Source organism: Sinohyriopsis cumingii, unplaced genomic scaffold (genome assembly GCF_028554795.1).
Source record: "Sinohyriopsis cumingii isolate HCF-2022 unplaced genomic scaffold, ASM2855479v2 utg000349l, whole genome shotgun sequence".
In the NCBI taxonomy this organism is placed as follows: Eukaryota; Metazoa; Mollusca; class Bivalvia; order Unionida; family Unionidae; genus Sinohyriopsis; species Sinohyriopsis cumingii.
This window is the reverse complement of record NW_028315889.1, coordinates 4,079,059-4,200,954: the sequence shown is the minus strand read 5'-3', so window position 1 is coordinate 4,200,954 and position 121,896 is coordinate 4,079,059. Positions and strand designations below refer to the sequence as shown.

The window sequence follows — 121,896 nt, the reverse complement described above, 5'->3', positions numbered from 1 at the left end:
CACTGCAGACATCGTAGAAATATGACTGAAAAATTGTTAAAGCTACGTTAAAAATCCAAATGACACACACACCACACACATTACAATTGCTCCATGTCACCCTACGATCTCTGCAAGCTCACCTATGATTGTTCCTGTTCATCCATGTTGAACGATTTGGCGTGTTATTAGGCTGATAAATCAACCCTTCACCCATGATGATGTTGATATTGTCCATCAGTATCAACATTGATTTGGGGATTGATTTATCGGACTAGTGCTATATTACCGCTCGTATTAACATTTCCCTGCATGGAATCGGCACGATTGAAAAAAAAAAAAAAGATTGACTTTCTTATCGAGATCATCCGATGTGCTGTCCAGAGCTGCCTGATCCGATAAGTGCTCCAAAAGAAGTGTAGGACATGATTAATATTAAAAACGAATATCATTAATTTCTATACCAAGACGAAGACGAAAAATGTAAGGACCATTTTCTGGTAGTGTTATTTTGGAATTCGCTACTGTCAAATTTAAAAGCTGAAATCATTGCTGAATAGTTTATGAATATTTGCAATTATTATCTACCCCCCCCCCCCAACAATACGCCTAACAATACATTTTGATACGCACAGTGAGAGATATAAATTAGTATATTATTATTATTATTATTATAAATTTAAACAAGTGTCTTACGGTCAGTCTTGATCGGGGTTCGGATAATAGTTTTTCTTTCACGAACGTCACTTCCGGCAAACTCTAGCTTCTCACCTAGTAAGACATTATTGGTTGACTGGCGGTAAATAATGGAAAATCGAGAGGATATTTTAGATGCTTTAACCAGTAAGTATGACACACATATATTGTATTTGTTACTCAATATTCGTAGCAGACCTTTACTATTCACACTTTACGTTCTGTTACAGATTTCGAGAAGAAACCAAACGAAGAAATCCCTGAGCTGTTGGAAGAATACCTTCGTCAAGTTGCAAAGTCAGGGGAAACAATGTGCGTTCAAATTCTTTCGTAAAATTTCTTCAGATATGCATTTACAGTCAATGATTAAAGTGGCATCTTTATGGTCAAGTTGTTTTTCCCTAGGATCATTTGGCTTGCTTTAAAGTAAAGGCCAGGTTTCGGTTAATCGTAGGAAGTCAAGTTCGCAATAAAAATAGTACAAGTATCTTACTAAACAAAGTCAGTCGGTTATTTTGTTTAACTGACTTCAATCGTAAAAGGTTACAGGACTTTACAAAATACAAAAACAATAACTGACCTGCCAACCCTCACGATTTTGGCGTGAATTTCACAACTGTCGATAGCGATTCACGGATTCACGCCGCATAAAAAAAAATGAATTCCCGATTTCATGTTATTGACCTTGCATTTTCACATTTTTTCGTATAGTCAGAATAGCATTAATGGTCACTGATACCCATAACGGTCCTGTATTGCTAGTCGCGATGTTAGTAGAACTATATCCAGTTGTTACAATGTGCCCTGTAGTAAGCATTGTAAAGGATCTAATCTGTATTTAGAACAGGAGTTTTACAAATACTCGTGAAGAAAACGGGCCCAACTTATTTTATTTTTTAATGGCACATGTACATCCTCATTAACTGCAATTCATTTTTTAATCAAACACCAAATGAAAACAGCTTTTTTTAAAAAGAAATTTGTGAGATATTGAAAGATTAGCATGTATCATAATTTGCTCGAGTTCATATTTTTCTGTGCATGTGCAGACATCACTAATTGTTAATCGTTTGATGTTTCATCATGTGGATTTTTAGCATTTCTTAATTAAGCTACACAACAGTTAAAATGTTTTCACCTCCGCAGAAAAAGATGTTTCAGCAGAAGTGAAATAAAGGTTCAAGTACAGCCATCAAACATCGATAAACATTATGCTTTTTGTACAGTAGTGTCCCGTGAATTTTAGAATTGGGAATTTTACAAGGGCTAATATTGTTGCTTACAAGGCACCGATAAACAGTTTTATCAGCGCTGCCATTTGCTTAGAAGAGCCTGGATGTACGAGCAGCCTTTCCAGGCTCTATATAAAATGACAGTAAACAAGAAGTAAACTTGTGATGTTGCAGTTAGTTCTAAAGGAAAACAAACAAATGTCAAGATGTATGAAAGTAATTTGTAATTCGGTTTTAAATGCTAGTAAGAAAAGATATTTAGACACAAATTAGTATTTAAAAAATGACTTAAAAAGGCTGTTATTTGTGTTTCCTATTTTACTAATTTTAAAATTAGGTTAAGCATTTTATTATTATTTTTTTTAAAAACAAACATTATCTATAAATCATAATATTTCCAGCACTTCAAAGTACTGGATAAAACTGGCTCAGTTATAGTCTGACTGTACCAACCAATTTGTTTGTTGGGAAAGTCCATTAAGAATGAAAGGTGCAGGGGATGCCAGTATTAATGCCATTCTGGTCACAGTCATGTTAGAAATTATAAATCAGTGATTCAGTTGACTTAGTTCTGTGCACTTTTTATCACATTAAACATTTTTGTTATTGAAATCGGTGGGGGGGGTACAAGCAAACGGGGATGCATAGTCAGACTATAGATACACAAATCAATTTCGGCAATGTGATTTTTTTAAAAATCATTTTATACCATTGGGGAAAAAGTCGAGGGTCTGCAGTGAGAAACTGGGACATTCTGTCAACTGGAAACATTTTTTTATTTGCCTAATCAAATATGACTTGATTTCCTACAGTTAAAGCTTCACAGCACACGTTAATGCCATTTTTATAACTTGCATTTCAAGAACAACAACTCTTGCTTAACTTTACAGTGTACGCTTGCACACTTTGAAACTGTTTATCTGTGTATTTACCTGTTATAAATGTACTATATAATGATAATATTATATAGTACATGTATAACATAAATTGTAAGCAATGATACAAGCCCCCGTGAGCATGTGACAGTAATGTGAAAAAGCATACAGCTTACAAAAAGCACATGGATATTGGAAAAATGAAGAGCACCCAGCAGATTTCGGCTCAGGAGTACTTTAAGCCATCTACTCAAGTTCTGCAAGTTACCAATGCTAAAGCATTGTTCGTAAGTTTTCTTGTTGAATATAACCTGCCTTTCTCAGTTGAGATCAGCAACAGTGACTGTGAAAGAGTTATTTCCTATTGTAAGAAAAAATAAGACAAACTTTAATGCCTCCTTGGGTGCTAAAAATTGGCAAGTTTTAGTCACCAAGATTAAACAGCAGGCAAGAAGCCTGAACTGTTTCGAAAACAAATTTACCAATGCCAAATTTAGGACGTTCAAGTTTGCTACAAATAATTTCATGACAAATAATGTGTAGTTTGTGTACATCAGTAAATTTGGTTGCAAATAAATTTTTACTTGTAATCAGTGTAAATAATATGTTTTAGTTTAATTTGGGATTTTCATTTAACGCATTACTGTCAAAGTAGATGAAGCTAGTGACATGGTATGATTGTTCACTAACTGTGTTCAAAATTCACTAATTTTTATCCCTCTTCACTAATTGCGAGAGAAAAAAAGCCAATCGATGAAGACCACCCATAGGAAAGACTGAGACATCAAGAATGATAAACAATCAAATACCATTTCAATATTCAGTGATCTTTATTTCAATTACTGTAATGACTGTAAGTCTTGGGTCATGAAAACAATAAATAATTTTTTGTGTCTCCAAGATTTATGCGCATTTAAAAATTATAGCATTTTTGGTGTCCCCACACTTACAGACGTAAAATAAGTCTAGACAAAATTGGCAAGATTCTGATGCTGCACACAGCAGTGACAGCTCATGTTCATTTACTACGTGTTGTTGTTGTGGAGTTTAATGCCATTTTTCAGCACAATATAGGCTATATTTGGCAGCCAGTATTAATTGTGGAGGAAGAAACCAGGAAAACCCCGGAAAGAACCACTGATTCATGAGAAGCTACTGGCAAGTTTTCTCACATACCCACATAAGCCGAACCCGCAACTCGAACCCACGCAGGCATCATTTACTACATTAAGAAACAGTTATAAACTACCATGATTGTATTTATTTTATTTTGCATGTGCACATTTTCTGATTTTTCCAACATGACATTTATATAAAAAAAAGTAAATAAAAAATTCCAATTATTCACGGGGCGCTGAGAGTTTTCCAGGCGACCGGTACTGTAATATAGTGTACAGACCAGTACTTACACTGTGCAAATTGTATATCCTTGTTTATTCCCCAAAATACTAGATGCGGATGTTTGCTTTATTCATCACTTTTACAGAATCTCTTTCTTCCAAATCACGTTTAAAATAAAAATGTCAGTTGCTATTTATTTTGACCCACATGCTCAAGAGTTACCGTTTTTCAGAGATATAAGTGATCCAACAACATATTGTAAAGCATGAAATGACACACATCTTTAATTATGCAAATTACATAACCAGTATACAGTATATTTACTTAACTGAACATCATTCATACATTTTAGTTTTGTCTCTAAGCTTACCATAACACAAATTCGTAACTTTCAACACAGTATTCATTCAACCATTGATTTTTGATAGCTGGTTGTCTTGGTGTTTCCTTTTGTTTATAATTGGCAGATTTGAGTTTTGGTTTCTGACAGGAGATCAGGTAATTGTTTGATTCATGAAAGTGGCATGTGATAAGGCTGATTTTTGTCTGGCAGCTGTGTGGGTAACTTTGTTCTACAATGTTACTCCACACAAATTAACTGTTAGAAAATCTAAAACGGGTTGAGCAGGATGAGATGCCCTGCCAAATAGCGGTAATATATTATTTGGCCACCCCCCCCCCAATTATGTTGGATTGACTAACCACTGACATCAATATCATTGTAAATCAATTAAGGTATGAACACTTGCTCAACTGAGTAGCATGATTACTATAGCTGAGTAAACATGTGCTTACTTATGGTCACTTACATCAAAGAAAACTACATTTTGAGTGTTTTAAGGTATTACAGTTATTTTCATGGCATTATTTCTGGAATTTCTTTATTCTATTTTGGAGGTATTATTTAAGTTTAGCCCAGTTGTGCCTATAATTCAAATCCAAGGGATGTACTTCATTTAGTGCAAGTCAAAATCTTGAATGTACATGCGGTGACACTATGATGTAAACATGCTATAACCGTAATGCGAGTGTTGAACCAAGCGCTATTGTTCACTCATGTCATACATGGAGCACAGTTTTAACCAGTTAGGTATTTAAATTTCCAAAGCAAAATAAAATCTAATTACTTGTGCATTGATACAATATTATAATGCATTAATGCTGAAGTGAAGAATAAAAAATGGAAGACAAAAGGGATAGGTTACTATTGTAAATTCTTACATCAACCTACTAGTGCTCAACTCTTAACATCAGTGAAATTATGCCCATTTTTATTGGGTAGAAATAAGAAGGAAATAGATGAAAATTAAATATATTTATTGACTTTTCAAACAAATTATATCATTGTATAAATCCCCCATGCAATAGTTCATGATAATTGTCCCTTAACAACCTTGGTCACTTTCTAAAAAATGTTATGATCAAGAAAATACATTTATCGATTAGTGGAATAAAATGTTGATGGTGTCCCAAGACGTATAGGACATGAAAATATTGCTTTAATTTTGTGTCCCAACATTTATAGGTCATACAAAATTACTTTTGAAAATAAATTAGGGTGTCCTAAGAATTATAGTATTGGAAGATTTACAGTCATTATGGTGTGTGTGTGTATATATATATATATATATATATATATATATATATATATATATATATATATATAAATTTGAAAAGTCTTGTATATTTCGTGCATTTAGAAAACTTGCATGCAGACTAGACAAGAGGTCCACCTTTGAGCTTCTCTTGAGCAGTGTAAATTATTCCTACTGTTTAAACATGAACAGTAGTCCTCTGAGGTATGGACAGTTAAATTTCAGATAGCAGCAGCTTTTGTTTAAAACACGAAGAGCAAAAAATAAAACACCGAATATACACTTTAATGCATGCCACATGTTTTGTCGTAAGCAGTAATGAACCAATTATGAGATTGAATGTACATGTACACAACTATCAGTTAAATTATGAAGGCACATGTACTGTAAGGGACTAGCAATTAAAATTTATGGGGCTAAGTTATCATTTTTGGCTGATATGTTTTATTATTTCATTGATCACAAGATATGTTTTTTTAAAAGTAAAGCAAAGAATGGCAAAGTGGTTTTTTTTTGTAGCACATACCAAAATAAGACTATTTTGCAAGCAATTACTTCCCCCACCCCTGTTAGAAACTTAAATGGTCTCTCTCCAGTACTTGGCTTCAGCGGATGATCAGCTGAAATCAAGGCAGCAACCATTATAAACACTGTTATAAAATGTTAGCATTAGAAAATGTCAATGTCGGCTTGGTAAACATGTGCTTCAGTCACATGGATGACTTAGTGCATTGCACTTAAAATACGTAGCTCAAACTATGGTCTAGTCATTAACAATGGAAGTTTTGCTGGTTGGCATTTGAATAGTTAGTGAATGGTGACCGCCCAAAGAAAACCCAAAATGCCATATATGATTTACAATCAGATGCCATTTGAAGAATCAAGTAATATTAATTTCTATCAAATATATTGGGACAATTAAAAAGTAGAAGTAAAAAGTCTTGTCTATTCTCTACATTTAGAGAAGGTTGATCATTCTTTTGCATGTTTGCACTTTTACTTATTTAAAGAAATCTGAAAAGTCTTATACCCTGACTTGAGGAGAGGCCTATCATATTGATCTTCTCTTGAACAGCAAATTTATATTGCTGTATAAAAACATAAAGTAATCCTTTAAGGTTCCATTTTTGTTTTCTAAAAAACACCCAAAACAACAAAAACAAGAGCAGATTTTGAATTTAAGAAGCATGTAATGAGCCAGTTACATGGCTGAGTATACATACCCGTTCAGTTTTAACTACACGTGCACTGCAAGGGAATGGCCATTTAACTTGTGGGGCTTGATCGTTCTTTCTGGGGGAGGAAAATCTTTTTTTGTTGCTCTTACATTCTTCACAAGATAATTTTATTTCAACTAAGGAAAGGCATGGTGTCATTTTTATAATACAATCCTCGAGTTTAAATCACCCTTTATAATCCTGTGATTGGATGTCAGAAGAAATAGTACACAATATTACTGAGAACTCACCAGGGTTGGATCCAAAAAAAAAAAAAGGTACAGGCATATGTCACTTGAAATTTGACTATTTTATTTATGCACGTTTCCTGGGTATTGTGCACACTTTGAGTAAATAGAGATACATTTGCTTTGGTGCCTTTTCGAGGAAAGTTGGGGACCTTTTGAAATTTGCCTCCCCCCACCCCCATAAATTGACTGATCAGGGGTCCAGGAACTCATAAAACAACTTTGACCATACAGCACCTTTTGAATTCCACAACATAGCATTGTCCCTTTTGTTTCTGATCTTCATAATTGCATTTTAAACCTAAATCTTTAATAACATAATATTTAGTCTCTCCTTTCTTTGAATTGTATATTTTCCTGAATATATTTGCCCAATGGTTTAAGAAAAGAGACAATCTAATAAAGTGGTACTTCCTAGACTTGCCGATGTCTACCATTATTTCCCCATCTCAGGTTCACTAACGGTTCCAAACTGATTTTTATGGGGAAAATAATGTTCATGCAGCAGTTAAAATATTCCTGTTACCGATTCTATTCTTAAAATACAAATTGCTATTTACATAAGTTCTAAGTTTTAAAACACAAGATAGGCAGTGATGGTTGCTAACTTACTTGAGAAAGGGTTAATGGTCAGTCAGCTGTAACAAATCAAGCCTGCATTTCACCTTGAGCTATAACATAACCCTGGAACTAACCTGCCTAAGGTGAGGGGCGTGTAAAAAAAATGACAGTTATTCAATGTACTTTTGACAAATCACAGGGCAACTTGTTTTCGCATTTCTAACAGAAGAAGGTGAAAATTACAGTTTTAAGTTGATCACTTCACCTGGTAGTGTGACCCCTATGTTCATATATATATGTGGCTTTGTATAGAGGACATCTTATGGTGTTTAGTTGGTCCAAAATGAATATCATGCTGATCATTGATCTTGGCAGTCCATGGTCTGACATCTTATCACTTCAGAATGCTTAGTTAGTATCACATACATTTTGTTCATTCATAAGAGTGTCAATCCCATTAAGGCTTGGATTTACAAAGAGAAATCAAGTTTTTATACCACTATTCACCAGTATAGCCACAAATTTTGGTCATTTGATAATTATTTATATTTTCACAACCTCAGTAAACGAACACCTCAAGGATATCCATAATGAAAGGATACCCCAGTCTCTAAACATTTTAACCAATCTGACCACAACATAAACTGTGCTGAGTATCGGATATTGTATCACTGTTGACAACAGGGTTCCCACATCCACCTGATTTTTAAGGAGGCCTTGAATCCAACTAGAATATGAATTCAGCAAAAATATCCTGGAAACCTTGAAAATGACTTTTTTCATAATATGTCCTGAAATTTGATTTTTAAAAGCTAAACTGAAACTTTTGTTAGAGAAAATATGTTATTTTTCCACTGCAACTTTGCAGTGAACAATTTTGCAACAATCGTCATAGTACAACAGTACCCATGGTTGAGTCTGGTAACTTATAGATTTTTGCATACCGTATTTGCCTGCTTATAGGTCGATGTGGCGTGTAGGTCGAATTGGCAAATTTGGCAAATTTTCTATCCTTCATCCTTATATAAGTCGATGTGGAGTATAAAACGAGGCCAGATCAACACCTTGGATACTGTTTTTCACTTTGTTCCACACAGCATCGCGAATTTTATCCTATCTGTAACTCAGTAACCTTTCCAGTCAGGATCATTAAATGTAACTAAAAGTATTTAATTTATTTCACAAGAAGTATTTTAAACATATTATGTACTTTTAACTACATATAATGATGCTGACCCGAAAATTTATTGAGTTACAGATAGGATAAAACTTGCAACATTGTATGGAATTAAATTATAGTAACTTCCGGTTTCATAAATATTAAAAGTATCACTGTATGTTATTTCAGGTTACCGTCAATAGGAAGATTGCATCATTAATACTAAAATGCATTTTTGGGGGAGGGGAGATACAAAGAGAAGGATGCATATGTATTTCATCGCATTTTTCTTTTTGCACCTCGTGATCAAAATCAAATATAGTCTAATATATGAGAGAATTCAACTCTTTGTCAATGTTTTTGTTCTTTTTTTTTTGACATGTCGCTGAAGCTTTTTGTTAAAGAGAGAAAGCAATAAATGAAACAGTAAATGTAAACTATGAAAGTACATACCATACTCCGTCAGGGTTTAAAAATTCACAATAGTTATATGCATATAGTCTCCATCAGGCTAAATCCCAAGAATGACCATTTTGCATGCTGTCTAATTTTCTTTGCAAGGATAACGACTTCTCCAATTCCAACAATTAAGATTTTGTTTAAAGTGCATGTACTCTTCCTGTACTGAGGTGACAACTGTTTTTGATCTTTGCTCATGTTAGATGTACTTTAAATTACTGTCATTTCCCTGGGCAAGTTCAAAATTGTCAGGGGCTGAGAAATTTACAACAGTAACCACCTGGCATTTCCTTTAACTATATGGTATGGTATTCATAATACCCATGGGTATCCTCATTTCCCTTTTAGTAGTCTTGCTACTCTGATATGGTCTGCAGAATCTTGACCTCAAACAGGTGTTATCTTGGTATGATTGGAATGACTGAATACAGCCATAGCATATTTAATTAGCATGTAAATACCATTATAAAGCTATGTGATTCTTGTAATAATGGAAGTGGAAACAAAAATTAGAAGGGATTGCTTAACTAGTGGTATTAATTGATAATGGAATATGGTACTGCACTTGTACACAAGTTAAATCAGTCATCAGGTAAGTGAACAATACAGATTTACAATTGTGAAGACATCTGTCTGTCTCTCAATGGGGCACACAGATTATTTGATCATTAGGTGCAAGAAGAAAATTGTGATGGAATAGGTCTTTGTTATGGTTATTCATCTTCGAACTTGTAAATTCTTGCACATATATATGTAATTAAATTTAAACAGTGTATACTACAAACAATGTACATTACTGGTGCATGCTGCTTTAGCACAATTACATCTGATTTATTATGATTTTTAATACTGACGATCATGTAATTGTAATTTTTATTATACTCACTGTGGGATCCTATATTTGTTCATAAATGATCTCTTCCCTAAAATGAAATATTTTTTACACATTATTTTTCATACTCATGGAGAATTATTTTCCATACGAAAAATATGATAAAGCGATTCAGATGACATAATCCATATATAAGTCGATTCAGAGTAAAAGACGAAGCCAAGATTTTCTGGTCAAAAAGTATCGTCGTGTAGGCCGGCAAATACAGTACACGTCTTCACCAGCAGTGTTGTGTCTTTAATAAAGTATCAGACTTTTAAAATGACTCCTGAAATTTATAATTTTCTCCTTAAGATCTCCTAGAAAACACCTGGAAAATAAAAAAATCATTTTGATGCAGGAACCTTGTGTCAAACTGACTCCACTGGAAATATTCCAAAATCAATTGATCTTTGAACATTTGATTGATTCTAAAGCATGCTATCTATTAATAAGAGCTAAGCTTTCAAGTAAACACCCGGGTCTTATGGGTAAACCATTTGCAAAGTGTTAGATCGTGAGACCGTTAATTGCATCTTTTGCAAACAAATGAATAAATCTAAAATATTTAGAAGCAACTTTACAAACCTCCAATATTCTTCAAAATTAAGAAGTAGTTGTTGTTGTGGGGTTTAACACCGTTTTTCAGCACACGATAGGCTATGCATGGTGGTCAGCATTAATGGTGGAGGAAGAGCCCGGGAAACAAAATTAAGAGGTCATTGTACCACATAAATTGTTATTTACTGACCCACCTGTTATCTTTATGGCAAACAGTATGTAGGTGAGACTAAAAAGGAATTCTGAGATCTTAAAAATATAAACACCCACATTCATCTGTGTCCCAGCTGCCAATCAAGAGGTTGCAAAACTCGTGGCATTCCATATTTTTTAAATATTTTTATTTGTGTTTTTAAGTTTAAACTTGATCAACCCATTTCTTTTTAATCTTTTTTTAATACTTTTTTTATAATTATTGTCATGTCTTGCAATTAACCTTAGTATCCATAATAAAAAGCATACCCCAGTGTCTAAATGCTTTTACCAATCTGACCACAGCATAAACTGTGTTCAGATACAGGTAATAGTAATCATCCAATCTGATCCAGAGCTCTCTTAGACTCTAGTAATTGCATTAATTGGAAAGATAGAGGATTTTATTGGACTCATGCTAATTATTTACTCTACAGCCATTAGGGATCAACATCTCTGTTTAAATGGCATTTCTAACTTACAAGTGGGAATCATTTTTGACATACTGTACTTGTTATAACTTTTTTGAAAATCATAACAAACTATAGAATGAAAAGTATAGCTATTTTTGAGGAAGAAGAAAAGATCCCTTGTGATAATGTTTTCCCCTCTGTAGTTTAATTTTCACTGGGTAAGATTTATTTTAGTGCAAAATTATTTATATTTTCATTTTTTGCAAAGAATGATGTTTACATCAATTAATGAGTTCATGTTGTGGAAGCCAAAAGATGACAAATGACAATCTACTTTTTACAGATATCCATGGCACCGTCTGAAGCGGCTGTTTGTTAGTAAACTTGATCACGTCATCATGGAATTTTACCATGAAACCCCAGCAGACTCCATACCAACGTATCCTAATGTGGACAGTGTGCCCTTTGAAGACATGAGAAAAAGGATACTTGATGCATTAGAAAAGTTCCATGGGTAATTTTTCTCATTTGAACAGTATTTATCGAGGAATAATTTTTGCCTTTGTTATAATTTATCATTTTGTATGAGAGAAGGTCATCTCATTACAAAGGTCTTTATGCAGAATATGATTTTATGTTACTACGTGCAGAGATCGGCTATCTTGATTTCGTCCAATCTGGCATGTCCATAAAAGTTTTGTTCACAAATGAAATGTGGCAGGCATATATATATATGTGTGTTTGTGTGTGTAAATATATATATTTTTGCATGCATGCATATATAAAATATCTCATTTGATTTTCAGCAGAAGACGTCTTTCAGTTTTTCTTCAGATATGTTATCTGATCATATTACCTTAGGACAACCATTACTTCCTTGCAGATTAAAATTTTCATGAAAAAAAACGTTATCTGCCCACCTAGGTGACAGATAGGTGATCTCTTCTTGACAAAAGATATTCGCATCATTTCCCATGAATATCTCAGTTACTACTTCCACTTGTGCCAAGTCACACATTCTTTACAGAGACTTTGTAAAATCCACTTCCAATTTCTGGAAGAAAAACCATTTACAAGTTGGAGGAGTCTTCACTTGAAAAGAGACATATACTCTAATATTTCCGACTTTTCTTTCTTCCTCTGATGAGAAAGATCTGTCCTTACATGATCACTGTACTATCATCACACACTTAATAGTACTTACATACTTGCATGGGTAGCCTATATGTCCCCTCACATAGTTATGGATGTCATTGAATATTATATGTGCATGCAGATCTGGTATGGGCTGCAGAAAACTTAATATTTCCACTACAGACAGATCCATACAGGTAAGTTTTCTATACCATTCAGTGTATCCTCCAGAGGTGTAAAATTGAGGGTTAAAAAAAACAACCTAGGTGTCAGAACTGGAGGTCAAATAAAAAGTGGGGGGGTAAAAAATGTACTGACAGATTTTCATCTGACTTTTTCAGCTTGAAATAGGATATTGCAACTTGCACAACATTCTCTCTCTCTCTCTCTCTCTCTCTCTCTCTCTCTCTCTCTCTCTCTATCTCTAAGCATACAAATAAAACAACATGCACAATTAACAAACAGTTGCATTGTCCACACAAAGAATAATTTTATTAGTTCATTTTTCTTTTAAAGTCATACTTTTAACAGTCTCCTTATAATCATCTTGAAGCAGTATTATAGACCAACGCATTACATACAAGCCAATACAAAAAGCCTAATAAATCTTTTTAACCAAATGGCAGTTAATTTACTGCACGTCACAAAATGTGTGCGATCATTGGTTTCATTGTACACATTTATCCAAAAGTCAGTGAGGCTAATGATTCAGCTTCTTGCTAATAAGTTACACTTGAAATTTAAGATCTTTATTTTATTGCAGCAAAGTTAAAAACCAACAAATCTGTAATGACCCGCTGACTTTGTAATCCAAGTAACGCATTTGTCTCGGCAAGTTTACCAATTTCTTTGTTGTGAAAGAATGTCATGGGTTATAATGTGTTCTCCAGATATCTTGTGGCGAATGAGGGCAGATTGTTTAAAAATTCTAAAACCCTGTCATGAAAGGATTATTCACTTCCGTATTCTTCGCAATCACGTGATCAGAAGTCACACCAGTAATCTTAATGGATGTGCCATATTCCAGTCAAGGAAATTATTTTCTCCATTTTTCATTAATGTTAGATCCACAGTTACTCTTTTGTGCTCTGCTTCTTTCACTTTCTTCACTAATGATTCCTAGTGCATGACGTTTTAATCTGGAGATCACTTTCTAGTGCAACAAGCATTGAGGTTAAACATCTAGATGACCTTGCTGTGCTCGATGAAAATCACGTGAGAGCTCGCGAGATTAGGAGAAGCAACTCCGTCATAACATTGCCTATGCGAGTCTGGTTCCTTGTTTCGTATGGTCCCTGTGTTGCACTGTGCTATATGAATAGACAAGCGCAACTATGGAGTAAACAAAGCGGGGAACCAGTCAATGCCTATACTCAAAGTATACACAATGCCATCCCTCATCCAATGCATTGGATATTAAATAAATTCTGATCACAATATGTGAATCCTTTGCACAAATGTGCGTAAAGGGAATCATTGCCAATGTAGTCTTATCATCCATGTGCCAAACTTCATTAAATTTACCAGTATTGGCTGTCATTGGTCATTCCTACGGGTAACATTGTTAAGTATAGCTCTTCGATGACATTGAGTTCAAAAACAGGCATTGGGCCACACCTGTATATACATTCTGCTTTATTTGTCATTCAGATTAGATAATGGACAAGACCAAATGTAAAATAGCAAACACTGGAAGAATGCTACAGACAGTCATCCCACTTTTGTAGTGTGTTCCAGTTGTGAGGCTATTAACACATGCAGGGCTTGAATTTAACACAAATTTCTTTGTAACCAGAAGGACTAATTTCTTTGTAACCAGAAGGACTAGTGTACTGAGAAATTTACTAGTCCTGCCAAATATTCTGCTTGGATATCTCCACGTGTATTCAATTATTTGTTCATTCTTGTATGGGGAAAAATATAAAAACTATTATTATCATAGAAAAAGTAGTTGTGTGGAAAGGATGTGTCAGTAATGTAATCATAATAAATTGATCTAATTCTTATAATTATTTCGATGCAAATGTAAAATATGCACTTTCCTGTTTGTGACTGTTGGAGCGTTTGGCTAGCAAGCACAAAAAAACCACCTTAAACAAACAAACATGCAAACTACTTTCTTTGAATAGTTGATGCCATGTTCTTTTGTGTGGTATAACGTTTTGTAGTTTGTTACCGTGGTCGCGTGAATAAAGTGTGATACCAGGTTATTTTTCATGTAATTCGCTGTCAGATTAATTAGGATCAATTGCCAAAACTTCCGTTGTTAATGACTGGACCATAATTGGCACTGCTAAGCGAAATGCACAAAATCAGATGGCTTCTTGTTATAGAAACACACATTTCTGAGGCAGAAATTGACTTCATCTTCTCATGCTAATATTTTATGACTATCTTTACAATGGCCACTGCGTTGATTCTACAGAACATCTGCTAAGTCAAGTCTTTATTATGGAATGGCGTAAACAAATGCTGACTGTTGATAAACAATACTTACTAGCCCATTGGACTAATAACATTATGAAAGGAACAGGAAATCTACTAGCCTTGGGCTAAGGGACTACCGCTAATTTTGAACCCTGACATGAGAATTCTGTTCAGCATGGACTAAAGATCAGAGGACTACTGTACCAAAAAGCATCAGTGGGGAAGGCACAGAAGTGCATGTTCAGGCTCTCTGACACCATAAGTATACATAACAACGTGTCCTCATTGCATGATTTTTTTTTCTCATCAGGATGTAAATCTGCCCATGGTACATCAACCACCAAACATAAATCAGCATGTTCAGTGGCAGCCATCCCCCTCCCCCATCAGAACCACAACAGGATCTATTGTTATTAGTGACACAAATAGGCCATTCAGCATCAGGGTTTGACTCCATATCCCTTGCTTGGGGCTTCAAGATAAAGAGGAAGAAAACAATGAATCATGTTCTGTTATGACCAGACTTTGCCATATACACCTGATCATAATGGGTCGTGACCAAAATTGATGATACATTATAAGCCACAAGAACACCCGTTGTCTAATTTGATGATATCAGTCTATACAGACACTCATACAGATCAGTTTAACCCGTATAGTGACATTAAACATTCACTTCAGTGCCCAGTTTAGTATCTCAATATTGAAGAGATAACACTTCACAGTATTCTCGAGCCTTTTCCAATGAAGGGGTGCCTCTAATAAGCACCAGCTTGGAAGTCACGGTATCGAATTCAGGATGCTCTGCACGTATCATGAGCTACTGACCTTGATGCTCTTCTCCAGCTACTTCACAGGTAGGACAAGAGACGTCTAACTGGCCACCTGCATCCAAAGATGACGATGCTTACTCTGATTCCTTCGTAGTTAGTAGTCATTTCTGTAAAGGGGGATGACTCAGTCTTTTTGACCTTATTTGAAGAAGTTTTCATCCTTTTACCATTGCAGTTTTGCCCTCTTTCCTCTTCATCAACTATCTGGTTTAAAGCCACAGCATCAGTTGATATTTTGACTTGAAAGGAAGAGTCTACTTTTAAATTACATCTTAAGTCCAGCAGAATTACTGATGTTTTTCTCACAAAAGCATCTTCCATGCAGTTTTCACTGCCATTCTACAAGTCCCACACCCCATTATTTCAAATGGACACTCCAGCAGTCAGCAAAGATAATGCTGCCTTGAGGATAACAAAACCATTCTCCATGGGTATGGATAGGTTGTCTTTCAGTGACACTCAGTATTTGGTATGCAGTGTTGTGGCCATGGACCTAGTATGTTGGACATAGTATCTATCTCCGAATCCCACAGGACATGCATGGGAGTCCGTTATTTATTGTGAACGTTGTTACCACTGGGCATTATTAGTGATGGGATATAACTTTGAAATATATTTTGAGGAAAAAACCCTCCATATTTGGCATTAATTCTGCATCAACCACATTGAAGTTATTCTGTTGAAAAAAGTCAATATAAGTTATCAGAATCCATTGCACTTAATCTTAGAAACTATTTTTTGGGGTACATACTTTGGTAACAGCAGAAGTTTTCCTTGATTGCCTAGCATTCTTCATTTAGCAGTCTCATTCTCGATACCAAGTCAGAAAGATGTTCTTGCTGCTTCGAAAGGTTTTTGTGTGATTCTGCTATGTTTTTAAATGTTTCACCAGTGTGAATTTAAAAAATAATATTAAATTATTAATGTTAAATTTGATGCTTGACATGTCCAAACTTTCAGGCAGTCTTAGAATTAAAATATTAAAAATTGGTCGATTATAAATATATATGTTCAGAAACTGAAATCTTGAAAAGTTCATGAGTGGTAAGAAAAGTAATACATACTATGTATTATAGCATCATGGAGGGAAAAAAAGAAAGAAAACTTCCTTACAGTGGGTGCGTTCTCATGACCTCATACTCCAAAAGTCAGAGGTGTGTCTTGCGTTTCTAAGTCGCACACTTTATCCACTCAGCTAGAGTAACTGTACAGGGATCGTCCTGGGCTTCGCCAATGTCGCAAATTGCGATTTTTTTTCCTTATTGGCGACAAAAATATCCCATCTGGCGATTTTTTTGGCGACATACTTTTTGGTTATTTAATTTGTACATACAATCATGGATTTGGACTGGATAAATTAAAAGCGAGAATGAAAGGAAGCCACAAACTTGACTAAGCAATGCATTGGAATCAATCTGTTACACAAACGATCCTTTGTTCGTATTGACAACCCCATCTTTACAGTGCATTGTTACGTCATAATCTGCTTATGCTGACATCTGGGCTGAGTACTGTATGCTGTGATACAGTCAATCATGCTACCGCACTATACCTACAACTGACCGACTTCTGGAGACGCGAATAGAACAGATACAATTAAATTGTATGGCTAATCCTTCTGTGTTTTTTTTTTTTTGTTGTTTTTTTTATACATATACCAATACAATAGTTTTGCTAAACCTTCATAGAAAACTTATAACCTTTGAAGTACCGACTGTGTATAAATACAAAGCAAATGGAAAAAATCTCAATCACAATTATATCTGTCGCCAGTGCAGCATTTTACTCATTGATCTTTTCCTTTTGCCATCAATTCCGTGTTACGGCTGCAGAGACTTAAATTCCGCAACAAGAAATAGCAAAAAAAAGCAACAAAAGTTTTGCATAATTAATAATAATTATTTATTTCTCAAAATACAGGAGTGAAAGAATCCCTAAATTGGGTGTGAATTTATGCTTATATATACGGTCCAATATTGCCAGGTGTTGACTCGTGTAAGTTTCATTCGTGGGAATGGAGATCCTATTTTCCTTGTCGAGAAAATTTATACCGCATTCAGTGATCATTCTTGGGATTTAGGAAGCAATTCACTACAAGCATTGGGATGCTAGCTAAGGGGGGGGGGGGGGGCTGCTGAGAGACTACTGGTGTCACCTGTCAGCACTGTAGACTGTGAACGTGGATTCAGCAAGATGAACTTCATAAAAACTGACATCAGAAATAAGCTCTGCATCTCATCTCTCGAGAATTTAATGAGAATCAACATGTACAGATGTGAAAAATTAGACTTTGAAACTGCATTCAACAAGTGGGCAACTCTAAAATCGCGACAGATCTTCATGTAACAGTTTGTAACATTTTGTTAATGCTTGTTGTAATTAAAGTATTAACTAACACATCTTTTGTAATTTTCATTGCCTGTTACATTAATAGACTAAATTAACACTTGGAAAAATGTACACTACTTGTTTTGGCGACACTTTTTGAAAATTGGCGACAAAATATTGAGGTTGGCGATTTTTTTGGCGACAACTTTTTAAAAGCCAGGACCATCCCTGACTGTAGTGTAAAGTAATATACCATATAGAAACATTCCAAACACTATTCAAAGAAATTAGTTTACATTTTTTTATCTCAGTAACCAAACACTCCAAAACTGCATACTTTAATATGTGTCAAAATAATTGCAAGAAAAATATCAATATTACAGCTGCATTATTGACACGTCAGTCCATATTGTTTACTATGATGATTTTCTTTCTTACATTTTCCTCTTACTAAATGAGCAAATTATAGGATACATGTGGAGACAATGCATACATACAGAATGTCCTAAATTTATTGGAAATTAAATTCTTTGACCATATTGCGATTGGACATTTTCCATGTTATTATTAATCTATAAGTTGAGTTCATATCACTTATGAACAATTATCAAACTTCTTTTGTTAATGGTGGAGCCATAATTGGAACTCTTGCGGTGCATTGTTAGATGATTGTCTACTGTAAAAACACCTACCCCAAGCTGAAATTGATATCTTTGATGCTAATCCCTGTCAGTATTTGATAACAGTGTTGACAATGATCTCTGCTCTGGTTTCTGTAAACATCTGCTGTAGTCAAGACTTTAATATGGAGAGACCATTTAATTTTCTAAATGGGGAGATGGGTAATATACTTCAAAACAGTTGCATTTTTCTTATTTTTTATTTAAAAAAAGACATTGTTCCATTCCTTATTTTTCTTGAAACAAATTTATCTTGTGATGAAAGGGGCAACAACATATCAAATTTGGAAAGAACATTCTAGCCCCATATATTAAATGGTCTGTCCTTTACACTACACACACACACACACAGAGTCAGAATTGAACTAATTCAAAGTTACGTTTGTTCCACCTGTTGACTGCCATTACTGCTTAAGGACTACACATTGTTTACAAGTGCTTTTTATTTGTTTGAGTGCTTTTTTTAAAACAAGCCGCTGTCAATTTTGAATTTATTTACCCATATTACAAAGTAAAAGTGCAAAATTATTTCAAGAGAAGTTGATCAACTTTTTCTATATACATGTATTGAACATGAAGATTTTTTAAATTATGAAATTATTTTTGTATTGCCCAAATATATGATTGAATTAAAGATGACTGATTTTTCAAATTTTATCTGGTTGTAAATCACTCTTGATATCACGTTCTTTCCATGGGTGGTCTAGATTCATTGGCTGCTCAAATGTTAGACAGTTATATCGATTGAGTCCCTCCACTGTGGAGCTGCCATTGACATGTCTGCTGAGGCACGGTGGTGGCTTGTATGTACTGGTATTTATCTACTCACTGCAGAACATTAACACAGACGAGATTAATTTCCACACTGCAAAGTGGGGGGTTTCTAAAAATCATGTGAGTTGTACTGTAGCCTGAATCCATGAAAGAGATAAGCTCACTCTCCTTCTGGTACTGTGTTATTGTTGTAGATCACTGATCAAAGTCAGCAGGGATATGGGGATACATTCATATGAAAAGAATAAGTCAGCTTTTGACAGACTTGGATATTGAGTCATTTAATTTCAAGACTGATCATAAAATACATTTAACATTTTGTCAATGCATGAATACAGACAGTCTCATATTTATCTGGAACAGGGGGGGATTTTATTGGTACAACCCTATATATACCACTGTAATGGAATCTCTGTGATGACTTGTCTCCATTTCTGTGACACTTGCTTCTAGCGTTTTGACAATAAAAAGAAGACTCATCGTCATTGGCCTAAAATATCCTAGCCTCCAATAATTTGAACACAGTTTAAATTTTCTTAATTTTCTATAGCACACAAAAATTACTGGACACCAAGTATGCTTTGCATTGTCGACAAAAAATAAAACATTCCAGTTGGAATATATAAACTGAGGAATATTTTACCTGTACTCAAAACAGGAGATTGAATCAGATCCAGGCAGTCAAACAGCATTGATTATCCATATGCTTTGATTACCCATATTATCACGAGGATCAACTGAAGGCCTTGTCAGTTGGCAGGAATAAAACAACTGTATTCGCTTTTTGATTTTCCCTTGATAACCTGATGTTGGATATAGCCAGTTGATCTTCATAGTAGCATTGCAAATAAAAGTAATCTGTAATTAATTGTTTGAACCAATCTAAGTGATTAGGCTTATTTACATTGTTACTTATATTTGTTTAATTTAATTTTGTAAGTTTTAAAATCTTTTTATTTTTAATTTCATTATATGTAAAAATAATGTAGTTTTGTTTATTAGGAACTCGATACTTTTCTAGAAAATAGTTTGACCTTGACTGTTCATTTGTAAACACTGGACAATTGACCCTCATCTGGGAATTAGATATGCATTCTAGTTACTGTATAATCATTGTTTTTAGAGTTTTTTTCAGTCTGGGCTTAAAACACTGGATGTCAAGGTATTTGTTTGTGACCAGTTTGGGGAATGACATTTTAATTTTTATTCGAATTATTTGGATTTTAAAGGATAATTCTTTTTCCTGGGAAAATTTGAGTGCTCATACAGAATTCTTGGACAAAGACATTTCATTAATTCAGACAACAGATTATTGTTTGTGAATAACATAGAACTGCAGACATTCCAACACCACAAAGGATACAGTATATGTCATCGCCTTCCATCTTAGATTCTTCGTTGGGAATCGAACTTGGATTCATTAGAACATCTTATTATTAGGTCTTCTAAAATTTAATTTGTGGATTATTTTTGGATTTGATTCCCTAAAACCATAAGTTATTATTTTTTCATTGTTTACAGAGTTTTTTCAGGGAAATAAGTTATTTGTTAAATTTTTCAAAGCTTGTTGTTTTCATTCTTTATAAATATTACTGTTTATTTGAGCCTTAACATGTAGCATAAGAACATATTTAGGGTAGTCATTGCCATATTTGGAGTTTTGTTGTTGTTGTTATAGGGTTTACTGCCACTTTTCAGCACAAGATAGGCTATACATGGCAGCCAGTATTAATGGTGGAGGTAGAGCCCTTGAAAACCCTGGAAAGAACCACTGACTCATGAAAAGCTACTGGCAAGCTTTCTCACATATCCACATTGGCTGAGCCGGAGATTTTAACCCACACAGAAGTGAGATGGCAGTGATCCGTAATGTTGAGCGCTTTAGACCACTCAGGGGCCCATGTAGTTTTGTATCGTCGAGATTGGTTCAGTCATTTTTAAAGGGATCATATTTTATATTTGAGGGTTATTTTTCTTTTAGAAAGTGGAAATAGGCATACACTGAGGCCTGTAAGGCTGATGGTACAGGCAAGGTGCAGAATGTGGAGGCTTGAGATTTTATATAATATTTGTGTGAGGCACTGGTGTATGACAAATGGTTGTAAGCTCAAGTATTTCTAATGAATATGAAAATTTAGAATAAAGCAACTTTCCTCAGTAATTTTGAAGATCACTTATTCGTGAACATTTATATTCCCTTTTTTCCTACAAAGAGTAAAAGAATGTCATTTTACTGAGATCATCTTTATTAATTATTCTTGCATACAGTGAGAGTTTTCCATTGTTTGATATACATGTAGTTGGTGAACTTAAGAAAATCGTAAGTGGAATGGTAGGGATCACTTTTGTTCCTTATTTTACTGTTAAAGTTTTTAAATAATATTGAAGTTTTTTTCATTCCAAAAGTGTTTCATTGTTAAAGAGTATTATGGACTTCTTACCTGATGTGACCCTGTGATGAATTTTGTGCCTGCTGCAAAGTGTTGTGATCCAAGCTCACTGTCAACAGTAGTGTACATGAGCTCCAAATGCAGAGGGTTCAGAATATAATAGATCAAGACCAATGTCACAATACTGGTAACCAACCTGGCATTTACATCTTTAATGACAGATAAATGGTGGTGCCTTCCTTTGTTTTTATCAACATAATGCATTAAAGAGACAACAGGTCTTTTGACATTGTCCTGGAGGTATATGTTTACTAAATTGGTGCATTAATAACCAAATCAATACATACAGCATCCATGATAGGAGGTAATTTAGGCAAAATAGTCATGTCAGTGACTGTCATTTTGCCCAGATACAGAGAAAGTGAAAGTCATTTTGCCATATTAGGAATAACCACACCCCTTTTTCTGTTGACGTTTGAAGAAAAAAAGTTCTGAGTAATATCAACTTTTATGTTGCTTGTTTTTGTTCAAAGAGTGATATAAAAGCAGTTTATACATGGTATTTTCATGTATTTTTTTGTTGCTCAACTTGTGCAAATTTATGATTATTCACGTTTGTTAGTGTGTTTGAATCAAGCCCTTCGAGAATTCAAACTTGAAACGTGGAAAAGTGATTGAAATTCCATTCATTGAAAGCCTTTTTGTTACTCTTTGGCGTACTGTATAAAGCTTGAATGCTATTTAAGGTAAACAAGGCTATAAAAGATAGACCAAGAGTAGTATCTGTCTCTTGATTTTGATAGAAACCTAATTTCAAATTTGATATCTATTGCAGAAAGGATCATACATTTGCTGAACAAAGAACACTTGTAATGCTTTCTTAAAGTTTATCGTTTGTTGTTTTGTTATTTGACTCAAAGATTTGTAAAATGGCTGTTTTAAGTGAATGCTTTAAACACTCAATTTTGATCTCATTACACTTCTTTTTTTCCACACCACTTCACAATATCCTGGGTGGGGATATAAAAAAAAGTCACATTTGTTGTTAAATTTGACACCTGCATAGACCCTGACATAGTCCAGTTATTGCAGTGGACTAGCTTTGAAGCATAGCTGCATGAGCTCAAAGTAGTACATAGTGCCTCATTTCCTCCGAGAGCTACAGTACTACTACTTACTCAAGGTACCTGTTGATTTTACTGAGATAGTATATGAGAAAATCTGCCAGTAGCTTCTCGAGGGTCGGTGGTTCTTTCCGGGGATTTCCCGGGTTCTTCCTCCACCATTAATACTGGCCGCCATGTATAGCCTATCATGTGCTGAAAAATGGCGTTAAACCCTACAACAACAACATATGAGAAAATCATTCATTGGCCATTAATTTCAAGCAGAGTTTTTAAATTTAAAAATTAACTACATTAATTATAGTTGTACTTTTGTTAGCAATAATTCAACCAACTAAATCATAAAAAATTAGTTGATTTTCAAAGCATAGCATTTACTTTATTAATGGAACTTCTCTTTCCTCAATTTCAGAGCCCCATTTACAGTACAGAGAATCTGTGAACTTATCACAGATCCAAGGAGACATTATAAAAGAAGTGACAAGTTTTTGCGTGGAATTGAGAAGGTGATTTTTTATGGTCATACAATTAAATTTACAGTTAATAGTTTAATTTAAAAAATTCTGAGTTTATCGTGGTTTAAACTGTCAGTTGCTGAATCACACACAGACATGACTTTTCTGCATTTTAAAGTGGAATTCTGCTTTTCTCCTGATTTGAATAAGATTTTTCTTGATATGGTCCATTTTTTATATCATCTCCAGTCCAGTTTTTTAAAAAAGATCTGTCCACTCCCATTTCGCAATGACCCTTGTAAATTATTCATTCCATATATTAGTTAGCACTCGACTCTCATAAAGAGTATTTTGATTGGTCAAAGGTTTAAATTTATCAAATGAATCTTCGTGTAATGGAAACTGATGGCAATGGAAAGGAGATTTTGAGCTTCCCATCTTTTCTTTTTCAAATTTAGTCAAGGAAAGAATTAATTATATTCAGAAAAACAGCAAATATGTGTTATTTGATTCTGTCAAATCAATTTTCAAAATGAAATACAAATCTCCAGTTTTTGTTTTGTTTCAATTAGAAAGGTTGTTCATGTTTGCTGAAACAGTTTGACAGTTGCTTGTATAACCATGTTAAAGTGCTTTAAAAAATGTCATTTTATTAAATAGGATTTCATATATTCAGTGCCATTACTAAGAAATTGAAAGTTATATCTTTTATTTTTAGCTTTTAATTAAGAAACATACACCAGTATGTTTTTCACCTGAAACACATTAATTTGCCAAGAGTAAATAAAACCATGGCCTTGAAAATTTTAATTTCAGTTCATGTGAAAGTCATCTTACTCTCTAGACCATAGATTAACCTTAAAGATCTTGGATGACTTGATTAACTCTTTACCTTCTGCAAGTACTAAGTGCTCTCCCAATGAAGCCTCCCAGCTGCCTGCCTTCTAGCTGCTGTTTGTAACTAAACCCCATAGCATCATAATGGCTACCTGGGTGAAAGCTTCTTGAGTTAGTGCACATGCTGTCTACATTTTCTATATCAGTCTTGTCCCATGTAAACTATTTAATTTAATGAGAAATAAATTTTAAACAGTCACCAATGTTTATACTGGAATTTTCATTATAATAAAAATGACATGTAGTCCACAAAATGCCTTCATTTCTGCAACCAGAGAAGGAGACCGCTTCAAATAAGACTTCTCACTTATTTTGTTTTGGGCATATCTGTTTATTTCAGCTACCAGTTACTGGAATATTTCTCTAGGTCTTGATTGTAAAAAGGAATTTATCTCCCTTGCAATTTCATTGAAGTGAAATGTTGGTCCTGAGTATCTTGTAAAATTGTCCACATGTACTGGCCCTACATGTTCAGATGATACAAGGTCGTTGTGTGTTTCATTGTCAGATTCAGCTAAATATGAAATGTCAGGTGTCAAAACAGGATATACACTAATGTCTGATCCTTTGTCTTGACTCTGATTGTTAAAGTCGATGTAATTTGCAATGTCATCACTTTCAAATCCTTCAAAACTTTAATCAGAATTGTCTGAATTCTGCCATTTGGTTTCACTGTCACAACTGACCTCATTTTCAGTGAAAATTCCCACTTACAGGCTGTAGAACTGCAAATAGAATGCTTTCATCATTTTATGTATGGATTACTTTCATTGGCTAAATGTTGTTGAAAAGCCTGGATGTTTGCAATTTCATCCAGTGCATTAGCTTTAATATGAAATGTTTATATGCGTCTCGGGGGATTCCCAACTCTTGGTCAGAAACGCTTGTATGTGCCAACAGGGACAGAGAGAGTATTGTTAGCAACTTTTTTGTGTGTTTTTTTAATGGTTTCAGTCAAATATGGTTGACATCATATTTTTAGGACCTTGACTGACTTTGATTTTCAGCATTCTGTGTCATTATTTAGCAGAATTATTTTCCATGTTTGCTAGACCTATTTTCTTTCTTTTGTTTGCGCAATAACTCATTCTTGATGAACTTGAACAGGATGTGGTTGAAATTGATGTGACTGCAGTTCAGTTGTCAACAAAGCTACCGCCACTGATTGTCAGTACCATCCACTTTTGTTTCAGCGTAGTGAATCCCATATTGGATTTTAGCAAATTTAATAGGCAACTTAAGTTGGCTTGTCATTGGTGCTTCATGTCTTCTGAGTTATGGGCCCTGATTTTTGGATTCTCTCTCACTTTTCTTTCTGCACAGTAACTTCCCTAGTTCCTATAGGATTTCAACCAAATTTTGTATCCAACTTAATGTTGACTGCGCCTTGGCTTAGTTTGTTGTTTTATTGTTCTGTCTGTCTCATTTAGAGGAGTTATGACTACTCACTTGAGTTCTATCCAATAGTTCCAATAATTGTTCTGTGATATATTGATTTTTGTATTGGTATAACTAAAATGGGATTTTATTGTAAGCTGCCTGTGTCAGCACTTATTGGAGTCGTAGCTCCTGAATGTTCGGCCAACATTGTGTACGCATATTTATATTGAAGGGTCTTCCCATTCCATTCTATTGTTGTTTTTCTTCCATCACAGATGTACCTGATCTCATTTACTTCATCACCATTATCAACTACGGCCCATTTGTCTGCAAAATTCTGCACTCTGCTTCCAACAAAATACAAGGGACATGTGTTGGAATATGCTGGTATTTCTGGCAGTGATTGTTTTATTTTAGCATTATTAGCCATGTACAGATGTTGTATAAAAGTTTCCAGTAACCTCCTATCTTGAATAGTGTTGCATATACAGAAAAATGCAGGAGGTCACAGGTTAGAAACACACATACACATCTGTAGCATACATAAGACTTATAAAAATGGTACTAACAGCTGCCTCATTAGGTGCTCAGCATTAAGAAGTTAGTGTTAGAACTGGTCGACCTGGTGCCAGGATAATGTGACTGGGTGGGACATCATGCTACAAGTCTGCCCCAGTTCTAGACATGACTATTTACACCATACTGCAGACATCGTTGCGATATGACTGAAAAATTGTAAAGCTACATTAAAAATCCAAAAGAAACACAAAGCACACTGTTTATTAGAAGTAAAAGTAGGTCATAGAATACAACTTTTATGCACCAGTGGAAATAGTTGGCTTTTGGAGCATGCAGCAGTGGAGCAGGTTAGATGCAGTATTCCACTGACTTCTTGTATACTTGACTCTTTCCCTTTCACTCACAAAGCACACAAAGCATCTGGCAGTTCTGCTTGTCCAAACTCAAGGCAGAGCTATTTAGTGCTTCTGTTGCATTCTGGACTATCAGATTTTAGTCTTGGACTCCCATTACTTAATCTGGTGGACCATTCATTATTAATCCAGGACTCTTAATGTAATTACTGTGCATGTACATTTTGCTCGATAAGTGACAAGAACATGACTTGTGTTGGCAAGTGAGATCAGCAGAACATATAAAGAATCTTTGTATGCAAAAAGAGTGCAGAAGATAACTGAACATTTAAATGAAACCATGAGATAGTCTGTCAAATTATATAACATTAGTCCATAATATAAGGAAGCATGCTTTTACAAGGGTCTGATTACAGTTGTAATCACTGGATCTTTAATTTCAAAACATTTCGAGCATGAAACTCAAGTTCAGTTCTGTAAATTGAGAATCATGGAGTTTTCAGGTGCATCTTTAGTTATTCTTTTAGAATCAAACTTTCTGTGACATTATGTGAACATTTAGAAATGTCATCCTAATTTGGGGCTTACTTTGTGTTGTATGCTTAATAAGTTTTGAGATTATTGGGTCTGGAATGTTTTCAATCTATTGCATGTTTGTCAGTTGCACTAACTCAAACAACTGAACAGAAACTGAAGGAATTTGTGAAATTGCAAAATAATATTTAATATATATGTTTAGTTTATTTCTTGTTTAAATTTTACAGAATGTGATGGTTGTCAGCACAGTGGATCCATTTGGAAGGTAAGTGGTTTATAGATCTCCTGGCTGTAAGACCAGGTAAGCTTATGGTAGGGCCCTTTGAAGTGCAGTTGAAAAGTTGCAGCAGTATAATTACAGTACGGGCATTTTGTTTTTCTGAAAATCCACGTTCCCACATTGGACCTTAATTCTTTCCACAATGTATGTCACAGACACGACATCGTGGTCGTTGTGGATTGCCCATGTCATTGCTTGTAGCGGTTGGATTGAGTTTTATTGCCCCATTTAGAAGTTGCAGCAATTTAATTATGTAGTCATGGACATACAGCTGCATGTGGAACTTACCTGTTGGCTCAGCTGCAGTACATAGTACAGGTTGCGCTTTTCAAGTTGTATACAGTACCATTTAATATTCAAAGACTTGCACAACAAAAACACAAATCACATGATTGTAATGCAAGAGATTAAAGATTTCCAAGTAAAGAATGCTGAGACAATTTAGGTGTTTCACAAATTATACAGAGTTTAATTATATTAATTTTAAAATGAGAGAAAAACTGCTTTAAAGAAAAGGAAAAAGAAATCGCACATAATAACAGGTTTCACTTTGCCAGTCACTTTTAAATTGCTTGCTTAACATCTTCCCACATAATGAAAAATACACAGCACTATCCACTATGCAGCTACTGCTAGGTCAGCCTGTTTAGTACTTGCGACCCAAATATACATGCCTATGCTACACATTTTGTTGGAACTAGACACGTTTCTTGCACCATGTACCTTCTGTTTTTATGCAGTCTCTATGAGCCACTTGATGTCACATTACGTAACCATCAGCTTAGTAAATATACCAAGATTTGCTGGTTGGGTCATCTAGTATGTTTGCATGTAATATTACATTAACTACATGTACTTTGAACTGGAGATGGAAGAGGTTTTGGCTTCAAATCTCTTTCATTTCCTGGTTGTTTTTTTTAAAATAACTTCATATGTATTCTAAGCTAGTCATGAATATTATCATTTATTCACTTTGCTTAGTAACGATCATTCATTCATCTTTCAATCCATTACATTTTGGGAGCTTTTAAGTTTATACATGTTAATTATGACCAGATTAGATAATAAGAAAATAAGAAAAAGACACTAATATGCAAAATATCCCGACTGAACCACTTTGCATTTTTTCAGTCCACATCATAAGTTCAAATTCATTTTTAAACAATCAACATGAAACATTTCAGAAGTTAATGTTTCTTTTGAAACATTGATGCTTAAAAAACAACATTGAGGCTCAACACATGTGACATTTATGATTATTTGGGATTTAATTCTCAAAACTATTTTATTTTGTACCATAAGACATAAATTGCTTGACTGTGTTTACTTAAATTGTTCCTTTCACTTTGCTTCTGTTGCATAGTTTAAAGCCTAGAGTCCTGACATAAATTGGGGACTTATCTGGGATCAGAATTTCATTAAAACATTTCATAGATGTTAAAAATTGTCCTTACACTTGAAATTGACTTTGTTTCGGAATTGTCATTGCTTTGGCAAAGATTTTATTTTCACACATTTTTAGTAATACTTTAACCTGCAAGCATTCACAATTTCATCTAATTTTGAGAACTTCCAAATCCCACCCAGGATTTGCTAGAGTCTGTGCAAAATTGCTTGGAATTGCCAGACATAATCTTTCTAAAGCAAAAGCATTTTTAACAATGCAAGAGATAAGGAATATTTTGATCCAGGATTTGGTGGAAAAGAAAATTTTAGATAATAGTGATTTAGGTTTGAATGGTAAGTCAGTATCTAGTTTTGTTAGGAAATTTATGGAATTACAGTTAATAAATAACGTGGAATTGGAATTAAGAAAGGTTCAGCATCAGAAGGAAATGATCAAAATGAAATTCAGAGAAGAAAGGGAGGGGCAGAAGAGGAGAAAAAGAAGATATACAGGTGCAGAGAAAGAAAACGAGAAGAGGGAAATGCGGATGCAGAGAAGATAAAGAAATGCAAAATTCAGAGAGAGAGGGAGAGAAAAATGGAGATGCAGAGAGAAGAACGGGAAATGCAACATTGATTAAAGAATTTAAACTGACATTCAGAGTATTCTCCCTCCCTAACCCCACCCCCATTTACACACAAATTCAGATTTGGATGTTACCAGTGTTATGTATATTCAATTTGTGTTGTTTGTTGGCTTTTCTCAATGACTATATGTTGTGTATAATGATTATATGTTATGTATATCTATGTTTTATAGTTGGTCCAAACTTGTGTTAGTGGCCTACTTGGCCTGTGATATTTATTTTGTAAAAAACAAAATACCATTTGTTCTCTGTGATTAAAGATTAAATATTCAGAGTGGTATTAATGGAGGTAAACATGTTTAATTTTGTAATGTTAGTTTTTCTCTTGGAAATTCCTAAACTTGTCAACTTTGAATGTGTTAGAGAAAAGACTTAACTATATCCTGGCCCTAATATTGTCTATTGGCTTCTTATATCAATGTTGTTTACTAAAAAATTACTAATTCCTGCCTTAACATCTGAAGAGGAATTAGTCTTATTGTTGTGTTCAGTTTTAGTTTGGGTGGATTTATATATTTTGAATAATTTGCTGAAATTACAAAACGCTCATTAATACTTTTTGGACAAAATTATTAATTAGGAAATATAGTGAATTCCAGGCCATTGGCACATAAGCACATTTGTGACTATAGGCACATTGACACACTCAATATTGAATTTATTATGTGCTCATTTTTTTCTTCGTTAACTTGACATTGTCAGAAACATTCAGTATTTTACAATATTGCACTCACACACAGGACACATGTGCCCAGTAGTGTATTAGGAACTACTTTGTAAACAAATCATGTACTCTTGTGTAGCAGACACTTTACATTTTGGTTGTGCGGGAGGTCGTGGGTTCGATCCCCGGCCGAGTCATACCAAAGACTTACAAAAATGGTACTAACAGCTGCCTCGCTTGGCGCTCAGCATTAAGAGGTTAGTGTTAGGACTGGTCGGCCCGGTGTCAGGATAATGTGACTGGGTGGGACATCATGCTACATGTCTGCGGCATGATGCCCCGGTGCTAGACATCACTATAAACTGCCACATTGCAGACATCGTAGCGATATGACTGAAAAATTGTTAAAGCTACGTTAAAAATCAAAATCTCATCACACATTACATTTTGGTTGATTAAATTTGTTTCTGAATGAACTAAAGCAGATGTTTTGTGGACTACCACATACCAGCTGCTTTGCTACATTCCGCATTAACTTTTTTGATACAATGCTTTGGATTTTGGCGATAGATGCCAGATTTCATAAAATGCTTGGTACCTACAAATAACAGGCAAGTTATAAAGACATAAACTGTCTCCTTTAGCTGGTAATAAGAATGGCAAAAAATATACTTACAGTTTTGCATTCTGAATTTCCTCAAAATGTACTTTCTTAGTTCTGCAAATCCGAATTACATGCGCCATGTCATAAGTTCTCAAGTTTGATTACACATTTTGAAATTGTACTGTAATTTCGAATATATTCCAAGTGCAGTTACATCCTCCTTACTGCTCTCAAAATGAAATAAACATTAAATTCAATAGCATCTTTTTTGATAATTGCAATTGAAACACTTCATATTTGTCCCCACATGATTTCAAATAGTCAGTGACAGAACAAACACTTGCAGATGTAAAGACGCTTCTCCAGCGCTGCTTCAGTCCGTTGTATTTCATGTACAATTTGCACAGATGAATCCAGTCCATAATCACGAAATTTCGTAGAATCGACAAAAATACCAAAATCTATTCATTCCAGATCAAATGGAAAACTTATTGCAATGTACATTCATACACAATATGACTCCAAATTTCAATTTTAAGTAGACAAAAACACCATTTTCTTTCGAAACTTATGTCTAGCACGTGACAAGTTCAAATTTATCTGGGCAGAGTTATGTGCGCATTAATAATGTTTTGTGATGATGAATCTGCGCTTGTGTATTTAGCTTGGAATACGGCATACATTCATTTACGTTGTTTCTTGTAGTGTATTTGATTTATATAATTAGGCCTTAGGTAGAATAAGAAAAGGAGCATATAATAAAAAGGTTACGGCATTTGTATGGGAACTTGTTTTGTCAAAAAGATATACTGCACTCCCAATGTCATGCAGTATTCCATCCCAAAAACTCGTTCATATTTTCCCATACAAATGCAGTAACCTATAATTATATTTGGAACTCTCTTTATTTGAACTTGTGATAGAACTTTCAGTTCTGTTTGGGATTTAATTCACAATAGTGTCAGTTCTTTTAAAAACTTTCACTTTGTATTCTGGGTAAGTAAATTATACATTGAATTTTGTATGTTGGTTTTCTCCCTTTCCTGTTACTTATAGTAGCTAAGGACCATACATAACACCAGAAATATTTTGGTTAGTACCCCCTTTACAAGAGAAATAAGTAAATAAATGCTTTCTTCACTTTGAGAAAATTGCTTAAACTATGAAAAGGCCAAGAGAGCATTGGACTTTATTATTTATAAAGTGTACTTCACAAAGATCATGAAGTCTACACTTCACTGTCAGTACAACAGAGTGCTGATTATGGCATGCTTAAGGAATATATGATGAAGTGTTATGAAGTGGTACCTCAGGCATATTGACAAAGATATAGACTTGTAGATGGGTTCTTCCTCCACCATTAATACTGGCCGCCATGTATAGCCTATCGTGTGCTGAAAAATGGTTAAACCCCACAATAACAATAACAATAGACTTGTAGAAAAGTAACTGGACAGACCCATGTCTAATTTGTAAGGGGAAAAATAAATGACTGTTTGTTATGCGGGGCTCAGCCAAGAAGGTTGATAAATATTATGATAACATTAGACAGACGGACATAGAACACAATTCATTTTACTCTATGTTCTCGGCATTTGTTTCTCAATACTGACCTTTCCACTGTATGACAATCAATACAAATCATATGTTATCTAAAATACCTTCAAAGATGACTTCATGGTGAAGTTCTTGCCAAAGGTTGCCCTGCATTTTTTTGAGAGGCTGGACTGTCAACAGAGCAGCATGTAAACAGAACACAGATTTCACTTCTGGATCATCACCAAGGCCTTATTACTCACTGTGCACTGTCGCCAAAATACACGTGGAAAACCACACCCTGAGCACATATTCTCTTGAATAAACAATTACCTCAAAATCCAAAAATGCATAAATATAACTGTCACCACCAAAATGAGAGAGGAAAAAATGTTCTAAAAATAGACTAGAACTACATTTGTGGGTACTAAACTGGAAGTACTAATTGTGACCTGATTCCAGCTCATATTATTTGAAGAGTTGAAGAATTGCATCCATAGTGATATCAAGACCTGTCTTGGTGAGCAAAAAGTGGAAACTTTGGAAACTGCTGCTCACAGAACTAATGATTATTCATTGACTGACTGATGATTATTCATTGACCCACAACATTTTGTTTGTCATTAAGTCTTACTCTGAGCAGTTTTTTTGTTTGTGAAAATCATCTTATTGTGATGCATCAGAAATTAAACATCTGATAAGAAATCCTTATAACTTTTTAATTGCTACAGGTTGAATAGTAAGCAACAGAATAAAAACTGAGCTAATTTTAATGTTCTTAATCAAGGTTACAGTCTTGTTTTGAAAGCAATAATTTGTTGGGTCAAACAAACCCCAATCTGATTCTATTTTTGTGACTTGTGAACCAGTGTCAAAAGATTCAGCATTGCTTTTTGGTGCTTCTGTTAAGCTTAATGCTGTTGAAATATTAAGGGGTGCAGTAGCTTTTGAGAATCTTTTGTTATCAAACACTTTGCCTTTGAGAAGTCTTCTGGCCTTGAGTTTTCTTATGAACTGACCAACTACATTTCCGTCAAATTTTCGTTTGAACCATCCATTCCCATTTCGACACATTTTTCAAACTTCTATCCAGACTTTTTGGATTCCATATTTTATGTGCGTATGTGAGAAAGAGAGAGATAAAAATAATAGCTATCTGCAATCTGAGAGAAAAGAGGTCATATGCAATCAATATGAGTAAGAAAAGGGTCTCTCTCTCGTTAATGGATATGTGTGCCTGTAAAATCTTCTCTACACAATCATGTGGATGCCTTCTATTGTTATTTCTTCCATCCCCATCTCTCTCTATGGATACAATGACGGATGTTAAATTTACATTAATCTAACATGATGCAGTGACTTTATGCAAATAAAAGTCCTATCAGTAGTAGTAATATCATTTGCTTTATAATTTCCTTTAACCATACAGCAGTAAAGTTTTATTTTATTTGTTGATTGTTTGAATCCTTATCATATATAGTACAATACAATAATGAATCAATCTGAGTGGAAACAGTCTTATGGATGTTGTTGATCAAGTTTTGTATTTAGTAGTATTAATCTGTTAATAAAAAGATGTTTGATCTTCACATTTATCTCTGTTTGATTTAATGGTTTCTACTACATCCTGTGGAATCTTGTGCTTCAAACAAAAACTAAAGGAACTGCTAGTAGATCCATTTCAAGTACTTTTTATGCAATTAATCTTGTCATCGTAATATAAAGACACATTGATTTCCTCGTTTCTGTTGCAGTTGGCACAATATACTTTGTTAATTATGTGAAGGTAAGTAATATTACACTCCCTGGAGTGAAAAGAATGATCAAGAAAGATAAACATCCAATTTTTTTACAACAACAGCATTCATACCTGAATGAAGTTAAACAATATTACACCAGTTCTGATAGATACATTAACATACCATACCATACATGTGGAGACATCTGTGCAGAATGTCGTACATTTGTTGGAAATTAAAATCTCTGAACATATAAGATTTGACAGTTATCCACATTATTATTCATTTCAACCATACATTGAGATCAGATTAATTAGAAACAATTACAACCTTTTATTGTTAATGCTGTGACCATAATTTGTAATATAAAAAGGATACTATCCCATTCCTTGTTTTAAAATAATTCAGTCTGAAAGAACAATTTAGCCCCATAAATTAAATCGCCAGTCCCTACATACATATTCAAAATTGAACTATTTCAAAGCCGTGTACATGTATGTTCAGCCTCATGATTGGGTCATTACTGTTTAGGACGCTTCAGTGGCCTAGTGGTTAGATAGTCTGCCTTGGATGCGGGAGGTTGTGGGTTCGATCCCCGGCTGAGTCATACCAAAGACTTAAAAAAATGGTACTAACAGCTGCCTTGCTTGGCGCTCAGCATTAAGAGGTTAATGTTAGGACTGATCAACCTGGTGTCAGGATAATGTGGCTGGGTGTGACATTATGCTACATGTCTGTGGCATGATGCCCCAGTGCTAGATATCACTATAAACTGTCACACTGCAGACATCGTAGCGATATGACTGAAAAATTGTTAAAGTTACGCTAAAAATCGAAACCACACACACAAACACACACACTGTTTAGGACTAAACACCCAGTTTGCATTTAAGTGTAAATTCTATGTTTACTGTTTTGTTCTTTGTTTTTTAAACAGAAGTGGCTGTCATCTGGAATTTAATTGTCCATACCTCAGAGGATTACTTTTCATATTTAAACAATAGGATAAATTCACTGTTCAAGAGAAGCTCATGAAAGTGAACCTGTCGTCAAGTTGGTGTGTAAGTTTGTTCAGATTTCTTTGAATAAAGTAAAAGTGTATACTGGTATATATACATGATAATTTGACAGTGCTGGAATACAACACTTTCATGGTTCCAACTTGAATGTCAACATACCCAAAAAAATTTTTTATTGAGGCAGTTTCTCTGAAGCCATTTAAGATTATATGTATATAATACATAGTGTGTTGCATACATTGTTCTTTGTCATTTCTCAATGTCAAGCCAAGAACACTTGTGGTGTCATGTTAAATTATGATATGACCATTGATGCATTTATTTTATTTTTTACAACCGGCTTAAATTAGGCATATAATGTTAACGGTATTTCCGTCCTTCATTTGATTGGCTTGTCCATAACTTTGTCACAGAAGTTCACAGCAAGGCAAGAAGAACTTTAATTATGTGATTTTGTGGAGGATAATTTTTAAAGTACTGAATATATTTTAATACAATTTGAACCAGTTATATATACTGTAATTAGTGATATCATAGTCATGACTTTAGTCTCAAGCTTACGGTCACAGATAGGGAAAATATAAATTGAAGGTCGCAATAAGGGACAATTTTAATCGACACTCTCTGTCCATGTACAGGTATAATATTATAACCAAGGAAGGTATTTTCATGCATTTTAAGCTTGCAGTATTGTCTGATGTATAGTCATGTATATAATTTGATGAAATTTTATCCAGTTCCACACTTTATGATGGAGCTGGCAGGTTTTTAGTTCTTGGCCAGGAAAAAAGGACGCAGGATGGGTATATAATGTAGTACTCTTGTTACTTAAAGCCTCAAGGCTGTGTAACAGCTCCTTGTTTTGGTTTCATCTTAAGGAACAAAATTATGGACTTTGAGTTAAGGTTTTCTGCTTTTTTTGGCCATCAACCCATGTGACAATAATGTAAAATAGTAGGGTCTTTGAGTATTTCGAACTTATCCACCTTTGTCATGGAAGTTTTGTCAGTTTTATCTACATGAAGCCATAGCAGTATAAGTTAAATGGTTCATAAAAAGGAAGAACATGATCAGGCTGAAATGCTGATTGTTTCCTTCTTAAAGTAACTTTTCATTAATTTCAGTAGGACACAAATGTTGGTACCAAAGAACTCTTCACATGAACAAATTTGTGAAATAGGTTTAGAATGTGAGGAGTGTTTCCAGCTGCTGGAGCTTCAAAGAGAGTGAGGCAAGAAATGTACAGTATCATATATTATTCATTTATCATCTGCCTTTTATGACTCTATGAAGTGACAACATTTTAGTTCCCATAACAATCAAATCAAAAATACACAGATATTTAAAGAAATGACTGTATTTGATTAAATATTAGTGGAATATATTTGTGCAAGTTCTGTTTTTGAAAGCTTCCAAAGCAAACATTACAATCCCATAGTAACCAGGTAAAAGATACGTTTTCATACCCCCTCCCCCCTCCCCCAAAGCACTGGTATCATTTTTATCAAAGTATTGGAGGTAATATTTATTATATCATGATATACAAAGGTTTGTATCTTGGTCCCCAATGACAGCCAGGTGCAAAACATACATCTGCCACCTTTGTCAAAACCACTTCATTTAATATGTTGTCAATCTTTCAAGAAATGTTCAGAATGTGACGTTTTACTTGATGTTGTTTTGTATAACCCCCCACAACAAACAAGGTCAGTTAACAATTATTTCATCTAATATAATTGCTTATAATATGCCATCTCAAACTTCAGCAAGATTTTTTAAAAGCTATCTGAAGGCTGGACATCTGTAATTTTCAGGATAAATTTTCTGTCCCCCGCCCATTAAATGGTCACTCCTTGAGCTTATTCCATGTACTAAGTTTAACCTGCAGTTTACCATTTTTTAAAACTGTTATTTCAGTCTAAGTCAAGTGGGCCATACCTGGCTCTTTTAAAAGCATGTTTCATTTACCCCTTGATGATTCCATTCATTTTTTGGGAAAGGAGTCAAGAGTTATGACTTGTTAGAAATAATTCCGTTTATGTTATTGTGTCATTAAGTTGGTGGTATATGTGATTTACTTTGTCCATCTATGTCTGTGGATACATTTGTCTTGTTCATGCTAGAACTACAATCCAGCTTCACTTAATGACAATAAACTTGCACTGTGGGTGACTTTGTGATGAGTATTTGTGTGTACCATAATAATAAACAGAATGAGGGCTCATCCTTTTATTCTTTTATTTTACAAGAGTGAGAGAACTCTGATAGGTGGTCATGCTGCCAGGTGAAGTGAGCAAGTAAGCCATACATTTTTTTTAAATATAGCAATCTTTTCTTAAAAAAGTGAAAATGACCTCACATGGTGATTTTTCAACAGTCATTGCATGACTAGCTGATGACATTTGAGATCCTCCCTTCATTTAGCCAGGTAGTTCAGTATAGTTGTGTTATAGCCTAAGGCAAAATGTACTGCATACATTAAATAACTGGTGTTGATATGTGCTGACAATCAAACTTTAGCACATTCACAGGCATGTGTTTTAATAGCTGACTGATCATTAATGGTTTCTCAAGTTACTTGTCACTGGCCAATTTCCACAAATTATCTCTGATGATGGAAACATACATGTACAAACTTTTGTTTTGAAACTTAGATCTCAATATATAAATAGCAATTTGTGTTTTAAGAATAGAAAGCACTTTTTAATTGGGGAGGGTGATTTTAACTGCCATGTCTGCCCTGTTTACTTCATAAAATCAGTCTGAAACCGTACATGATCCTGTCATTGATCAATAATGACATACATCACTCTGTCTAGATATGAGATTGCCTGGTTGTTTTTTTTTTTAATCAGTTGGCAAATAAATTAGTGAAATTAGACAATTCATAGATAGCAATTGTTGAAAAATTGTGTGATGGAAGATTTAGTTTAAAATATAATTATGTAGGTCCAAAGTGTATGGGGGCATGCTATATTTGGAATTAGAGAAGCGCTGTAAGATTCTTTTCAGATACATTGAAAATACAAAAAAAGTAGTGAAGCAGATAATATCTAATACACACCATTACTACAGATATATGGACAATTATTAAAACTGTAAATTTGCAATCTTATCAGTGGATTGATGTAATAAAGCTAGAAAGTGTGTCCTTATGTTAAGAAAGTCTGTCTTTTGAAAAATTGATGCATCCACATGTCATGCATAGATCCATAATTATTCTTGGCTATGTCTATTCAGTTGGAAAGAAGGGTCTAGTTCATTCATGGATCAACTTTTTTGCTTCAATTTGCCATCAGTGAATAGCTGCACCAATGTTTTATCAGCAACAATTCAGTTAGTGCAGACATTATGGTGTGAAGATACTTGTGTTTGTGGTCTCATGTGCATGCCATAGGGGATGTTTCAAACCATAGTTTAGAAATCTTCTCAACTGCTATTTTAGAGTAAAAGAAATTTTAGGAAGTAAAAAAGAAATTGGTCAAGTGGCATTTTTGCCAGCTTAAACTTACAGTATTGTACCATACATAGTCGGGGGCGCTGAGTGGTCTAAAGCGCTTTTTGTTACGGATCACTGCCATCTCACTTCTGTCTGCATGGGTTCGAGTCTCGGATTCAGCCAATGTGGGTATGTGAGGAAGCTTGCCAGTAACTTCTTGTGGGTTGGTGGTTCTTTCCGGGGTTTTTGCCCAGGTTCTTCCTCCACCATTAATACTGGCCTATTGTGTGCTGAAAAATGGCATTAAGCCCTACAACAACAACAACAACCACCATGCATAGTCCTATCTAGTTAGAATGAATTACAGTGTATAATTTCTACTGTTCTTCTTTAAAGTCATTGGCTAAGGTATACTGCATATGAACACGATACATTTTTAAGTACAAAATGTGTTTAAAATAAGCACACAACACAGATTTGTCTACTTTGAAAAATAGACATATTGAGAAATAAAAGACAGAGTTCAAATAAGAGAGCCAAAGCACATGTTCACACATGCTCACAAACACATGCTATATATATATATATATATATGTATGTATATATATATATATATATATATATATATATATATATATATATATATATATATATATATATATATACGCACACACACACACACACACATTGTACTACTGCTTTATCTCAACATCCTCTGGACCAAAGTGAAATTGTCCGTGAAAATGGATGTTGAGCTAAGTGTTGGGGCAGGGGCCTAAATAATTTGCATAGAAGTGAAATTTGTAAGGGGTGAACTCACATTATTGAGTTGGATTTACACTGAGACAAAATAAACGATGGAAATTGTCTGAAATACACTTGTATAATGACAACTTAAATTTGTGCTGGACAGTTCATAGTGTGTTAAGTACTGTATGTGTATGTGAAAATCCATGAATTCGAATATAAGTAACACGTTAGAAAATCCATATATCAATCACATCCCATTAGAAAACAAGAAAATCCACATATAAAAAGTGTTAGTTCTCATTTGATCCACATGGACTCATATCATTGCTGATAGTTTACCTATAATCAGACATGCACTATTATAATACAAAGGAGAATACTTCTTTGTGCACGACTTATTTAAGAATCAGTGCTGATATTTCAAGCCACACTTCATCTGACATAATTTGATACCAACATTTAGGTCAGGCATTCAACTTTGTATGCCTAGACAGTTTGACTTACTATCATTCTTTAAGGAATGCTTGATCATTTTCCCATGCTATTGTTCGACATAGCCATGATCAGGCCTGCTTAATATGCAAGGGCATTGCACTGAATGTAATACTGACTGCCCTCTCATAGGTCGACTGAAAATCAAGTTATCAGCAGGCATACTATATCATTTTCAAACAACCATTTACTGGCATTATTCAGTCCAGCTTGTTGCTCTTTGTATCTTAAGTAGGCACGATCATGGCTGTGTTGAGTGGTAGCATCTGTGAAAATGTCTGGCATTCCTTAAAGTTATAATAGTAAGTCAAACTTAGTGTTGGCATACAAAGTCAAATACCTGAGTCAAAGGTTGGTACCAAATTTATTATGCTGCATGAAGTGTAGCTTGAATTATCAGCATTGATTCTTAAATAGGCCACACAAAAAGCTAGAGAAGTGTCCTCCCATGTAGTATTGTATAGTATATGTACAATTTGTAGGTATATTGTAATAGTGATATGAGCCACTTTTTTTAATCACTATCCCTTAGTCAACGAACACATCACTAAACAATCCAATACAATATTACATGTAATTGTCACCACTAGCACAGGGGTGTATAATTGTTATTTACATCTGCATGTACTTGAACTGGCCTAGATGGTGGTCTGCCTGAGACAGCTCTCACTTGATAAGGAAATGAAAACGTGAACAAATAAAAAATTGCACGAACATCTGTGCAAGATATCCCGCCTTCAGTTAACTTGACGACCAGATATTTAGTTTAGAAAGATTGTTCATTTACTCAGCATTTTGCACTGCCATTGGTAGCCATCATGAGCATTAAGTTACAAAGTTACTTTTTTCCTGCAAAAAAGAAACTTTCATGGTATAATAAACATGTTCCAATCAATTTGGAAAATGCAATAATCAATTTAATTGCATTTTTTATTGTGACAGCAACATCAAATATGTTTAGTACAAGTATGGATTGGAACTGGCAGCTTGTTGACATAAATCATTAGAAAACATTGGATTTGTTTAGTTTGGGACCTAGGACTTATGTTGACATAAATGTTTATGTTTTATTTATCTCAACATTGACATAAGCATGACAGATTTGATAATAACAATATACCACAGGCCTGGTACATGTATTTTTATTGACATAGGTGGCTTGTTGACATAAGTGATACCACAGTAAGTGGGTAGGAATACACACACACACACACACACACACACACACACACACATATATATATATATATATATATATATATATATATATATATATATATATATATATATTATTGTGTTTCTTGCTTTGCTGCCAATTGTCCCAGCTCATGTCTCATTTCTCCCTGTTCTGATCAAAAGGAAAATTTATGTAAGCTAGGTGAGTAATATCAGCACACTTGGGCCTCTTTATTTTCTATTTAGTCATGAAATATATAGCATTGTGTTACTCTTTTTTTTGTATGGCTGTCTTAAGCCTGGCAAATTAGCATTGTATGTCTATATGTTAAAATTTGCTTGTCCAGGTCATAACTGTAATTTTATAGAGGTTTTCATGAAATGGTTCAAGTATAATGGTATATCATGACTAGATGGTGTGTTGCTTATCATAGCAATTGTCTGCTACTCAAGGCTAAGGTTATGGCTAGGAAAAAAGAAATTTAATGACTTGTATCCTTGTCTGGGAACCACTCAAGATACTTCAGTTAAACTTCTTCCAATTATTTATCATGACAAAGTGTTTGTCACATACCCGTACCATCCCCAGCTTCAAGGTTTGGTCACAAGGACAACTGTAATTAAATGACTTATATCCTTACCCAGTGTATAACTTTTGAATCTTTGGAAAGATTTTAATGATACTTTGCCCATGTATATATGATGGCTACATAATGTTTTAAATACTATAGGCACACTTTCTTCTCAGAGTCAAAATCACATCAAGGAAAATGGAATCTTAAGTTTCCTGAGCCTAACATTTGAACGACAGATAATGGTTTAATGAAACTTTAAGCAGCTATGTATCATGACAAGACGGTATGTCACATACCGTATCCACACACAGTTCATACGGTCTTTGACAGTTTGGGAAAAATGAGGTAGCAATTTCAGGGCCTTGAAAGTTTGGGAAAATCACAGATTACCCCGAGGTCTTTAAAAGTCTTTGAAAATTGAAATAAACCCCATTTTAATTTCTTTCCATAATCACAAATAAAGTTGTCCAAGGTTGTTAGATCTGAAATGTAGTTTAGTTTTCCTGGTTTCTTTTTTTTTTTTGATGACCCATTCAGTTTCATTTCATCATTGAACAATATTGTAGTATTTTGCATTCGTTGTTTTCTCATATAACAGAACTTGTATACAAAATGTTAGCAAAAATAGGTATGGAAATTAATGTTTGTGGTTTTTGAAAGTTTGGAAAAGTCTTCGAATTTATCATTCAGAATTCTGTATGAACCCTGGCCACACCACCTGCCTCAAGTTAAAGGTCACAGCAAGTAAAAATATAAATCAATGACCTTCATCCATTTATGCATATAACTTTTAAATCCATGAAGATATTTCAGTGAAGCTTTAACCTGTTACTTCCTTTGACTTAACAGTATCTCAAATATTTACTCATATCCCTTTGCAATGTTACAACAAAAGATAATGCAAGTCAGTAGCCTATGTCCTTATCCAGGTTGTCACTTTTAATCCTGAGAGATATTTTCTTGAAACTTAACCTACATTCCCACCTTATGGTATCTGACATTGGTCAAGTCCCTAGCTCAAAGATCAAGGTCATTGGTAGAGAAAAGGTCACAAAATTGAAATTTCATGTGCCATTTGCAGTGCTCTTGTTCAACTGCTTACACCCTAACCATGTCTTTTAGAGGGACTTGCACTGTTTCAAAGAAGAAAAATGGTTTCCAGACATTACTTCATGTTATTCACCATCATTGAATAACTTGAAACCAAACTTTGTGAATGGCTTGCACTTTAGGAAAGGAAGAACTCTTTTGATTTTGGCATCAAAAGTTAAAGGTCATTCTGACTGAAAAAAGAAATATGGATTCTTCACAATAACTTAAGTTCTCCCTCATTTACTGTTAAAAATCTTTGTCGATAGCAGTTGGGGTAAGGAAAAAGCATATCAATATTGGGTCACTGTGACTTGAAGAAGAAAGTGGTTTCTGCACAGAAACATTAGTTCTACATCATATACATGAACCAGACTTTGTGGTTGGCTTGCACTTAAGGTAACAAGGAATTTTATTGATTTCAAAGACCAAGGTGACACAGACTGCAAGAATGTAAATGGTTTCTTTTCAGTAACGGTAGTTTTACATCATGGGCCAGGACCATACATTGTAGTTGGCTTTCACTGTGTATTATGAAGAAGTCTGTTGATTTTGGAATCATCAAGTCAATAGCTGAAGCAAGAAAAGTGGTTTTGGCAGAACAGGTTCAGCTGTTAACATTTAGAACTTTTATGGTTCAAGCATATAATGTGCTGTTCATTGTACTCTTTGTTTGAGATGGAGGGATGGATTCCCACCCAACATATTCAGTTCAGGATACACACTGACCTTTATCGACAAAGGATATGCTCAATTACACATCTTTATTTTTGTATGCCTGTTCATTTTCATTCAGAGTGCCTGATTTTGATAACCAAAACTATTGTTGTGGATCATTGTTATCATTTTATTTTAACTGAATATGTTGAGTATCAAACATCAGTACCATTTTTCTGATGACAACCAGTGTAGCTGTTGGCATTTTAATGATAAAATATTTTGTTACAATCATTTGTTGAAGTTTGTATACAAATGGCAGTTTAGACTCTGCTAAATATACATGTTCATACAAATAAAATGTATTTATTTCATTGTCATTGTAGGAAAATTGTATCAGAACCACCAAAAGTTATGGTGAATGGTTTGGATGTAAATGGACATGAGAATGAGAAATTGAATAAAAAGCGAACAACAGAGGAACCTCTCCCTCTAGTCTGTGAATCAGAAAACAGTCCTTCATGGACTCCTGACTATGGTGCTAACAGTGTTTGGCCAAGAACCAACTCACCAGTCAAACAGCTCAGTGCAAAAAGCCAGACTGGGGAGGATACAATCAAAGTGACACCCACTAATTCCTCTCACAGCTTATTGGTAGATAATCAGAGTCAAAACAGAAATGCCAAGTTGTCAGATGAAGATGTAGCAAAGACCGACAATGATTGGGGTTCCAGGAAGACAGAGCCAGAGTGTGAGCATGAGGAGTCTGTTCCTGGAAAAGAAATTGTAATTGAACAGGGTGGATCCCAAAAGGACACTGCAGAATCAGATGAAAGAGTGAATCAAGATACGCCTTCTAAATCACTGGGGCAGGAGGAAAGCTCATTAGAGACATCTACTTCAAGTGATGATGGGAAAGAGATAATTGTAGCTAGAACTGATTCCACTGATGACCAGAAGCAAGGTAATTTTGTTTATTTTCTCTTCTAATTATTTTTGTTGTGTGCTACTTTTTCTGTATTTTTCTACAGTCCAGATCAACCCATGAGCTCAGCTTCTCAAATGCCATAAAGGCAAGGTTTCATACCAGATTGTTTTGTGTGAAGCCCCAGTCTGGTATGTTCGCTACTACAGCTAGAGGATAAAATGACACATCTCATTTAATCCTCCTTTTTACGTCAAACCCAGTTTTGCAGCAGTGTCGCTGAGTCTCTGTTTGTATAGTCCATATGGATTAGTAGGAAGCAAGAAATAGCAGTCACTTTTCCAGCATTGCAGTCTTATGTCACGTGTTTAGGCTTGAATAAACAGTAACACCAGAAAGTGTGAAAACAGCAAGCTTTGAAAATACAATAATTTATTTCCCTGAAAAAATTATGTGAAAAGGAAAAAATATGAACTTAATGGTTTTTTAGAATCAAATCCAAAAATAATGTAAGAATAATCCACGAATAAAATTTTAGTAGTCCTAATAACAAAATGTTCTAATGATTTCAAGTTCGAGTCCCGACGAAGAGTCCAAAATGGAAGACGATGACGTATGCTGAAATCTGTAGTGTTGAAGTCTACAGTTCCTTGTAGAAAAAAGAATTATCACTCTGGTTTCAGATATTTGAATAAATTTTTTATTAAAAAAACTGTCCTTGTTCAACAATTTCACATGAGCCCACATATTTTCCAGAAAAATAACAGAATTAATCCTTTTGAATCCGATCACTCCAGTGGCCTATGTGGTTAGGGCGTCCGCCTCGGATGCAGGAGGTCATGGGTTCGATCCCCGGTCAAGTCATATCAAAGACTTACAAAAATGGTACTAACAGCTGCCTCGCTTGGCGCTCAGCATTAAGAGGTTAGTGTTAGGACTGGCCGGCCTAGTGTCGGGATAATGTGACTGGGTGGGACATCATGCTACATGTCTTCAGCATGATGCCCCAATGCTATACATCACTATAAACTGCCACACTGCAGACATCGTAGCGATATGACTGAAAAATTGTTAAAGCTACATTAAAAATCAAAATCACACACAGACACACCTTTTGAATTTGAAGTAATTTGAAATAACTCCAAACAGCACAACATATAAGTTCCAGTGTAAGAGAACGCCCAGCTGCAACTGAGAATAATTCTCCAAAACATAGGTTATATCGTCTTCTAAATGTAAACAGGGGGTCACATTATCATGTTCTGGAAGCTTTTAGAAATTAGGAACTTGTTAAAGGTCATGTACACCCAGTGTGACCCTGACAAAAACCAATCATTAAACACGAACTCCCATCATGACCTTGACAACAACCAATCATTTTAAAATATGTGGTTGTTACAAATTTTGAATCAAGGTCAGGATCTAGATCAACACCTGGTGTTTATAAAACAGTCATGGTCAAACTATTTTCTGAAAAAAGTATCATCTCTAGAGAATAAATTCACATTACAATAGCATGTAATAAATTTTTTTAAAAAACTGACAAACAATTAAATTGAAATAACTGTATATTAAATCAGATATAATTAAATCAAATATACATAGCAATAGTCTCTGTTAAAGTTCTACAGCAATGCTTGAATTGTGTGTTTGATGTGCAGTGTCCGGCTTTCTTTTTATATCAAGGTGCAGTATGTTCTGGTATGCTAGCAGCAGTGCTGGAATAATGCTAAAAAATATTTGATTGCTCTGCCACAAAGTTATTGCAATGATGTATGTTTAATATTTAGCTCTGCTGGTCATAGACCAGGAGAACTTATGATATGGCATTTTGTCTGTCTATCCATCCAATAGCACAACTTTTACTATGTGACTTGGAGGATTTCCATGAATCTTAAAGCACAAAGTAATACCAAAGTCAGATTGGTCCTAAATAAAAATGGTGCTGCTAAGACATCCAATATGGTTGCCACAGTAGCCATCTTTAAAATCTTGTTATAGCTTCTGCTCCTGAACAGAAGTCATTGTCATGGGGTCTTCACAGAAGACTTCTGACATACGTTATGACTTTAAATGTAGCCATCTTCAAAATCTTGCTATCGATACTCCTCCTGAATGGATGGTCTTATCAGCATTGTTTTTCCCCCACTTTTGTCATTTAAAGACATTTTATAATGTCTGTTAGTCTTGAATGATAGTGGAGCTGATGTTTATTATGACCATAACATTAACCATCTTTTACTGTCAGCAATAACTTGCCTGTTACAATTCCCTGAGTGGCAGAGTGGTCTAAAGCACTCACCGTTACGGGTCACTGCCATCTCACCTGTCTGTGCCGGTTCGAGTCTCAGATTCAGCCAATGTGGGTATGTGAGAAAGCTTGCCAGAAGCTTCTCGTGGGTCGGTGGTCCTTTCCGGGGTTTTCCTGGGGTTCTTCCTCCACCATTAATACTGGCCGCCATGTATAGCCTATCGTGTGCTGAAAAATGGCGGTAAACCCCACAACAATAACAACAACCTGTTACTGTTATTAAGCTTTAATGGAATTTAAATACCTCATCTGTGCTAGATGCATCAGCTCCTTGATCTAGTGATTTCTTATAACATGTGCAGTGATCGTCTCACCTATGTCATCAGCCCATGCACTGTAAATGCATCCTCATTCTTTTCTGGATGAGCATCAAGTCAACATGTGCAAAGAAACACAATGAAGAAAAGGGATAATTTTGCTAATTACCAGGGCCTAAAATTCAAAATCCTTTGTAGTAAAATTACCTCTTTCCATATTTATCAAAATAAATTTGTTTGGTATGACAGTTTGTTAAATCAAATCTTGTCGCTTGACTAACCACCTACCCTCTCTCCTCCTACATAAGGGTGTGCTCCTCTAAAGAAAAAAATGAAGAGGAGCACCCACTTAGTCAGGATGGTGTGCCTTTTAAAAAGAAGTCTGCTTCTGTCATAAGGGTCAATCAGCTTGCTGTATTTAAGGACCCTCCACACATGCAAACTATAACAGGGTAGGGAAGCACCATCCCAAGAGCATGCACAGTAGTACTCCCAGTGGTTGTTGATTTGAGCTCAAATATGGGGACTGCTTGCTTTGGAGAGGCAATACAGGGCTTGAATTTAACACAAATATCTTTGTAGCCAGAATGACTAGTATATTGAGAAATTTACTAGTCCTGCCAAATCTTTACTAGTTCTGTTCACAAAACAATGTCACACAGCTTTCATGTACGTTTACCGATTCAATTTTGAAATTCGAACACCCCGTAACAAAACTGGATATTTTCTGTGTGTTTGTTTTTGCGAATTATGTATGCCAGTTACACCACATAACGTTTCTCGTCATAATTCAGCCATTCCCTGTCTTTTGTTTATTTCTTTATGAAACTTTCCAGTATGCTTTTCCCTATCATAAGAATTATTCCTCATCATTCTCTTTCAACTTTTACTTTTTTTCCGGTGACTCAACACCTTCTATCAAATGCCACATTTTGCCTGTGTTATAAGGAGGGAATTGTGCCTTGTTTTGAAATATGAGATGTTATAGTATAGCTGACGTGAATTATTTAAAGCAAGAAAAGGAATGGCACAGTGTCCTTTATATAAGTAAGTCAGAGCAAGAAACACATTTCAAAACACGTGTCTTTGCCCCCTCCCACAATTAAATGGCCTCTCCCTAACAAAGACTTAACTTCAGCGGATGTTCTGCATGATCAAAGCAGTGGCTATTGTTAACACTATTATAAAATATTAGCATCAGAAGATAGTGTTAGTTTCAGCTTGGAAAAGGTGTGTTCCCATCATACAAAGCCATCTGACACTCGACGCGTTGTATTTAACAGCTCCAATTATGGTATCATAAGTAAAGTTTGGTAATTGTTCCTAATTAATCGAACCTCATTGTATTGTTGAAATTAATAATAAGGCAGAAAATTTTCAAATCTTACATGCCCATGCTCAGAGATTTTAATTCCCAACAAATGTACGGCATTCTGCTTGGATATCTCCACGTGTATTCAATTATTTGGTCATTCTTGTAAGGGAAAAATATAAAAACTATTTTTATCGTCATAGAAAAAGTAGTTGTATGGAAAGGATGTGTCAATAACGTAATCATAAAAGATCTAATTCTTATAATTATTTCGATGGAAATGTAAAATATGTAGTTTCCTGTTTGTGACTGTTGGAGCGTTTGGGTAGCAAGCAAAAAACAAAGAACCTTAAACAAAAAAACGTGCAAACTAATATTCTTTGAATAGTTTTTGCTGTGTTCTTTTGTGTGGTATACTGCTTTGTAGTTTGTTACTGTGGTCAAGTGAATAAAGTGTGATACCATGTCATTTTTACATTTAATTCGTTATCAGATTAATTAGGATCAATTACCAAACTTCCGTTGTTAATGACGGGACCATAATTTGGGCTGTTAAGTGAAATGCACAAAATCGGATGGATTCTTGTTATAGAAACGCACCTTTCCGAGGCAGAAATTGACTTCATCTTCTCATGCTAATATTTTATGACTGTGTTTACAATGGCCACTGCTTTGATTCTACAGAACAGCTAAGTCAAGTCTTTATTAGGGAATGGCATAAACAAACGCTGACTATTGATAACTGAATCTTACTAGTCCATCGGACTATTAACATTATGAAAGTTACTAGTCTGACAGGAAATCTGCTAGCCTTGGGCTAGCGGACTACCGCTAATTTCGAGCCCTGCAATATTTTCACAGTGCCTGAGGTCAGGTGTGGAGTAGATCACAGAGCTTTAAGTGGGTCAGACATTATTCTAGCTCTTCTAGTTCCGAGGGAAGTTTTCTCAAATCTAGAACACCATTGACTTAAGTGACAGGTCATTGACATGTTGTTTGGGAATGTGTGGTTTTGTTTTTTAAATTTCCAAAATTTGGGTTTGGACTGTATATGTGAATAAAGCATCATGAATATAATATTTAAAATTAATTTATGATAAATGCAATTGTTTGTAAAAGAAGAAAAAAAATTGGTATTTTTTCATCATAAAAATGAAAATATTTCTGTTAACATCATTAAATTCTAACAAGATTTCTCAGGAATTTCCATACAGTCCTTACAGATGGAAATCACAGAAGTACTAGTACAGTGAAAAATTACTGTGGTACATACCACTAGAAGAATATACAGTAGTAAATTGGTAGACTAGTAATACTGACCACCTATAATAGCTATGCAGTAATAGAAGGTAAGTAACAAAACTAACATATGAAAAATTAGTTCTGCTTCTACCCACAAAACAGAAAAAAAAACTACATTTTTGGGCAACAAGAAATTCAATTTGACAATGTTGTTACTTACCATTAAAAAGGCAGCTTTTCACTAAGGGCATTTGAAGAGGGATCAAATCACTTGCATGCAAGACTGTACAGTGGCTAGCAGTAAGCACAGCACACTGGAGGTAGTATTTCTTTTTTTTAACAAATGGATACATTCTATTCATTTTGAAAGGCAAAAATGCATAATGTAGCAAGAACGTAATTGATATAAATGAAATATTGATAGAATTAAAAATCTTGAGTTCTATGGTTGAACTTGTAAATAAGTAGTTGTATTATCGGATGTCCTGGCAAAAAAGGTGCACCATCAGGAATCCACATTTTTACAAGTGACAAACACTGAATCAATACATAAATAAATAGAAGTTTTGATCACATTTATTGTGTGATTTCACAAATCTTTCTTATTTACAGATAACTTGGTACCAGATAAGCAATCAGATAACGAGAGCACCCAGAACAACTGTGAGAATGACAGTGACAGCAGTGTAAGACCAGAAGAACAAAAGTCTACTCCTCCATCTTCAGATGATGAAAGCTCTGGTGATGGTCAGCCTAGAGAAAAGAAAGCTCATTGGGTCTCGAGTCCATCCGAAGTGAAACCTGATGTTCCTAGTAATCTCTCTGAAGGAGATGTTCAACAGACATGTGTTGCATTAGAAGAGAATAAGAACCAGTCTGGGGTATTACATGATTTACCAGACAGCAGCAGCACTCAGACTTGTTCTCTTTCCCCAGAGGCCTCAGAGGAGATTGAGAACCAGTCACGGCTTTTATGTGAAAATAATGAACAAGCAGAAGAAATTGATAGTACGCTTACAAATGCAGCAGCGGAGATGATGGACATGGATAATTGTGAAAATGTTGATTCGGAAATACCAATGGACAATTCAGCTGATGATGCTGAGCATCAGGCTACGAATTTAGACAGTACTGGTGCAGATCTAACAGAAAATCAAAGTTCAGATGAACCTATGGAGCAAGAATAAGTCTTCTTATGTACTGAACCTTGTGTCCATGCATGTGTAATGTTGGCATTAAATAAATGTATTGTGGTAAAATATTTGCCATCCATTTTCTTGAAGATAAATTAAGTTCTTTAAATGCAGATATTTTGCCAGTGAAGTATTTATGTTTCTGTTTCCATTATTTATAGGTAAGTCAGAACTGTACCTAAATGGTCATGATTTGCATGAAAATAGAATGACTTTTACTTGTTTCATGAAGACTTGCTACGAAAAGGGTCTCAAGTGTGATGAATTGAATGTACTGTCAATGATAAGATAATCCGTGCTTTACATAGTGTTATGCATATCCTTACCAATATTATTACAGTAGAAACTTTCAAAGCACAGCAGGAGGTACAGTGAAGTAAATAAGTAAAATAAAATTGTTAGATTCTTTTATGAACTTTTATTTATCAATAATCACTATTCATACATATACATATATTTCTTGGAAATTTTGAATCATGTCACAGAAAGCTTACCATAGCTGTCCAAAAGGGCTTGATAAAGCAGTCACAGCATCATGTATGAAGTCAGGTGCCAACTTATTTTAAATTCACTCTTATTCTTGGGATATAAATTATTGTGCATTTTGTGGTGGCCTCAGCCCACAACAAACAAGGCTTCATCTGTGAAGACAAAAGGTACTTCCTTCCGAGCATTTTCGGTATTGACCAAAACATAATGTAGATAAAACGTCAAAAATAAATTTTGAGCATGTTGTCATGTAACAGAGATGTTCATTGCTCTCTGTCTTGTCTGTCTGTAAACAATGTTTTTCCCATAGCTAATTCTCAAACTATTCCATTACCAAAGCTTAGACTATAATATAACAGAAGTCAGCATTTATATGATCAGTGTTTCAGGCAGGATGTATGGATTCATGTATAATAGAAACCATGTCCCACAAAAAAAAGAAATTCAATGCACCAAAAGTGGTACAAATATAATGGACAGGGCTTTTTAAAAAAATTTTATGTTGATATTCTTGTGCCAATCAATCATTAAATATCCTAATTTTCTTAGTGGCTCTTAATTAAACTGAATAAATTCCATCTAGTGACCTTTTTCGATTGCTTCTATGCTCAGCCTGGCTATTTTCCCCATTCCCCTGAAGATATATATGGATCATCGGGAAATAAACGTTACTCGATATATTCCATAATATTTCCAGTTTAGAATTAGACAGTGTCCCAGTGCATTTGTTGGGTATGCCATTTTATTTTAGAAGAGACATGTAACCATTCTGAGCTTGGAACTATAGGAACATTAATGAAAATATTAAACATTTTGTTTTTCAAATAAAATATTGAGGTAAGTTAACCTCTGTTTAATTTATGTTTGTTATCAAAAGAATAACGGTAGACTCTGTAGTTTTGTAATTTTTTTGCTACCAGCCAAATGATGTGACTTTGACATAGTACATTTTGCATTTGTATGGGTGTTCAAGTTTTACTAAGAGGCATTTATGAAACAGATAACATTTTCTTTCTCTCAGCAAGTATCATTCTTAAATCATGATGGCAACCAGAATGACCTTTGAGATCATGCCTGCAATGAACAAGACAGAGAAACTTACGAAAGCTGAGATGAAAGACTAAGCAAACATGAAACTTGCAATGAAGATTTGGATTACAAAATGGCAGAACCATGGAAGAAAAAATTCATACACGTTCTAAGCAGGCTGGAAACATGACTATAACTGGCTAGAATATGATTCAGATGAAAATGTATTGCAGTTTATGCAGAAGTTCCAAGAAAAATAACTCCATGATGACTGGATGTCAGAACTTTAGGACTGGCATGTGTCCCCTACAGAATTATTACTAACCCCGGAGAAGGACGGACAATTAAAAGGTTAATTATCTCCAAGCCCTAAGTCAGCAAAGCCGATGGTCTAGGTGTATAAAATATGAAATAATAAGGTGAAAGGTATTGCAGTTTAATAAACTATACCTTGGTATTCAACAGTTACAGGACGAATTTTCAATGTGATTGCTTCCAATCAATACAAGACCTGTCCAAATTACCATTTATTTCATCATGTGAAATTAAAGGTGAGAGTGTTTCCTTCCCAAGTCCCTTCACTGTTACTCATCTGTAACTTCTGCTTTGTATTCCTTGTCAGTGCTTCTGGTACCCATGTTTCTGTTCTCAATGTCCTCTTTGTTGGTACTACTGGAACCCTTGTTCTGTTCTCCCGGCCTCCTTGTCAGTACTTTTGGTACCCTTGTTTCTCTCTCCCAGCCCTCGGCAGTATATCTGGTACCCTTGTTTCCATTCTCCTGGCCTTCCTTGTCTTCTCAAATCTTCAGGTGGCATCCTATCCCATCCAGAAAGCTTCCTGTGGATTAGAAGGGACATACAATTTTGTCTCCTTATTCAAACACAGGAAAATTAAGACACTGTCCCAGACCTTTCATCAGCATAATGGCAATTAAATCATTAGGTCAACTCGTACACTCACATCTAAATATTTCATACATGCTTGTTCAATAATAAAGGCTATAACAACAATAATAATATCACGACTTCTGATACATACATGCATATCCCCAATTCTCTATATAGTAAACTATCAACATCAACAATATTCCTATGCATTTCCTTCCTTGCAAGTTATAAAAGATACAAATATAAAAATGCCAAATTAAACGTGCACAAGGCCAACAATGCATAACTGCATAATACACAAATATACATTCAAATACAAACAAGTACAACATTGAACACTACTCACTATTGAATTAATTTCTGCACCACAATGTAACTTTGTAGCAGATTACACCATCCACTTTGATTTTATCTTAACATCAATATTTATGAATCTTGATCATTACTAATCTGCTATACGCTATATTACATGTTGATAATTCAGCTATACATAGATGATTAAAGTTCTACTAAATTAAATGCACATAATAACATATAAATCTTATGACACCTAGTTAGGAAAGTGAGACAGATTCGGGCAAAGATATCCCACCTCAGAAGCCTTTGTTTCAATCTCGTCCAAAGTTCCTAGAACTCCTTTACCGCCCGTTTAATGAGCACGCAACTTCATTCTAAGTGCAGTATAGTGCCTCCAACTTCCCTATGTCTTCTCTCGCCAATGTCCAGACATGCACTGATCCGTTGACAGTGAATGTAACAGAATAATGCCTGGTTGCATGAGAAACCCTTCCCAGAATTTTACTCTCTTAGTTCTGATTGGATACCGGTGATCTTTTCGAAAACTGTCTGGGGTAGTATCATTGATATGTTATAATGTTTAGCTTCCGGTCTCTAAGCCTAAGCCAACCGGTGACATCACTGCTGATTGCAAAACAGAGTTTCTCACTTTGGCAAGGTTATCTTTGAAGTAACCACGAATTAGACCATAATGCAATGGCTAATTCACAGACAGGTAGTTTCTTTGTTTCAGAATCGGTCTAAAGTCATAACATTATATGACGTGTATTGACATTACCCACGGTACTTTGAATTATGAGTTCTATCAGAAGACATGTATAAACATTTGTTGGCAAATTTTCTCACACAACATGACAAGGAACTCGACCTTAATGCACCATGTCAAGGTCATTGATCATCATGATGCCCTTAGAGAGGATGTTTTTGCTGTCATCAGATTCGAAAGAGGCTTTAGACGCCAAAACAACATCCATATACCCTCAAGAAATCTCTTGAAAGCTAACACATTGCAAGGACTGATTAGGATAATGTTGGAGGGGAAGAAAATGAAAGTATTTACTTTTTCCATGCTGTTAGTGCATGGTCAGAGCCATCAGATGTTCAAAGAAGAGAATTTTTAAGTAAAGAGGGTAATTTATTTGGTTTTTCATGAAATAAGAGGTAAAATAGATCATGTAATTGTTTTCACTTTATTACAAGGTACACCATTGGCCCCCTTTTTCTAATAAAGGGAGCCAGTTGGCCTAATTTTTCTCAAAACTGGCTGAAGTACTGCATGATTCAATTACCATTTGATCCAGCTATGGATGTTAAAGTACATACTTTATTTGAAAGGCTATACTATTTGCTAGTACGTTAAAGCCACAGTGAACTTTATCTTTCGTATAACATATATATTATAGTCCACTCTTCTGTGACCACAAGCTTTTTCACATCAATAGACAAATTTATTTGTATGAATGTGGATGGGGCATATAGTGTTAATCATGTCCATTTTTAGAAACCTGACAGGGGACCATGCTTCCACTGGACGTTACATTATTCTCCGAAGATTATTTAGTTAGTCAGTACATGCATTTTTAGGTCACCACTGTATATTTCTGAACATACCATGATACATACCATATCTGGCCTTGAACAGCTTCTCCCCAAAAATCTCCAAACAGAATTTGCCCATATTTTACAGGAGCATGCTGGCAGGAAGGTCCTTCAGATTTTCTTCTTCTTCAAACAATGCCAGTCCTTCATATGTGGTCACCAATGACTTGTCAAATGTAATTTGACCCATCGCAGGCCACCGCGAATAAATCCGTTCAAACGCGGCTGAGACTTCAGGTAGTTGATAGCGGCTCCGTTTCTTTGTATCTGCTTGTAACGTCGATGTATGCCGTTTAGGTGATATGTCAATGATTTCATGTGGTAAAAACAATAGATCTGCCTGATGATCTTCGTTGGCTGTGCTGACATCAAACCGTCCATGCTGAATTGTTTTGGGACGTGGCAGATAAATTTGCCATATTGCCTGTCGCGGCAACCAATCTGCGGCAACAGCAAGAATGACACCTGCTGCATCAGCGAGTTTGCTAATCGCTGCTGTACCCCTTCCATTATCCTCTTGGAGTATAATAAATCAACTCGATTATTATTATTCATTGGACAATTAACTGCCGGTTAGGGGAGCTATGCTAATAACCACTAGTTTACCACTTGTCGCTTATCTTATCAATCAATTCGAGAGTGCTTCTCGTATATTTTTATGTCTTTAAAGACTTAGCGTATGAATCAACTTGACGTCCGTGATATGTCGGTGTTGCAGTTCTTTATTTTCATACGCTATTCATAAGTATGGCACGCTTGATCAATCGCATTTACTGGAAATTCAGCTGGTTTTAGTTGACAATTTTTCATCAAATCTAATATCAAGTCAGATTCCAGGACCACCATTATATCCCGGACGATGTTTTTTCCCCTTTGTACTTAGCCCATGGAGTTCCTGGTAATTTCCCGATAGTCGCAGGAATATTGCCGCCAGTCACCATGTCACTACATACAAACTTATGTTTTTGTATACTTCATTTTACACACTTACCTCTAAGTGCTTGTCTGTTATTTTTCGTCATCGTTGTTCTCTGCCCAATTGTATCCATGACCGTCTTGCAGCGAACACAGTATGAATAATATTATATGCATACAATATGAACGTGATTGCCTCTTCAGTGACACGTGAACAAGAACCGGTCAAGCATCATCCATTGTTAACAAATTCCATTCGAGCCATTATAACTGGTCTGTCAGGGTCTGGTAAAAAATCAGTTGTTGCAAACCTGATGATGGCTCAAACAAACTTAATTTAGTATCACCATTCGTAGATGACCAACGATGCTATAGTGTTCTTATGGAATTTAATGAAAATGCAAAGGGTGACTTTGTTATTGAATTTATCACTGACATCGAAGATGCACCGCCATCGAAAATTTTAAGGGGGGGGGGGATAATCTTGTGGTTAACGATGATGTCATGCTTAAGAAACAAACGCATCCAGCCAGAATATTTTCACGAGGCAGACATAAAAACACGTTATTTATGTTACACAGCGGTACACTCAAAGTGATCAGAGATAACAATTTTTAAAAAAAATATTGTTGACACACATGCATTGCAAAATATTCATCAGTCCTGGCGACATGGAAATAAATAATCTTGCACGAATTATTTTCGATAAAATATTTGGTTAACCCCTACTACAACTAATGTTCTGGGTTTTTTTTTAAATAAATAACGACTTTCAGTAAAATGCTTCACGTTCAGTTATCAACATAATCTCTGTGTCAGTGACCTAACTTGCAAATTTACCTGGTTTGCAGACAGACTAGCTGCATGCATAAGATCCTGACACGCTATTCAAATAGACTGCCTGTTTTAAATCGATCAATAGCAACATTATAAGCTAGGTAGGCTTATAGTAAGATTCTGTGGGATTCATTGTTGCGCTTTCTTATACAAAGTAAGCAATTGAGGTGTGTTTGCTACAAATTCCAGACACCACCAATACGTCTCTGCGTTTAATTTTTTGTCTTCTCGATCCAATATGACTATATCCTTTATTTTGATTTAACACAACTGACATGGTTCCGGGAAATCTATCGGTGGAATGACGCCATTGATGTGTCGTAAATATCCTGAATTTCGCAGAGCCCAACACTGAGCCTGTACACCCCGTTGACCTAAGTGGTATTATGTTTTAATGAGTTGTTTTGTTGCGACCATGTTGGTCGCAACAAAACAACTCATTCAAACATAATGCCACATGCTGATCCAGACCACACCGTGTTATCGCGTTAATGAACGAGACCGTATGAATTATACCAGTGGCAATCTTCTTGATTTGTCTGCGTTGTCATCGAGTCGTGTGCGAATTTCAGCGTGCTTAATGTTAACGACATTTGGAACTCCAAGGAAATCATTAGCAAATATATCAAGTCTACCAAAGTTTCTTCGAAGATTTATAAACGAACTAACATGAACCTCATACTCAGATATAAACGAACTAACATGAACCTCATACTCAGATCGCAACGTGGTTAATTTACCACTTGTAGTTAAGGAGGTATTGATCGCAATGTCTTTATCGTCCACGTATTTCTTCATTGCAGCATGGTCGTCCGATTCTGGATCTTTCAGAAGAACAAATTTAATTCCGCTCATGCTGAGTGAACCTGTCATTTAATGGCCGGTTCTATAAACTCATTTACGGATCTCATTGCGGATTGACATGTTCGAGTCTCTTGATTTTTCCGCTGTCGGTAAATACCGGGATGGTATCGTTGGTCGCACCTAAAACTCGCAGGATAATATCGACCCACTTAAGGTGGCGCTCACCAGATAATATGTACTTTTGAGAGAGTGACGTATGTAAGGTGAAGTAGTTCGCATTTAAAACATGCACAGTGGAGAGAACGTTTGCATACCTCTATGCTACATTAATGTAATGTGGATGACATTTCTTTTGGATATTGTACTTTTGGAAATTTTACACGATTTAAGCACACTGCTAACTAAAATGACTGCTCCCTTGTGTTAAAAAATCAGTCTGAGTTAGTCTAAAGTACACTATACATAGCAGCTATTAAAATAGGGAAAATGAATTTTGCCAGACTAGACAATACCAGCTTCTGAAAGTGCAATGAATGAATTACCAAATATATAAAATGTAAAAAAAGTTATCGGCTCTTTTTTATACAATTGACCTCTGAAGTTCAGGAAGTGAAAATGACCAAGTAGAGCTAGCACTTTTTTGAAAGGTGCACATTTGAAGTAAGGCCAAGCTGTATACTCTATAACCCATAGTACACCCATCAATCATACACCAAAATAAAGGGAATTAAAGGTTCTTTGCATTATACCTAAGATATACAAGGTCTTTTTTAAATAGCCAGTATAACCAGTGAAGAAAGCCGGGGACATTCTTTTTCTTTAAATTCTTAACCCTATGCAAAATGCGAAACTGTATAGCGCCACCTAATATTGCTTGTCTTTAGTCGCCCATGTTGATCTTGAAAAACAACAACCTCACCCCGATCAACCCCAGGAAGACTCATAAGATCAGCAAGTTGATCTCATTACATATTTGGCTAAATCAATGTCACTGGGGGCCTTGCTTTTTGCAGATCTTCTGTAAATATCTACCATAACCTTTTTAAAACGACGGGCGGTGTAACCGTGCACGACTTTATGCGGAGGTGCTGACGACCCTGACACAGTGTTAAGTACAACAAGTACATATAGGTGGATCCATTAATGTCTGTGATGGTAATGTTGAATATCAGATTTGTATGTCACCGGCTAAGCCACTGTATTTTACAAAACTCTCTCGGTGGAGCCAATCCATTCGAATGAAAATAACACCATGTGGATCAACCGCGCATGCAACCCAATGAATACCTGGACCAGAACGGCCATCGAGATTAATTATACCAGTTTCAGCTCGGCTTGGGTTTTCCGGTAACTGATCACGCATGAGAACACCTCTGAAGTTTTTTTAATGTTTAATCGCCGAGCAGCATCAAGTAAAATTGGAGATCGGAAGTTTTAGCGAAACGACCCCGACAGTAACAGACCTTGACTGTACCTCGTTTCTGATAATCTTATACCTACTTCCCTTTTTTAAGGTCGACACTCCTTGTCCTGGTGCTTTTTTTCAGTGCCATGCTGGTAGCTGAGAAATAATAGCTCAGATACAACATAGAGAAATCCCGCTGATGTATCTGCAGGCCAGAGTCGACATTCTGATCACGCCTCGTGAATCTCGTCAATGTATGATATGCCCTTGCAACGTTATTTTGGTCAAAACTCAGTATTAGTCTTTGGATGGTTATTGATGTCCATTTATCCTCAGCAAAACCGTAGACACTGCTAATCTATCAAATACCATTGGGTTAGCCGACTGATCGTTATACCAGGTGGCACGCTGAAATGGCACAAATATACGTCGTGGTGCTGAAATTCCATGCTGTGATGCGATCTCCCATGAAAATGTTCCTGCTGTGCCCAGAGCTGTGTCTGTGGTTATTGTCAGCCACGACAGCATTGATTTACAACCACTGTCCATGAATGATAACAATGGCGCTTCTTCTGTCACTGATGGAGTCATCGTTGGCATCCATACTAGTTTTGTTTGCGTTACTTTACCAGCACCATCACCACCACCACCAAAGATCAACAGCTGAATGGTATCATAGTTTCCACATGAGCATAGCTACATGTACACTTGTGGTAAATAGGTTTTCTTGCCCACAGGACAGAAATATTCCAATATTGATTTTTACTTGATGAAGCCTGTCTTAGCCAAAGGGTAGATAAGATAACATGCACCCTGTTATGTCATTTAAATTGCATGCAGTCTAAATTGATATGATCCATCATTTACATGACCTTACAGTTTAGGGCTGGAAACATTTAATTTTTTCCAAATTGCCCAGAGAACATGTAAAAGTAAAATTTATATCCATGGCAAAAAAAGTATTCAACTTGTCCAGTAAAACATCTGTTCATATTCAGTGGCTTCTTTTTCCATGCAATGAAAACATCATGAACTCGCACACACGTTTTTGAGACCTATTTTGGATTTGCGAACAGCTTTATTAAGATTATTTTTCGGTTTGGAGGCACCAACTATTGCATAAAATGTAATTGCATATGTGAAGAAAAAAGTACTATACATACATACATGTTACTGACTACTAACTCCTGATTTAGATCCATTAGTTTTTATTAGTATATTATGCAGTTGGTTTCGTCAACTTACTACATATATTTGAGTTTGAGTTCCTAAAATGACAGTACAAGGCACATGGAATAGGTCTGTACATACTCATGAAAAGACACATTTCATTAACCATTAAAAGGAAAACAATTACCATCAAGCTAAGAATTATGTCAGCCTTAGTTAAATGATCATAACATCCTTTTGCTCATCATCTAGTGAATCAGGTGTGTAGTATAGTTTGTCAACATTCCTCAAGAATGTTTGCTTTTTATTTGCAACTATGCACTTTGACAAAATGAACACCATTTCTGGTCAGCCTAAATATTAACGAAGTACGTGATCCTTACAGTACTAAAATTTACTCAAAAATTCATATCCCAGTGCTTTGAAATTGATGTTGTTGTAGGGTTTAACGCCATTTTTCAGCACACGATAGGCCATATATGGCGGCCAGTATCAATGGTGGAGGAAGAACCCGGGAAAACTCCGGAAAGAACCACCGACCCACGAGAAGCTACTGGCAAGCTTTCTCACATACCCACATTGGCTGAATCCGAGACTCGAACCCACGCAGACAGAGGTGAGATGGCAGTGGTCCGTAACGGACAGCGCTTTAGACCACTCGGCCACTCGGGGCCCCTCTTTGAAATTGAAGGTAGTGTCAAATAAATAAGACATTCACGTACATTTTGTGAATTTGAAATTATTCAAATAAGATATTAAAAACAAATTTTTAATTTGTCTGCAACCAGCAGATGAATGTAGCACTTCTGTTGGACCTCACTTTGACACTTGGTTTTCACAATTGAAATGACCCTTTTCCCAAATAAATTAACCATCTATTAAGTTGGTGGAAGCTTCTTACCAGAATACGTGATGTAATGCATATAAAAGAAATCATGTTCATGGGTTTTAGGCTGTGGGCTTTACATGCATCACACCTAATATCACCCAACTGTTTTCACTTGCAAGGTAAAGCATGAGTACACATAGCTGCTTTTATTACTCTGCTCAATAGTCGTAGGATCATTTCATTTGGTTCTGTTTACTCACTACAACGAAAGATAACCAGACTGCACTCTCCAACTAATCTGCTTATATATGTGGCTTTTTATTGCTAATATGCTGATTACATTTTAAATAAATTCCACTTGAATATTTTACATAAAAAATAGTTGCAAACAAATTATTTACTTATGATGAGCATGGTATCATCTATGTCTTGTCTATTTCTGTATTTTGAGCCTAGTAACAACATTAAACTGACTTCGAAGTGAAATGAAAATACATGACCCATAATTTGTAATAATTGTGCTGTATTATTTAAATTGGATATTCTCCAACAACATCAATTCATTCATCTGCAGCTGGTGCTTTACCCGCATTCAAAACAAACTGAGGTATTTCTGCCAGTAAATTTTTTAGAAAAGCCACAACGTTTTCGGATTGTACTTTCCATACCATGGATTGGGAATGTTTGCATGACTTTTCTTAGAAGAGAAGTTTCTATGTGATTTAAATGTTCTTACCTTGACTATAGTTTATAATAAAGGTAGATAGTGTTGTTTAGCTGACTGGCTCCTGCAATAATATCATTGCCTGGTAAATATTCAAAATCTAAAATTCACACTCTCCTCATATTTACAAATTACAGTTGAGATGGAATGTGACTTCTCCAAAAAACTTTCCCAAAAAGATAAGTGCAAATTTGAACCGTTTATCGTTTTAAAAAATGGGAAAAATATGATTTCTAACATGGTGAATAATCCTTCATTCAGTAGTTTCAGCCAATATAGTATTATTGACAGAAATGACGCTGCTTGTTACAATTTACTTAGAAGCGTGTCCATTTGTAACGAGCATGTATCAGTTAAATTATTATAACTTGATCACCTGATATCATGTAACATTAATCGGATTTAGATAAGTGTCTAAGGATAAAAATGGGAACCATTCTTGAAATCATTAAATTGTGTATTTTTAGTTCTGGAGGGTCATGATTGGTTGATAATGAAATACTTTTCAATAAAAATAACTTTCAATGACAGTGATGCAAGTTCTGCTATTATTTATTTATTTATTTGTGCATCTTTTTCTGGCACTAGTTTACAATCCAAGGAGATTATTTCCTCCTCTGATACCTTAATCAACTTCTGACAGTCAGAATATTGTCCATCTTTTTCTTGGATTTCAAGCAATAAACGTAAAGTCCTCAATTATTGGTCGCATACTAATTCCTGCATTTTCATTGGCCGGATTTAAATCTTACTTTTACCCCGTACGTTTTTCTATTTTGTTTTCTGTTCATTTCTTTGTTTGAGTCAAATAGTCATCCGCTGGCTGTTCATTTGTGGATTTTTCTCAAAATACCATCTCCTCAGTTGGATCTGCAACCAGAACCAGAACAAGAAAAGAGAAAGCACAAGCAGAAATTTTGTGCCAAGTATGCCAAAGAATTTCATCGCATCACAATCTCTAGACTTGATGACAAGGTTGCATTTTGCACATGGTATAGAACCAACGTTAAGATAGCTTGTTGTTGTTGTTGTTGTTGTAGGGCTTAACGCCATTTTCAGCACGCGATTGGCTATACATGGCGGCCAGTATTAATGGTGGAGGAAGAACCCGGGAAAACCCCAGAAAGAACCACCGACCCACGAGAAGCTACTGGCAGGCTTTCTCACATACCCACATTAGCCGAATCCGAGACTCGAACCCACGCAGACAGAGGTGAGATGGCAGTGATCCGTAACGAAGATAGCTTGTGGTGGATTAACATATTTAGAGATACACCGAAACATTAAAGAACAAGAACTATACACTTTCTTAAGAAAATCATAGCTTTATTCACTCGCTCGAAAGTTTTTTTTCTTCTGCAGGACATGATCTGTCCATTATAAATGCAGAAACAGTTTTTACAAACTTTCTTGATGAAAAACATTTACTGCTCTGCTTGCCATTGCTGAGAAAACTGGACATCGTTTCGCACGTGTCCAGGTTCAGCTATCTGGGCCCCGAGTGGCCGAGTGGTCTAAAGCGCTCTCCGTTACGGATCACTGCCATCTCACCTGTCTGCGTGGGTTCGAGTCTCGGATTCAGCCAATGTGGGTATGTGAGAAAGCTTGCCAGTAACTTCTTGTGGGTTGGTGGTTCTTTCCGGGGTTTTCCCCTGGTTCTTCCTCCACCATTAATACTGGCCTATTGTGTGCTGAAAAATGGCATTAAACCCTACAATAACAACAACAACAACAACAACAACCAGGTTCAGCTATTGCCAAGAAATACAGTTGTGCAAGAACGAAACTCAGCTACTAAACAAAGGTGTAGAAGTTTTAAGTAAATATGAAATATCTGAAACACTCACTTGCATCAAGGACTTTTATATCCTAAAATATAAACAAGTGCAACAGATTGCACCGTTTTCTGACCTTCCTCCAACACCCAACAATGCTCAGATTTTATGTTCTTTAATGTTGGCTTCTCTGTTATTCTTTTACCAATTATGGCCGTTATGTATAGCCTATCATGTGCCGGATAATAGCGTTACCCCTACCCCATTTTTTGTTTTATCTTTGGCTCGATGAGGTATCGGATTTAACGGAAAAGGTTCCATGCTTATAGGGCCAGGAAGAAAAGACCTGCTTCTTCATGACTGTCAACCCTTTCCATTCCTTAGAGGGGTCTATTGCACTTCCCGATTTAGAGAAGTTGCCAGCTGCCATAAGAGATGGGTCCAATGCATATTATGAGGAAGAGAAATTGCAGGTTTCTTCATGGCTGTGCTTTCTTGTGCATAGAAGGTAGCCATGAGCCGCTGTAGCGAGTACCGCTTTCTCTATTGCATGTACTTGTGTCATCTTCTATTTCTAGAGACCTGTGTTTAAGAGATTTCATTCATCGCAGTCTAGTTTCCAAAAGACTCCCCAATTAAGTCTAGTCACCAAGTAATATATCAAATAACAGGCATAACTGTTCTATCCCAGAGAACCGAGCACTGGTAACCATGTAGTGTCCCAAGTGATAGTCACCGAATGTCATACAGCAGAAAACAACATGCTCCAGTCACTGGGCATTTTGTTAAATGACAGTCACCAAGTAAAGTGTCATGTGACAGTCATCAAAGGTCTATCACTTTGTAAGGCGAACTTGGCAGTTGAAAAGTGTCCCTGATTAATGTGTCGAGTAAGGGTCATAGAAGGTCTGTCACAAGGTGCAAAAGCAATAACCGAGTATGCTGATTGATACCGATATCCAATTTTCTGTTTCCAGCATGAGTGCTGGGCACCGGTCTTCAGACCAGGCACCGACTATTGACCACTGATCTACGGAAAAGGATTGGTTCAATAATTTCTGTTAAATTACTTTGGATAAATAATGTGTACAGTCTGCATATCGCCCTTGCCACAGTACTGAAACCACTCTTCTAAAAGTATTTAATGACATTCTCTCTGCTTTGGATAGCGGAAAGAGTACAGTCCTCACCCTCCTTGATTTGTCTGCAGCATTTGATACAATAGACCATGATATATTACTTCACCGTCTCCAGCATGTATTTGACATTCATGATACAGCCTTACTGTGGTTCAAGTCCTACTTGGTCACCAGGACACAAATTGTATCTGCAAATGGAATACACTCCAGCTCAGTTGACCTATGTTGTGGTGTTCCAGAGGGGTCTGTTCTTGGACCTGTTCTCTTCATTCTGTACACTCAGCCGCTCTCAAGTGTCATAGATCATCATCCAGTGTCTCACCAATTGTACGCTGATGACACCCAAATATACACATCTAGCCACCCAACTGAAGTTGATGCTACCATCCAAAGTGTAGAGAGGTGCATTTCTGATGTGAAATCATGGATGACATGTAACAAGCTGCAGATGAATGATGATAAAACTGAGCCATTCTGATCACAACACAAAGACTTTCTCATTCACATCCTTTACCTCAAACAATAAATATCAGCAACACCAACATTAAATTCACATAGTCAGTACGAAACCTAGGTGTTACTCTGGACAGAACTCTCACATCGCACCAACATGTTATGGACATATGCAAGGCTGCGTATCTTGAGCTGAGACGCATCAGCTCCATTCTTAAATATCTTTTAGTTGATGCCACTAAAACACCTGTGTGTTCATTAGCACTTTTAAGACTGGACTATTGTAACTCAATTCTGTCTGGTTCATCTCAATATCTACTCCAGAAACTTCAAAAGTTCAACACACAGCTGCTCGGATCATACTTAGAGTACCAGGATCAGAGCACACGTCCTCGCTGATATGTACCCTACACTGGCTATCCATTCGATCAAAAATCAAACACAAAATTTGTTCTCTGTGCTACGTTTCACTGACGGACTCCAGTCCAACATACCTATCCGATCTCACCCCTCGTGTACACAACAGCAAGATACTTACGCTCCTCTTCTGACAATCGTATACTCATTATTCCCACTATGAAAACGAAGTCATATGGACAACGTTCTTTTACATACCAGAGTCCAGCAACGTGGAATGAATTACTCACTGACCTTAGACACAAAGACACAGTGCTCTTAAAACTCACTTATTTCGACTACAAGAACAAACTTAAAGACCTAATAATGTTTCCTACCTTAAATATTTTGAGCATGTTTTTATGTTTTCTAATTTCATGGTGCTTGTTTCATTCTAATAATATCATTATATATGTTTTTTATGTTATAGGTGTTGACTAATGCAAAGCGCTTAGAGCTTCTAAAGATTAGGCGCTATTCAAAGTCCTCATTATTATTATTAGTATTATATATATATATATATATATATATATATATATATATATATATATATATATATATATATATATATATATATATATATATATATATTTATATATATATATATATATATATATATATATATATATATATATGTATGCATGTGTATGTATGTAGCATGTATGCATGTATGTATGTATGTGTGTGTGTATGTATGTATGTGTGTGTGTCTATGTATGTATGTGTGTGTATGTTTGTATGTATGTATATATGTATGTATTTATGTATGTATGTATGTATGCATGTATGTATGTATGTATGTATGTATGTAGCATGTATGCATGTATGTACGTACGTACGTATGTATGTATGTATGTGTGTGTATGTCTATGTATGTATGTATGTATGTATGTGTGTGTATATGTATGTATGTGTATGTATGTATGTATGTGTGTGTCTATGTATGTGTGTGTGTGTGTGTGTATGTATGTATGTATGTATGTATGCAAGCATGCAATCATGTATGTATGTATGTATGTATGTATAGATCTATCTATCTATCTATCTATCTATCGTGTGTGTGTGTGATTTGCTTATATATAAATCTTTTATAGTGCTGTCTCGGTAACAAAAACTACCGAGTAGTTGAGAGGAATGTCTGGCAAGAAGAAAAAAAAATATAACAATAGAGTTAACTTTACGGACACTGACGAAAAGAGGAATTTACCATTAGTCAATAGTTTTAGCAATAGTATGAAACTCTGACGGCGAGGGAAAACGGAATGTTAAGAATGTCCATTGGTTTAAAATTAAGGTGGATCTGTAGGTGCAAGGCGAATGGTAATGATCGCGCTATAATGACTGACCAGCACCTACACTTAGTAACCAAGGAAAACAGTAGGGTTGTTTACATATACACAAACAAAATATCACCCGTGAAAAGAGCAGGTGTGCTCACACATACGCAAAGTTAATATCACCCCTGGAAAGATTAGGAGTAATCGCACATACAAGCATCCATGAAAGGGTATTAGTATCCACACATACACAAACATAAAATCATTCACAAATGGGTAGAAATGCTTACACACTATACACACAAACATGCTATAACACAGAAGACAGAACAGTGGAGTGGGGTATTAAGTTTGATTCGTGAAAGACTTGCAAAACATATTAAACAATTATTGGCAATTATTGCGTAGTATGTCTTTGATTTTGAGTAAACTATGGAGCCTGACAAAGGTCCGTTTCCTTTTGAGAAGTGCTTAGCTAAGCCGAATGTCTTGAGAAGGTTCTTGATGACCGCTTAGCCGCAAACAAAAGGCAGTCACTCCTAAAGTGTCAAAAATAATATGCATTTGACGATTATAATGATTTGTATTCTGACACGCCTAGAACACATGTTTTGGTGCAGTAAAGCCATTTTGAGTACTTATTTGCTAAGTAAAATGGCTCCGCAATACTAGTTAGTGGGTGTGCGTTGATGGTATGTGCAAGTAACGACAGTGTTAACGTGGTTCCAGGTGGAATAAATGACAGGAAACGTGATTTCGTAGTCATTGAAGGTGATTACACCAGCATTGACAATGTTAACGTTTCTAATACAGCTTTGCCATCAATACATACTTCACGCCAAGTTGCATCGTTGGAATTATTTTAACGAAACAAGGTGACTGTGTGTTTAGTTCCAAAAATATAATTGTCAACATCTTTGCTAAAAAAATAAAATATAAATAAAGAAGAATAAATGTGACTGAGAGAATTCGCACACGAAGACCTGAGTGAATCACTAATAAGTTGTGATCCACCGGGTTGCAAATTCAAAATTAAAAGTTATGTTGGGACCAGGGACTGTTTCGGTGTGAGGACCTAAGTTTGGCTCAAAAGCAATTAAGAAAAACTGTTGCATATTGTCTATGATGTGCATCCTTAACGAACATCACTGTTGGGCCAGCTGTTCTCGTGTAATCATCACTGTATCTGGCGAGTCCAATAATTTTTGAGGCTACGTCGAATTTGTCATGAATTTATTATATTTCTTTTCATCGATGCAATAGCGTGCACAGTTAAACAATACTATGATTCTGTTGTTGACAAATCCCACCCTGGCATCAGCGGGGTAATCATCGTTGTCGTTCTGTACAGGTTTCCCCTCAGATTCCAAGAATGCCTCACATGGAAGAAATAACCTAGACGTGTTCTGCGCTTACATTTCTATTCTTAACTGATTGCTGTCTCTGGTCGGGTATAAGGAATATTGAAAATCTCTTTTACTTTCATCCACCATCACAGGAATGACCTTGGCAAATGCAGGATCATATTTATCTTTGAATTGAGCCGTTGTTTATAATTATTGATCTTGTCTATTACCCTTTGTGTGACGGCTTTGGTGTTTTCAATATTCAAAACATCAACCGTAACCTACTTCACCCTGCCAGATTTGTCATCACCGAATCTGACAATCGTTGTTGAGTGGCGTCATTAATAAATTTACCAACCACAGCCGGCATTGTCTCTGTCGATGGTAATATAACTGGAATATTTGATGCTCAAGTCACCAATGGCCGTAGTCTAACTCGAAGAGTTTGAGCCGTTTCGATCCCATTTTATTCATCCGATTCACAGCAGCACTTTTGACATGCTATCAATGACACGAATTGCAACCTGTTTATCGATTGATGCAGCACGCAATGCCAGAGTCCCAAGCACCTTTTGTGTCTCTGTAAACAATCCACGAACAACGTCACCGAGTTCATTTCCATAATATGTCGCATGAATCGGTTTTCTCACGTTAACAACGCGCGTAGGTATAACATGTTTACGTGCTACGGTCATTATTATATTAAAAGAAAGGTCGCTCTTTTATATACAGTTGTATTGTAAATCTTTCCATACGCGGTTACTTATTATGAAATGAAAGATACACAGGTGTTTTGGGCGTAATCGATATCCAATTACCAGGTTCTGCTGTTGTTGAAAACCGAAATTTAATATCACCCTGAACATCTACGCCTATCGTTTCGTACCTGTGTTCATAACTACCACTGGCAACGTCAAAAGATGAATTGATCTACGTTGTCGACGTCATCCTCACAAAGTCAGGCGCGATTTGATATTCGATACGTAAAGAAACGTTTTTCATCTGGAATGTCGTCAGGCTAACCAAAAACTGATCTTATTTGACGACCGTGCAATGTCAACCACGTAAATATTATATTATTTTGCTAGGACAGAACTGAGTGTGGACTTACTGACACGTATATAATTTTAGAGTCGTTACCGGTCAGCAGTGCCATTCTTCGTCGAATTTATTCATTCACTGACCATCAGGGAGGGTGAACAGGCCACTTTTTACACAAGTCCGTTCGCAAAAATATATCTTCTACGAACATGAAAAATATAAGGTCAAGAACGTCAAACGGAAGCCGCTAACTGACCGAGCTTGTTTCTAATTGGGTTAGCTCATTTTGTTATTTTATTTTTGTCGTTTGTTTTCAACAAGTATGTGTGTTTGTTTTTTTTTGTGCCTTTCGGACACTCATTTGTGGTTGCACCTTCCCTGCTGCTGTCTTTTTATCCAAAGATATTATCAAGACCTAAACGATATCGCAATCGAGGATCATGTAAATTTATTGTTATAAATCCATATGGAGAAGATTGTGCTTTTGAAAAGAAATTTCTAAATCTAATCATGTCCATATCTCCAGAACACCAAGTACACTTACACTTATGCTTGACAGGGCTGATCAAAGCGATTGTTTGATGAGATCTGCTGCTGCTGGTGATACTGCTAATAAGTTTCAGTTTGTGATTTCGCGACTTGCATTGTAGATTCCACTAGTTGTTGTATCCGTATCAAAACTAATAGAGCTTGAAACAATATTAGCCGCTTGCAGCAGAAAAATATGTTTCAAACAACATAAGGTTTATCAGATAGCTGTACCAAATGCGACTGATAACACATGGCAAATAACAACATCGCCTAACGAACAGTTACCGAGACATATGTTTTTGTTTGTATTTTAAGGACATGAATGGCGTAATAATCCACTACAAAATAGCTGATTTTTGATAACGCTGACATCAGACGAATATTTGTCAGAATAAACTCTAAGCAATATCATAAACGAGCGATCGAGTGCAGTTTTGGAGATGATGCTATCTCGTGTTCATATGTATCTGATGGAGGCGATGCAAAAGTATCAGGACGATGACAGTGGATCTCACATATCAGTCGAGGAGTTCCGATTTCTTTACCGGATATTCAATTTTCATGTTAGTATAGCGAACGAGCCATTGGATCAACAGCTGACATCGAAGTAACATGGACGTTAGGAGAGGCTCTAGTTGATGGAAATTACGCCTACGCGCATGACAGATACATAACACTTGATGCTGTACAGGATAGGATGACCGTCCAAGTGTAATGTGTAATAACATTACAATATTATCAAATAAACGATATAACACAAAAAAACGAAATATATTTTACATGATATTAATTTGTCACAAGGACAATTAAAACAAAACTAGCACGAGCTATAGCTAAACGAAAGCGGTTTCATTAAAAATAGATTTTAAAACAACATTTGCCAGATCCATGCGATCCTTGGTCGACCAATCGGCACAACAATGGCTACTTTAGCATGAACATTATTGCCAAGGATATTACCTGTGTTAGGAACGTTAGGTATAGCTGCAGCAATATCCAGATACGGTATAAAACAATTATTATAAATAGATTGCAGTTAAATTTTACCTGATCAATGATTATAAACAATGAAGACAACACGAGCACGATCAAATCCTATGACAAAAATATAGAAGAACCACAAGAACGAGCCTAAACGCGGTCAGGGGTGGATTTATATGCCCTCTGCTAGCAGGGATAGCTGGAAGTCTATTACCAAATCTGTTAGGGATAGGACGCGGAATGCAGGTACACCCAATGCAAAGACAGACTTTTGCAAGTCGTGGCCGAGGACTGATCATACCGAGAACCAGAAGATGAAATCGTCCGCGTTAAATTATTTTGAAATTGCTGATAAACTTAAAGATATAAGTGGATTTATCGGAGTATTTTCAAAAGATAAGTTTGCAAATAGATCACCAGGAACTAATCAAAGCTGTCTCATCAATATAAAAAATTTCAAAGACGGATCTGGACCGCATTGGGTAGCTCTTTATAACAACAACTACTTTGATTCGTTTGGTCTTCCTCCGAGTCATGTTATCAACCAATACATCTTTTAAAAAAATATTAAAATAAACTACAACTCTAGTCAGCGTCAGCCAGTTGGAACTTCAACTTGTGGTTATTATTGCGTTATGTTTATTTTGTAGATGTCTGGAACGCAAGCGTCCAGGTCTGATGGCGAATCAATTAAATTTTCAAAGTTTATTCTGCAATTAGACCCGTTTCCTAGTGTCAGCAATGATCGTAAATCTACACAATATTAATTTTGTCTGACATCAAGTATAAAATGATAACATATTGTCTCAAATGCAGCACCAAAACCAATAACATCGATGAAACAATAGAAACAACTGCTAATATATATATAGTGTTCTATTCAAATACGCCGCATTTACTTCTGAAGTTCCTTTTTTATCTATTATCTTTCAAAGTCACTGGATATTTTGCATTTTTTAAGAAAGCATATACATGCTAATATTCCCTGTGATGCATGATTGAGATAACAATTGCGGGAAAAACAGATTCCTCACCCTTTTTGTTTTAGCTTTTAACGTTATAATCTAACCATCAATGCCGGGTCAACTTTAGCTTAGGAAAAAAACACACCTAAGTTTTATTGATGATGCCGCTGTTGAGTATCCTTTCTGGCCTTGACTTTCTGTATTTAGGTGAGTTTGATGATACCGCTTATATTTTCCTTGTAGTAGTTGGTAAGTATCGGTGAGCAACATCGAGGGATCGAGAGCTTCTTTTGAACAAAGAAGTGGAGATTGACCAGGAAAGAAAAATACGAAGAAAATGACCGAAGACTTAACGTGACTGTAATGACGCTGCGTTTGAAACCTTCTCACCTTTCACCACTGCGGGTTCGAATCACACTGGGATCTCGTCTTGTAAGTACGAAACTGTCGATTCTTACTGATGGCTGGAGGAATGCATTACTCGTTCTACCCTGGAAAAAGTGTATGATTTACCTCAACCACAATAAATTACCATTATGCATATATAGCCTAAAATGTGTTGCAAATGATGTAAAACATCATTCAACCAATCAAAGGCCATATGTAGTTTAAGTGGAGGACGTAAGGCATTTTTCCTGGTCTTATACACACACACACACACTATATATATATATATATATATATATATATATATATATATATATATATATATATATATATATATATATATATATATATATATATATATATATATATATATATGTGTGTGTGTGTGTGTGTGTGTGTGTGTGTGCGTGTGTGTGTGTGTGTGTGTGCGTGAATAGTGTCTTTAAATGCAGTAGTGATGTACTGCAAAAAAACATTATCTAAAACTGTAGAAATACCCAAAGATGTGTAAATTATAACGATTTTATATTATAATTCAGGAATATATGGCGATATAAATATGCAAGAGATGTATAAAAATATTAGGAATGCTTATACACAAAAGAATAAAAGAAATATAGAAATTACATATTTAAAATAGTCACAAATATTGCAAAACTAGGTGATAATAAAAACAAATAAAAAATAAAATATACACCATATTCTTATATCTATACAATGCCTGGTAACATAAGTAGTGAAGAAGAGAAATATTATTCCCAGCAAGCAAATTGTTTTAGTTGTCACAATAGTCAATATACAAAAGAACATATATAATTCTGTAATATAGCTTGTATGACACGGAAAACAAAGAAATAAAATTCAGTAAAACTAAAGAGTGGGATGAATAGACAAATGATACCTCAAAATCAGAAACGGAATAGTATATAACAAATTAACAAAGTTATTTGTCAAAATTATATACTATTGCTTTCAAAAAAAGTTGTGAAAGGACGTATAACGTTGATAATTCATAAAACATGCATATATATATATATATATATATATATATATATATATATATATATATATATATATATATATATATATATATATATCAAGAAATAATAATAATAATATACCGCTTTCCGAAATACAATTATCTTGAGACAAAACGTATATATCACTCCGAAATGAATATTTATTTAACTCGTATTAGATGAACTCTGCTTTCATGCATGATAAATGAAATATAGCCGCTGGGGGAGGGAGTTGAACTTATCAGTCTCATTTTGGCCAACTCCCACACTCATATACAAAAAATAAGTCCCACCACCAAACAGAGGCGACCAAGCACATTCACAAAATAGTCTTATCTTAGTAAAGGAAGAAATTTGCTTTCGAAATCATAGAAATTTAAACAGTATAAATTCCTTCTCTAGGGAAAGCAGGACAAAATGCACACAGGGATATCTTTCTTCTATACCAATATAAAAGTTGGGATACATCGGAATAATAACTAAAAATAAACGTTATAACAAAATCAACATGGCACACGCTCGTTAATACGACTAACTCAAGAATGGGTAACAAATATAGATACAAAACAAACAGAACAGGGGTTATGTCCCTTTTTGCAAGGTTCAGCTAGGAGTCTCAGAAAGAGAAAGGCAAAAATAAATTTTAGAAGACATAAGAATACATACATACATATATATATATATATATATATATATATATATACTAACAATTGCAAGCCAAATGCACACATCATCCGGACACCTCAGTACAACAAACAATATTTTCTCATTTCCTCTTCATGGTCTAGACTTTTATAAATGTTTTTGATCAATAAATAACTGGGATTTGATCTAAGAAAAGCAAGTCCCAACAACATCATATATGAAGAGACAAATGTGCATAATCAGCAAATGAAACACAAAAGTATGTATGCATACAAATGACAAAATTAGATCGATACCTACCCAAGGATCACCCCCAGACCTTTCAAAATGAGCGTAAAAACCAGCCAAAGGGTATAATGCCTGAGCTGAACAGTTTGGACCTGTTTGAAACATAAGTTAGGGCCGGTTCTGAATGAATGTATACTTGGTAACTTAAATATAAATAATTACGTCCCGATTCAAAATTTTGATCAAATCTGTTTTATTTTCAAAATTTTGATCAAATCTGTTTTATTTTATATGAATAGTACCCACATTACATTGAAGGTTGGCGGAGAATGGTACATACGGACAGAAAAGCCTGCTGACATTCGGACAAAGTGAGAGGGCCACCTCATAGTCCTGTCAGTTGTTAATACGTGGAGGTGTCCACATAAATAAAAAAATAGGAACTCTAGATGTGGTAAGTGCTAACTAGTGAACACTTAGAGCTAAGAGCCGGTCAGCACGTACTTGAATTCAATTCAATTCAATTATGCTGAGCGTGATACTGGTACCTGGCTGCTATTCAGGAGTGCATCGCCGTGAACGTCTCGGAGTTGGCCTGCTAGGAAGCTCGTGACAATAAGAAGACCAGACTCATTCCCCGTAGCCTGCAGCTGGCCATCGGAATAACGAGGCCCCTGTTTAGAGTAGCCATTACTCAGGCTCGTTTATTTTCCAACATCCTTTCCGTTCTCCTGCCGAAGAAAACCAAACAGGATTATGTTTAATAAGTAGTTTTCTCTTAAATAAAGACAGCAAAAGGGCCCAATATATCAGAAAGGGATATGCCCAAATATTGCAAACACTCAGCCATTCAGTCATTGAGATGAGACACAGGCACATAATGCAGTACCATTTAATAATTTTGGCCAAAAAAGTACCAAGTATTGCTATCATCGAATCGGTCAGAAGTTGAAGAGGAGTTTATTGATGCTTTTTTGGACTGACGTGGGAATTGCTTCTGTTGATAGGAATATAATTGCGCCCGAGTCACTAACTGTCGTTATCGAGCTCGAATCGATTGATCCCCTCGGATTCCCAGACGTTTTTCAATCGGTTTCCATGCTACCAACGACTTGCATTGCTACTTGTTTAGCGATGGTTGCAAAGCTTTCTGGAATACCGTGTGTAAATCACCTGGTGAAAAGGACATATCAGGATATAATTTATATGGGCATGGAACACGACTGGATATAGACTCTAATGACCGTACCCAAATATCTGCTTTTGTATATCAACTGATGTAAGATAAATCCATTATAACTCTCCCATCAAAAAAGGCAATGCTTACATTATGGCCCGGATATATAGTTCGTTAGTGTAAATATACATGATGTAACTGCTTGGGAGAGCCGGGTCATATTTGTCCATGTTTGGGTTATTTGCACGTGCGTATCAATGAGAGGTCATTGAAATCTCGCCGCGGATTCAATAAATAAGTGATGATCGTTGTGCGTGAGTGGCTTCAGTTCTAGCTTTGTTTTTGACAAAAATGTATCTCAGGCCATTACCGGTGACGAAACGTAGTGTGTAGGACCAAGTTTATTATCTCTCATTTGTTATGTATATTTAATTTACATTGTTTGTTAGCTTTTTTTTAATAATTCATTATATGCTATGGATAATTGTATTTTGTACTTGACCTTGTCCAAAATCAAGTTCACTGTGTTCCTGCCTGACTAAAGACAATGATGATATTTTGTTTTGGTAAACAAACAATACATAGCTAATATTTTCTCTAGAAGTGTGGGTTAAATGTTAAGTTTATTATCAGCAGAAGTACACATATTTATCTTGGTCTGAGTGAAGGACACTATGCTTACCGTGTTATTTACGATAATGTTAATAACAGAACCTTCTAGAATGGGATTGTTCATTAAGTAATTGTTTTTTGTTAAGTGCTAATTGTGATCAAGGTCAAGTAGTGGGTTTTACAATATTCTTTATTGGAAAAAAATATTCCTGCTATAACATCCGAAGCAGAAATCAGTTTTATTGTTGTGTTCAGTATTTCATTTGGGCTGGAATTTATTTATTTAAATTCTTTATTTCATGGAATTACAAAGTGCTAATCAATAATATTCTTGGACAGAGACATTAACTGGGACTTAAAGTGAATTCCAGCAGGGACATACTGATTTATATTATTCTGATTTATCAAAAGACTGTTATCTCATCCCCACGTCACAGGCCACTACAAGGACATCAATACCTTTAGCGTTGGATCTTATTTCGAACACCAATGGAGATTAACTAGAACTTTATTAATTAAGATTGGTGATAAAACCTTTTCGATTATTTTGGATTGATTATTAATATTACCGTAAGTTATTATTAATTTTCACTTTTAATTAAAGGGAAATAAATTATTTGTCGAATTTTACAATAAGTTGTTGGTTCTCGCTCTATGTTATGACTTAGTTTAAACCATATAGTTGTTATGTATTGCTATATTACATAAAGCATCAAAGACATCTCCAAGCAGATGCATATCAGTTCGCAGGAATAAGTCTTGATAGTAACCGTGGTTTTAACAATGAAATGCTGTCCATACATTTGTTGCATGTATTTCGTCTATTGCGCCTAGATTCTCACGCATCATTGTTGAATTAAACGATGGGAAGGTCGCAACTTAGTTTCTTGGAATGTTTTTAAAGAATCCATATACTGATATGGATATACTCTTTTACAAAGCAGTATGGCAAAATTTGTTCGCTACGGTCTGGAACAGACATATATTTTTCCAGCTTCTTGCGTATTACATTTATTTATGCTTGGTTTAATAAGTGGTGGTCATGCCCGCGCGGGTTACGAAGCATAACATGAATTCGTATTTTGTTTGGATAAATTCGCAGCGTCAGATTTTCATGCGTTATGTGACAGTGATCGCGCACCTTTTCATAAAGAGAGGATAGATTCATTCCTAATTCGTATTTCCTATGTTCTTGTTTTGAAATCAGTCTGCAGATGTTATTCAATGTTGTGTTGAGATCATTGTCAAATGGTAACAAACCGAATCAGAAAATACACAAGGCTTATCTGCAACCTATCCCTGTATTTGACGAACCAGAAGCAGAACAATGGTAGATTATGTCGGTCTTTTACCTGAGACCAAGTCAGGCAACCAATCTCTGTTGATCATAATAATATCGGCGCCCACAAGATTTCCAGAGTAGATTTCTTTAATGAACATTCATGCAGAAACCATTGCAAAAGCTTTGATAATTTTATTTTAAAATTTCTTGGCTTTCCCAAAGCTGTCAAATCTGATTAAGGGTCACATTTTATATCTGGAATTCTCCAACAAGTCATACACGAAGTATTTCCAAGAATTTAAATCATCTACCTATCAGCCCGAAAGTCAAGTGAATTTGGAAAGATTTTATCAAGCCTGGAAGAACATGATTCAGACATACTTTTTCATACATGAAATGATTGGGATGAAGGTGTTTATTTGCGCTTGTTAGGGAATCAGTTCACGAACCATTAGGTTTTCGTCATTTTGAACTAATTGTTGGACATGCTGTCCGTAGACCATTTAAGTTTTTAAAAGAGAAACTTCTATTAGCCGAGGAATCATGTCTCTGATTTAAAGAAATATAAGTTTTCAAAGGCTTGTGAAATAGCAAAAACCAATCTTAACTCTACTGAGTTAAAACTGAATTAAGGTATGACAGAAACACAAAAAAGGGGAGATTCTAGCCTGGTGACAAAGTTACGGCTCTCATGCAGACACCTCAGAGTCATCACAGGCTAAGTATGGTTCTTATAAAGCTAAATCAAAAGTCATTAAATAAGATTACTAACACTATTAGGAGGCGAAACCATAAACAGCTTTGCCACACATAGTCCAGTTAATCATTTAATCAATTTAGTTGTACCCAATCCCACACTGAGGATTTTAAAGCTATCGTGCAATCGGACTGTAGTGACTTTCGTGTAACCAATTGTCGAAATTCAAAACTATTGAACTAGCTGGATAGAAACTTACACATCTATAGCGACAAGAAAATAGTGATTTAATAAAGCTGTTATGTGAATATGAACACTTGTTTTCATATATTCCAACACGAACAAATAAAATCTACCATGAAATAGTAGTTTCTACACCTGTTAAACATCATCGTTCGAGGATGAATCCTCTTAAGAACGAATATTTGGAAAACTCAGTATTTGCTGGAGAATGATTGTATTAAATCAAAGGAAAAGTAATGGAGTTTACTATTTATTCTTGTGTATATGTACTGACTATAGAAAAGTGAACATTGTCACCAAAACAGATTCATTTCCATTACCAGGAATCGATGACTGCATTGACAAAATTGGAATTGCAAAATATGTTACCAAGTTCTACCTTTTGAAAGGTGTTTGACAAATTCTACTCACAGAAAGGGCGAAAGAAATGTCGGAATTTGCAACTCCGGATTGACGTTATCAATAATATGACGTCATTTGGTATGAAAAGTTCTCCTTCACCAGTGTTTAATAAATAGAGGATCTCAAATGGGTAACGATTTGATACTGAATTTATGAAACGAATTGAATAATATCCAGCTTGTGCGAGCCCTGGCGAGCAAAAGCTGTACATTATTGAACGAGTTTCATAAATTTACTATTAAATCATTACCCATTTGAGATTCTTTTTATCACATATTTTTTATTTCAGTGGAAATTATTTAAATAGAAAGAAGAACGAATAATTTTGTTCAATCTGACAGACGGTGCACCTTTCATTTTATTGTGCATAAAATATAGTCCCAAACAAAGCTGACCTAGTAAAAGTAGACTGTGGATTTTTACAAACTAAAAAATCAAAGAAAAAGCTTCCATCCGAACAAACAAAACATTTTATAATGACAAAATCATTTTTGAAAACAGAATGATTAATGCTATTTGATGCCACATTGATACGGTAAACAGTAGGCCTCGAGTACATGTTTACCCTAAAATGTCACTTGCAGAACTAAATGTTATTTTGTTGTGATTTTTATGTGAAATAGGATTACTGGATGCAGAAATTCTCACGATTAATCCGATGCATTTGTGAATGGATATTTAGAGTATTTGACTGGAACAATTGATTGTACAGAAGATGTAAACAAATTTCTTTTTGAGTCGGATTTGCATCCCATATATAATGCGTATAGATGCTGTGGTTGGATAAAGTTCTGTCAGGAGACCCATTTATGTCCATATTCTTCTGTGAACAGAGGTGAGATTTGTTTACTTCTCTAAGTTAACATTTAAACCCGCTTGTATATACGGTGGATTATATATCTATGTTACGGATATACCGCTCCCTTACCTCACCCCGCCATCAAATAAGCAATACCCTTAGTTTTACGCCTTATTGTTGTTCTTGTCTTGTAGTTTTACGCCATTTTTCTCATTATGATATTGTTATACATGACATAACAAACCCTTGTAGGGGTAACATATCCATACTCAGACAGCCGAGATAATTGTTCCTCAATTTCCTTTCGCGAGTCGAGTTCAAAAATGGCCGCCAGAAATGTTCATTCAAAACCAAACATTCCAGAAGGCGGGGTTAAAAACGTTTTCCCATGATCCCAGCCAATCAATAAAAAGGATACTGCACATTAATTTCATGGGCTTATTTGGACCAATCAGAATCACATGAACTGATATTTTAACATGTGGTAATATAAAAAATATGAAACTGTACATACTGTAGGAAAACTATATCATTCAAAAATCCTTTGAGGATATATTGAAGGACGCGGTCGAGTTAAACATGTAGCCGTTATTGTCAAGGCTATCTCCGAAATCCCAGTACCTATCTGTAAAAAGCAGATGATTCTATTTTTGGGTATGGCAGGAATAATGTTCCAAATGTTCTATAATTGCTGAACACCTGACAAGTTTGTTGAGGAATAAAACCAAATTTCATTGTCAGGAGGATTTTGAAAAGTTAAAGGCCATACTCAAGGGTTCACCAGTCTTACAGCTCCAGATTTCAACCAATCATTTAAAAATGTACGTGGAAGCAAATGATGTTGCGGCTTGTGGAGTATTGACTCAAGAAGTCAAACATGTTGTGGATCATCCAGTGTGTTATTTCTCTAATGACAAATAAACGATAGAGAAATTATTCAAATATCGAGGAGTGTTTGGCTTTGATATCGGTTTTGGAACACTTTGACGTGTACATTAATTCAGTTACTTCACTGATTATTGTATTCAGTGGTCACAACCACCTAACCTTCATTAACAAAATAACAACCAAAAAAATCAGACATTGTTGAGATCGATCTTGATCTTGCAGTAAAACAACGTTGATATTAGGCACATCAAGGGAAAAGATAATCTGATTGCAGATGCACTTTCTGGTGTATAGCAGTACTATAGTGCTTTATTTTTGAGTCATTTATAAGACATTTTCCTATGTGATTTCATTGTTATATTCACATATGCATGTCTGCTTAATATGTACAAGAAAACTTTCTTATATAAATCTCTCTCTCTCTCTCTCTCTCTCTCTCTCTCTCTCTCTATATATATATATATATATATATATATATATATATATATATATATATATATATATATATATATATATATATATATATATATATATATATATATATACATATATATATATATACATATATACATATATATATATATATATATATATATATATACATATATATATATATATATATACATATATATATATATATATATATATATATATATATATATATATATATATATATATATATATATATATATATATATATATATATATATATATATAATATGTCTTTAACTTTTTGTATAATGATTGTAGATTGAAATGAGCTATAAATCATCATCTATCTGACTTTCTGTTCTAAGTATTAAGCCTTGGTTACAGTTGGGGTAATTTCCCATTCGAAGCATAAATTTCGTGGGTAGTTTAGCAACAAAGTCAGGCGAGTTGTGTTGCGACAAAGGATTTAGAATGTTTTAAATTTAATTCACAATATTTTAAGTTTCTCTTAATGTATAATTTAGAGAATCAAATTATTGGCTGAGTTTTACAAAAGTTGTTAGTTTTTCGTCTCTCAGTTACTTAGTTTAAGACCATAGTATCGTAACACAATGAGCGTAGAAAACTCGCTAATATCATCATTGCTGCTAATAATGTTTGTGGCTGAGGACACCACATACACCAAAATCGGAATTGACGGCCGCACCAATGACAGCGTTTTGTCGGTGTTGCCGATGTCATCGTTTACATTTCTAAAGGGTTTAGTAATTTCTATTTTGGAAAATGAATAATGGTATTTGAAAACAAATAACGGCATCATTATTTTACGCTAGCCGATTTTACTGCAAAAATCTTACAAGCCAGCGTTAGTACTGTTTTTCACTGACTCATATCACATACAGTTTCGTTTGAGGGGTAAAAGTAATAGAATCATGATTTATACAATGAGTTGATCGCTCTCAGACACTGAAATCTAAAAGCCGCATTGCCATAATATATGCGGGGAAATGGTTTGCTACAGCATATGCAAACATGTATGTAACTCGGAAAGAGAATGAACTATTTACTACGGCCCAAAAGCTGTCGTTTTTCGATATCACGTTTACTGATGATAGCTTCGCTGTTTGGACCATTCGGAAGAACTAAATTTAAAACGAGAATTTGTAAGAAAAATGTAGACTTATAAAAGGGAAATAACTATGCAGAGGGAGGTAATCACTGTGATTATTTCAAGGAACCTGACATTCTTCAGTAGCTATAGAGAAATGTTTTAATCCAGAGTATGTTCAGGAGACAGGTTAAATCCCAAAAATACTTAGGTTCAGCCTAATTTGCAACGATGAACAAGATTACGAAAAAGAGGTTACAAAATATAGTAACTTAGGCAAATGGAATATGAGACAATACAATACTTATTTACAGTAACAATAGGATATAATTATTTACATTGTTAATTTCAGTTGACGTTTAACCTCTGCATCAAAGTGTACAAGACAAATGTGAGTGATTTGCAACAGACCTTACCTCAGTATTTTGGAACTTGCACTTTGGATAGACAATAAGAACATAGGGAACTTTTTGTAGTGTGATTCAAAAATAAAAAGGATGGACAGGCCTGGTTTGTTTTATGTGCAACTGTAGTGGTTGTCAGCTGTGTCATTTTCTGATTATTTTGGACAAAGTAAAAATCTTGAAAACAGGTAGGAATTATAAAATTAAACAACTTATGGAGAGGCATTTTCTGTGCATACGCCACCGAAACGAATAAAACAGCTGTCTAAACATTTCAGTACAAATTATAGTAAAGTTCATTCAAAAGAGATTTACAGCAAATAGACGAAAGAGAAAAAATCTCTGGTTACCCTTTCAGGAGCTAAAATTAATTTTGAAATGCCACCGGCTGCAAATTTATACTCTTTTTCTATTCAAACCTTTTAAATTTTGGGGGCATTGTCTTGGCCGTATGGGGTTTTGTTTTTGCTTGCTACTAAACATCGTGAAATAGCAATGAGATGGATTGTTTCAATCCAATCTATCTATATATCAAATGGATCAGATTTTAAGCCAGTGATTTGACAATTGCCATGGATTTCATTTATCCACATATATAAACTGTTTCAAATGTGCAAATAAATATCCTATGAGAATATAATTTTCAATTGATAACTTTCAACAAAGAAGATTCTACTTAAACGCACGCCTCTTTGAAATCGTCGAATTAAACTTGTATGCTTTTATAAACGATGAATCCACCGAAGAAACAACTTGATCTTTGACACTCATGGTATCAAAGTTATGAATTTATCCTGTAATATCAGTTTTATTATCAAGTCTTGAAACTATTTTTGTTCCCACAAAATGAGATTTCTATAATCACATAGAATGATACAGAATTTGCACTCTATCACAAAACCAAATTTTATAATACTTTTGGCGCGTCAGATTTACGTAAAGTACGTAATGCATATCATCTCATCGAAGAGGTTCGTTTCTTCCGGCCGCTTCAAACCTAAATTAATAGACAAGTCAAGGTTTTGAATGTTCGCTGCTTATTCAAAATAAACGAATAAATTACAGCAATATATGATTATTTGATCGGAAGTTAGCAACATAGAGTGTTCAGACCTGGAGCAGTAATTCGTTTTTATTCTCTACCGACGCACTACACATTCTAACCAATGCATATCCCATGAGATCAGAATATTGACAAGGCACATCATAACGCTTGCCATTAGTAATAACACGACTGCCAGGAATGAAACGATGTTGACTTTGAACTTCTGTTTCAATGCCGATTATATCTCTAAATTGTGACTTTCATTTCGTGGAATCAAGAACCCAGATTGTAAGTAGATAGTCGAGAAAAACATTGATAATTAAATTGTAGATAATGCCGTTGCATTCAATCTGACATTAATTGCTTCGTATGGATAAGTCAATATCTGACAGCAAGTGAACACATCACAGGTAAATTAAGTCAATGCACGTATCAAATAGCAACACCACGATTCCTAGGTAACGTTGGTTTGTCTCATATTCTACATGCAAAATATTGAATAGTCACGCATTTATTGATAAATGTTTTGCTCGCAATTACAGTTCTCGTTCTTGATATTAATATAACCTTTTATCAATCTAAAAATCACTGTGATGGATGCGGCAAAATTTAGAACAACATTAGAGAAATAACTAAATGGGAAGACCTCCAACATGTACTGAAAGGGTCGAAAGTAAAGAATTTGGAGTACTGCAAAACGGAAGTATCAAACTGAATCAGGAGTTCCGGTTAAGACTAAACAAGTAGAGGAGAATACTGATACTGAGCGTAAAATGGTCCTACAATAATGTGTTAAGGGTGGTAACATTCTTTTCTCATCCCATTAACGAACTTTTGACTCCTCATGTAGAAAACAAAATGAAATATTTGTACGACTCTGAAATCATAACATGGTTTATTACATAATTTCTTTTACTCTACCCTGGTCTATCGACGTTTTGCGATCAGTGATAAAGCTACTCGCCTGTTCAATCGAAAATTAACATACAGTCATAAACCTTCAATTCTGGTCAATCGACTTTAGACCCTCAGTTCTAAAGCTGCAATCCTGATCGGTCGACGTAAGTTCCCCACTCATACAACTGAAATCCTGATCAATCGACATGAGGCCTCCAGTCGTTACACTGATATCCTGATCAATCGACATGAGGCCCCCAGTCATTACACTGAAATCCTGATCAATCGACATGAGGCCACCGGTCATAAGACTGACATCCTGATCAATCAACATGAGGCCCCAAGCCGTAAATATACAATTCATTTCATTCTACTGAATGTGCGCAATGAACTGTTGCAATTTAAAAGAGAATGAAGAGCAATGGGCTGCATTGAGATCACACGTAATAAATAGATTGCAATTATAATGTCATGAAGAAACCATAATAGTGACAAATTATTATATATTACTGTTAAATATATCTACACGTTAAGTTGTAAGTTTTTATATCTATATGTGAGGTTTAGTTTTTTCTATTACCTGGTTTTGTGATCATAGAGTCGTAATAAAAGTACCTTTGCTGTAATATATGGGAACAATTCAACGCACGTTACACTGACATCTGAAGATGGAGACATAAATTTGAAATATGAATAAGTCTAGCAAAGTGATGTTGTTCTTCGTCACCGAAAAAATCATTACGACCACCACCACCATCATCATCATTATCATCGTTATTATAGCTACTGAGGGTAACCTATCTTTCACATGATCATCTATAATATAGCACGCTAGCAAATATTAATTTAACAAACACGTAGTGAAGAAATGGAAGCAATGTAAAATGTCATGAATTGATTCAGCTCGTCTGCTCGGGAATACTTACTTACTTGTCTCAGGATGTTTATCTATTTGGGAGAGAGAACAACAAGTTTGCGACCGCTTCAACCGTAATGCCTTCTTTGTATGTTACTTGTTTTCCAGCTTCATTTGATACATTTGCTTGTACTTATGCAAATAATTGAGGGCCACAAGGGAAATTAATTTTTGTAGTAATCATGTAACCCTCACAAAAATAGACTTAATTATTATGTAGTATCATTATGTGTAAACAAGAATTGAATACATGAACAAATAGAAAAAGGCCATACTCCACCTATTACCTGAAGGACATGGGATATCATCGTACACCGAAGGAATTAGTCGAAAAACTATATTTTGAAAGAGGACTGGCAAATGGGCTATAGAGCAAAATCATTTCATGCAAAGCTAGAAAATGCCGAATCTGACTTGAAGCCTGAAAGCAGCCATCAGCTTGTTAACATTGCATTCGTGTCTATATACAGGTGGTAACATAAATATCGTTGTGTTTGATACATGCATGATATTTCCTAATTTATTTTAAATGGCAATGAGCTCCGGATGTTTGTGTTATATTGTCTTCGGATTAAATTGTCGCAATGGAAAATGTGCTCGTTGTGCCTCGGCCCAAGGAAAATTGCAATATGGGAAGGTCCTTTGACACTTTTTATGATGATTCCTTTTTCTATTCACCACATATCTTTTGTTTCCGACTGAAATTTCAAAAATAACTTGGTTGTCAATGTTTTCATCAAGGTTTCATATCAAGACCTATATGACAGTGCAGTTCAACTGTTACATAGCATAAAATAACATATGTCGAAATAATTTGCACATCAACGTACACTTAAATATGTCGGTGTGTTACCACGTCTTCTGAAAACCGAAACTCAATCGTACTATCGCTGTATCAGATGTACACCAGAACATGTGACGACAAACAAGAAGTTTTGATCGATTGTTTGGAAATCCCTGAGAAGAAATAAGGGGATCACGATTAGTACTCATATACGTCATTCTTCTCTTACGTTGATGTTAAAGATAGGAGACTGAGTTCACAAAGGGAAAGCGAAACATTTTTTCAATAAAGAAACATTTAACTTGCTCGAGTTAACAAGAGTGGCCACGAAACATGATTACTCTTACGATGCTGAAGCCTCTGTGACCAAATAGCACGCAAAGTGGTCAAATGTTGCATCAAAGAAATGAAAGTACTTTGGAAAGATTACTCACCTAGTTTCGATTCTTCGATTGCAGCTTAACAAGTCATGGAATAGGAAATAAATTCATGAATATGCAATTAAACCGTGTGTCACCTTTATCAACATTATCGCTTCATGAGTCGCAGGACTAAAACCATCAGCATCGGTTATGGTGTGGAGAACTTGTCCCAAAAATACAATGTCTTTTCCTGCCAGATCGTAATGGAGTATTATGTCATCTAAGCTTGTGTGGGAAACTTGAGTTTACAAGAAGATAATAAACATCTGTGAACCATTTTACTCAGTAGTTGTACTGATTATCTTCCCAACCGTTCGTTGAAATATACTGATAATATCACCAAACGTGACCACGGAAACTCTAGATAACATTTGACACTGTTGATAAGCCATGATTTGACATCGAATGTCTTCTCGGCGAGAACTATTGAACGACGAATAATCAGTTTTATTTCACTTTACCCAGTGACAGTTCTCTAGACGTGTGTCTCACCAACAGATTGTGTTCTTACACAAAGGAATTACCTAAACCCATACCACAAGACCACTAAATCCAGTAGAAATTATTCATCCTAGTCACGTCTTGAATGCCATCGGGAAGCAAAGGAGTTATATAGTAGAAATATTGAACAGAAAAGTTCACAAACACGGGGATAAAAGCATCCCCGACGTTTACGGATGAAAGAAATATCATCGCTAGCCAATGACAGATTATATCTCTTAGATAAGATTTGTAATATCCATAACGACGCGTTTCTAAAAATCCAACAGACGTTTGATGATCCTTTGCCATGCAAACTCGTCGTCTAAAAGTGCATTTTCCTAACTTGAAAAGTCTGCTTTAAAAATTGACCGAATCTTCCTTCCTTTTCCGCGTGGAAGCACGAACGTAAAGACATCGACAACAGCAACAAATTCTTAGAGTATTGTCGATACAACATCCAATTGAACAAAGGATTTTTATGTACTCCGATGTCGTCGAGAAACAACGTGGTCAGAAATACCAGTGCTCCAATTATCAAGTTCAAGGAGAATTCGTTTTTCTTCATTATCGATCTGTTGTAAATCACATTTTGACAATGCGACTATTGGTATAATAGGAGATCTGGAACAAAATATATTCTCCGAAGAAAAGTCATAGTGAAATTATTCTTTCAACAAAGATTCTCGACAAGTTGTAGTTCGTGTATCATGTGTACTGATAAATAGATCCACCCGTAGTCCATGGTTTTGGGAGTATGTTCAAATCGCTCGTTCTTACATTCGCAGCAATCGTGAAACCTTTCGTTTATTAAAGACTGCATGCTTTCAAGCATTATGCCCGGTTACAAGTAAACAACACAACCATCATTCTGAACAAGTTGAAAAGGTGTTTTCCAGACAGGGAAAGAGCTCGTTGGACTGACTATACAACACGTACCCGTGAAGTATTTGTTCCGATATTCTATCAGCGGTTATGACAAAGGTGAACTTCACATCACGCAGAAAAACAGAAAAACACACAAACACAAAGGAATCGGAATATATATATATATATATATATATATATATATATATATATATATATATATATATAATGCATCAAGTACTTGCAACATTTCCGAGACAGAATTGGATCTATTTACCACGCCACCACGCCAAATACGATGCAAAACTCTCATTGGGTATAATGCCACCACGTGTCGTTTATTTATTACGACGACAGGCCACATCGGGTTTGAAAATGAAAGCCAAAACGAAGATTACTGGGATGACAGTAACTTATATCTGAAAGTGAAATTGGTACAAAACAAAAATACGAATCCAGAAGCCAATGCCAGAATATATAACGTACCCATACAAAGCCTATCAAGAAAATCTACTGTCTTGCGGAAAAGAAGCCAAGAACACACACTTAGAAAACGGACGCGTTTGGTAAATTCAACAATATAGACCTGATTACCGATGATGACGCAGAGCACAATTTAGGATTTAATGACCGACAAAAGAAAATCAGGCAAGGTTGTAATTTAAGGATGGATTTTTTACACTTAGAAATGTGGTTGCAAGAACACTTTTTTGCTTAATGGCGTCAACGAGCGTTTTACACCTAATCAAAGTAGCACTGATTCGTAGTTGTTAGTTATTGCTAACAATTTCGCCACCCTCATCGAACACGGCAGACTCAACGTGTGATGTGATGAAGTCTTAACTCTAGATAGAAAAGAGAGCAGTCAGAATCTGACCAGAAACACAGCCATGTATCCCAAACGACGACTGAATGTCAGAATGTTTACTATTGCAGCTGGACTACTTTTCAAAAGCCCGAAGATAGTGTGTTTCGGTGTCAGTTACCTGAATGCTTTTTCACTGGCATTGTCAACAATACTGCTCTCTACGGGGATATTGATGAAACTCCTAACAACACCCATGTACGTCATGTCTCTAAGACAGATATCACATAACGGCCATATGGTGTGAACAAGATCATTTGAACCTAAATATGATGAGAAGAATTACTTGAGACTTTACTTGACACTCTTTGAAGTCATTGGACAGTTAGGTTAACAGTGCGCACGAATTTTCTTACAATCAATATGAACAAATTTATTACTTGTGGGGATTTGATTTCATTCCATACTAAAGCGGTCATGACTGACATTTCCATCATAAATTATATCACTTCAAATGAGATATTTCATCGATTCAATAAAACAGAAATAAAAGATTTTGAAATATTATTCACATTTATAATATATCATTGTTACTTTGTTGTTGAGACATTAGTGCCTTAAACCACACTCGTTATCATAGTTACCATTGTAGCTGTTTATTGTTCAGTGGAGTTTTACACGGAAAATAGGTTAAACAAGTATGTCCGCAATCTCTACAGAGATTGCGTTTACAATCTTGAATGACTCGACTTTCTGTTGTGTACCACTTCATTGGTTGGCATTTTGTTACCCTGGGAAACGTTTTGATGGCTACCGTGAGTCTTGATTTTGACCAACGAAAAGATTTTCTCTGACCATCTTGACCAAAAAGGCCAGACGAGACACTCGGTAGTACATGATCAATAACGAATGATGTTATCACTCACACCTTTAAGTTTTATAACCTTTGGGCATCTTCTAGAATTTAGTTAATGAACTCCCTAGCATCTTCAATGTTGTATCACACTTGGGATTTTGCTTTTGGGTTTGCAATTTCATCCTTCTAGCCATATTAATATCCTGTGGGCTTTCGATATCGTGACAAATTTACCTTTAACGGACTTTACAGTGTTCTTTGCTTTCTATATTCCAATATTACCCGTTTTTGAAAATAAGGTTTGCAGTTGCTTTCACTCTGTTAAACTCAGTTATGTCTTTCGCTTCGCGTATGTAACATGTTTTGGAATCCGTCTCAATTTTACCCAATAACATATCAATGTAATTTAATTGATCACAAGTATATCACGAGTCCTTTTACAGATTAAATTCGATTACAAGATTACATTGATATGATTCAGTAACCAAAAAAATTTAATGTCTAATGAATCACATACAGTTTGCAGGTTTGTGAAACCCAATATCTGTAAATTTGTTTCTGGACAAAATAAACCAAATTACACTAATTTGTGTTACTCGAGCCTTTACCATTTAACAGCGTGATTCACTGAGGCATTATTTGGCATTATGTTCATTGCAATTATAAACAATTACAAACAGGGACAATTAACAGATTGAATATCAACATAAATTAAGATGCCATATGCAAGTAATATATTTTATACACGAAAAGAAAATAATATAGATACCTAATGATTGGAGAAAGGAAACGCTTGGGTGTCTCAACCGTTTTACATTGAGACTATGTTAAGATTTGTCAATAGCATCATACTGGCACATGTGATAAGCATCAGTCGTCTCACAAGCACACGTGAATAGCACCAGTCGTCTCAACAGCACATGTGAAACTATCAGTCAATAAGACGACTGACATATATGGAAAAGATTCAACACTAGGTTCAATAACTAACAGTGACTTATGTATCAATATCACACGTTGATTCAATTCACGTGATAATAAACAAGTGCATACAGTCGACGTATTTGAAACTCTGTTATTCATTCTTTAATTGGCAACTATTACTCTCTTTAAGGTATGCTCAAACAGTACACCAAAGAGGATATCAAAGCTGCATTTCAGTTATAAAATGTAACGGCCTTTCCATAGGAAAATATGTTAAAAAACACATTTCCCCACAAAAACCTTTGATTATCGCAGAAAAATAGCTGCACAAATGAAATCACTAGGACCAAACTCGGAATTGACACTTGAAGAAGCTCTGATTCAATATCTAAAGATATCTAAAGCATATGACAAGACAAGATTTCCCCTTGACAAGTAAAATAGTTTTTTCTTACATATACACTGTTGTCGGGCATTTCTGCGCACCTAAAGTTTTCGTTTCAAATATTGAAGCAAAACACATACCGAATTCGAGCGATTGACAAAAATAAAATACAGCAATGCTTACCATTTGAAAAGATGTAATTGTCACCAGAATCTTTTGTTCAAAATAATATTAATTTTGGACACAGGGGATACCAGCCCCCAATTTTCCTGACTCGCGATATGTCGGCCTATTCTGCGCATAGCTTTGAAAAGATGTAATGTTTATCCATCGGGCTACAGAAATTAAATATATTACTTTGGACTGTTTCTGTCAGCCGTTCAGTCGAGTAATTAGGCCAGGTTTATAGCTAGTATTACAAAATTCAACGTAAAAATGCCAATAAATGGCAAGAGATATTAAGCAAACTAAACCAATCTTGTAAAAAAGTTAGTAAAGTTCAACATTTTATGAAAAATAAGCTATTAAATGGAACATAATCAACAATGAATAGGATGTAATGTATTTACAACGTTGTGTTGATGGGAAATAATTACTACAGAATTTAGAAACAGACTATATGCCGGGGAATTTGTTGAGAATTTATGTTCTAGCGGCAAGTAGACACGTTGGGTAGCAGACGACTTTATTTTGTACGTGTGGGACAACTTATTGCAAAATTGGAAACATGGATTAAAATACAGTTTTGTTTTAAGGTACACATTTCCATCTTTTATTTACCGTATTTATTTGTATGATTCTAAAAGATGCATAGTAAATCAAATTTTCTGGGTTACAGGTTCAAGGTCATGGAGTGAGTCTTCACCTTGCCATTTAGAAATCCCATTTTTATGTGCATTTTTAGTCTAAATGTGGGATTTTTTTGTACACTGTATGAATATCACTTTTCTTAATTAATATACGATTGTTTTTTTCTGGATACAAAATGGATTTTCGACCCAAAATATCACGTGATCCAATGTTTACACAAATGACGTACCGTTGCGCAGAACTACCCGACGCGCAGAATTGGCCGACATGGCGGTACTCTATAGTAAAAAGTTAGGGATGAAATGTTCTATTCAGAGGAGACAGTGGCCCCATATGACAAGTGGTTTAGCTATTATAGTGCCCACCATATGGACATTTCATAGAGGGGACCACAGAGCGAAGACAGAAGTCCACACAGAATGGCAAAAGAACATGTTACTATTTTAAATTGTTGGCATATATATTTCATTGTTTAGATATTGTTTATAAACCGGAATGTATTTTAATTTTGATTACACAGGTTGGAGTAGATGTGAGAGCAGTCGCCATAAAATATTTGCTGTTAAAGGTGAAAATTCCTACCAGCAAGCCATTACGAGCTTAAATGACATTGCTGACCATTTGCGTATACCGGGTGATCAAGGAGAGCTTCCAACATTTTTTATTTTTGAATCTTTTCTTCCTCAAACGGATTACAAAGATGATGTCTCTGGAAATTGTCTTTATAGCACATAGGAAAGTGGATACTGAGGCTCAGATTTACTTATGCTCTTGTTTTGAAAAATATTTCTTTCCGAATTGTGGCAGTTCCCCCCAATTGGTTTAATACCTGAAAATCTTGACATCCATATCAGATTGGAAGTGAGTCAACAACAGTATTTTTAAATAAAAATTTCTATTAGTTATATTCTATGCTATAGACAATTGTTTTACTGACACATGTGAAACATGCATTCAGTAAGACGACAGGATTAGTTTCCTTCAACCCTGATGATAGTGACAAATCTTAGCTAGTGAAAAGCCCTCAACTGACAACCAGCAGAAGATTTGCAACATTTAGGCACAGTGCTATCACAATCCTGATCTGCAGTCATTATACAAACATCTACATTGTTTACAAATTCAGAGCGCTATCTTGAAAGGTTAATACCACAGTAACTGGAAGAGATTTTCAGTCCTGTTCTACCCAAGGACCCAACTGCAAAAAGAAAGACAGCTACTGAATCTAGGGTTATACGTATTGATAAAATATCGAATGAAATTTGGACAAAAATGGAACCATAGATGAAAAAGAAATATGTGGAGAGGAGGAAATAAGAAAGGAACGATAAAAAGAGAAGAAAATCAGAAAAGGAAGAGATTAACAAAAAAGATGGATCGAATGGAATAAAAGAAGAGGCGTGAATATGATAAACGTGATAGGATAATGATAACAAAGGAGACGCAAAGCAACCAACATTTGCCAAAGACAATATAGCATTACTTGTTGATGCGCACAATGACAATTCAAAAAACCAAATATCAATAAATGTCAGTATACAGGTTTTTTCACATTTGGACCCACTGATATACGTCACTGATTCTGATTATGTTCCTAGTGACTTGGCAAATGAGCTGTAATGGCTAATTAGCAATTATAATCCACGAAGTTGAACAGTCATATGGGATAGAGCTTTATAACGTGTATCTGAGGGCTCAAAAGGGTAAAAATGAAATACCCGGCCAGATTAACACTACTCATACAACCCACATAATAATTATTACGCTTTTGAGACTGTGTACAGAAGGTGCACATTTGTTAGGTCGCTAGGCAGCCAGTACTGGATTGATAAATAATTGCCCTGACTATACAAAGCTTGTTGTGTGATTACAACTGATGCAGATTATAACAAAAAGGTCTTTATACGTGTGTTTAAATTCAAAGAGGTATTTTTTGAATTTACACCGAGAGTACAACAGCTTTTGTTAATATTAAAAAATAACTAAATATTTTGAGTAAGCATGCTGACTACTGTCTTCAGGCCAACAGTACGAATACTATTGATGCTTCAGAAACGCCAGTTTTACTTTGATATTTTATAAAATTTCTTCTTCTACCTGTTTGACTCCTTCTCCATGTTGTTGTTTTAGAGTATATTCTACAGATTTTAGTGCAAAGTGTGAGGATACTGCTGTAATATTTGTAAGTGTGAGGTGTTGTCATAGTGCTTTTTCCATATCTTTGATTTTTTTTTCTATTTCTATTCCCATTAATGCTATATCATAACTCATATTCGGTAGAGCTTCTTGTCCTATATATTATATTTTCGTTTCTATTTAATTGTTCCCATTACCATTAAAGATATATCACAACTAATATTTGGTAGAGTTTCTTGTTCGAGTGTCTTAATTATAATTTTTTGATCTTTTTGATTGATATCGGATTATTTTTTTTACCTCAAAGTAATATTGAGAGCATTCCATGTCTGATATTTTCAGGTTGAGCTCATTCCATATCCTCTTGGACTTCTTTTGCAAGAACAGAACTATTCTGGCGTTTTATTTTGTTAATAATTTGTGGCAGAAAGTCTCTATATGTATGGCATTTATATATCTTTTCATTATTTTTAAAAGCAAATTACTCGACTTGAATTGTCTGTGAGCAGCACAAATTTTTATCTGTGCTCGGAGATGTCAGTAATTTTCCAGTTCCGCCTGCACTTTTGCGAATTCGGCCAGGCTAATTATTTTATTCTCGATTAGCTATTGAATAAATTTTTCTAATTGTGTTGAGATTGTTTTATGCCACTGCAAGCAGATCTAAATAGACACGTACTCGAGAATGTAAACATTTCGAAATTAATCTGCTAGTACCACCAGAGACACATGTTACTACTAATATAGCTCCAACAATAATTTCGAGACCAACATCAAGACCCAAGAGAATATTATATATTAGCAAACACACAAGTTCGTATTTCAAAATCAACAAGGTTCTCGTTGTGATTTCATCTCGAAGGTGTTTCTCAGCTTCGATAATTTTTTTCTCACATCGGTACATTCAGTAGACCCAGTTCGGACTCATCACGTCCAGGTGCCATATGCACAAGCAGTTTTAGCCAGCTACCCTTTTTACTGGCACAACTGTCATACAATCATAGACAATATCTTACTGAGTGATATTTAAATTTCTAGGCATTCTGGGGGGTTTAGCATTACGATCGTTTAAAAACAAACCGATTACATCTGGTACATCCGACGATCGTCTTTGCTCAATAACTGTTCCCGAATAAATAAGTGTGTGTAAGAATACATGGATGAATTCAGTTTCACCATTGTATAAACAATCCCATCGTGTTTTCATACCTGGTGCTGCAGTCAACGACAAAACATTTTTACGTGATAATACGATTACTCCAACCTAATTTTGAGTTGATATTGGCACGTTAGGGTGGTCCCAATTATCAATTTTATTTCATGATTAACGTCATTATATTTTACTGTCTACAAGTGTCTGGTAATTCCACACTGAAGCAGATAGTCGTCGTCGAGTGGGATTAACTTACCGTCAATGCTCGCACCAAATGTGAGTTGGTCCAGCACCCTGTCTGTAAATTCTGCAACCTCATCACAACATCATATACAACATATCTTGGAAGAGCATTGTCGGGTTCGTTGCGTATTATTACCGATGAATCAGGCTGCCTATTTACAATTGCCGTTAATTTTCTCAATCCGCTATAATAACCAGACTCGCGTGCTGTTAAGATGTTATATTTTGTTTTATCAAAACCACTTACATTATCAAAAATATTTCGACCATTTGTTACTTTATCACCACCTATTTCGTCTTTTTTGTTGGCCAACTGTTTTAATTATCCTGTAAATGAACTTACTATACCTGGCTGTGCTGTGTTTGCCAAGATGACCACGTACAGGACCATCCAATCGTTTTCGTACTGATATAGTGGAATAAAACAGTGGTTGTCGTCTGTGCCTGTTAAAATAAATAAAATATTTAAATGGCGCGTAAGTCCATACGAGTCAAATTAGAAACGATACTGAGGTGTAACTACAAATGCAACACAATAAATTCCAGGTCTTGTTGTCATATGCAGATTGAAAATACCCGGTTCACGTATATGGGACACCATCGATGCAATTTCGTTTTGGATAAAGGTACCACAAAAATGTTTGATTGATTTATCCATCGCGAGTAAATCAAGATTGGCCAATAGAAACGTTTAATCGAATGCCTTTTTCCTGGTAATCGAAGGCATCTTCCATCTTTGCAAGAACGCCAACTGGCGAAGGTCTTTCTGGGAAATCTGCAGACAGGTATTGATGTTTTGTTGCCAGTCCATACACGACCACATATTGTGATATGCACTTGCAATATGAGGAGTGTCTGGATAGTCGTGCCGAATTTCTTCAAAGGGTTCCTGATGACTGTTTAACCGGAAAGAAGCTTCAGTCACTCCTAAGGTATCTGATATCAATCTGTTACGCTTTTGGTTATTGTCTCGCTCTGTTAGTTGCAAAACCAAGAATACGTGTTTTGGTGCAGTAAGACCACGTTCAGTTCTTTTTTGCCATGTAATCTGCCCCTGACTATTAGTTGGTGGGTGCGTGTCTGTGGTATGTGCAATAAACGATAGTCTTGACCTGGTTCCAGACTGCATAAACGATAACAAAGTTGATTATGTAGCCATTAAAGGGGAAAACAGGCATCCACAAAGTTAGCGTTGACAACTCAACTTTGCCAGCAGCATCTCATATACGCCAAATTGTATCATTGGCGTTGTTCTAACAAAATAAGGTGACTGTGTGATTAGCTAAAAATTATGACATCATCACCAAACTGCATCATTGGCGTTGTTCTTACGAAATAAGGTCACTGTGTGATTAGCTAAAAATTATGACGAATATCTCAACAAAACCCACATTTGTGTCAGACCTGATATGACATCCAGTCCCTTTAGATTACGCACGCAAAATGTGAATACTTTACGGAAGATATTTGAGCCAGCCAAGAACATTTTTTGACTACAACTGTAAAATGTTAAACTAGATATTGTGGAAATTCAATGGTAATCAAAGAACTAAGTTTGGGCTTGTGTTTACATATAAAAATATTTGAGTCAGTGCCGGTCAACATCGAAATTATTCGTCTAACTTCATCATTGATTGATATAAAATTGCACGCCCCAGAGGGAAGTTTAATAGAATGTAAGGTTGTACTATTATCTGATGGATTTGCTTTCAGACTATCAAACGGTTGTGACCTAATATTAGGCCAACTGTAATACACTGGCAGCGATGCTAGTGCGATCTCAAGCGTGCGTGAGTTAATAGCAGTCAAAGATGCAGAAAACATCACACTGAATTTTGGTTTTTTTGTGGATGAGATGGTAATCATAAGGGTCATGCTCTGTGTTCTATTTACAACCACCTGTTTCATTGGTGCATACGTTTCACGAAGTACACCTTTGACAAACCGATGTGGCTTCATTAATGAATTCGGGTGCATTGTTACCCGCAGGAACGGATCCGTCGAGTATTTCCAAAGTATTTCCAAAGATCGTTAGGGTCACACAATCAACCAATGCCCTCTCCTTGTTTTGTAGGAGTACGTCTTGGTAACGCTTGCTGAGAAAACCTTTGTACTTCTTCGCCTATCCATTCTGATTGCTTTACCAATTTAGCACCAAAGCCTTCCATCAATGCATTTGTGTGAGATTAATTGTAAGACATTCCAGAGAATACAGAACTGCCACCGGGATATGTGTTCACACGTTGATGCAGTAACCAGCATTAGAGCATTCATCGCTTGGTATCTTGCGGGGACAAACTCACTATGGTGCATCGTATAAACCCATGCGATGCTTTTTGGATCATATTTGTGGTGTGTGCAAATTTATGTTGGTCTCGAAGACATTAGAGGTACAAATTGTGCTTAAGATATTTTTCTACAATCACCTTCGGAAAACCTTTAGCCTTATTAATATTTTTGGGTCTCTGTCAATTTCTTCATTGATGGCGCTTCTGTACTTGTGGTTCAGGATTACGCGGGCACTACTATAAATCCACCGTGCAGTAATTTTAAATCTTTTTTTTTTTTTTTTTTTTGTTGTTATGACTAAGTGGCATATCCTGAACAATCTCTGGTTAGACCCCCAGCGTAACCAAAGTTTTGTACCACCATTACGATTCTAGGAATCATACTTGTCAATAGTTATCTTTGCCTGGTGTGTATGTGCGTGGAATATGACCACGTGATTTTTCGACTCGCAATTACCTTTGTTAAATTTGAGTTCTGATACTTGTGATTGTTGTGTTTTTGCACGAACATACTAAGCCGCTCCAGTAGCGATATTAGGCGGAAAACGACGTTTTTGTTCATCTTCGGTACAAAGACGGTTTTGATCATACTCGTCTAATATCGCATGATGTCGGCTTTTCTTGCACCACTTGGTAATCGAATATGATGTTTACTTGCAAATTGTCTAAGTTACCATTATTTTTATTTGTTGTTAATTGTGTTGCTTTTTTTGTCGTAATAAAAACTGATAGCGGTGGTGGTAATAGTTATGGATTCAGTATAAATATGGGTTTTACTAATTTAAGTATGTCTGCTTTTCTGATAGGACTAGGTACGTAAATTCCGTGTTGTCATACGAGCTGTTTTACTGTGGCACTGTGGTGATGCTCATACTAAGGGGGCGAAGCGTCTTTCTATTTAAGAAATTTGGTCGATGGCTTGTTTTATTTTTTTTGTAATTTATCTGAATCGAAACTGCGATCGCTTCAATTACTGCGATTATTTCATTTATATATGTTGGTGTGACATTTGTTTGTGCTTTGGCATCCACATGTGTTTGTGGGATAAATTTGTTTCTCTTAGCTCTATGGTACTCATGAACAGATCCATAAGGCCAGTAAAGTTGGTCATGTGATTTGAATACGATGCCACTCTCAAGGCAAAGTGATGCCCCTAGACATTCACGTAATATGTTCGTATTTTCGTATGTGTTATACAATATTCATAACGGCATTTTCTGCCAAGGCAGATAGCTTTTTATTTGTTTTGTCTCAATTCCATGGAGTTTGTTATATATATATACTGACATTCTGTTCTTTTGGCAGGTGTACACTATTACCAAAAACTTCTATCAATTCCTATATATATATATATATCTGTGTGTGTGTGTTTCCTTGAAAAATATGATTAAAAAACAGGAAAAGAACTTTGGGTTTTAAGAATCAAATCCAAAAATAATCCAAGAATAATCCATGAATTAAAAATTAGAAGTCCAAGTAATACAATGCTCTGATGATTCTGAGTTCGAGTCCCGACGAAAATCAAAAACGGAAGGCGATGACGTACGCTATAGTCAGTGTAGTAGCGATGTGTCAAAAGTTCTTTGTTGAACCACATAAAATAATATTCCAGTTTTGAATTCCGTATTCAATTTCAATAAATGTCTTTGTCCATGAATTCTGTATGAGCACTTAAATATTCCCAGGGAAAAGGATAAATCTCTTAGAATCCAAATAATTTCAAGAAAAATTAAAATTTGACTCCAACTGGTCACTATAGAATTAACACATTGACGTCTAAGTCTTTAAAAGCCCGACTGACTAAATTCTTAATAGAAAAAAGGTTATACACTACTTTAAGTTGCAAAACAGATTCCCATATGATGGTCACGTGATCACTTTCTAGAACAAGATAAAAGCTTTATAAGCTTTACATGACGTATTCCAAATACAACCTCGATTTCTCTATATAAATCCCACACTAATAATGAATAAAAAATACGTTGCTTACTCCAACTCTCACAAATTCTGTATCAAGGTCAGGGAATAGGTCAGCATTAAGATACAAAGTTCATATATTAGGTATTTCCGAAAAAAACAGTAAGGTCAAAATAATTTCTAAAAATTGTAAAATTCCAGTAAATAAAATTAAATTACAATAGTATGTGATGGAATAAAAAAAATGTAAAACTAAGAAACAAACAATTAAATTAAATCAAATATACATAACAAGATACAGCTATCTTAGTCAGTGGCTCACATTTTTTTACTTTCTGTTATTTTGACAGGTTTACACCATTACCACAAACTTCTATAAATTCCTTCAGCATACTTTGTGAATCAATGGCCAGGCTGCTTGACATTTGTACAATAAACTGTTAAAAGCATTTCTTTGATAGAATATTCACAACTAATATATTTCTCTCTTTTCCAGTGCAAAAGTCTTGCTACATAGCTGTGAGTGAAAATCAATACAGAGCCTTTTTTTAACATAGTAACACAAGCCTGTTTGTAGGCACTATTGATTAAACCACGGTACATTCATTCATTACAGTCTCAATAGGATACGCAAATAATCGTCCCACCAACAACTGCTAATCGATCGATAAACACATTAGCTGACAGTGTGTGTATATTGCTCGCTACCATTTGCTAGCCTAAATAGGTACATCACTCTGCAAGATTTTATTTCTACAGACTAGTATGAAAGGCTATGTTTTGCGTTTTTTGGAGACCCTTTCGTGCAATGCCGGACAAGACTCAACCCCCATGAATGGCTCACTCAAGTCATGTGTGCGTATGTGTGTGGACAAAATTAATTTTGTTTGGGTGTAGATGCAAGGCCCCTAAGACAAAATGGCAAAACCGGCAGTTTCATACGATTCCAAAAATTATGTGCGATTGGGAGCGATTTTCATGATTATTGCAATATATATGGCAGGATAACCAGGCCATTTCCGAAAATTCTAACTTCGCATACGTATTCATGTTCTGGACACGTACTGTATATGCTACCCCATGAAAGTAACAGTCTTTACATTATGCTGACCCTGAAGTATCTATTCTTATGACAGCATATCCATCTCAAGGAAGATGTGCAATTCCATAATGTTGCTCTTGGGTTTATGTTGTCAAATCACTTCTTGTTTTTTTTTTTTTTAAAGTGATGTGATCAATGATTGATATGCCAATATTTATGTGCAGAGGATCGAATATTTTACATTATGTATATAGGAATGAAAGAAGACACCTATTTATGTATTGCCACGTCTGAAAATTGTATGGCATACTCATTTACTTCAATCTATGAGATTACCTTTTCCCTCGGCCATTTTTGCCAACAACCTGCAGCCTGGTTAGCAGATGTTGATAAGCACAGGGTAATTATTATGGGTTTCAGTTTGGGTATTATTAAGCCCATTATCTTATGGTTAGTATTGTAAAACCGATTCATAAAAAATAGTATAGTTAGTATAACATATGGTAGTTACTGTCGTAGCTGAAACGTTGCAAACAGTAATACAGGGGTATAGAAATTTGTTAAGCTACTGTACAAACTAATTTATAATGAATGAAATATATATTAAGGAAAAATAAAGATGCTAGCATATAGTTATTATCGTTATGCCTCATGATCGGTATGTGAGCATAATGGATTGCTATCATGCTGACTACTAACTATATGTCGTGTAACTGTAGCTAAGGTTTATTCTACTTACCATGCCGTACAAGCACAATTGGTTGTTGAAATCAAACCATGCTTGTTGTTGATTGCCAACCAGCATTTGTAGGGCTCTGGCGCTTGCTCCTGATGTTGACTCGGTAAAATCGTAGATCATATGAAGCAAATCCCTGCTTCTGCACTTATATTTTCTTTGGTATCTAAACTTGGAGTGTCAGAAAGATAAGTTCCAATATCTGTCCAACTAATGTCCGGCATAGTGGCGACATCATCTACCAAGTCAAACTCAAGTAAGCATAGATTAGGCGGAATTTTATCATCCTTCAAAATTATTTTTTCTCTAAAGGTTTCACTGCTCCTCCTTGCTAAGGCTTTCAGAATCGAAACGTATACCCCTTTCTTTTGAGGTATGTTTCAATTTATTCATGTTTCTCTCAACTTAATAGACGAAATATATTTATCAATATATAATTACATTTTCTAGAGACCAATTGAAAGTAATAGCATAGCATGTATTAACTGCCTCCTTTTCTTGGGGACCTATTGCCCTACATGGTTCGAGGTGCTCGCCAATGTCTGATCGATACAAACGGCCACAAGTTCATTGCTTGGAACGCTGACCATGCAATGGTTGTGCTTTCTTGATTTAAACCAACCTTCAAGCGACCATTTATTTATTTAACATATATGAATTAAATACAAAAACTTATAAAAGGAAGCAAATCAATTTGCAAAAGAAATTGTTATAGGTACTTTGGAGTGAACACTCGGCATAGAGATGAAGAGTGAACACACTCCTCCAGCACAGAGCTTCTTGTAGTAAAATTTATGCCATCGTAAATGAAGGTGTATTTAAATGTGGTATAAACACAATATATGTGTAGTATGCACTTAGTATCCTTGAGATCTCTGTCAAACAGCTAGCCTTAGCACTTAAAAACCATGAATTATGCTTCAAATAAACGATCTTTTTATATGCGCACCAGTTTGACCTGATTCAGCGATGTCTTAAGTTGACTTGGCTTCATTGCACAATTCAAAAGATACATTCGTCGTCTTTGGTTTTCAAAAGACGCTACGATAGCACGCCTAAAAATCTATCAGAAGAGGTCTTTTGTAAAGTGGCACAAATTCTGAACCATCTCAGATTAAACATTTACTTTATAAAATCGATCCACTTAAAAACGAACAATTCGTCCCTTTCAATCGAGTTATCGAATGTCATTAATATAATGTCTTACATCCTTATGCAAAGAAACGTTATTTTGAATCAAACAATATACTTCACTCGTTAAAGTGTTATGAAATGACTAAAGATAGCGGAGCAAAGTTTAGAATTTACTGCTCCATTGGAAGCTATTCTTATTTGAATTCCTTCTCATCTTTACATACTGGTGATTAAAAATTTAAAGATAACCAAAATTTAATCTTATTTGGACATTTATAAAGATACCAAGTAATGATCAATGCGTCATTTCTGCAGATGTAGGTGTTCAAATAATTAGCTATTACATCATAACGTTGTTTCTTGCATCAGAAACAATTATTAGGGAAAGATAATTTAGATGATGCTGTTTATTATAGCGACAATTTAAGATACGTTTCGCATCCATTTATTTATCTGTAGAAAAATGTATGATAAATATCTCTAGCTACTAAATTGAATATTTTCTTCTTTGTTCATCAGAACCCAAAAGCAATATTTTTGTCCAGTTACCTTGCAACAAAAACATTGCAAAACCATAATCCACAGTGTGCTGAGACATCCGTTTCAACTTGATATTATGTGTGTGAAAGAGACAGATTCATTAAAGACGGGATTAACAAAACCCTTGATTATATTTAGGTGCTCGGTTGTTCATTGATTCATCGAATTTTTGTCATAAAATTTGGCAACAAATTTTTTTTTTCAAGGCCTATATATCATTAGGTAATTTGTTTTATCAGACATATATGATGAGTAACTTTAAGAAGTTCGTCTATGCTTAATTTATCACAACATTATCGATCTTTGACGAATACGTAACAGTTTATACTTTACTCGATTTCCGTTGAAATCCAATGGGAAGCGACGATGCATTTAAATTCAAGCACAGAAAATATATAGAGCTCAGAAAGTAAATCAGCACTGTATTGTACAAAAATGCACAGTCAGAAAGTGAAAATGCATCTTTACATATAATCTTATAGTTGCTGGATTTGTAAACCAGAGGTTGACGAATCAAGACTTAGTATCCGTATGAAATATTTTAATTATATAGTCGATTACCACTTTAGTACCTAAATCTAGATACATTAAAAGCAGATCAAAACCAATACACGATAGTTTTGAAAACAAAAAACAAAACTAATACAAGTTTATATGTAAGCGCTAAATGAAGAATACTGGGTCATCCAATAAGGCGCTGGGAAGGTTCTTTTCTTGTGCATTGTGCATGGATTGGGAATCACGAGATACGTTAAAGGAAGCGCCAGCTGAGCCACCATTACTACAAATGAGGCATCCAAGGTCATTCAGAAAAGCGATGGAAAGGCGCTAGTCCAACGAGTGACTTCTGTAAACAGCCATTTGAAACTAGCAACAAAATATTTCTGAGGACAAATTAATATCACGAAGATAAATATCTTGGAAGGAGAGAGATTTTAAGTACTATGATATGTATAAAGGTAGAATTAAGCACCAAAGTCATTTTATCACATAAATGGAATTCAGATTTTAAACAATAGTAAGCAGTGTATCTTATTATGGACTAGCAATTCAGTTTTATGCACTAGTTGATAAAGAAATATTCAATTTAGTATGGTATACTACATATCAAATAAATGATTCGCATACAAAACATTAGACACTTTATACTTACACTTTAAAATTGGGCAATGATGGTTCAATGACCAGATTAATAAGACAGTGTGATATGCAATTTTGACAAATTCAGTTTAACTGGGCCGCATGGATAGCAACAGCAGAATATTGCTTGCATTTATCTGACACAATCATATAGATTTAGTACAATCAATGTACAGGTTTCGCATTTACTCTCAGAGATGAAAACTATTGTATGAATGTAAATATCATTACTTGATGATCAATCTTTGACTCAAATAAACAACAGTACAATTTAAAACAATTTTTTATAATTGTTTAATAACTGTAATGCCCCTCCTATCGTGCATGGTTATATGTTAATGGAGAAAATAACACATTTTATTGATACTGGACCTGAAAAACATGCAGATATTCATCAAGGATTTGGAAATCTTTTAACAGCCGATGTATTAAACACATGCAAATGAAATTATAATTATGAAGCTAGAACAGTTGAATTGGAGACAAAGGTCAACTTAATAAATAAACTCATTATTCACGATGGCAAATCTAGCCAAAACTAAGAGGATTGAACCATAGGACAAAGTTTCTTTCTACAAGACATAAATGGACTAACAGAATTAAGAAAATCTAGACTAAATAAATTTTTTTAATATAATCATATATTAAACAGTCGCTGTCCACTGTGCAAAATACTACAATAAAGATGCTTGAAAATTTTATTTTAGGCCATCATGGATATGACTTTGATAAAACAGTACAGTCAGATTTTAACAAATACTTTATATTCAACTATGCTGTTGGTTGTGATGGAACGTTTTTAACTCGAAGTGACATGGTGATGAAAATATTCTTCACAAGTCGGAGTGTTCCCGCTGCGTTTTCAAAAGGCCTGGCTACCATGACGTTTAATTCCTGTGAATAAGTTACATTGCAAGTAGTTTTATTTGCGAAAATTGTTGCTTGTTGCATTGCATGTAATACTTTACGGTAGCTATGATAAGGTTTGTACTAGGGATGGTTGGAATTTCCATGTAACTGACATTTAAATGGTATGCTGGCCCATTATAACGAGTGCTAGGTCTGAGAACGCGGACCGGCAAAACCAGGCCCTACGCGACCTGTATGCTTTTCATAGGTCATAGTGTTCCCCCATGCAAAGCCTGTCATGGATGGAATTTATTTGTGGAAGCTGCTTTGGTTTTGGGAGATCAGGTTATTGCTTTCTAAGTGGTGTTTGAGCCTATTGTTGATCATAGTTTCCATCACTTTTCAAATCCATGATGTGTTCATTAGGTCTAGAATTGCCATATTTTATGGTGTATTCTTGTAAATTGTCTTCTCCAGATGAGGTTGAATGTTTCCCTATTAAAGCTGTTTTCCATTCTTGAATGTTAAACTCTATATTTAGCGGAGGGTGTGTGTTTTCCAATTCCAAAAATAGTGAGAAAATTTATTTTCCACTATTTTTCGGTGGGTTTGGAATTGGGTTGTGTGGTTTGTATTGCTGCTCATTCCTGAAAAATGTTTGGTAAGTAGATCTCCTTTTTTTCTTGTTCGTTATCGCTCCAGTAACGTTAAGAATGATTTTGGTTGACTTACCTTTCGTTGCCTTTTTTGTTCCAAACCTGTTTTGCATTGCATTTGAAATATAGGGTTGAGCAGTAAGTGCGCCATGAGTTTTCTTTCTCAGTGCGAAGAGTGAGTTTTGCTGATTGTTCCCTGGATTTGTATATGTGAAAATCCGAGGCCTGTCCCGTATGGTTGAATCTGTTTAGGACTGTTTTTATTTCCTTTAGTGCTTTTTTGTATTCGTCATTTCACCATGGAACTGTTGGTTTTGCATTTAGGTTGTTTTCTCTTTCTGTTCTAGGTTTGCTCATTGTCGCCGCCGCTGTTAGTATCTACTGTGTTTTGGTTAGATACGTTTCTGTTGTTGTCTCCGAGTTGTTCTGCGGTCGACTCAATCAGCATGGAGCTGAATATTCACCAATCAGTTTTATCAAATCTCCACCGTGTGATTTTGGTGAAGTTGGTGATTTGGGTGGTTATGGGGAGTGTTCACGTCCTAATGTACTAGTCTCAGCTACTTCCCAATTTGCTATTGTAGCTAGGTTGGGTGTACATATAGTCAGGTCAATGGCTGATAATGAGCCGGTTTTCCGATCGATCGTGGAACGTGATCCGTCATTGAGTATCACTAAGTTTGAATTATTAACCCAGTCTTCAAACATTTTTCTTGGCGGAATCCTCCCGATCTTTTGCTGTGGGCATTAAAATATCCACAGATTATGAATTCGGTCTCGCTGCTAGATAGGTGGGAATACAATTTGCTGGGTAGAGGTTAGATGATTGCCTCCTCGGTCATGGTCATTGAAAACCTCATTAACAATGTATTATTCCAAACATTCGATTAGTAATTGAAAATTTAAAGATATATATGAAAGGTGTTTTGTAATTTTCGGTGAGAGCACTAATACCTACAATCAATTCCACTAAGTACTAGAGCATGGAAAATAGTCTACTTTTTCAATTTTTGAATCATTCTTGACCGAGTTAATATAACCATTGCTTGAAGTTCTACCTAACCATTTCGGTGGGGTATGAGAGTGGGGTATGGGCGCCTGTTGGCTATTGGAATTGCTATGCATGTTATTTGTTTGGGGATTTGGTATTGGGACCTGAGGGCCATTTGCATTGCTATTACTATTTTGATGTAGTCTGCTTTTCGGTTGCATTACTATATTTGCAGCTGTATCTCACTGATTCATAAATTGGGAGGGTGTTTGGGTGGGTGTTGTTTTTTATTTAGGGGAAAGAGGAGGAGGAGGAGAAGAGGGTGTTACTGCAACATTATTGTTAAACTGCAATGTGTCATTGAACTTCTTTGTGGTTTGGGTTCTTCTTTCTTCATTTCGAGGTTTCACGATTGTGTTTGCCCTATGTTCTGGTAAATGATCCTTTTCCATTAGGCACTTGCTTTCATCTTCTTTCTTGGCGTATTTACAGTTACTTGATTTAGGGTGATGTGATTTCCGACAGTTGGTTGTCCATGGAATGTACATTTATTGGTATGATGACCACCACAAATGCAGCATCTTGGTTTGCACGTGCATTTCTTGGTAAAATGCGCCATGATTTACAGTTGCTACAGAATCTGGGTTTGCTGATATAGTCCTCCAATTTGCAGAAATGGAAATGTTAACCAAATCTGATTAGTAGGGGTGGGGTTGACAAGAATTCCACCAGAACTACTGCTGTCAATTGTCCATACCTATTCATTAATGTGTATGCTCTGGTTATATTTGGTCCTCGTTGCAGCAACTTTTCTGTTATTTCTGTATTTCTATTTATTTCGGTTATGTCTTCGGTGTAGTTTAAATACTTCTTTGTAAGTGTTATATCTTGTGTGTTTCTTCTGGTCCATTATTTGATTTCTGTCTGCTTTATTCCCGTTCTTGTTCCTATTACTGTTTGTGTTGTCGCAGCTGGTGTGAAGATATTTTTGTCTCGACACAGCTACTTTGAAGGGACCAATACGGTCAAGCTCCATGTACTTTGCGAATTGTTGGAGTGTGCTGCATCTCACTATCATCTAGTGAGTTTTGGTTCTTATTATTTGGAATTCGTCTCCATGCACATGAGATAAGACTGTTGCAATACTCTTTTTGCTTAGGTTGCATACATGGGTATTGCCATATATAGTATGTTCTTTGCTATCGTATTTGATATTGTAAGGTTTTGTTTGTTTGTTTCCTCTGATTTTTCTTTTTGTTTTGCTTGTTCCATCGGGGTTTGTTTGTTCTGTGTCTTCGTACTTTTCTTGTTACATTCGGTTGTTTTTAGTTTGTTCCCCTGACTTGGTTTGACTATTGTGGCGTTGTTATTTCCCTAGTTATCGACCGCTCCGGTGACCTAGTGGTTAGAGCGTCCGTCTCGGATGCGGAAGGTCGTGGGTTCGATCACTGGCAGAGTCATGCCAAAGACTTACAAAAATGGTACTAACAGTTGCCTCGCTTAAAGCTCAGCATTAAGAGGTTAGTGTTAGGATTGGTCGGCCTGATGTCAGGATAATGTGACTGGGTGGGACATCATGTTACATGTCTGCGGCATGATGCCCCAGTGCTAGACATCACTATAAACTGCCACACTGCAGACACCGTAGAGATATGACTGAAAATTGTAAAGGCTACGTTAAAATCACACACACACACACACACACACACACACACACACACACACACAGAGATATGCATTTCCCGAGTTATCTTGTTTAGTCAATTTTGCTTTTGGATTGACCATTTTGTGGTGTTTTCCCTTTTCCTTTGTATACGGATGGCTCTTCGGTGACTAGCGTTACGGGATTGTTCCAATTCGGCCTAGATAGAGAAGTGATGAGTTGTTCTATTTCATCTGCGTCTAGGATATCTGGGAATTGTAGCTCCTTAGAGGGTCATGGGGTTTGATTGCTATGAATTCTTTCTAGGTTTGTTTGTTTTTCCCCTTTACTTTTGCTGAAGTAATCTTCTTTGAAACTTCTGAGGGTGACGTCGTTGAGGAGATTACACAACTTGGTGTTATTGTCTCGCTTTCCTGAGTTGTTTGATTATTTTTAATTATCACTATGTCAGCATATGTTTGAACGGTTGAAGTTAGAATATGGGTCTCCTTACTTATGGATGCCTGTTCTTGAATCCGTGACTCGTCATTTTGTACTTGGGTTTCTTGAAAGTCTGTGTTATTTCCTCATTATGATAAATTTTGATCTTGATTGGTAGATTTTTGTTTGAGGTGATCGACAATATTGCAAGGCCATTACCTGAGTTTCTAGTATGCTCTAACTGGTCCTTGTCAATAGGCATTTGTGTGGTAGTTATGGTTTTTGCCGTTCCTGAAAGGTTCAAAAGACATTGGGATAATATGATTAGCATCTTCTCGTGCCTGGGATTTCCTTTCACCAGTAAAAGATAAATATGGGTGAAGGCATAATGGAAACAACTTAAATAGGCCGATGTAATAGTACGCGAGCATGCGAGCATGATTCAAAATATCCCGTGACTGTACGAAAGTTATTTGCGGAAGCAATGGAGGGGCTATTATTTTTGCTTTTACTATTGCTAATGCTATTAACAATTTCGATATTGTCATTTTTCCAAGTGTTTATTGGAGACTTTCTTGGGGGTATTTGAGGGGAAGTTGATACATTTACCTGTCGTATTCAATACTGCATTGGTACTTTTGACATTATATCTGATGGAGGTCATTTTGACTTTAGTTTGTTGTGATATATTTTTACAAATCTTACTAGGTATGGGATCAGATGAAGTTTGAAAGTCTTCTCGTGTGTCACTTCCTTCCTCTTGCATTCTTGTGGTTCCGTTTGTCTTGGTCACTGGAATTGGTAGTTGGCCTTTCAGCATTGCCTTGAAATCTTTCAGAGTCTTTACAGCTCTTCCGTCTAAAGCTTTCTGGTGGAAGAGTTCAAGGGGTTGCATAATATGGCTGTGCCGTCGCCACTTTCCGTTTCTGAGAAATCGTTACTATCCATGATTGTAATTCTTGTTGTAACTGTGACATCTCTGTAAGATTATGGTTGTGACGAAAATGAGGTGATCGTTACTTGTTCCTACAATGTAGGGCACTAACGTCATTTTCTTATATTGGCTGATGGGTATTTCTTTTTAGATCATTCGATGAAGAAAGTTTCGATGTTTTCCTAAGAGTTATTTCTGGTGTATTGAAAATAATACCGTTCCTTTGAAGACATTCAAATAGCATGAAGTATCCATGATTTCTATAGGGGCTGTTTGAATGAGTTGTGTTTGGCATCTGTTGATTGGATTTCGTCTCACTGTTTGACTTAAGGAGGAGACAATCTCTTTCTTTTATCTTTTTGAGTGGTGGGCACTTTTGGGAGAGTGACATCGTTTCCTTTCAGAAGTATAAAAAAAAACATCAAAAAGAATACCCTGGCACAAGTCGTTTTATCATGGAATTCGTCTCCACTCGTGCTGAGTATGCCGTACGTTTGCTTCCGTGCAGCAGTACCTCACTTTCTGGTAGGAGCTGTTTACTCGGGACATTCCTTCTTATGGCGTGCGCTGACCGTGGCACCACCGTTTTCTTTTTGGAGCATCTTTAAGGAGAGGATATTTTCAGGGTTGCTTCGGCATTAGGATCCCATTTTAAGAGAGAACACATAATGTCGCTGCATAGAGAGCCACTATCACCAGGTTTCAAAATGATTTGCTGTGGGTTTCTTCTTTGGTTTGAGTATCAATTCTCGGTTCTGCAAGTTGTGACAAGGCCAGTTCATGTTTGTCAGAAAAGCGTTAGGTTTCATGAGGATCCGAATGATGCCTTGAAGTTAGTGACGTGCTGTGGGATTAAACCATCGTAAGAATTATTCGCAACTGGCTCCTTAGAAATGGTTACGCACTTGTGGAATCATTCCAGCGGCTGATACCATACAGTGAATGAATCAATTGGATGGAAGCGGAGACTGAAAAGAAGTTATGTCGACGTCTGCGAGACAGAAAAGAAGTTTAGGAGTATTTATTATGCCGATAAGGACGTGTAAATGACGGACCCTCCTTCGTGGCACCAGTCGTGAAACAGATTGGTACAAAATCGTAAAAAAGCGGTGGGATTTACATCAACCAGTAAATCTACGTGAGGTGTTTGAGTGGCATCGATTAGACAAGACCACACAATGGACAGTGAGATTGGTGTTACGATAGGCTTTACTTTGTTGTATCAAATATTGTGTAAGGTAAATGATGCTAGCATTACGATGATGCCCTTTTCATGTAAACCAAAGTTTAATTGCTTCTTCGTCTTCTATTTATATGATAACCAGATACGTTTGGCTCGAGTCAGACACGATCCTCCGTCTTTGCTAGAAATCCTTTCGATAAAATACAATGGATTTTCCTTGACTTTCTTAAAAGAGGTGTAACCCGACTGCCACAGTTTGTACACCAAACGATGCGTTGGGGTTGACGAGCCATCAAAAGATCTCTGTATTCGATTACACGTTTGACAAATTCGGTTTTTCCTGAGCCACCCTGTTGAGCAATCAACATGATAAAGGCGAACATACAGAGTCTCTCAACTCGGACGATCTAACTCAATGACCGAAAGCACAGGAAGAGGAGGAAGCGTAAGATGTAGCCATAGATGATAAGAATTCTAATAATAACATGGGCAACACCAGATCTTATAAATTTAGGACATGTTTAGTGGGTGTTCAATGTCACAGCTTTTCATCAAATGCACATAAGAATCAAAAGGCTATGAACATCGATCAAATACAAAACAAACTGATCAAAGTGAAATACAAACAAGTTAATGTTCAACATTCTCCAAGAATTTCTAGGGACACGCTGTAATGTTCTTTGAGTCTCCGCCATTCACGGTCTCGAATTTGTCCTAAAAGAACTGATTTTAATTGTGTTGTGAACTACGGTCATGTCCTGAACCTGTTTTATCTCTGTGTTGGAGTGTGCTGCCACTGTTTTGATCTTGGGTATAAATATCATTTTCACATTTGAGTTAAAGTCCACTTTTTTCTTGAATCAGTTGCACAAACCCTTGGTATAATCAGCCAAAACGTTTCCAGTGACGTACAACTTTCCTGTGTTGAACACACGTCTTCGTTACCATCAAATGTCAATAAAGCGGCACGAATCCTTTCTTCACACAGAGGTAGAGAAGCATCGTTATGAAACGCTTTTAACAGAGTGAGGCTATTGTGCACATTTAAAGGTGCAGTGACACTGCTGTCTTTGCACAAATATTATTCTTAAATAGTCCATAATAGATATGCTATTAAACGAAATTCTATAAACGTAGTTAACAACATGCACACGACATGACGTCCCAAATTCAATGGAAACAAATGTTGTAAAAGGTTTTGTAATCCTCCAAGGTCTGAATAATATGTTTTGTATATAGATTTGCATGATTTTTTAGGGTTTCCCTAATGATGATATGGTATGTATATTTGTTATTTGCAATTGACCTTAGTCCAAAATCATGTTCTTGGTGTACCGGGCCAGTGACATTGATTTTGTAAAGAACACAATACATAGCTAAACCTTTCTTTATGAGTGTGGATTAAATATTCAGATCACTATTAATGTAAACAAGTTTATCTTAATCTGAGTCTAGAACATTGTAAATCCGTCATGAAAAACATGGCATACATGATATTTACTATGGTTTTTGAATTATAAGGTTAGTAACATATTTTATTGTTTTGATAGCTTACAATTTACCCGAAAAAAATCGTTAATACTTTCTCATACAAATGCAGTAACCTATCAATACATTTAATGTGCATATTGATTTATTCGAACAAAAATAAACCTATTTCTCTCATTAAATTTTTAGTGTAGAACTAATAAAAGCATCAAATTGCTGAAACTCTGCCAGGGGGGTAAAAGTATATGACGTTTCATTGTAATGTAATAAACTCATAGGTTTGAGTACTTTCTAAGCAAGGGAACGTTCAGCTGTTGCAAGTCTAAGCTCTTAAAATAAGTAAAACAAAAGAGCGAAACGCAACAAGCTTTGTAAAATTCAACAAACAGTGTATTTCCTTAGAATACAAATTGAGAATGAAAAAAGTACTTAAGGTATTGCTAATTAAATCCCAAAATAATCCTATAATTCTAGACACAAGTCCTAATATAAAAATAATGAATAAACTTAAGTAGAAATCCTAATCAAATTCAACGCTGAAAGTGTTAATTTGTCTGTGGTGATCTGTTTTATCAACATCCATTTGTTGAAACACAGTAATATAATTTCAGGTTTGAATTCACTATAATCCAAACGAATGTCTCTGTCCACGAATCATAGGTTTTATGTGCACTGGGTATATCCAAAGAAAAATATGACTGAATTAAATAATTTGAGGAACTCAATTCCAGGCCAAAACGAACTTTTGCACAAATCAATGATGCAAATTGAATCCGCTAGACCTTTAAACACGAATTAATAATTTTTACAGGAACAAGATTATATAGTTTCCTGCTTGACCTCTGGTCACAATTAACAGTGTCTATTAAAAAAATACCTATTGGAAAAATCTTCTGGGAGGTCCATAATGTTTACAAAATAAAATCTTATATATAATAATTCACACGCGTGGACTGACATAGGAACAATACTTCCATGAGAACAATAAACCCAACCAGATTTGATAACGGCGATATTTTTGAAGATATTTACAACATTAGTAAGCGCGACCCTTTATCGGTCTGCCAATTTCATAGTGAATGATCTGCCGAGGATGATGGTGAATCAACACTTGATCAGTTTGTGCTACCATCCAGTGTACTTTATCGTAAAGAAATTCTTGAACACTATGAATCAAATTGTGGTAACATATGTCAACGACGGTGCTCGTGAAACAACTGCTAGGGTCTTCGACGCTGACATCAACATATATGAAATACTCAATAAATGTTTTACAGTATCTGGTGTGTCTCATTTGGCACAACACAAACTTTCATGGCGTCCAACACCAAAGAAATTTCTCGACGATATATCCCGTTCATGTGTTAAATTATTTCTGCTGACAATGTTTTTTTTTACCACGCTAGTTTTCTTGGATATGACAAAACATCAACCGTATTTTTCACGATAGGGTCATCCAGCACACGAAGTGATTAGAGTGAATATTGCTGAATCTGCCGAGATTGAATCATTCGAGTTTTGAACAAATACTTATCCGGTTATACCAGCATGGTTTGGTCGACAGTTTAATTAATTATATACCAATATTATTCTAAATGACTGTTGTGCAAAAAATCAACGTGGCTGGGCTACAATAGAGTTTTTCCGATATATGCTTGATGCGAAGATTTTCACGTCGTGAACTGTGACATCTGCGATTATTTCGTCCAGGATACAGTTTGGCCACCGCGCGATGATAAAGGTGTTTGCAGAAAAAATATCGGTATGTTTACTTGGGTGGTGTCTTTTGATAATAAACGGCGTTGTACAAGATTAATTATGGATCCGGCAGAACTAGATTTTGTGATCGCAACTAAGGCGACGCGAGGTGTATTCGTGTCACGGCGAAGTGTACATTTACACGACAGTACAAATATTGGAACCATCTTTAGCTAATACGATGGTGATTCACCGCAGTTTACTCATCTGAGATCTTCATTGCTCGCATATTTGTCAATTAACCTGTTATTGATGATCGGCAGATTTACAAATCACGCTGTTAGAGTCTCCATGAATTATTTTTATAAGTAGGTCAAAAATGGATCTTGTGAAACCATCTATCAATATAACTCTGATATGCATTGACACTACACGTCACAACGGGTCGAAGACGCTAATGCTTGCTTAGCCAACACATGCTGGGATCATTGGAGAATAAATCACGATCAAATACATAATTATTCTTAATCAGCTGATGTTAAACCACCTACGGTGTATTACTGCAACGATAATTTATCGCAACCGTCGCAGAGTTCGTCAGTAAATTATCCAATCGCCAGACAAAACGGTTGATATTAATGGTTTAGGTTGTTCTGGTAAAACAACAGGTGGGACAATTTCTTTTAGAAATTCAGATATGATTGTGCTAACGCCAACTCATCGGCTTGCCAGGAACAGAAAATAACGTGGAGTTAAATCATACACGATTCACAGCTTCTTCCGATGGCGTGGTGATGTGTGGACTCACGTTAAATATGTTTCTCGACTGGCTCGACTGGCTGTCGACAAAAAAGACAGAAATTATCAAGTGAGGCGATCAAAGACAACGTCCTCTGTTTATAGGAGAAAAACCACACAGCTGGCAAGTAAATTAAGTCGACGCTCATGAGGAAATTTTGTACAACCATAGATCCAGGGATGAATCACTACGTGAGCTGAAAACGTCAATTAGACTTCAGTCGGACAAGATTCAATGTGAACTAATGCGCCGTGTTATTCGAGAAACGTCTATGTTAGATTTTTGGAACTTATGGCCCTCTAATGCTCTGATAGTTGTATCAGGAAAAAACGTCCGTGATTCACTTCAAATTAGACTATTTGAGTTTCATCTGTAAAGATTTTCAGCGCTGCCGGTTCCTCCATGTTATCGTCCAGCGGATACCCGTCGACAAAAGCTCGTTCTTAATGATATCGTTGAAGTTCCTGCAGAGGTTTTTGAACAGGATCTTGCGATGTCGGAGACGCAAGCAGTCGTTTCATGACAGCCGCAACCATATCGCTGGACTCTAGGAAATGCAATAACAATTCATTCGTCGCAGGGGCTAACAATCCCAGATACCAATATCTGGATTGTCGATGATCGCATGGAATGGTCAAATTTAGTATAATTAGTAGTATCGAGAGTTACCAAAATAGAAAAAATTGTCATAGACAATTTTAATGAATCAATAACACCAACGACTGGGGCAACTATAGTCCTATGCACGTTAAGAAAAAATTGGCTGTTTATGCGCGAGAAGATAAAAAAAACAGCTCCAGTTTGGGCTTGATGTTTAATTTATCATAGTGATGAAACAACGAAAAAATAATCACTGCTGAGGCTGTAACACAATTATGTTGTGCCAATATTTACTTAATGATGTACGACAATTTCCTGCGGACAGAATTTATAGTAGTCTCGGTCACACCGCGAAAATTTCGCACTGACATATCTTGAATGTAACAGGTGTAGGCGCGCTAGCGTCCTTTCCTAGCACGAATCGAACATGGTGGCAATTATTTATTTTCAGGAATGACTTGCAGTTGTTCAAGGACACATCTACGTTTAGGAGCTGTTGAATCTAGTCTGTAGATTTGGTGGCCTGGCAGCAGATCTTACCATGCTGGAAAGTATATGTGTGGTTAAACTCCAGACGGAATCGGTTGCTCTTTTTTACCATCCTTAAGTTCACCAGGTTCATATAAATACCTGACTGTCGCGTTGCTACCCAGCACTGTACTCTGTGAGTGACTTATCTACTCAATCGGTATGTGTTTCTATTCGATTAGATCGATGAGTTTCTTTGCAGTATCGTTGTTTACTGTGGTTATCATTAGAGATAGTCTCGCAACCCATTCAGGAGATCCAACCTTGCACAGTAATTCTTGGGTTTACTAATGTCCGAAAAAGAGGCTCAGCAAGTTTTCGATTAAATTGTACAACGATGGCCTGATCATGCTGTAACTCGATGTGTCCACGTCTGATTTTAACGTTTGTTGTTCCATCAGCGATGTTACTACACCAAGATTTTTTTTTGTCAGGATCAACCTGCAGCAACTGTGGCCATCATAGGCAACCACGGGAATAAATTCATTCAAACGTGGCTGCGAATTCAGATGATGTTGTAGTTGATAGCGGATCCACTTATTTGTGTCTACTTGCAACTTTGACGACCGTTTATATGATATGCCAATGATGTAATGTGGTAAAAACAATATATCTGCCTGGTTGGGTATGCTGACATAAACCGTAAAGGCTGAATCGTTTTGGTACGTGGCATATAAATTTGCCGTATGGCCTGTCGTGACTACCATCCTGCAGCAACAGCACGTGTGACACCTGCTGCATTGGCGAGCTTGCTAATCACTGCTCTACCCTTCCAATATCCTCTTGGACTATAATAAATCGATTCCATTATTAGTAATTATTAATCATTTAATTGGCTCTGCAGGGGTCTTAAGCCCCTATGGCTAATTTACCACTCATCGCTGATCTTATCAACCAGTTAACAAGTGATTCTCGTATATTTTTATTTTTTATCGACTTGAATCAGCTTTAGGTCCGCGATATATTGTTGTTGCTGATCTTTATCTTTATACGTGACATCGTGAGTATGGCACGTTTGATCAATCACATTTACTGGAAATTCGCCTGGTTTTGTTTTATTTACTTACAACTTCTTCTGTCTGTCGTAATAAATCATCTACGTGTGAGGAATTATAAATGTTGTCCCTGTGAGAAATTCTCTCAGTGAGAAATTTTCTACGTGAGAGGAATTATAAATGTTGCCTGTCCGTATATGAAACATGTCTGGGCATTCTCAGACCTCAAAGGTGCACTTATTTATGACTGATCACATGACCTCACTGATAAAACGAAAAATCACTGTCTGTTATGGTAACATAATTATAAGTATAACAGACACAAATTTTGCTATATTACAGAATTACAAATATTCTGTCATCTCTTAATATATATCTTCCAACAGTATATTCGTCGAGATCACCGATTGTAATACGGTTAAGGCGTTTGATCTAAGTTTGCTGTGGGAAAATTTGCACTGGTTCTAGCCCACGTGACGAACAATATTTATCGAGCTCCAGCAAAGTACTCGCCTTGGGGATGGATGTGGGAAACAAATATCAGTGATCAGTACACATACTGTGGACGATAGTGGTCGCATAAATGATTACTTGGTCAACCTTATAAACTTCTAGAATTTTCTTTTCGCCATATAGTAGTTCACCGGGGGACCTCTCCATGACCATGAGGTGAAAAGAGCACCCTCACCTCATGGTAAAAATAGACAGTAACGGAATGAGCCAAACTAAGACAAAAATAGAAAAGCCTCATTGTAGTGTACCCCATGTCTGAACATCATTGACCGGCAGCCTCATTGAAGTGTACCCGATGAAGGAACACCGTGTAACGGCATTAAAAAAACTGGCAGCCACATTGAAGGGTACCCCATTAACCTCATGGAACGGTGCAAATTCTCAGTCGTTACTGTCTATTACTATAACACTATTAAATAAATGTATTTATTTTATAATGAACTAGGAAAATATTAACAAGATTATTTCTGAGATTGAACAATTACAACCAGATGGTCTCGTGGTTGAACTTGAAGTTGAAAAACAAAATCAAAGTTGATTTGGAAATGATACGGCAGCGACGTGAAGAATATCGCACAACATTTGTTCCACTTGCATCGAGAAAACACGATATGAGCTGACTAGGCAATATGAAACTCAATCAGCTGTAATCGAACGTTCGAGACAGTTAAAAACATGCCTTTGAATCCACTAAGTATTCCGAATCAAAGGTAGAGTAGCAACTTCTTTTTCCCCCACGAATGACCATTTATGGTCTATCACGCACATACAAATTGACAGTTAATTCTTCATCCAATAAATTACCATCCTGGTCGGTTAGACTGTTTATGACATCGCAAATAAACATAATTAGTGGGCACTGACGCAATCAAATGACCAGGTATAGAGAACATATTCTGTCTGCGATCCAGACGAGGTAAAACTACCGTCGACTGCATCACATACGCGATTTACATAAATCATCGATGTGATATTAACTATACCTGGCGATACATGACGACCACCACCTGTTGGATCGTTATTATGTCGGAGAATATCTGGAGGGCCTCTTAGTTCGCTCTATGCCGCAGAGATCTTTGGAAAATATTCGTTAATTATGCCATCGAGACTCTGCTGCATCTTATCGATGTTAAACCAGAGTAGTTTAAGCGTGGGCAGTTGTCCTTCGGTGATCTTAAAATGGTCAAGAAATAGTTTTTGTATGTTACACCGCTTACGCTCCTAATATCATCGCCCCTGTTAATTACTTTATCTATCGTACATTTTCGAAGGAGTTCTGCATCAGATTTCGCCGGGTTCAGATGTTGAATTGTCTCAGTAATTCTTCGTTAAAGATCATCATTCGGATATTCAAGTATATACTGCTCAAACAGCTTTGTCGAATCATCTTGTGTATTTTTATGCTCTTGACATATTTTTGACATATTATTTTAGTAATTATACTTTTAGGAAAAACTATATTCGATTACTCTGCCGTCCGTTATTACATGATCATAAGACCATTCCAGATAACTACGATCACCTGAGTCAGCTTCTCTAGGTCAAAGTTAGCCACTCCAAGCATACACCCTATATCACTGTCTGTCAAATTATATCAATGTATGTCGTATCTATAATCTGGTTCTTTCATGAATATTTATTTGATAAATGATCAGATCGTTGTGGTTGTGGTTGTCCAACATATCCTGGTGCTACCATCCACCATCCCAACACGGTTCTGATCGACGACTTACAATGACATCCGCGTAATTGGGGCGTTGATATTTCAATGGCGGCTCATGTACTTTAATAGCGATCGCTGACTCTTTTCCCGTTGTAGAATTGATTCTGCTTTGAAGTTCATCATTTAGTTTTTTGATGTGATATGATCCTGTTGGAATTAAAAAGGCGTTCCAGTCTGGGACAGTCTGGCCACTTTAATCAAGCTGCGCGAATACCAATGAATTATTAGCGTCTAATCAACCAAATGATTTTTCTCTGATATTTGACCAAGTATAATAAAAGTCGTAATTGTGCCAGTGCGATATCAAGTGACCTACCATTAGGTACTTTTAACTGAGTTTTGAAAACGAAGATCGAATTCTGGCTGCGTTGACGTCGCTGAAATCAATGTTGTCGTCAGCGGTGTTATTTTAGAGACACTCTGCTCCGGTTTAGAAGTTATTTCCGGTATCATTGTTATCTATATAGTGGATTCTAAATGTGTTGTTGGCAACGTCAGCTCGGGTATGGTTGCGTAATTGTGCTACCGATAATAAATATCATTAATTGCAGTGAATTTACTGTCGGATATTGTGCTGTTTTTTTTAACCCTGTTGACAGGATCGATGATATATTTATACGTGCACTATTTCTGTGTGGTTATGTAACTTCATAAAAGCAGCTCCTACAACCGCAGCGACACTGATTCCAGTCACGAGCAATATCATCGGCGTCGCTGATAACGTACTGACGGCGTAGTTCCTGAGACCAGCGACGACACCGCATATAGAACATTGCCAACGAGGATGATTCGTCTGCAGTTTCTTTTTGTTGTTTTCTCATGTGCTCGTCTATGATTTTTCCTGCGAAGCCTTCCACGCACATGGTTGATTATGTCTGTAAGATTGCGTGGAATTCTTTGTCACGCTATCTTATATACTAAGTAATCAATTGAGACGTTGCTGATACAAATTTCAGACACCACCAATACGTCGTTGCGGTTAGGTTTTTGTCTTCTGGATCCAATATGAATATTTCCTCGTTATTTTGATTTAACACGACTAACACGGTTCCAGACAAATTATCGGTCTAATGACTCCACTAATCCTTAAACATAGAGAGCCTGTACAAGCCAGTGGTCTAAGCGGTATATTTGATGGAGTAGTTTTGTTGGGCACATGTTGCTGACCCAGATCCTACAGTGTATACTGCTTTGATGAAAGGAGCCGTATGAATCACACCCACGCCAATCGTTTTGCTTTTCTTATCTCTGTCAGCGTGCTTAACGTAGTCACTCATTGGAACGCCAAAGAAATCATTAGCGAATCTATTTATGTTTCTGCGAAAATTCATAAACACACCCACATAAATTTCGCATTCGGATCCTAATGTGTTTAATCTACCACTCGTTGTTGATCACCACGTATTTATAGTCCACATATGATTTCGTTGCAGCGTCATCGTTTGATGCCGGTACTGTCAGAACAACAGGTATATTTCCGTTCATGTTGAGTTCACCAGTCACGGTATCGCCGGTTTTAGCAACTCGTTTACTGGCCTCATTGCAGATCTCCTTTCTGGTCGTCGCAATTGATACGCTTGAGTCTCTGATCCTTCCATCATCAGTAAATACCGGGATATTATCGGCATTGTTTTATCTGACAATATAACAACGATTGCTCTGTAACCACCAGCAGGCACAGGACCAACATTAGCTCGCACGTATACGTCAGCGACAGATTGTCTAAACAAATCCCAGTGTTACGACGAGAAGTAATACATCGGACACAACGTCGAGAAATCCCGCTAAGATACTCTGCACGCCCGAGTCGAGTTTCTGATAACGCGAGTCTGTTTCGGATTGCTGAGAATGCTTTACCAGCAACATCGCCAAAAGTATCAATACCCTTATCACGAACAACTTCGATGGCTTTAATGCAATATTGTTTTTCAATCAGGATAGCTTTTGGCGCTAACTTTCGAAACAAGCCTTGAATAACATCGCCAAATCCATCTTCGTAGATCGCTTTATGAACATGTAATCATGAATTTATCACTCTGACGTTTTCAGGTCCACGTTGGGCATTGTGTATAATCATGTTTTTTGCTATAGCCAATCTTAGTGATCAGTCACTGTAGTAATCGTCAGTGCCGGATAAACACTTCTGTTCATGACTCCACCAGTAAATAAACGCTGACAAATTACAGCTGCTTCATTGATTATTGCACCAATCCGAATTTCTAGTCAGTCACATTTAGCGAGGATTTTGTTAGGACAACCTTTATCTTGAAACAGGTTTCTTTTAAGGATGTCGATGTGTTTGAACATTGTGAGTAGTACGGCCAAATCGGGTTGCATCATCATCATCATCATCATCATCATCATCGTCGATATGAGGTGGTCTGAATGGTGATTTTTCAGGCGATAATATATAAGCAGGTAAAGGCGATTCTTTTTAGCTTCTTGGACTTGTTTCTAAAAATTGTAAACATTCACTGGAATTACAAAGTGCTCTTTAATATTATGGAATCAAACAATACTTTGGGATTATAGAGAACATGTTCAAAAACAGAACATTCTTTGTTGGAATTTATTCAGAACATTTAAAAAATTTGGGCTTGTAATATATAATTTGGGATTATCTGGAATTTAATTCATAACACTGGAGATATTTTTTAGGATTTTCACTTTGTATTGTAGGCAAATAAATTATTTGTTGAATTTGACTTAAGATTTTGGTATGTTTTCTTTTCTGTAAGATAGTTTAATACCATAGATTCGTAACAAGATAGACTTCAGTTAATGATAATCATATTTTGTAAATTCTTCTAGATTTCCATACTGTAATAGCAAGACGCAGTCCTTTTATATTTCTGAAAATTGGTGAAAATAAAGGTTCATATCTCCAACGTTTTGACAAATTTACACAAACACAAAATTATTCTTAAACAAGATGTTTTTACTTTTAATAGCCAATGTTATTCTACAACATTCATCTAGTTTCTTTAATAGCTTATAGCAATTAGCTGGAAATATGTGATTCTCCATTTAAAATAGTTAAGACAGTATTTAGTACATTGTAAACTGTACACAACGAATAAAGGCAACCTTCCAAATTCGCCCAATACTATTGAGTCACTAACAGAATGAGATACATTCACCCAATAGTACTATATTACTAACAGTTTGAGATACACCCAAGTAGCGGATACATAATATCATATCTTTGTTCTGGCATTCGAGTATTAACATTCTTAAATTAGAGCCATAATAAACAAATTTGTTTTATCATAACATGAAACATTTAAAACATTTCATGGTTATTGAAATAGTCAGCTCAGTGGCTTACAGGTTTATGGCTAAAAAAAAACTGTCTCGTAAAGGTATATAGCTGAAAAATAAAAATAGAACTTATAGAAAAGGCAGGAAACAACATAGGAATATAACTAGTTTATGACTTAATTGAATCAGATGTTGTCGATAATTGTGCATATTAAGGAATTACGTTTCAATTCAATATTACATAAGGTGTGTTGTGTATATTTAATTTACATTGTTTACTAGTTTTGTTTTTAGTTTCTTTATTTCACTATATACTATTAATGTGACACTGTATTTTGT

The 121,896-nt window shown here is 35.7% G+C and overlaps 1 protein-coding gene across 1 annotated transcript; it reads left to right on the top strand.

The window, feature by feature from the left end:
• The first annotated feature begins 724 nt into the window (after window positions 1-724).
• Window positions 725-51,590, top strand: LOC149774340 (uncharacterized). Its single transcript, XM_089945499.1, has 7 exons — window positions 725-822; window positions 906-987; window positions 11,743-11,913; window positions 23,502-23,595; window positions 27,458-27,495; window positions 43,670-44,247; window positions 49,943-51,590. The coding sequence occupies exons 1-7, from the start codon at window positions 786-788 to the stop codon at window positions 50,515-50,517; spliced, it is 1,575 nt and encodes a 524-aa protein (XP_089801625.1). The 5' UTR covers window positions 725-785; the 3' UTR covers window positions 50,518-51,590.
• The last annotated feature ends 70,306 nt before the right edge of the window (window positions 51,591-121,896 follow it).

What these genes read in the sequence shown, in the direction of transcription:
- LOC149774340 (XM_089945499.1), top strand. Translation starts at nt 786, where the DNA reads ATGGAAAATCGAGAGGATATTTTAGATGCTTTAACCA. An exon ending in TATTTTAGATGCTTTAACCA is followed by an intron (nt 823 to 905) that starts GTAAGTATGACA and finishes GTTCTGTTACAG; the next exon opens with ATTTCGAGAAGAAACCAAAC. An exon ending in TTTTGCGTGGAATTGAGAAG is followed by an intron (nt 23,596 to 27,457) that starts GTGATTTTTTAT and finishes TAAATTTTACAG; the next exon opens with AATGTGATGGTTGTCAGCAC.